This window comes from Lygodium microphyllum, chromosome 6, assembly GCF_053477565.2.
Source record: "Lygodium microphyllum isolate KBCC chromosome 6, Lygodium_microphyllum_v1.1.10, whole genome shotgun sequence".
In the NCBI taxonomy this organism is placed as follows: Eukaryota; Viridiplantae; Streptophyta; class Polypodiopsida; order Schizaeales; family Lygodiaceae; genus Lygodium; species Lygodium microphyllum.
The window spans coordinates 90,602,718-90,746,896 of record NC_141140.1 but is presented as its reverse complement, the minus strand read 5'-3'; the positions used below and the strand labels follow the sequence as shown (position 1 = coordinate 90,746,896).

Sequence of the window (144,179 nt, the reverse complement as noted above, 5' to 3'; positions counted from 1 at the left end):
TTGAAAGTCCAAATGGCATAACTAGGAAGTGGTAGAGACCTCTTTCTGTCCTAAAAGCTGTCTTGTACTCATCCCCTGCTTTCATCCTGATTTGGTGATACCTTGACCTTAAGTCAATCTTAGTGAAAACTCTTGCATACTTGAGTTCATCTAACAAATCATCAATGCAGGGGATTGGGTACCTATTCTTTATGGTGCTCTTATTTAAGTCTCTATAGTCAATACACATCCTAAATGACCCATCTTTCTTCTTGACAAGTAGTACAAGAGAAGCAAAAGGTGATTGACTAGGCTGAATAGACCCTATTTCTAGCAAGTCTTTAACCTGTTTCTCTACTTTTTCTCTCTCATACTTGGATAACTTGTAAGGAGATTTGTTGATGGGTTTAGTGTTAGGCATTAAATCAATAGGATGATCCTTTTTGCTGAAGGGGCAATGATGTAGGTGGTTGGAATATGTCCTTAAACTCTTCCAAAAGTTTACATAGATAGTACCCCAACTTCAGCTAAAAGGTTTAGATCAAAACAAAAAATATATTTATTCAGCTTTGGTGAATCAAAAATGCCTTCCACATACATGGAAAGGTTTAAGAACTGGCTGGAATACTCCCTCACGGTAGAATCCCTTTGCCTAAGATCATACCATTTCCTTTCAAGCCTTTCCTTCTCCATCGGTGACATGAACACTTGAGTCATGGCTGATTTGAAGTCCTCCCAAGACTGAAAATTCTCCCCAATATTGGTCATGTATCTCCACCACATATGCACATACCCCTCTAGGTGTAGGGCTGCATAACAAATCTTTGCTTGATCATTGCGTGGGTAGAGAGTGAAATACATTTCCAATTCACTGATCCATTCCTCAAGTTTGATCGGTGAAGGATTATCTCCCTTGAAATTGGATATGTTGATCTTGTCCTTGTATTCCTTGTCATAATGATAATGCTTGTATTCCTTATCATAATGATAATGCTACCCATTATGATTGGTATATCCAAAAGACTACTCCCTATTAAAATGATCACTCATTGCTCGCTATCCATGATTAGGAGTAAATGAATGATGTCCATTTCAATTATTTCCAAAATATTGATGACCAAACAATGAGTTCCCATGTGATTGTTGGTTATGAGTGGATATCCCATGTGGCAACCTATCATCATGATCTATAGCATGTTGGAAACTATCTCCATTCCTTGCTTTATCATGTGCACACTGCAATTAATCATCTCTTACATTATAAACTTGAGTATGTTGAGAACCGAACTCTTTATAGAAGGGATGACATCCATGTACAAACTCATTTTTGTCATCATGCAGGGAATAATGTTGCTATCCCTTATCTCTTGAAGAATTAGTGAAGTTTGGCCTATTTCTATTCCAAGAGTTGGTATGAGGTTGAGATGTTTCATTTACCTTAGAAAGTCCTCTATGTTCAAAAGTGGATGGTATATGCTAGCGGGCTGTTGTGAACCTCACATTCCCCCCCATGAGTAATAGGCACATCTTCAGCATGGGACAGTGGATTGCTTTGCAATTTGTTACCCAAGTTGCTAAATATTGTAACCAACTGTTGAAATTTGGCATCCAACCTATGGTTTTGCTGCTCCATATGTGTAATCATCTTGCCAAAATTTTCATCCATTGAATGGGTAAGTTGGATTAGACCTTCATTCATATTACCAACTTGCTTTGATAGCTGCTGAAAATCATTGGAGTCATGAGAAACATTTACTTCATTTCTAATATCATTATCATGAGGAAACCTTGGCCATTGGATCTCTTCATTAGTTGTACTATTGCCCATAAATACTTGTACTTGATTTGTGGCCCCTATGGTAGGATTTGCTTTAGCATTATAATCTTCTAATCCCTCATTAATGTGCTCTAATACCTACTCCTTCTTATTCCTTGCCATCATGGAAAGTGTAGTAACTCAAGACTGCCTATCAAAGAATGGTCAATAACCAGAGCTACTATACTCCTCCAATCTAAGAACTTGATAGCTCCAAACAAATCTAATAACACTTAGATATACTTGATTTACTAAGATTACAATTTTGGAAGATGTATATGGTTGCTTCAGATCAAAATAGTGTACCCTGTCAGCCTGTCCAGGTGCTATCTACAATGACCACCTATCACTAAAATGACCAAAACTTTTGAACTGTAGGTCCAAATGTGGTGCTCTATAGCTAGGGTCGAAGCTAACTTCATCCTCTATGTATAGAGTATAAGAACCAAATTTTTAGAATAAAATATCACACTTTTGTAAACTGATTCTTTATGACTATCCAAGATGAGACAACAATCTGCAACCACTTGTAAACTCATTTTTTGGATCCTGTTTCAACCCATTTGGTCACTGATCATTAAGAATCCCCTATGTACACTAAAGTACAACCTGTAGGCTCTATCACCAACCTATGATCATCGTCAAAGTACCTGTAGACTTGTATATCTATTCAAAATTGTCAGCTACTGCCCTGTTTGGTACCAAAAGTCTTCAAGTCTTTATCCACTCTTTTCGAGCTCTTTCCCAAGAAGTCTTCTATGGTCCACCACCTGTGGTGAGGGATAAAATGTTAGGCATGCATCTAAATTGGCTCTAAAAATTCAGAAGGTGTGCAAAGTTCCTTCCGAGCCAGGTTGTGCACCCCTATGGAGTCAAAAATAGCAAGGGAGGGTCACCTCACTATCATTTTTCTATCTCGTCCAGCTTTGACCTTTTTCCTCGATTGGATTATACATAGCAGAATAAGTGTTCAAAAAATCAGAGCATGATATGCATGGCTGAATCAAAATTTTGATATTTCTATGATATGTAGGAATTGGAAGGTAAAATGTATGTAAATGAGGATGAGAAAGGTTTACCTATAGTAATCATGACTCACTAATTTACTATACTCACCTTTTACAAATTTCTTGGGTATTCTCAATAGATTGAATCAGCAAAAGACCCCAAAGTTAGTGGTTAAGTAATCCCTTAGTGAAATTGGAAGGAAATTGTATGGTTAATGCTATGGAGGACTGATCAATCAAACAATACAAAGAGTAATGATAACCTCAATTTCAACGGGCTGATTTCAATGGGCTAATTCTTCAATCAATTCATGCTTGGGATTCAAGATTCAATGCCTCAATACTTGAGTATTATGATTCATTCAATCAATGTTGAGATTGAAGCTCAATGCAAGAGTACTCTACTTAACCTCTCCTTCAGTAATAGGAAATGCAACAACAATTGAATGAGGAATTGGAGAGATTAAATAAGAGTAATAGAATGAGGAATTGGAGTGATAAAATCCTATAGATCTGCTCACGAAAAGCCTCACTATTGAGTGCTTTGCCTTCCTCAGGAAATTGATGGGCGTTGGATGAGATGACGTTTTTTCTCATCCTGTTGTATGTGTACATTTTACTTTCTTTTCTTTTTCTTTTTCACTCCTCACTGGGGAAAATTCACCTTTAAGTGGGAGGTTGTTCGGGGTAAATGCACCTCCGCTTAGCCGTCCGTGTATTACTATACTGACAGTACCAACCACATTGCACACTACAAAATCCAATATTAAAATTTGATAAACAAGTTTTAAAAAGAGCCTACCATATATGCACACACACATGCATGCATGCACACGTGCACACATGCACACGTGCACACACACACACATGCACTCAGAGTTAGAGAGAGAGGGGTTGGAGGGAGGTGATAGTTGCAATCTAGAGAAAGAATGAGGATTGATATAGCAAGAGAGAGAGAGAGAGAGAGAGAGAGAGAGAGAGAGAGAGAGATTGAACATGTATGTATGTATGTAAATATACATATAAATGTATATTATATATATTCACACATACATATAGATATAAATATGTATATATGTATGTGCCTATATGTATATACACATTTAAAAAAATCATGTATGTATGTGTGATAGTAGGGATTTTAACGTGATAGAAAAAATCCCAAGATGCCCATGCCCTAAATGAATATCCCACAAATCCAATACTTGAACCCTAAAGGATTCAAACTGGAAAAAAGTCTTCCACTAACCATACCCTTAAAGAGAGAGAGACAGAGAGAGAGAGAGAGAGAGAGAGAGAGAGGAAGAGAGAGACAAGCGGAGAGAGAGAGAGAGAGAGAGAATATAACTTTAATAGCATATTATTATTTTTGTATATGCATAACAAGGTGGATTTAATACTTGTGTCTCAAACACTACTAGCAACCTAGTAGCTCCTTGGCTTGAGCAATCAAAAAAATATGGTTTTTTGTGTGTGTGTGTTTTTTTACATTTGTGTCCATCATGTCACATTCTTCAAAATAATTGTTCTTCTCTCTCTCTCTCTCTCTCTCTCTCTCTCTCTCTCTCTCTCTCTCTCTCTCTCTCTCTCTCTCTCTCTCTCTCTCTCTCTCTCTCTCTCTCTCTCTCTCTCTCTCTCTCTCTCTCTCTCTCTCTCTCTCTCTCTCTCTCTCTCTCTCTCTCTCTCATAGTGCCCTTGAGTTTATATACAACTCCACATATCGCTAGAGCATGTTCATCAAAAAATATGGAAAGCTTGTTTGCTACACTTTCACTTTGCCTTTTTCATTAATAATGCTTGGATACATTCCATTCACTTATATACGCAAGCATTATCCTACACAAAACATCGAGACATAGCACTTGTTTGCATTAATTGGGTGCGTGAGGAAGATCCAAGTTGATTAGTCACACAAGAATTCAAGGGTTAACTTGTGAGAAAGATTTTAGAAATTATATTGATGTGTGCAATATGAGGAATAATGGATCAAATCCCTAATCGGATAGTATGCTCATGATTAGAGGCCACAACAATCAACTAGAGAGATACCTATGTTGTGTTTATGTGGCACCTTATGTTAGGACTCTTGCTTAGAGTTTGGTGTTGCCAACCAATTGCTCATAGACATAGTGTTGAGAAATAGACAAATGATGTATGCTACAGGATGAGGTGCTTTGTATCCCATAAGCATAGTGAGGAGAGTGGAACAAGCTAGAAAGCTATAAAGACATGTACTTGGTTCATTTTTCAATGCAATGCTATTGTCCTTTCAATCAAGTGTCAGTGTCATTGACCTTACACACAAGAATGTGTTTATGAGTTCAAGTCTCAATCTTGAAACCTAATTCACTTGTGTGACAGTTGATCTTGTCTATGTCTATGTTCTCATGAGTCTTGTCTTCATCTTCCATCCTCCATAGCTCCTGCCATGCTCTAGATCCATGTTTTCTCACATGGTATCAGAGCTCAGATAAGCATGGCACAACTCATACACTACCTTTCTAGTCTCTCTTCACCTTTGGTCACCTCTGTCCAGCTCATGACTCCATTTTCAACTTCATCTTCTTCGTGTCTGCCATAGCCTACAGGACCTACCTACCTTATGTTGGGGGTAAAGGCACCTTTGCCTAGTCGCCCGTGTATTACTACACTGATAGTCACCGCCACTGCACACTGTAGGTGGTGGGCACCCGTCACCATCACTTTATTCTTTATTATTTTAGTGACAATTTGAATAAAGGAAGGCCCGGTTACACATTGTGACTGTTGGAGTTCCCATTTCTAGTCTCTCCCTTTCTTGCTCTTGCTCTCCCGCCATAGCTCTCGAGTCCAACCTTCGATCCGTTGCTCCCTTTCAACTGGTATCAGAGATTTGCTTTCCGACTCTTGAGCTTGGTTCGTGGCATTCTTAGCATCCCATCGACTCCCTACTTGCATTGGGTCTCCTTCCCGGTAGCCATATCCGACTCCTTCGAGCTCCCGTCACTACCCGGTTTCCCGAGCACCTTCCCGGCATTGTTGGCACCTTCAAGGCATTACATCAGAGGTATTTGATCATTTTCTTTAGGGTTTACTTCAGTTCTCAGGTCTCACAGGCTGTAAACAAGATTGGGGCAGCCACCATTGAAGCTCCCTTGCTTCATATCTCACTTGCCTTTGAACAAGACTTGCTGGAGCTTGTTTGAGGCCTTCCTTGGCTTTAACTGGACCCCTCCGAAGCTTGGCCACCATTTTTTGCAGCCCCAGGACTAGTATTTATAGTTGACAGAATCACACAGTCCTCCCATATGTGTCTTCAGCATTGACAGTCACAACAACAGCTCTCCCCCTCCATTGGCACTTGGAAAGGCTCCATTTCGGGCATATGCTTTGATGCTTGGTTTTGATGGTTGATGTGTTGGCATAGCATTTGGACTAATTTAACATTGTTTTGGGATTGTCATAATAGTGCACAGGCAGTTTGCGATAGTGTTACACTGACATTTGATGCTATAGCTTGTTTGGCATTGTCATTTGATGCCCGGTTGGTCCCGTTTGATGCCCGGATGTTAGGGGAATGTATGCCTATTGTTTGGCAACCATTTGGAGCTGATTTTGGTATTGAAAATTCTCAATTTTGAACAGAAAATCACTACTGTACATAGTTGGGCTGAAGACATTTTACTCATGTATACTTATGCCTATGCTTTTCGGGCTATGTTTCGGACATATATGGTGATGTATTGACACTTGGGGCTCGGCATAGAGCTTGATTTTGATTTGGGATCATTGGTTGAGATTGAGCTTGCTTTGCAAAGCATTTGGATACTCCATCTTGGATGTACTTATGGCATGTATGTTGCTTATGTCTGATCGGTCTTGACATGCTTAGCCTATGCCATTACTACATGCTAGTTACATTGTTTGGAGCCTATTGCTACTAGAGCTCGGTCTTGGCTTGACCTTGGATTCTCAAGCTTACTTCAGCTATTTATTGGCTTGCTAGAGTTGTATCTTGGGATGTACTTGATGTCTTACATGCTTATGGATACTACATACGGATGCTCTACCGCCTACATGTTCGAGATGTACTATTGATGTATTGTCTTGGACTTATGTCATTGGCACTGTGTCTTGCCTTGGCTTGAGCTCTTGAGCTCGTACATACGGCTTTTGTGCCAGTGGGAGCATTCTTGAATGCTTATCAGACATTGAGCAGGTGGTACTTTTATGCATTGAGCCGTTACATGCTATTGAGCAGTTACAGACACTTGAGACTTTGGGACTTCTTACCTTTTGGGATGATACATCATATGTCTTGGTTCACTGTATGCTTATGAGTTAAGTCTCAGTTTTGGATCTGTATCTTTGTGAACTGACACCTACTTGTGTCAAGTTTTGGTAATGGCAGGAACACTTAGTCCCGTTGCCTGGGGGGGTGTGCCTACTCACTGGCAGATGTTTGTATGACATACTTGGGTGTTGGATTCATGCTTATCGATCGTCATATGCTTATGCTATGCCCGCATGATGCCGGCTTTGGTCTTAGCAGTATCTGATTGCCTTAGGATCCAATTTTGGCACTGTTAGCTCTCTTTCACTGAAATCTAAAATTTATTATAGCAAGCATATATGTATGAACTGACATGGATTTTTCATGCTGAAACACTCTGAAATGATGTACTTTCACTAGTACTTGGTGGGCAGCAGCTTTGGTTCCACTTTCTTTGCCATTTTTCCTCGATTTTGGTCATTTTTTTGTCATTTTCTACAGTAAACAACAAGCAGTTTTGAACTGTCTATAGTCTTCCAGCCTGCATTATGGTGAGTTCGTCCACTGATCATGCTATTTTCAACGTCACTAAGCTTGATGGTACGAATTACTCTTATTGGAAGAGCCAGATTTGGTAGATATTGGTGCAGAAATTGCAGATCAAACCTTTGGGGTTAAGCGGGTATCCGCCTGCAACTATGCCAAATGAGGAATGGCTTGAGCTTGATGAGTTATGCAAGTCCACTATTGTATTGTCTCTCACAGAACAGGCTCACTATAATGTCTTTGAGGAAGAACAGAGTGCATGGCAGTTGTGGAAAAAGATCAAAAATCTCTATGACAAGAAAAGTCCAACGAGTCAGATGTATTGGCTGAAGCAGCTTATGGATCTGCGCTTGAGGGAGAATGTGACTATGTCTGCTCACTTGAGCCAGTTCCATGCTATACTCAAGAACTTGACTTTGCAGGACATCACTTTTGCAGAGGATGTCACTCCTCTTTTCTTTCTTGGTACTCTTAATGAGTCATGGGATGTATTCCGCATTGCATTATGTGCCTCTACTGCTACCTTGAAATTATCTTATGTTGAGAGTGCTCTTCTGTAGGAAGAGGTTAACAATAAGAATTTGGATGCCTCTCGTGTGTCTCATGCTATGACAGTTAGAGGTAAGAATGATGGATATGGAAAGCATGGTAGTGGTAGTGGCCATGGACGGGATTCTCAGAAATCTCGGTCCAAGTCTCGTGGGAAGTCATGTAGCAAATCCCGCGACAGGAATGCAGATGTTACTTGTCACCATTGTGGGAAAAAGGGCCATATTAGGCCATAATGCCATAAATTGCACAATGAAAGGCGCAAAGATAAGGGGAAAGACAAAGTGCAGGATAAGTCTTCTGATCGCAGCATAGTACCTGCAAAGTCCAGTGTTAAAATTGAAGAGATCAATGTTATGCAGCCTGAGAATGTTGATGATGATGATTATATCCTAGCAGCTTCTTCTAGTGCTTCGCAGATGGCAGAGATACACTCTATGTATGCATAGTGTTGGCTCTTGGACTCAGGTGAGTCCTTTCATGTGACACCTTACCGAGAGTGGTTCATTCATACCATACTGTTTCGGGTTCTGTGCGCTTGGGTGATGACAACTCTCTTGATATTGTGGGCATTGGTGATGTTAGGCTGCAGTTTCCTTCTTGCAGCAGTTTTGTTATGCAGGATGTACATCATGTACCTGCTTTGACACGCAGTCTCATGTCAGCTGGATAGCTTGATGACGTAGGATATCATGTATGTTTTGGAGACTCTACATGGAAGATCACTCATGGCAGACTTATGATTGCGAGAGGTGCCAAGGCTGGCAGTCTCTATCCCTTGATTGTATCAGCTTCTTCCCTTGATCATGTTTTGTCTGTGGGTTCTATCCCACATGTATCTCTTTGGCATGCCCATTTGGGCCATATGTCATTGAAGGGAATGAAAATGCTTTCTGGTTTGCAGTACTTACCGCCCCTTGATTATGCATGTTTTGATTCATGTGAGCATTGTCTTTATGGCAGGCAGACTAGGTCTACGCATAAGAAGTCTGGTAGGCCACGCATGAGTGAGCCCTTGGCATTGGTACATTCGGATGTCTGTGGGCCCATGCCTTGTCAGTCTATGGGTGGTGCAAAGTATTTTGTTACATTCATAGATGATTTTTCACCAAAAGTTTGGGCTTATCCCATTAAGTTGAAATTCAATGTCTTGCATGTGTTTCAGAGATGGCTTGCATTGGTTGAGAACCAGTCTGGGTATAGGCTAAAATGCCTAAGGATAGATAATGGGGGTGAGTATGTCTCACGTGCTTTTGAGAAGTTATGTGATGAGAGGGGTATTAAGCATCAGTTGACCCGCCCCCTACACCTCCCCCAGAATGGTTTGGCTGAGCGGATGAATAGAACCATCCAGGAGTGTGTACGCAGTATGCTTAGCCATGCAGGCCTACCACAAAGCTTTTGGGCTGAGGCATTTAGTACAGCTATGCATGTCATAAATAGATCACCCTCTAGTGGTTTGGATTTCCAGGTTGCAGAGGAGATATGGACTGGAAAACCTCCCTCTTATGCGCATCTCCGTGTCTTTGGATGTGAGGCATTTTGCCATGTGCCCAGGGACAAGAGAGGTAAGCTGGATCCCAAGAGTGTCAAATGCATTTTCCTTGGTTATGGGGATGCAGGCAAGATGGGTTATCATCTCTGGGATCCACAAGCGTGAAAAGTCATCCGCAGTCATGATGTAGTCTTCCATGAAGACAAAATGCATAGGCAGTCTGAGAGAATTGTTGAGATCCGCAGGGTCATATTTTAGGAGGAGCCGAGAGCTCCCGCACAGCCAGTTGGACAACCTACAGCTGCAGCAGATGCTCATGGTCAGGGTGTTGGACAAGCAATTGGGCAGGCAGCAGAGCCTGCTGTGAGACGGTCTACTAGAGACAGACGTCCACCTGATAGATTTCAACCCTCAATGCATTATGTCTTGGTTACAGATGCAGGAGAGCCTTTCACCTATGATGAGGCTATGCGCAGGGGTGACAGTCACTCCTGGGAGAGGGCTATGCAGTCTGAGATAGATTCCCTGCATAAGAATGACCGTTTCCTTGCCTATGGGCAAGAAGGCTTTGCCATGAAAGTGGGTGTACAAGCTAAAAAGTACCCCTGGACACCCCAAGCCGGCATACAAGGCTAGATTGGTAGCAAAGGGTTTTAAGCAGGAGCATGATGTGGACTTTGATGTGGTCTTTTCTCCTGTGGTTAAGATGACCACCCTGCGCTTGGTCTTGGCTTTGGTTGCTCAACTTGATTTGGATTTATACCAGATGGATTTCAAGACGGCTTTCTTACATGGGGACTTGCATGATGAGATTTATATGGAGTAGCCTAAGGGCTTTGCAGAACCTGGCAGGCAGCACCTAGTGTGCAAATTGAAGAAAAGTCTTTATGGCTTGAAACAAGCACCTAGGGAGAGGTATCATAAGTTTGATGCCTTTATGCAGTCATAGGGCTATAGTCAGTGGAGTGCCATGGATCCGTGTCTTTACACGAAGAAAGCCCGTGATGGTTCTTTATTGGTTTTGGTACTCTATGTGGATGATATGCTGATAGTAGCAGGGAAAGCTCATGATGAGCTAGATACTCTTAAGGCTCAGCTCAAGAAGAGCTTTGAGATGAAAGATCTGGGACAGGCCGCTCACATACTTGGTATGCGCATTAGACGCGACCAGCATCAGGGACTCCTCTACTTGTCACAGAGGGAGTACATTCATAAAGTCCTTGAGCACTTCCGCATGCAAGACGTAAAGCCTATTGGTTGTCCATTGCCTTCTTATGTGAAGGTATCATAGGCTGATTGTCTACAGATAGATGAGCAAAGGGCCGAGATGGCCAAGATCTCCTATGCATCCGCAATGGGCAGTCTTATGTATGCCATGATAGCCACTCGTCCAGATATTGCCTTTGCAGTTGGTGTTGTGGCACGCTATATGGCTACACTTGGCAAGAAGCATTGGGATGCCATGAAGGGTATCATGAGGTACTTGAAGGGCACTACAGATATGTGCATATGCTATGGCAGCCAGGATACAGGAGGACATGCAGATAGTAGGAAGTCCACTTCCGACTATGTATTCACCTATGCTAGAGGTGTTGTTTCTTGGATGTCCAAGGTGCAGAAATGAACGGCCCTTTCTACTACAGAGGCCGAGTATGTTGCAACCACTGAGGCTTGCAAGGAGGCCATTTGGTTGGGTCATTTAGTTACTGACCTTGGTATTGATGATATCCCTACACTACATTCGGATTCTATGAGTGCTATTCAGTTAGCCAAGAATCCGGTCTTCCATGCAAAGATGAAACACATTGAGGTGAGGTATCACTTCATACGTGGGGTCGTTGAGGACAAGTCTGTTGATCTTGTCAAGATCTCGACTGACTAGAATCCTGCAGATCTGCTCACGAAAAGCCTCTCTACAGAGCGCTTTGCCTTCCTCAGGAGGTTGATGGGCATGGGATGAGATTACATCTTTCCTCATCCTATTGTACATGTGTACATGTTGTATTGTCTTTTTCCTTTTTCTTTTCACTCCTCACTGGGACAGATTCGCCTTTAAGTGGGAGGTTGTTGGGGGTAAAGGCGCCTCTGCCTAGCCGCCCATATATTACTACACTAACAGTCACCGCCGCTGCACACTGCAGGTGGAAGGCGCCCATCACCGTTACTTTATTCCTTTTTATTTTAGTGACAGTTTGAATAAAGGAAGGCCTGATCACACATTGTGACTATTGGAGTTCCCATTTCTAGTCTCTCCCTTTCTTGCTCTTGCTCTCCCGCCATAGCTCTCGAGTCCAACATTCTATCCGTCACTCCCTCTCACCTTAGAGCTCCTTGACCTCTCCATACAAGGCATATCTCACTGATGTATCTTTAGGGGATTGTTCCTTGACTCAGGGTGCAGCATTATGTTACCTCACAGCATAACATTGGGCACTATTCACTCCAGCATTTCGAATTTTCCCCCTCGTTGCCCTGTTTTGATAGTCATCTGGTTGTACAACCGAGACGACCTGCACTCATCACGATCCGTCCCGCAAGCTTAGGGGTTTTAAAGCTTTCCATATGAGCCTCCTTCCCTCAAAATATCTCGAGAAATAATCGCCTCTAGGAGCTCCTACAAGCAAAAGTTCAGTTGCGTGTCTGCTAAACCCTAGTTCCAGCCATAGCCATTGACCTTCAAGGTTATAAAACCTTTCATTTTCTTACTCCTCTCAGTCCACTGAAGAATCTATCACTCTAGTCTTACTGAGCAGTTAGTTTCCAGCAAACCATCACACTAAATCAACAAGCAAGAAGAAGACCAAGCATCAACATCCGACATTGAGCTCCAAGATAGTATCTTTTTGATACTCATGCAGTGTCGTTAAACACTAATCATCTTGTGTCTCTTGACACGTTGAGGTACAACTCTTTTGCTGGCTAACTTGCTGCTAATAAAAAATGGCAGATCTCGAACAAATAGCCAAGTTCAACAATGAGGGCTTTCATGCTTGGAAGGAAAAGACCATGTACCACCTCATGAGAAAGGACCTTTGGGACCTCTTTGAAGATGATGAAGCTAATGCAGACGGCGAGAAAGAAGATTCTGAAAGTGGGATCCTTGCAGTAGCTCCACCAAGAACCAAGGAGTGGAAGAAGATGAACAACAAAGCACTAGGCATCATTGCCTGGGATCTATCTGATGATGCAATGCATCATATCTCTGACATCAGAGATGCAAAAAGGGCTTGGGAAGAGCTTAACAAAATCTTTGGAACTCAAGCAAAGAATTCAAAGGTAAAATTGCTCATGCAGTTTTATAAGTTGGATATAAAAGATAGTGCTTCCATGACCACACGCATTAATAAGTTCATTAATAAGTTCAAGAGTTTAAAAACCCAGCTTGCAACTCTTAAAAAGAATATTGATGAAGATGAAGCAATAGCTATACTACTTGCAAGTGTAAACAAGGATCCATATGAAAATCTTATGTCCACTTGGAGTAATGTTCCAAGCCTCACACTTAAAGATATTGAGCACACACTATTCGATGAAGAAGGCAAAGTAAAAAACAAGAATGCAAAAGACGATGTCTCATCATCTAGGGACAATCTTTTGTACACCAAAGGCGTTGCTGGACCTAAAGGAAGAGGTCAAGGATTCATCAACAACAACAACAAGGATCGGATTATATGTCACTATTGTGGTAAGACTAGCCATGTAGCCAGTGAATGTTTCCACAAGAAAAGAGCCTAACAAGTGCAAAGTGATCATCACCAGAACCAATTCATGGATGAAGAAGAAGATGCTTCCGCTACCATCAACAACTCTGATAGATCGTTTTGAAGAAATTTCATTGTATCTTTCATATGTTTTTCCCATAATGGATATTTCCTTTCCTTAGTGGATTTGACTTTGTAAAAACCCTACCAAAGATGTACAATTTCAAGCCTTAACTTGACTAGGCTGCCACAGAGCTAGTCTCCTGGTCCATCTTTGTATGTAGGGGGGGGGGGGCAAAAGCCAGCAAGGGTAGAGATTCATCATTTGAGGGGGGGTGTTGAGAAATAGACAAATGATGTATGCTGCAGGATGAGGTGCTTTGTATCCCATAAGCACAGTGAGGAGAGTGAAACAAGCTGGAAAGTTATAAAGACATGTACTTGGTTCATTTTTCAATGCAATGCTATTGTCCTTTCAATCAAGTGTCAGTGTCATTGTCCTTACACACAAGAATGTGTTTATGAGTTCAAGTCTCAATCTTGAAACCTAATTCACTTGTGTGACAGTTGGTCTTGTCTGTGTCTATGTACTCATGAGTCTTGTCTTCATCTTCCATCCTCCATAGCTCCTGCCACGCTCTAGATCCATGTTTTCTCACACATAGGGCCATGGAGGTTGGTTGTGTGAGGACTGACAGTGAGCTTAGAGTGTGTGAGGGTTGCTATCTAGCCCATTTTACACCTGATAGGTGGTGCATTTATCGGGTGTCTTTAGGATTTTGATAAGAGCCCAATAATTAGTTCTTGAGTGTATAACTCTTCGATTAGAAGCAAAGACTGAGCTATTAATGCAAGAACATGAGCACAGACTAGAGGTCTCTCAAATTCAATGAGAGAAATTTAAAGAATAGTTAAGAAAACACATAAAAATTTTCCACAAATACTCCTTAGATCATACTAGTCATGTATCCCTTAAATTTAGGGGGATTACAGCCTCTTGTAGTAAGAGTAGTCCCAACACACACAAAGGTGATAGTTTATTACCCTTAACACCTATAGCTGGGCAGTCTACTCCTATGAGGACTAGCCAAAGTGATGGATCAATCCCACCACCCACCACAGGTGCCATTAGCAGCACTCTAGTTGTCCTTTCTAAGTCTACTTCTATAACCATAGGGATGGCATAACCACCCTTAATACCCACTCAAGTGATTTTAGCTAGCATGGTGACTTTGCTGGCTTTAGGGTACCCACTTCCTATCTTTAATAGAAGTCCAAACAAAGATGAAAAACTACATATCAAAAACTCCAAAACATATGTTTAATTATCATGTCAATGATGAAGCACATCATTTGATATTCTTCACCATGACTTTGAATGGAAATGCAGCCTAGTGGCACTATTGACTTCTGGCAAATTCGATTGCCACTATGCAAGTATTCTACATTACATTTCATAGCAAGTTCTCCTCTAAAAAGAGGAGCCAATATTGGATGCATGTCCTAAATGATACTTGGCGAGAATTCAATGAGAGTGTAAAATTGTATGCTCAAAAGTTACGCAAAGTTTTCATTTTTTGGGCAATAGTATCCAATTACCTTATGCCATTCACTTGCAGTTCTTCTTGAGAGGGTTGGATTTTACAATCCAATTACACTTGAGAAATATGTCACTAAATGGTTTAGGTACAACTATAGTAGTAGTAGAAGGGGTCGAGTCAAGAATTCAAACTACCTATGTAGCAAGAGGGTAAGCGCTCTTGGTCATTGGGTTGGTGTTGAATGTGGTGCTAATGGGTTACAATTCATTACTTGCATTACCCAATAATGTAGTGGTGCAAAATCAAGGAGCCCTAAATCAAGGGTTTCTCAAATTACCTACTCCTGTAGTGCCAAACGTCACCCAATCGAGGCCTACAACATCTATGAGCAGTGGATAGGTCCGTGTCGTAAACCAAGGGTCCATACACGTAGCATCCCCTTTGCAAATTAAAAAAACTAGTGCAAGGGTGGCTCTTTAGGCCTTTGGATATGAATCCTGTGCATATAATATTGTAGAGGAAGTCCAAGGATATGATGAAGCTTTACAAAAATATGATCACGGAACAATACCGATAGATCATTGTGGATGTTAATTTCTTGAAGCACCAGCAAAACTTGATGGGCACTAGGAAGCTTAATGATATGGGTTCATCAAAGTTTTGATGCAAGTGGTGTGGTGGCCAGCATCTCCCAAGGAACTGTCCTCGTTTGAAGTGCAACATATGTGGAAAGTTAGGTCATATGGTCAATTCTTGTTGGGGTAGAATCAATTCTCTCTAGTAAGGTAGTTAGCTACTTGGTCCTATAAATCATCATGCAAATAATGTGAATACTCAAGGGGAGGCCCCTAAGCAGATCTTGCAAAGGAGAAAAACCACCCTAGAGAAAATGCTGAGTGGGTTTAGCTTAGTTCAAACACTTCAAAATTAATCAGGATGTAGCTTCTAACAATGTTAAAGTGCTTACTAGAGGTCAAAAAATGAAGGAGGATCGAAAGGATAGCCCTAATATAAGCAAAGCTAATTCTCAGCTTAGTTTTTTTGACAAGAAGGTCAAGGATTCTATATCCAAGTATCCTCTTAAACATGAGGGAATTTTAGAGGAGCCTATAGTTAGAAGTAAATGCAAAGTGAGAGAGAAGGAGGTTGTTAAGGCCATTAGTAAGCCAAAAGAGAAAATGTTGTGGAAAGATAAGAAAGGAGTAGAAAACTTCCGGGAGTTTGATTTAGCTAATGCTTTATGTGAAGTAAAATTGGATGTGAACTTGTTACAACTAATCCACTTGTCACCAAATGTTTTCAAACTAAATTTAGGGAAATACTATGAATGGTTTATGTTATAGAGTGTATGGGTGTCAATTGAGTGGGTAGTGAATGGTGGAGGTATGTGGAAAAACATTTCCCTAGGGTACAACCTTACATGGATAGCATTTTGATAGAAAGTGTAGTAGTATACCTAGGCTCTTCCATGAGCATTATGAGTATGGAGTTATTGGAGAGGTTAGTTCTGCCCATCCAAAAGAATGTCACCACTATCCTAAAAATGGTTTATGATAGTTTGAGACAACCAGAAGGAATGGTGTCTCAAGTGCATGTAACCATAGTGCATATTGAGTGTTTTCTTTACTTTTGTGTTATTTGATTCACTAGGAGACCAAGTTACCAGCTATTGCTTGGACGGCCTTAAATCTTGCATTCAGATTATTTGGTGGATACCCCAAGTGTGGTCGACTAATTTTTTGGTGTGGATTGAAAAGAATGAGCCTAGATGCCTACACTAAGTGCCCATTGAATGAGAGTGCATTATCTCCCACTATAGAATGGAAGGCCCTTGAGGGAACCTCCACCATTGGAACCTTGAGCTCTAATGATTCTGATTAGGGTTCCACCTCAGAAGAAGCATACCAAGTATGCTTCAATGAGTGGATTGGAGCGAAAGATCGGATTCATGACACTGATGTGATAGAGTTGGATCTCGAGACTAATTATTCCTACCAATCAAGCTCAACACCATAGTATCAGATGATGAGTGTATGTGCTATGTGGCACTCTTACAGGAGTTTAGAGACATACTTGCATGGAGCTATGATGACGTAAAGGGGATTCCTCCTATTTTTTCCATGCATATGGTCCCACTAAAACACCACAACAAGTCTATGAGGTAGAAGGTTAGACACATGCCTTTTGAGTTAAGAGAGCCTCTTTTTGAGGAATTGATGTGTTTGAGGAAGCCAAGTCATCTTTCCTCTTGAACACACTGAATGGTACTCATCGGTTGTGATGATAAGGAAGAAAATAATAATCAAATCTTTTTATGCATAGATTTTAAGAAGCTAAGCAAGCATACAACAAAGGACTATTATCCTATGCCCTGTATCAATCACATTTTAAATCAATTGGCTAGGTGAAAGATATATTCCATGGATTATTTTGTGAGTTACAACTAGATGCCCATACCTGCGGAGGTTACATTGAAAATGACATTCATTAGTCATTGTTACCTTTGCATACCATGTCATGGCTTTTGGTTTATGTAATGCTTTAGGATCATCGCAATGATGGCTAAGACATTTGTGTTGATATCTTTCTTGAAGAGCTTCAAGTTTTTATAAACAATTTGGGGGCTGCCATGATCCATTATAGATAGCTCATTATTCTTTGGAATTGCTTTGAGCATTATGCATTAAATCCTCAAATGTGTGTTTTAAGGGTGCCCTATGATTTATTATTGGGTCATGTTGTGAGCATGATTGATATTGCCACTGATCCACCCACTAGCCCTCATGAGGGGTTCATAGCTTTATTTCATCAGTGGACTATTCTCATTAGTTCATTAACGCATTGGCTGAGCACTCATTGCCTCTAATAAATCTCTTATCACACAACCATGTTTTTGAATAGATGGAACCATGTAAAATGGCAATTGAGGATGTTAAGATGGAATTATCCAAAGTGCTAGTGTTAAAATATCTTAAGAGGGGTGAGGTTTTATATATCTTAACAACTACAGCAATATATAGCATTAATTGTGATGAGGCCTAAAGATGCTCGAAATCTAGCCCCCCCAATACATCTACATCAACCATATCATATATTAATGTATTCTTATTATGTCTTATCAATGGTTGTATTCATAAAGAAAGCCATAACTTTGAAGGCCCTAAAGAAATAGTGGTAAAGGGCAATGTAAACAAAAAAAAATACATGTTAGTTTAATAAATTGTCATACGAAAGGGTGCATGTGGGGGATGATTGGATGTGTTTCTTTCCATACACACCCCTTCTCTCTCTCGCAGGCAGACCGGAATGATTCGTGTATTAAAAAAGAAGTCTCTTTTCTCTCTCTGTGTGTGGCTTGTGTGGTTTGCTTAATTCAATATGGAGAGCATTGAGGATGGAGAGGAAGAGGCTTTCGATTCAGATTTTTGGTTGCTTTCTACTCAATTCCATGAGCGGGAGATTATTCTCAACATAGATTTTGTTCTGATTCTGTTCCTGGGAGTATGGTTTTCTTGGGTCTCCATTTTTGGTGCACTGGCCGGGAACTCAGACGCTCATGGTGAAGAAGTTTATCAAACTAATGGTGGCAGGGTACTATTTGATTTTTCAAGAAGCAGATATCATGGCCTTTCATCAGCACAGGCATTGTCGACTTCCTGTTGCACTCTCCCTCATGGCATCTTTGATCGTCATCGTTTCATCATCAAGCGTAGTAAGCTTTTGATTAAGGCAAAAAAGAGAAAAAACGAAGATCTGGCCAGCATCACTTATCATGATCCCATGCAAGGTTCTACTAGTCTCAAGAATAGACATGGGGCGGTTCTTCCTTAAAGTAGAAGGCGATATGTACCACAGACATGGAGGACAAACGTAGCAGGCCTATATTATCGTCTTGCAGCAACGCCATTCTATTAGGGCAGACGTCGAATCATCAAGCCTAACTCAATCCTAATAGGCTGTTGATTATGATAGATCAAATTTCCCTCTTTAATTAGATTATTCCACAATCTGGTTGATTATTTTTAGTAATCCTTCCTCAAATATTCAATCAAGTGTGCCTATTGAAGAAAGCATTTATATGTGGATCATTCTCAGTACACTATTTCTTGAAGCATCCTCAAGGGCATGAAGAAGATGGTGGTCCTCTAAGATTTTGAAGTGCACAAGCTCATGGCGGAGCAAGGGATGGCATCCTTGGTGTGGTGGTCCCTAAGTGGTCTCCTACGACTCGGCTCGTCATCGACGCTAAAGACATGTTCAATGGTTTTGTAGTTCTTCTTCTTTGTGCTTGCCGAGGACGGCTTCACAATTGTGTCCGGGGAGAATGATGAGGCCTAAAGATGCTCGAAATCTGGCCCCCCCAATACATCTACATCAACCATATCATATATTAATGTATTCTTATTATGTCTTATCAATGGTTGTATTCATAAAGAAAGCCATAACTTTGAAGGCCCTAAAGAAATAGTGGTAAAGGGCAATGTAAACAAAAAAAAAATACATGTTAGTTTAATAAATTGTCATATGAAAGGGTGCATGTGGGGGATGATTGGGTGTGTTTCTTTCCATACACACCCCTTCTCTCTCTCGCAGGCAGACCGGAATGATTCGTGTATTAAAAAAGAAGTCTCTTTTCTCTCTCTGTGTGTGGCTTGTGTGGTTTTCTTAATTCAATATGGAGAGCATTGAGGATGGAGAGGAAGAGGCTTTCGATTCAGATTTTTGGTTGCTTTCTACTCAATTCCATGAGCGGGAGATTATTCTCAACATAGATTTTGTTCTGATTCTGTTCCTGGGAGTATGGTTTTCTTGGGTCTCCAAATTGTTACCTATACTGTATTTGGAAGGCACAACTTTGTCATCCAATCACTTTTACAAGCTAGAAGTTAGGTGTTTTAGAGGTTCGTTATAGCTATTTAGAGAAGGTCTTTTTGGCTGTAATATTTGCAACCAAGAAGTTTAGACATTATATTGTTTATGAGAAGATGATATTTTTCACCAACGCTGAGGGGTTACACTTATTGTTGAACAGGCTTCAACCACCCAATCACCTAGCCAAGTGGTTGATCTCTTTGCAAGAGTTTGACTATGAGATTCAAAGCAAGCCACCAAAATTGCAAGGAATTGTCAAATGCTTAGTAGATTTTGGTGAGCCTAAGGAAGAATGGGTTGATATCAGTGATTGTGAGGACTATGCAAGATTGATGTAGCCTCAATCCCATTCTGCTATATGTCTATTATGCATTACCTATCTGTCTTGTATAGAAAGGGCATGGATGAGGTTTATTGCCATTGTATGGTGCTTGCTAAGGTGCCATTCATTTTAGAGGAATGCCACAAGGAGACCACAAGTCACCATGTGGGGGTCATTTGGCCAGACGCCTTACTGCTCAAAAGGCCTACTAGATATTGCTGGTCGACAATTTTCTAGGATGATTTTGACTATGCCCGTGACTATGTAAAGTGTTGTGATATTTGTCAGAGGCATGACTCTAGGAAAAATCGTAAGAGGCTACTTAATCCCATTTTAGTGACTTTTCCCTTTGAAAAGTGGGGCATTGATTTTGTTGGACTTGTGTATTCTTCATCTACAATGTGAAAGCACTATATCATTGTGGTGACTGACTTTTTTATGAAATGGTCTAAAGCTCATGCTACGATGAATGATAATGCCATAGAAATGACTAGTTTCATCCTTGAATAGCTTGTTTGCCATTTTGGTCCACCCAAAGAACTTGTATCTGACTATGGGACACATTTCTTAAATAAGGTTATAGAAGCTCTAAAAAGTAAGCACAATAAAACCACACCCTATAACCTCCAAGCAAATGGGTAAGTCGAGAGCACAAATAAGCAACTTGTGGGGATATTATCTAAGACTATATCAAAAGGTAAGTGTGATTGGGATAAGAAACTTTATGTGGCTATGTGGGCTTACAACATGACATTCAAAAGATTGATAGGTCACATCCCATTCAAGTTAGTATATGAGAAAGAGTGTGTCTTACCATTGGAGATTGAGTTACTTATCATGAGATTCACTTTAAATCATTCTATAGGTGAGGTAAAAACATTGCAAGAGTGGTTCAATTCTTTAGCACATCTTGATGAAATCAAATTGCAAACCTCGTTGCATCAAGAGGTAGAAAAGAAGTGGATGAAAGCACTATATGATTTGTGTACCAAGAAATATAAATTTGGTAAGGGCCAATTGATCTTGTACTATGATTCATGTTGTGATGTATTCCTAGGAAAGTTAGAACCCAAGTGGGAGGGTCCTTATAAAATTATTCGTATAGGAAAAAATAGCTCTACACCCCTTTTAGCAGATTTGCAAGGGGCCAAGTCTGAATAAAGGGAACTTTAATCATTTCAAGCCCTATTGTGTGTAGGGGTTGACATAAGACTTGGTGCCTTTGCAAGTCTTTTAGGATCTAGCTTAAACTTATAGAGTGTGCCAACGCTATTGGGTAGAAAAAGTCATTCCTTACCTTGAGCATCTATACTTAGAGTAATGTTACCACCAAGGCAGAGTAATTTGATGGAGTAAGGATTGTCACATTATCGAGTGGCTAGATAGATGGATCTTTCACATGGGACATCAAGATTTATTGCCACCACTATCATAGTATTGTTTCTAGTGTTTCTTAAATGTGGTCCTAAAAGTCTTCTAGAATTACATGTTGCTATAGGACTCCTTTGTAGATTGCTTACTAATATGTCATACTTTGGCCACCATTGATGGTTAGTGTGGGTAATGAGTTAGGTAGAAATTGATCAACTTTTCATCCTTTCATGGGCACATCGAATCATTCAAAATCACACTCATTAGGGGAAATATATACTAAAAAAATGCTATTTAGCTTTAGATTTAATCCATTTTTAATCAAGAGGGATTTGAGGTAGACCAATGGAGAGGGATGGTGAGTACTTCTTATCCAAAAAATTTTAAAGAGAGGATTGGTTTTCTAAGATGAAGTGGTTTTAAGTCGGACCCCTTTTCTCAAGATCAAATCGTGGGCTACCATGTGTAAAGGTGAGAAGAGGGAATTTCAAATTTTGAAATCAAAAACTGATTTTTAATGGGATAAAGCCGTTGTACATTATTCAGCACATCTTTTGGCATATTTTTTTAGGCCTCTTAGAGCATGCCACATGGCACGAGGTCCCCCAAGCTTTTTCTTTTTCTAATTTAAAAAGTTACTTTTGCAACTATCACACTTAGAACTGGAACCCATGACCTACAAATTGGGGCCACAAGCCTCTACCACTAGCCTATGCACCAATCATATGATAGAATCTCTCTCTCTCTCTCTCTCTCTCTCTCTCTCTCTCTCTCTCTCTCTCTCTCTCTCTCTCTCTCTCTTCTTTTGTGTATTTTATTGAGAAAGTGCACAAATGTGTATAAAACTAAAACCACTTAGCATGACAAGGAAAATCACTATTGCCATCATGATTGGTTTCAAACGCATTGGTTTAATTGTTTAGTTAGATTAACTATCTTCATAACACATGAGGTGACCCTTGCTATTTATGCAAGGGGTTTGCAATAACTTGATGCATCTAGAGTGTAGGGCCTAAACAACCCATCCCTTAGTCTAGGTTTTGTGCTTTAAGAGAGATTATGTGGAGATCAAGGGTTTAACTCAGCATTATTAGGCTAATATTATTGCTTTCTAAATATATTTCATTACGCCAAGAGGGCCAATTTCCTTCCCCTAGTGCAGGTGCTTTTAAGTTGTGGGACATTGTTGGTTTTGTAGATTAGTCTAGTTGTGCAGCCTAGGATAGCATTTTGTATGGTGACATGGACTCTTCTTCTTTACCAAGTGTCTTTATTATCACCTTTGTTTCTGCTTTATGCTTTGAGAGGAAGGGGTAGGGATCACTTGTGTATCATCTTCTATGGATTTGAGGCCAATGCTGGGCTTGGGATTGAGTGGCCTTGCTGAATGGAATGCCTTGATTGCTAGTTTCTTGCTAGAAGGTGCTCCTAAGATGAACTTGCGTACCATCCTTGTCAGTTTGATGGTCAATAGGTGTCCGGCTTTCTTTTGTAAGGTAGCTCACCTAGTTAAGAGGGTTTAATTTGATTGCATATCATGATAAAGTCCCCTAGTGTGTAAGGGGTTGGGTTTTGAGTACAACATGTGGGTAGAAAAGTTGATGCAAGTCCCATAATAAAGAAGGCAAAAGAAAAAAAATTGTGCTAGAAAACACTTGTCGCCTTGCGAGGTTCTAGTAGATTCTTGGTTTGAGTCAAATGCCTTGTCCTCCTTGGGATGAGACCTAGTGGTGGGATTAAAAAAAGGATAAAAATATAATCATGCATCTGGGTTTCACATTGTGAGGTTCTGATAGATTCTTGGGTTCGAGTCAGGATGATGCCTTGATCTCCTTGGGGCACTATAGTCAAAGAAATTACCAATGGGCCATCTCCACTAAGAAAATGGACACAAAAATAGAAAAGAAAAGAAAAAGCATCCACGATGTTGGACCAAAAACAAATTTCTCAAGGGATAATGGGCTTAGCATTTATTTTCTTTATCATTAGTGTGTCCTAAGTGATAGAGCATCAGTCTAGACCTCTTATTAGTGCTGCTTATGAGCCTCATATGAGGGTGGGTTGTTCCCTAGGTAGTTATCCGGCTAGACTAGGATGGCATTTGGGTCACCTTGGGAGTGTTTAATAGTAAGGATCATTATTGAGTTTCATTCCCTTAGGGGATCCCCATTTCTTGGTCCTAGTCTTGGCCATTGGAATGAATGGTCTATTGGGCTAAATGTTTGATCTTTTTAGTTGTCTCTTTTCTTGTCCAGTATGCTTTCACATTTTATGTTCTATTGGTAGGTTTGGTTCATGGATTCAAAAGAGTGGGTTGCCTTATATCCTATGGTTGCAAATGAGAGATGGATTTTAAGGCACACTTTACAAGATTCTAAAGCATTTTTTGCAAATCTATAAGATATTTTCCATGGAAATTGAAGATTTCAAGCTTTAAAGTGGCAATTTTTGTGCAAAGCATTTGAGGCATATGATGCAAGCAATTTTGAAGCTAGAGATAAAGCGGGGTGCAAAATTAAGTTTACAAACAAGGAAAAAGTGTACACTCTTCATTTAGACATTAATTCCATGTGTTTGAGGTGGAATTTCATGTCAAAAAATCTTAAGTTATAGAGAAACATGGAGTGGGCAGCCAAGGAGCCAAAAAAGGCCACAAAATCAAGTTGGCATGCCCAATTTGAAGCGACACTTGGATAGGCTTCAAATGGGTATAATTTTTAAATGTACCTAGTCGTTTTGAAGAGAGGGAGGAATAGAAAAAAGGTACACATAAGAGAAAAACGAAATTATGCCGCTTGATTTTTTGTACGCGAATCTTCATTTGGCACTTTTGATCATACATTTGGAGCCTACTTGTTGAGCTCTACATGATGATACTAGTCTCGTGGTGCGATGAATCGAAGAAATAAGAATGTTAGTTTTTCAATCTTTCTCTCTCCTCCCTTCCTACACACATAAAGCATGTTTATATGAGAGAAGAGGGATGAGAGTGAGGGAGGCAGAGGTGAGAGTGGTATGAAAAATTATGTTTGTGGTATGTTGTTGGAGTCCATGTAAGATTTTCCAAGCATGTTGGAAACTTTCGATAGCATCAATGGCCATGGATTCCACAATGCGCCTTATACGTATTACAATGCATAATCAGTCTAAGCATACATGCTCTAATTTTTATAGTAAAGGAATTTCAATTTAAAAACTATTTTAGTGTTGGATTTAAAAAATCTTGAACTTAATTTTTAGCACTTCATTTTTTTGTTTGGTACCTTTTTAATCTATTATAAATTAAATGTCTAGAAATTAAGAAAAAAATAGCAAAAATAGTAGAAAATTACCAATAACTAGTCGTATGCTAAGAATGATCTAAGAAACCAAAAAATACAAAAACATCACACATTCATTCTCAAAATATGAAAGAACAAGAATTTTTTATGTCCAAATATGACAGTTTGATAACATGGGGTTGGCCCCAATATATTACATTGTGTTCTGTGTATAAAATGGTTAAAATCTTGATAAATGTTCCCAAAATGGATCAAATTATAATGCATATCATATATAGGTCGATATTGTGTTATTTTTTTACTCAAGGGTAGTATGACTTGGGATACTTATTAGTTCCCTTGAGTTTGTATAGCAACATCGCATATCATTAGAGCATGTTCATGGAAAAACATGAAAAGATTGTTTGCTGCACTTTCACTTTGTCTTCTTCATTAATAATGCTTAGGCACCTTCCATTCACTTATGCATGCAAGCATTATCCTACAAATATTGATGCATAGCACTTGTTTTACATTGATTGAGTGTGTGAGAAAGATCCAAGCTGATTAATCACGAGGTTTCAAGGTTTAAGTGGTGAGAAATAGTTGAGAAGGTGGATCAATTTGTGCAAAAGATAAGGATCGTCATGTCAAATCCATAGTATGCTCATGATTAGAGGCCATGAAAATTAGTTGGGGAGGTGCTTGTGTTATGTTTATGCGGTGTGCTAGACATCTTATGTTGGGCACACTCCTGCTTGGAGTTTGGGATAGGCAATTAATGGTTTTGACTACAACGCAACATGTTGATGTTTAGAGAGAGTTCTTCTGGCTATAACCAATAGCTCATGGCTACAATTCTATGGGGGTTAGTTGTGTGAGGTTCGATAATGAGCTTTGAGTGTGTGTGTGTGTGTGTGTGTGTGTGTGTGTGTGTGTGTGTGTGTGTGTGTGTGTGTGTGTGTGTGTGTGTGTGTGTGTGTGTGTGTGTGTGTGTGTGTGTGTGTGTGTGTGTGTGTGTGTGTGTGTGTGTGTGTGTGTGTGTGTGTGTGTGTGTGTGTGTGTGTGTGTGTGTGTGTGTGTGTGTGTGTGTGTGTGTGTGTGTGTGTGTGTGTGTGTGTGTGTGTGTGTGTGTGTGTGTGTGTGTCACTATCGAGCCCATTTTAGGTCCGAACATACTGCTAAAAAATTTATGAGACAATCTCAATATCATTAAGAAACCTTGAATCTTCAAAGAATTATTTTTGAAGAGAGAAACTATCATGATGGTTATGAATGATACAACACCAAATATTTTAGCACTACTAAAAATTCTAAGGATACATCGAAGGAACTTTTATGCAACTGGAGACAGATTGAAGAGAGTTGCATTTGCCACCGCATTTGCGTAAATGACAACCATACATGCATGATGCAATCAGCAAGAAATTAATGGTGTCTTTTTGGATAAAATTTACCCATGTCTCCCTAATAAAAAGAACATGTGTCAAAAGTGTACCAAGATAAAATATTTTTCAATACACCATGTGCATCTTCTTGAGTAACCCAAGTTAGTGTTATTTATAGCATAAGGTTTTTTATTGGCTTTTCAACGCTATGGTTTGCTTGTAGCCAATTTCTTATATCCATTCAAAACTAGAAAAATGGTGAGTTATAATGGAATTTACCAATATGGTAGCATGTGGGTGGCTACCAAATATGATAGCATACTATAGTCATCTATGTGGTAGCATTCATGGAACTCCCAATATAGTTGTCACCAATATTATTGCTACCATATAGCTTGGATACTAGTAGCTTAGCTTTTACCAACTTGAATGTTACTACCATGTTAATTGCCAGCTTACTTACTACTAGCTTGGATCATACTAGCTTAGTTTCTACCTCGGGGAAGTTACTATATGTATATCCTCTACATCACATGTGTTCAAGGCCTATTTATAAATATCCTTATCTATGAATTTTTTCTCAATAAAACATAACCCTTGTCTATTCAATCTGTAAATAACCCCTTTATTTTACACCCTTCTATATGTAAAAAATATATAAAAATGGTATTTTAAAAATACATTATTTTGAACCCACGTGATGCACACATATATTCATGGAGTAACTTACCCGAGGTTTCTACCAACTTGGATGATACCACCATGATAAATACCAAGTTGATATCTACTAGCTTGATAGTTATGTGCTTCATAGCTAAGATTTTGATAGATTTCTATGGGTGCCATTATGCTACCATACGGGGTACTTAACACCTTGGGAGAGTCACTCATAAATATGTAAATATATCACGTGGATTCAAAAGAAGGGTTTTTCTAAATATGTCATTCGCACATTTTAACACATAGAAGGGTACTGTATAAAGGGGTTATTCACAGATGGAATAGAAAAGGGGTGTGTATTATTTAGGAAAAATTCACGAATAAGGGATTTTTTTATTGGAACACACATGATATAAGAGGTTTACATGTAGTGAAGGGTAACATGATGCTACCATACGTTTGGTAGCTAGGAGCTTGACAAATACCTATGGATGCCATTAGGCTACCATATAGGTAGGTGACACTATACTAGAATATGGCTTGGTAGCTAATAACTTGAAAGATCCATGTGGGAACCAATATGCTATCATATTGGTTAGGTAACAATATTCTACCATACAAGTTGGTAGCTAGCATCTTAAAATATGCCTCTGGGTGCCAACATCCTATCATACTAGTAGGTAGCAATATTCTACCATACAGCTTGGTAGCTACCATGTTAGTAGATACTTGCAAATACCAATATGTTATCATATTGGGAACCCTAGGTGCCAATATGCTACCATACAAATTGATGACTAGCAGCTTCATAGATGCCTAAGAATACCACCTAGATAGCTTTGAGTATGCTACCATAGGGATGGCACCCAAGCTACTAAGTATTTATAGGATTTTGTACATGTACACTTTGGTATGCTACCATACCTATGTGGAAGTATATTTCTGGGCTACCTATGTAGAAGTGTAGCAAAAGCTATCAAATTGGAAACATACTCAAAGGTAGTTCTATGATAGCATACAAGCACTACCTACATGGTAGTGATAGGTACTTGTGTGGTAACTTCCAATTTGATACTTACCTATATGGCTCTAAAGTGGTGGTAACTAATTTTTAGGTTATCTTCCATCTTCATCATCAAGCATTATTGTACTTGATTAATAAGTTGCATCTCACAAGGAGATTGGTTAGAGTGGATGTTGTTGCTATAAGGATTTGATTACAATGTGATACATACCCTAGGAAGAGAGCATGTTATAAAATTTATTCAAGTAGGATAGAGAGTGATGAGACTAATGGGGGGTACCTAATTTCCAAATGCAAAGTTGTCTGAAATGCAAGTTATGGATCCAGATTCTTATAAAGTGATGAGCCTAATGCAAGGGCACCTAATCATTACTAGATGCAAAGTTGTTTGAAGTGCAAGTTATGGATGTAGATTCCTATTATGATCAAGATTTACATTTTTTTGCTAGAGTGAGTCATACCCAAACATTTGTCTACAAATCAAAGAACAAAATTTTCCTAAAAGCAGATCCTATCAAGTCATCTAAAATATTTTGTATAAAAAGACAGTTGATAACATCTTACGAATATGTGTTTCTAAACATGAATAGGAAAGAATACTTCACGAGGCACATGAAAGATTATTTGAAATCCACTTTTATAGGAGAAATTATAGGCAAGAAGATCTTGGAGGTTTGGTTATGGTGACCAAGTGTCTTGAAAGATGCTCATCAATGTGACAAGGAATGCATGGAATGCTTGAAGGAGGGTCAACCTCTAGATAGAGATAGGATGCATAGAATTCTTAAAGGAGGATTAGCCTCTAAATCGAAATAGGATACATGATCATGCAATTTTTCCACTTGAGACAAATCAAAAATGGGGTATTGACTTTGTGGGACCACTTAAACCAACTTTTCAAAATATAGACAATAAGTATATTTTTTTGTGCATTGACTATTGCACAAAATGGTTTAAAGCTTAAGTAATACATGATAATACTATAGGCAAAGTAGCTAAATTTATGTATCTCCACATTATGACCAAGTTTGACCATCCCACTTAGCTTGTCAATGGAGAGGGAAAAACATTTCTTGAATAAGGTTATTTATGTATCCCCACATCATGACCAAGTTTGGCCATCCCACTAAGCCTGTTAATGGATAGGAAAAAGCATTGCTTGAATAAGGTTATTGATGAACTGACATCTAAATGTATGATTTTGCATAAAAAGTCTACCCCATGTCATCCATGATCAATCATTAGGCAATAGCCTCCAACAAAACCTTGCTCAAGATATTGAAGGAGATTGTTGAGGAGATAGGAAGCCAAATTTTGCATTATGGTCATTCAAGACAACTTATAAGATAACTACAATTTTGACACCTTTCAAATTAGTATATGGACTTGAGGTAGTTGTGATTATCAAATTTGTTGTCCCTAGTCTCAAAATTGCAATGGATTAAACAAAACTTTGAAAAATTATTTCTCAGCATGGTCAAACCAATCTTCCCCTACTCGTGCTATGCCCAAAGGTTCTACAATATACCCAATACGTAGAATCTTCTTAAATTCCTTGCGTACTCCTGGAGATAATTTGATCAACTGTAAGAGGTTTACATCTGGTTTGACTTCGCAAAGAGAACTTGCTAAATCAAAGTCATGATAGGTAGCCAAAGCTCTCTTTTCTCGCCAAACCATCCTCTCTTTTGGTCTTTGGACCGGTTTTGGTGCTTCTTTCTTAGCTCTTGCCTTCTTTCTTGGCACTTCCTCATCCTTCTTAGGATCGAATTTCTTGTCAACGGGCCTTAGAGGTCCACCTTCCATGCCAAGATTCTAGACTTGCGTCCCCTTATCCCCTTGCTTAGGATTTCCCTCAACCGGTTTTTCCTTATCTTTGTCAACCTCTTTAGTCTTTTGGTCTCTTGTCATGGCTCTTAGTTTAGAGGTTTCAGCATCATTGACTCGTACAACCTCAATAAGGCTGACTCCATTGCCTTGTGGCAACTCTTCTATAGTGGTATTTCCCCTTTGCAATATTTGTCTTGGTACATCATTTTGCTGCAGGTTATTTCCTTGCGTTCTATGATTAATGGGACCTGGCTGTTTACTCCCTTGTTGGAGGGAACTAATCTTACTCCAATAGGTAGCAGCTAAGTGGCCCGACTTGCCACAAATATCACATTTAACATTTGGACAGTTTCTAGGGAAATGTTGTCCACCAAACCACTTACAACTAAATCTTGAGGGTCCACCCTCTTCAGGGCGTCGACTCCCTATCAGATTCTACTACTTCTTCAAGAAATTGACGTCAACAGCTATTTGCCGACATTGTTCAGAAATCATGTCAGTGTAGTGCTTCATCATATCCTTAACTTTGCCAAGGACATTAGATGCACTCGACTCATAGCCTCGATCGTCTACCCATCATTCCATTGGCCTAACAATTTGATTGGGCATTGGTTGTTGACCCACAGGAATGACATTAGGGTTCGAAACTTGACCTCCAACATTTGGTGGAGCCAATTGACTTGGCATAGGCATAGTCACACTAGGAGGAGCTGGCAGCAAAGGTACATTTTGAACCATGCTTCCTCTCCCATTAGGGTTAGTCATAGGCATCCCTTGACTTCCATTCGTCAATGGTAGATTGCCTCCAGGTACTAAACCCGCATTAACATTCATTCAAGAGTAGGCAATTTGTAATCGCGCTTCTACTCCCTCTGCCCGTGTAATAGCGGTGTCTATATCAGCCAAAGTCACACTACTCAATTGCACCTGAATATTGAAATCCAATCCATGCAAGAAGTATTGCAATTGGGCAGCCGACGGAATAGGAATGTAAGTTTGTAACTTACGAAACACTTCCTTAAGCTTCTTGGCATAGGCTTTCACATTCTCATGGGGGTCTTGGCGTGTTACATTCAAGACACGCAACCAATATTGGCCACCTCTTTCAGGGGCATATTCTCCTCGAAAAGCTGCATAAAATTGATCAATTGTGGTTATGGTTCCAGACTCTATGCTGTGATACCATACCACAACCCTTCCTTTTAACGTCATATTAAAGAACATCATGAGATGTCCCTCATCTTGGACGAGATAATTGAACATTAATCTTTGGAATTCACAAATGTGAAATTCCGCATCCTCTTCAGCTAACCCATTAAAAATGGGCAAGGGAACTCCTAAAGCTGGCAAATCCGGTGTCTCTGCAGGAATTACAATGGGTTGTGCCATGGCGACAATCGGATTAGCAATGGGAGTTTGAACTGACGGAATCACACCCCCACTTGAAGTGGGTAGACTTGGTGGAAGAGAGGAAGAACTTGCACTTCCTCCTGCACCTAACGGACTATGTGGAGCAATTGGGTTACTAAGACCACTGCCTCTTATGCGTATCGGGCTACTCCTTTGAGGAGAATAATGACTTACGATCTCTAACCGCCGTCTAGCCCTCTCAGCACGTTCTGCTTTTTGTATTTCGGCTTGACGGTCCTTGTCAGAGGACATAAACCAACTTTCTTTTGGTCCCTAGAAACCCTAGATTTGAGAACCACCACTTATAGGCAGCTCCCGGCAGACGCACCACTGATGGGACCTGAAATGGGCTGGCACTGGCTATGGCACTAGCCGGACCTCATGCTCATGACACACAAACACCCTCACGGCCTCACGGACCAGGAGCGTCAATCTAATACTAAAGGACAAACTGCCCTAAAGCTTAATTCATGCATTTATAGTTTATAGTCCAACGTTTCCCTTAAGCTCCTCAGAGGGAGAACCCATACACATTGGCAATGCCACGATCACACACATGGAGGCAATCTCTCGGTAGAAACACCGCCGCCCCACTGCAACTCTCCTACATCGCAGGGATTAGCCCCTTGGTGCGCTGCTCAATATATAACACAAAAGAATACAAACTCCTCTCTTTTATATTTCTCGTATTTCTAGGAGATATACTATGTGTCCTCACTTAACAGTCCCTTAGGAAACCGACCCTCTGTCCTATGGCAAGGGGTAACCTCACACTCTCAATCGTGGGTCAGATTCCTAAGAAAACAATTGCTATGCACTCCAAGAGATTTTCCTTTGATACTATGAACCCTGCGTAGTGCATAATGGGAATGGTTTAGTGCACAAACAAAAGAAAATCAGCATTGTGCATCGTGCGAAACCAATCTTTTCATTATTTCAATGCTAATGTTTATGTATTGAAACGAGGAGAGACACCGAGCCTTAGGATCATGCTGCCTTCCCCTTTAATTTAAAACCACATCCTACAGGCATGATGCAACACATAAATCAAATTTAAGATTGTAATTTGATGCTCAACCTCCCCTCTCACCCTACCGTCTAATGTTTTGCATTCGTTGATAGGTGAAAGAGTCATTTTCTGTGTATCTCTTTATAAAGAAAGCGATAAACACGCACGAAACATAGAAACGAGGGTAAACCGAGGCCAACCTCATGCTCTACCTTCATTATACATTGCACAAACACACATGTAATTTTTTAGAATTTTCCTTTTATTGTTTCCTAATTTTCTCCCATTTAAAACCCATTTTTCACCATTTTTGGTATTTTTCCTCTATTTTCTTCAATAAAAAATGACTAAAAATTAAGATTGATTGTGGGATGTGGCCTTTAGGTTCCTTGATAGCAAAATTTTAGGGTTTTATTGATGTTATATCTCATATTTCTCATTCATTTTGCAAAAAATCCCATCTTACCCCTTAAACGCGTGTTTTACGGGTTTTATGACATTAATTCCAGCCATATCACTTATGATTTTCTGATTTTTAGAGCATAAACTGATAAAGCTCGTAGTAAACAACAACATAATGCATGTTCAGCCCATGGGAACAATATTTCATCAACCAAATAGCATAAAAACTCATTTTTTCTTCATAAAAATTGAATTACTGCTTAGGCTTTGTGTCTCGGGATCTCGGTTTTGGTGTGGGACTGCGGATCAGCCCACATTCAATGTCCAGCATCTTTAAAATCAACAATCTTCATGTCTTCATTGATCCGGAAGCAGTCCGGTCCCAACCGGACAAGCTTTCCTTCACCATTCTTCATTTTCCTCTTACACACAAGAACAGCCCCTTAGGGGAGAGAGAGGGAGGAGAGAGAAAGACTAGAATCAGAATTCTCCATCCAGGCCACCATTGGATGAGTGAAGGGCGGCGATATGCTCAACCCACAGAGGGGAATCAAGGGCCAATGCTTGCTCCATGGGTTGTATGTAACCCCCATGCCTCATCACCAAGAAGATGGGCGGCAAAATCGGCGCCTTCCTGCCACGCTCCCTCCATCTTTCTCTCTCCACGTTTTTGCATGCCACATTTCATGTGGCATAAGTTGTCCAATGCCCAAAGGTCACAACCCATTTGGCCAAAAATAAGTCCACCTTTTCAAATCTTGCCCTTCTTGTGGCCATTTTCCCGTCCAGGCTCCGATTTGAGTGCTATAAATTTTTGGGCATCTGGCTTGACATCTCGCATCGGCTGGCAACTCCTGACAACCTGCACGGTAGTCTGAAAATTTATCAAAAATCAACAAGTGTCGCTCGGGAGCCTCCCCCCTGCATAAATGACAAGGGGTGTCCGGTGAACATGTCATTGAACAATCCTATGCATCCATGAAAGAATAGAAAGATGATCAATCGCTACCTGACTCATCACTCATACTAACCATCAGCAGCCATAACAAGACATGTAGTCCTGGGCTAATAAGATTGGACCATTCTAATAATCCCTCATGACCACAGTTGAGAAATACATTCTTAACAAAGGCATAATTTTCCAAGGAATCAAAAAGCAGTTCCATTGACGAGGAACCACCTGATAAGTCACTATCTCAAAAATCTAAAGTATATCCAAGGCTACACGATGATACATTTGCAAAAAAAAGATCCCTCACACTATAAGTCCCATTCAATTGGTTGATCAATAGTAGTTGCGAGTCGCCTTTCACCAATAAACGGTAGATACCACCATGTCGGAGCCCCATGATTAAGGCTTTGTATTCTTCCATTTTATTACTAAAAGCAGTATCTAAATAGACTCTCATTTTTATAGTGACTCTATGTCGTGGGTCTTTAATAACCATATCGATACTTGCATGCTTACCAGGCCCTCGTAAAGCTCCATTAAAATACAAATTATAGGCCCATTCTTCATTGATAGGCCATGCCATATCAATCAGCCTACTCGTACTTATGGTAGTCAAAGTGGATTCGAGAGAGAGGATGTATGACAAGTACAAACCCTCCTTCCTCATTAAACTCAATAAGGACACTAATAAGAACCCTATGGCAATGGTGGCAATAGACCTTAATATCCCACGTGAAAGATCTGTCTTGCCACTCAATAATATAATAACCCTTACTCCACCAAATCACACAACCTTGGTAGTAATGTTGCTCTAAATACGGATGTTCAAGAAAAGAAATGATTATGCCCATCCAATTGCCTTGGCACCTACTATAAGTTTAAGCTAGATCTTGAAAAACCTGCAAAGATACCAAGTCCAACATCAGCCCCTACACATAATAGGGCTTCAACTTATTAAAGATTACTTTAGTTTTAAACTCTACCCCTTGCAAATATGCTAAAAGGGTTATAGATCCATTCTTTCCTATATGGACAATCTTATAAGAGCCATCCCATTTGGGTTCTAATTTGCTAGGAAATAACTCATGATGTACATCATACTATAGGACCACCAACTGACCCTTTACAAATTTATATATTTTAGTAAAATGGTTATGAAGGGCTTTCATCCTCTTCTTCCCTACCTCTTGATATAACAAAGTCTGCAATCAGATCTCATCAAGATGTGCTAGGGAGATCAACCTTTCTTGCAATGCTCCCTTTTCACGCAAAGAATGGTTCAACTCAAACCTCATAGTGGGTAACTCAATTTCTAATGGCAAGACATACTTTTCAATAATTTACCAACTTAAATTGGGGTGTAGCCTACTGTTCTCTTGAACGTAGTTGTAAGCCCAGACATCCATGTGAAGTTTCTTGTCCCAAGCGTGCTTACCCTTAGATATAGTTTTGGTTGAAATCCCTATAAGTTGCTTGTAACTCACTATTGGTGAATTTGAAAATTTTCCACAAGTTTAGGATGTATGGTCAAAACTTTCTATTTGCTATAACTCTCACACCATTGCTCCAACTGTATTGTTAGATAGCTCAATAGATTCCATTTTTCATAAGGTTTTCAATTATGTGTCACATGATAGCTTTGGGAACTTAAATATGTCTTTTTAGAGTCCCAATATTCTAAATAATGAAGAATGGGACTTGAAATATTTCCAAATTGACTAAAATTGTATTTTGTTGATACTCTCTGCTTATCCATTCGCTTGGAGATTATATGGGGTGATTTTATTATGTTTAATTTTCAAAGCTTCACTCAAGGCTTCTATGACTTTATTCAAAAAGTGTGTTCCATGGTCGAACACTAGTTCTTTAGGTGGACTGAAATAACAGACTATTTGTTCCATAATAAAACCAACTATTTTCTTGGCATTGTCCATCATTGTAGCTTGAGCTTTAGACCGGTTTGTAAAGTAGTCCATTTCCACAATGTATAACGCTTCGACATAGCAGATGAAGGATGCATAAGTCCAACAAAATTGATACCTCACTTCTCGAAAGGCAAAGTAACAATAATAGGATTAAGTGGTCGCTTACTATTTTCCCTAGCATTGTGTCTCTAACAAATATCACAAAGCATAACATATGCAAAAGTATCTTGGAAAACTATCGGCCACCAATAGCTAAGCACATAAAGCTTTCTAGGTGATGAGCCATCCAGCAAAATGGCTTCCACATGCTGAATCATGACATTCCTCTAGAATAAACGATACCTCATCAAGCACTACACAACGACAATAAATGTCATCCACACCATTTTAATATAAGATACTTGCTATTATTGAAAAGTGAATTGATTTTTCTTCCTATTCTCAAATTTAGAAAGAGTTTCTGATGGGTTACATATTGATAGATAATGTGTCATAGATGCATACCATGACGGAATAGAGGCTACATCAATTTTGCATAAATCCTTGCAATCACTAATATGAGCCCACTTTTCATTAGGCTCACCAAAATCTACCAAACACTTTGCAATACGGTGTAACTTTGATGGCTTGCTCCTAATCTCATTGTGAAACTCTTGCAAGAAGATCAACCACTTGGCTAGGTGATCAAGGGATTGAAGCTTGTTCATCAATCACAATCCCTCTACCTTGGTGAAGAACACCACCTTCTAATAAAGAATATAATGTCTAAACTTATTGGTGGCAAACACCATAGCCAAGTAAACCTTCTCCAAATAGATGTAACGAAGCTCTAAAATTTTCAACTTCTAGCTTGTGAATGCAACAGGATGATAAAGCTATGCCTCCCAAATTTGGGATATGCAACAACTAGTACTACGCCTTGTTGCAATCGTAAATATATAGAAAATATCACCTCTTTTTAGAGCTTTTAAAATCGACGCTTTAGATAATTCGATTTTAACATCTTCAAACCACTTTGCATACTTCTATCCATTCAAAAATATGGCTCTGAGATAAAAGATTCATCAAGGATAATGAACTTTCAACCAATGCATTAATGAATCAATGATACTACCCCATTGATCAAAAAAATTTGTGAAATTCCTTAGGATAAGTGGGTAGGCTTAGGGCCACAATAACAAGCACCTTTTCAGGGTCAGTGGCAATACCAGCTGCACTCACAACATGACCCAATAGCAAACCATAATGCACCTCGAATACATACTTTCGAGGATTCAACACTATGCAATACTCATGACATTGCTCAAACCATGCACGTAGAACAATCAATTATCTATGATGGGTCATGGTAGCTACCCCTAAATCATCTATGGAAACCTTTTGCTCTTCAAGGCATATATCAACAAATGTCTTGTTAGTCGAAAGACACCCAAGAGCATTACATAGGCCAAAAGCCATCACATGGTATGCAAAAGTACCAAAAATTATAATGAATGTCATCTTCAACTTATCCTCTTTAGCTATGGCCATTTGATTATAGCCCGTGAAACAGTCCATGAAAGAGTATACCTCTCACCCTACAAACTGATCTAAAATCTGATCAATAAAGAGTAGACGATAATAGTCATTCACCGTCTACTTGTTTAATTCCTTAAAATCGACACACATGTGGATTTAATTTTTTTTCTTTCTTTCTTTTTACTAGTGGTTAGCACCATACTATATGTTCAAATAGAAAGATCAGACCAATGTTCCTTAAATACATCAATTCCTCAAAAAGAGGCTCTCTCAACTCAAAAGGCATATATCTAACCTTCTGTCTCACTGGCTTACTACCTTTGTTCAATGGGATTGTATACATGGCAATTGTAGGGGAAATCCCTTTCAGTTCATCATAATTCCATGCAAATATATCCTTGAACTCCTATAGGGGTGCCACATAATTTGCACACTCAACATCAGCAGACAATATAGTGCCGACTTTAATGGGGCAGGGATCATTGGGAGTTCCAAGATCTAGCTCCATCACATCAGCATTACAAATCCTACTATTTGCCTTTATTGGCTCATTTAAACATACTTGGTAAACCTCCTCAATTAGTAGAACTCTCTTCAGAATCACTTGAACTTGAGATTCCAACAATTGAGGTTCCCTCAAGTGCCTTCCATTCTGTAGTGGGAGGTAATGCCCTTTCATTCAATGGGCATTCATGATATGCATCCATAATTATTCTCTTTAACCCACATCTAAAAATCAATCGACTAGCTGGGATATCTACCAAAAAATCAGAATGTAATATCCATGGACATCCAAGCAACTGATAGCTTAGCTCCCCACCAGTAAATCAAATAACATGGAAGTCAAGGATGCACTTAATATTAGCGCCCATTACATGTACTTATGCTACCATTCCTTTTTGTTGCCTTAGGCTATCATTAACCGTTTTTAAAACTGTCATGGCATCCTTTTGGATTGGTAGACCCAACCTCTCCAATAAATCCATACTCAGAATGTTTAGGATGAGTTGGGATCCACAGCTACATTTTCTATCAAGATTCCGTCGACATATGCTTGCACCCTAGAGCAATGCTTCTCTACATGATCCCACCATTCACTTAGATTTCCTTGAACTCCTTAGGAACGTTCCATGATAATTGGATTAGCTATAGCCAATTCACATCTGGTTTGACTTCACATAGCATATTTGCCAGGTCAAACTCATGGAAGTTTGCCACTACTCTCTTCTCTTTCCACACCAGTCACTCTTTGACTTTTTTGATAACAGTACCCTCCTTTTTTTTTTAATTAATGTTTTCTTTTAACCACAAACTCCTTTAAAACACCATCATTTTTAAGAGGACCTGCCTGGGCATCCAACACCTTCTTATCATCCCTACTAGGTTTACGGTTGACTTTGCTTGTACTAGGGTCATGTTTTTTAGCATCTTTCAATTTTTGACCCCTAATTACTATTAGGAGATAAACTCTCACTGATTGGCAAAGTTTCAGCCAACAAACTTACCTCATTGGGCATTCCCTCAAGTGTGGCTTTACCCCTTTGTAAAATTTTCTTGGGGCCCTCCCCCTTAGCATTCTCATTATTCACACAATGGTTCACAAGCCCAGGTTGGTAACTACCTTGCTGAAGAGAACTAATCCTGCTTCAATAAGTAGTGGCTATGTTACCATATTTTCCACATATATCGCATTTGACATTAGGACAATTACAAGGGAAATGCTACCCACCACACCACTTACAACTGAATTGTGATAGGCCCACATCATCAAACTTTCTAGTACCCATCAGATTTTACTGATGCTTTAAAAAATTAACATCTATGGTGATCCGATAGTATTGCTCAATGATGATTCATCATATCTTTTACTTCCTCTATAATGTTTAATGTAAAGGACTCATAACTAGTGGCTTCAAGAGCTACCCTCTCATGAGGTTGCACCAACTTGTAAAGGGGTTGCTACTTGTATTGATCCTTGGTTTATGAAAGGAGCACTTTGGCTAGCTATCGGCTTAACGATAGTTAGAGGACCTGGCAACAAAGGCACATTCTGCATCATGCTTCCTCTACCATTCGGATTCATCATAGGGGTACTGGCAGCACCTTGATCTCCACTAACTAATCCCAAATTATTTTCAAGACTAAGGCTCGAATTTAGATTTTCCCTCAATGTGCAGCATACTTGTTTGTAAGTGGGTCTCTACTTTCTCTGCTTGGGTTATAGTAGTATCTATATTCACTAGAGGCACACTACTCAATTGCACTTGGATATTGAATTCCAATCCATGCAAGAAACATTGCAGTTTGATAGTAGGTGAGATAGGAATAGAGGCTTACAATTTGCGAAAGACCTCTTTTATCTTCTTGGCATATGCTCAAGCATTTTCATAGGGCTCTTGACATGTCACATTTGAAATATGTAGTCAATACCGACCACCTCTCCCTCATAGGAAAATTCCCTTTGAAAGGTTACAAAGAATGAGTTGATTGTGGTTATGGTATCGGCTTTTAAGCCGTGATACCACATTGCAACCCTCTCTTTTAGGTTCATGTTAAAGGACATTATTAGATGTCACTTGTTCTGAATTCAGCAATTAAACATGAGTTTCTGAAACTCATTGATGTGAAGCTCCACATCTTCCTCTGCTAACCCATTAAAGGTAGGTAAAGGGAAACCTAAAGCTAGAAAATTTGGCGTTCATGCAGTAATTGAATGGGTTGGGCCATAACAACAACCGGATTTACTTTTGGAGTTTGTAACAATGTGACTGCAACCCCACTTTAAGTGGGTTGATTTACTAGGGGAAGGGGAGCACTAGAGCTTCCTCCTCCTCCTAGTGCCACTAAGACCTCTCCCTCATAGGGGTATCAGATTGCTACATTGAGGGGAATACCTCCTACGGATTTTAGCCCACTGTCTAGTCCTTTCAGCTCTTTCCTGTTTTTGGAACTCGACTTGATAGTGTTTATCGAGAAAAAAATGGATATGTCTCAATGCTCTTTGGTATAAACCAATTGACTAGTTCTTTCCCTAATTAACAAAGATTTAGGAACTACCACTTATTAGTGGCTCCCAGCAAACACACCACCTGTCAAGACCAAAAATGGGCTTGATACTAGCTCTAGGGCTCTAGTCGAGCCTCCTATACTCACCCAAACAACCCCACAGCCTCGGGACTAGGAGCATATAGACACCATCCAACTGATTTATTGAAAGAACGTGTTTATAGATACAATCTCTAGATTGTAGTCCAACATGATATCTTTTCTGAATCCAAGTAGATGGAGTACTCAAACATATCGATGGCTAGCACCTCATAACACAAACAAAGAGAGCACACCCAACTTATCGGTGTGGCCCCACTACAACTCTCCTACACCCCAGAGATTAGCCAGGATGCGTTGTCTCAACATATAACACATACACACAAAGTCCACTCTTCACAATATTCATTCCAAGAGATCGTATAATCCTCACCAAATCAGTCCCCAAGGAAATGATTATACTGAAACCTATAGCATAGGGAGTCTCACACTCATCGTGGATCAATAGTTTGAAATCAAGTGCTATGCATCCGGAGATAGTTCTCTTTATCATGTCAATACAATGCAATTCAAAGTGGATGACTTTGAGTGCACAAACATTTTACTTAAATGAAATCAACATTTTGAATGTGCTCAATCATTCTTTCCATGATTTCTCTTCACTAACGACTTGTTGCGATGATAAGGTAGTGCCAGACTACCTCGTCATTGTACCTCTTAATATTTAAAATAAGATCAAAACTTATATGCAAATTATAGTTTAAAAATCAACTTTTGAACCACATTTAGCACATAAAACCCGCTCTCTCCCTACCATTTAGAGTTTTGGTTGCAATGGGTAGGTTAAGAGGTGTTTCCATGTATGTTTCTACATAAGAAAAGTAATAAACACATAGTAAAACATATAAAAAGGAGTAAACCAAGGAAATCCTTATGCTTTACCTTTTTTATACTTGCAAAAATATATCCCTAATTTTTCACACACAAAAACTATTTTTCCTCTATTTTCTTTGTTGCAAAAGCACATTTTTTTGTCATTTTTTCTTATTTTCTTTATGTAAATGCTTTATTTTATTTTATTTTTAGATTCAAAAAATTAATTCACATTTTGATTCATCTTCACATTTAATTTCATCCCATATGAACATGATTTGATCACTCAAAACCAAGAAAACCATCATTTTTCCTCTTAAAATACACACAGATACACATTCTACATTTTATGGTTCACAACCCTCAAAAACATCACAACCAAGCTTCAAAAAAAAATTCATCACATATAAACGAGATTTGCACCATAAAATGTCAAAAAGAATCCAAATTTCTATTTTAAAAAAGGCTTGCTGCCATTTTTTTGTGTTTCGAGTTTCAAGAATTGATTTTATAGATAGCAATCGAACCAGTCATTAGTCTTCAAACTATGCTGGTCATCACTGCTCAGCCTGGACATGCTCCCACATCGACTCAGTTCAAGTGGACAATTGATCTCCATCCCGATTTTCTCACAAGGATTCCCACATGAGCTGCCCATTGGAGAAGAGAGAAGGAGCAAAGCGAAAGATTGATTTTGTATCTCTCTGATCAAGCCACCAAACATAGAGGCTAGATTGGCAATTGGAGGTGAAAATTTTGAGGAAGAGGCCAATGAGATTGACTTATATGAGTATTTGTTGGCTCTCTAGCACCCCCCCTCCATTTTTCATGGCACCATGTAGGACGTCAACATCTTTTTTTTTTCCCCAAGCGCCCCCCCCCCCCCCCCCCCCCCTTGTCATGAGAAATTTTCTTTTCGAGGGGGAGGAGGCAAGGAGAAGGGGGCTTGGGCTCCCAAGAGTCACACCCCCTCCCCTTTTAAGCCTCTTCACATTGCATTTTTGACCATCTACGCTTAACCTTTGGCAACTCCAGTTTTTTGCATCCGAATTGTGATCCGGATATTTCTACCTAACCATCTCTCCCATTGCCTGGAACTTGTTCCACTTCATTCCACCACCTAGAAAAATTACTAAAATTTTGAGATTGCTGAGAAGTTCGTCTTCAAAAACACTTATAAATCCTGCCTTCCATGGCCGCTTAAAATTGTCAGATCCACATCCATTGTTTCCAAAGCGAGCTTTACTTTTCACATGTTAAGAATGGTGCATACAAGCGTTAAGCAAATTTTACATAGAATCGCTCTTTGATCCCATGGGGAGAGCAGATATAATTCAGTATTGGGGGTCATCTTATTGGATAGCTTTGCATCCAAAAAGCTTTATGTGCCACCTATTATTGATGGCTGATGATTTTCCATGATACTTTTGCATATGTTAAGCGTTGTGATATCTCTTAGAGACATGATGCTAGGAAATATTGTAAGAGGCCACTAAACCCCACTCCAGTGACCTTGCCCTTTGAGAAGTGGGATATTGAATTTGTTGGACTTATGTATCTTTTGTCTCTACACGAAAGCATTATATCATTGTGACAACAAACTATTTTACAAAGTGGTCTAAAGCCCATGCTACAATGAAGGATAATGCCAAGGAGATGGCCATATTCATTTTGAAGCAAATTGTTTGCCATTTTGGTCCACATAAAGAGCTTGTGTTTGACCATGGGACACATCTTTTAAGTAAAGTGATTGAGGCTTTGATAGAAGATCTAAAGATTAAACATTATAAGACCATGCCTTGCAACCCCCAAGAAAATGGACAAGTAGAGAGTACCAATAAGCAACTTGTGAGGATTTTATCCAAGATTGTATCGAAAGGAAAGCATGATTAGGATAAAAAGTTACATGTGGTTGTTTGAGCTTATAATATGACATTTAAAAGGGCTACATGCCAAACCCCTTTCAAATTAGTATATGGGAAAAAGTGTGTTTAACCTTCAGAGAGATTGACGTGCCTATAGTAATGTTCACTCTAAACTATTCTTTGGGTAAAAAGGAAGCATTGCAAGAAAGGTTCACTTTCCTTGCACATCTTAATCAAATTAGATTACAAGCCTTGTTACATCATCAGGGAGTATGGAAAAATCCAATGAAAGTGCTTCATGACCTTCTGCTACTATGAAGTATAAATTTTCCAAGGGTCAATTGGTCTTATATTATGAAACCCATTATAAGCTATTCCTAAGCAAGTTAGAACCCAAGTGGGATGGCCCTTATAAGATTGTTTGTATAGGAAAGAATGGCTCTATAGCCCTTTTAGCATATTTACAAGGGGTAGAGTTCAAAACTAAACTAAACTTCAATAAATTGAAGCCCTATTATGTGTAGGGGCTGACCTCTCGGACTTGGTGCCTTTGCATGTCCTTTAGGATTCAGCTTAAACTTGTAGAGGATACCAAGACCATTGGATGGGAAAAGTCATTCCTTATCTTGAGCATCCATATTTACAGCAGCATTACCACCAAGGCAAAGTGATTTGGTGGAGTAAGGGTTATCACATTACTCAATGGCAAGACGAATCTTTCATGTGGAACATTCGAGTCTATTGCTATCATTGTCATTAGGTTCTTTTTAGCATCCCCATTGAGTTTAGTGAGGAAGAAGGGATTGTATCTGTCTTACACCCTCTCTCTACGTTAGACTTTGACTACCATAAGTACAAGTAGATTGATCGTTATGGCAAGTTATATCAATCAAGCTTTGGTTTATATATTATATTTTGATGGAGCTTCTCGAGGACCTGCTAAGCATGTGAGTGTAGGGGTTGTCATAAAAGTGTGGTTTTGAAAATGGGAGCATATTTAGTCATCGCTTTTACCAATAACATGGAAGAATCCAAGGCTTTGCTTATGGGGATAAATCTTGCCAGACGTGGTGGTATTCATTGGTTATTAGTGACCAACCAATTGAATGGGACCTATAGTGTGAGGGATCCCATTCTAAGATATACCATCATGCATCCTTGGACATCCTTCAGATCTTTGAGGTAGTGACTTACCATAGTTGGTTTTCCATTTGTGGAATCTCTTTGTAGACTCCCTAGCTAATTATGCCTTTGCTAATATTTCTTTTAACTGTGGTCCTGAGGGGATTTTATAATTGTCTACTGATATCATCGCGTAGCTATTATAGGGACTACTTTGTTGATATGTCATGTTTTGGCCCTCGATAGATAGTACGGGTTATAAGACAATTAGTGTTTGACCATCTTCCTACTCTTTCATGGTTGCATAAGATTGTTCAATGGCATATTCATCAAACTCCCCTTGCTATTTATGTAGGGGGGTTTAGCTAACAATTTGATGCATTTAGTATAGGTCTTGAGCGGCCCATCCCATTGGTCTAGTTTTGTGCTTTAGTAGGGTTTATGTGGAGACCAAGGGTTTGCTTTTAGTAGTAGGTTGCTAGATGGTGTGCTTTATGGTTATATTTTGTTAGGCCAAGAAGGCCAATTTCTTTGGATATAATGCTCCATTAGGCCATGAGGGCCACTTCTTTGCTGCAATGAAATGATTTATCTTGTTAGGCTAAGAGGGCTATGTGTCTAATTGGCACGGGTGCATTTAATGGTTATTTGTTTTAGTGTTGCACTAGACAAGTTTGAAGAAGCGCCTGGAGGGAGCCAAATGCTACGTGGATGCTTCTTGTGGCCAATCTAGGTGATGTATTTCCTTTCCAAGTTCCTTCTCTTTAAGTAAAATATGTCAATGTACTTGGGGGATGGTTTTTCTCTATTGGGGAATGGCAGTCAAGGCATAAAGTGCCAAGATTAGGTTAGGTATCTCTGGGGAGGTTTTAGCAGTTGTCCACTTACTGTGAAGACATTATCAAGCATGCAACAATTTGTCTTAGCAGTAGCCCTGGTGATCATGTCCTACTAGCCTGCCAAGAAGTTGGTTCTATTGTTAGTTGTGAGTCAGTAAGGGAAGCCTGTCAAATAAAAGAAGAAAATAATAAATATGTATGAAATACCTACAATATGGAGATACGTAAAAAGAGATTCTAATCCCTGAAATAAGAAAATAAAGAGAACTAACAAAATCAAAAAAGCATATATTCATCGCCTTGTGAAGGCCTGTTAGGTTCTTGGGAATGTCAACAAACCTAGGGCCGATGCTTTGCCCTTCTTAGGAATAACCTCTAGCAAAAAGAAAATAAGGATGATTGGAGTGAAAATAAAAGTGACTGGAAAAAAAGAATTTAGTGTCGCCTTGTGAGAGCTTGGTAGTTTCTTGGGTACCAATACTGGACTTGAGGTCAATGCCATATTCTCCTTGGGTCACAATATATGCTCAGCTCCCTCATTTTTGCACATCCAAGTAGTAAGTACTGAAGAATTAAAAATGTGGAAATATAAAAAGTATATGAATTCAAGTGAACTAGACTATAGGAGTTCCTGGTCAAATTATCCTAGTTAGGTAGATAGTTCTTTTAGATGCGAGTCTATGTTGGACCATTTGGTAACTAGCTCTTGATCTCTTTCTCAAATTTTGCTTAGCCTATCTCTCATGAAATTCATGCCTTTATTTTGTTAAGGAATAGGGTGAGCGCTGTGTTTTGTGTTATATTGTATATTTTATTTGAGGTAGCTTGATGCTCTCTATATTTTCTTTATGTGTAGATCCGTTTGTGGGTTCAAGGGACTAAAAAGTCACCCTATCCCATAATCGCCAATGAGATATGTATATAGGTCCCAAAATTGAAGCCGAAAATAGAGCATTTGCAAGTAAAATGAAGAGGCGTCGCAATTTTCTAAGCGAAAGTAGGCAGCTCGAAATGTGTGCAAAGTGTCCATTTGTCAATCGGAGTTTGTTAACTCTCCATTTAAAGAGATACAACTTGATCATTAGTATGACTGGGCACAAGAAATGAAGTATTTGCAGTAAAAAGCAAGAGACACTGGAGTTAAAAAAAAAAAAAAAAAGAGAGAGAGAGAGAAAGAAAGAAAGGAAGGAAGGAAGGAAGGAAGGAAGAGAGAGAGAGAGAGAGAGAGAGAGAGAGAGAGAATGAATGAAAGAAAGAGAGAGAGAGAGAAAGAAAGAGAGAATGAATGAAAACACTACCAAAATCACAACACCATGGAGCCAAATTTCAAAACAACTAGTCACCTCCAATTTTAGCCAACCAACGATGCGAATACAAAAGGGCTGAACTAGTTATTTTACTCATTAAGCTTAAGAAGTTAAACAACTCAAAATCTCACAATTAGGGGAAGGGGGGCACATTTTTTAGCGCATCCCCTCATTTCTCCAAAAAATAGTATTTTGACACCAATAGAGATGCAAGGAGTAGCCTTGGCCATGGAATACTGAATTTTTTTGCTCCAAATCACCACAAAAATCGTGCAAAAATTATGCATTCTATTGAAAGTTCAGTTCTTTGTCTTTCTCTCTCACCATAATTGTTGTTCATGTGGGATGAGAGGATAAGGGGGAATAGGTGCTAGATTGTGGCAAAATGCAAGAAATGGAGCAAGGGAGTGCAAACATAGTTGGTAGCGGCTGTGTGGAGTATTAGTGAGTGGCCTACATGCATTCAAAATCATGAAAAATTGAGTGATTTTATTGCATTAAGTCTTGGTTTTAAAGGAAATTCTATTCTATTATTGTTTTCGTCATGAAATTGAGATGTATATGGGTTGAAATTTGACATGAAAGTTATATGTGTTGTGTTTAAGGGCTACAAACCCGAAATTTCAAAATTTGTGGCTATCATAATGTTGAAATTAATTATGTCAATACACGTAAAATAAGTAAAATTGAGAAATATCAAAATAATTGATAAAAACGATGAAAAGTAATATTGTATATGGATAAAATAGTGTATGTTGGTTACCAAGATTGATCTTTGCTACTATGTGATCAAAAGATGCAAAATAATAAGTATTCATAAGTAAAAAAATTAAGACAAAAAAGAGAAAATGGAAAAAAATTTAAAATATTTTTAATTTAAAAAATAGAGATGAGCTATGGGACATGAGGTTTAGCCTTAGTCTACACCCATTTGCATGTTAAACTACCCGTTTATAGGGTGTTTCTATGAATAAACGATACATAGTATTAAAAATACTGCACATAATGAATAATGTCAAACAATGACTCAAATGCCAAGTTTTTACATTTTAAAAATTAATGATTGTGCATTGAAGTGTAGCATTTAGGTTTCATTGAATATCTAAAGGAGCAAAAGCACGAAATACCTAGGTTTCGTCTTCTCAATGCTGCACTATGTTAAGGAACAACATGAAAAAAAAAAATTCACACAACACATGGCTGGTTGTTATTTAAAAATTATTTGAGTATGCTAGGACATTCCACACTACATGTGCATCAAACATGATATCAATAATAAACTCCTGGATGCATAGCGCATGTCTTTCGAAGTACTAACCTACGATTGAGCAATAGAGGTTTCCCTTGTTGTAGGGTAGATCGGTTATTTGAAAAATAGTTGTGTGAGGAAATAAATAAATTGAGATGAAGTAGTCAACTATTTTGCAATCCGATTTTCTTTTGGATATACCGACAAGTAAGCTGTCTCTTTATCCCATAGACCTCAAGAAGTCGCTGAACTCATTAGAGATATACTCTCTCCCTCAATCTAACCTCGAGCACTTTACTTTCAAGCATGTTTCTATTTCGATAGCAGCCTTGAAAGTTTTGAAGTGCTCAAACACATCACCCTTTTGCTTCATAAAATACCATTTTTGTAATCTGGTTTTCTTTTGGGTACACCTACAAGTAAATTGTATATTTATCCCAGAGACCTCAAGAAGTCATTGAACTCATTAGAGAGATACTATCTCCTCTCCATCTAACCTCAAGCACTTCACTTTCAAGAATTTTTCTATTTCAATAGCAACTTTGAAAGTTTTGAAGTGCTCAAACATATCATCCTTTATACCCATAACTTTCTTGAACAATCATCAATGGACATGATAAAATATTTGTTGCCACCAAGAGATATGTTTTATATACGCCCTCAAACATCTATATGTACAATAGCAAGTATATTCTTGATCACATCTCTATCATGTGAAAAGGATTGTCTTGTCTACTTACCAAATTGACATACTTCCAACACTTTATGAAATTCTGCAACTCTCAAGGCAAAAAAACATGTAACCAACCCTTTGGATTGCATTAATTTTAGCCTTTGTATATTTTCATATTAAATATATTCTTTCCATATTTCAATTTCTACAACCACTCATTTGCCTTTTAGCATACATAGCAACATTCATAACAAGAATTCTAGCAACCTACAGTAAGCATGTTGTCAACTCTACTTTCTTTTGCGACCAACCTATACTTATCATTAAAATCTTCCACAAAACTGTCTTTTGCATTAAATCAATCTTTTTGTTTGACCAGTATGCAAAAACAATGAAACTTTTCCAATGTGTAAAATTGGGTTGCACTAGTCATTACCTAGTCATCCACATGTAACCTACATTTTGTAAATTTTGCATCTCTCTAAACCATCCAGCATAGCTAGTCATATAATTAGGTGCACCTGAATCAAAATACAATACATCATCATGTGTCCCCTTTCCTGTAACAACAATCATCATATACTACATAATAAACAGACTAATTTTTATATTCATTCTGTCATGAAGATGATATATAGTTTTCTTGCTACAATTTACCATAGCAGATATTATCCTTCTTGGAATAACATTGGGCTCCAATATGACCTATTTTGCCACAATAATGGCAAACAATACCAAAATTGCTAGAATCTCTATTCTCCCATCCATCTCTTTCTCTAGAGCTCCCCTACGTCTAAAGTTCTCACGTGACCTCCTAAAACTTGCATTTTACCAAATTGCTAATTTAACCTATTTTGATAGTTATCAACAGCATGTCTCATACCATGGTCTCTTGAAGAAGATTTGCCACATCCCCTTACTAAACTTGAGTAAAATGCTTGGACTTATTCACCACATATTTCATATGATTCACCATGCATGTTGATCTCTTCAATGATCATGTGAGAGACCAACTCATCAAAATCTGAAAATGGCTTCCCTACATACACAAAGGTAACAAACGATTTTTAAGCTTTTCCATTATTAAGGCCATCGAAAGTAGATGAAATTAAATCATCATCATCAAGCATTATATCAACAAATGTTAAGGTAGCTGCAATGCGTCTCACTTTCAAAACATACTCATTTATAAACATCTTTCCTTTTAATATTCAATTCTTACTTGAGTTGAAACTTCTATACCTTTGTATTTACTAAAACAATGTTCTTGAAAATTTTCCAAGCTAAATGTGAAGTTTCACATTTTTTATGTCCCAATCTAGTATTATCAATGACTACAAATAGCCAATACATCACCTTTTTATCTTTTGCATTCTATTCTTTCCGCGTCTTTAATTTTTCTACAATTCGCAAGATTACTTTGCCCTAGTTCTTTTTCTTCACCTGAAACAAACTCGTAAATGCCTTTTTCAATAAGAAAGTTTGTCACATGAAACTTCCATGTTGAATAATTATTCTTGTCCAGTTTCTCAATGATAGGGTTTCCATTATTCTCTATCATTATCACAAAATCGATACAAAATAGCAAGTCTTTTACACATAGCAACACACCAAGTAGCCATTTTCATTGACTACTTAATAGTACATGTAATCTGCAAAATCTTTGCAGATAAACTTGATGTTTTCCCCTGACAGTCCTCAAAATTTATAGAATCAAAATCTATCATATGTATCTCCACGTTCAATTGATACAACCGAAATTGCAATATACCCTGAAACTATTGTCCCCAACCTTGTATGTTTGAAATGAGACTAAAAACGGCCTCAAATAGCCAAAAAAGAAACAGAAGAAGCCCTGTAGGGCTTATTTGTAGAATATATTGTGCTCTGCTTATACACCAAATCTCACAGCAATTTGAGATTTTTGCTCTACCCTATTCTCAATGCCTCCACATGCACTATCCAAGAGACAGAGTGAAAGAATGGGAGACCTTCTTACCCATTCCTTACTTGCTCGAATCCCTGCTTCTTATCCTTTACTTCATCCTTCAAATCCAGTCTTTGTCAGTGGCGCCACTCTGATAACATATCAAGAATAGCGTCGTGGGAAGGCTTGCTTGAGCTATTGCACCAACACACCACGCACACAAGAGGAAGCTTTCTCAAAAACACAAGAAGTTAGATGGAGACCAAAAAGTTTTCTTGTTGGTTTCTTCTTCTTTCACACAAAACAGAGTATATATAAAGTAAAGATAAGGTACAACATAAAGAAAAGTGGGCTACTAAGTCAAGCAGTGCATAATTGACTATAATAATCGAGTGTTGAGCTTACCATCTCATCATCCTTGAACCATACTATTGTTGCTAGTGAAACTATCATGATAACAAGGATACACTAACACTTGTTGTCTGTGAAGGTACACCTTAGTACAAGTAGCAATGTTACACTAGTATTTGTAAGTTATGGTTGGATGTGCACAGCCAGGGTTGGTCTCCATTGTGCAACCATCATGGGTGCACTAGTGCTTTTCATCCATTGGGCAAGTTGTGGATAGAAGATACACCAATGCTTGGCACGTTTGGTACAAAGTGTGGCCAATGCTTTGCACTTTTCATGTAGGAGGTGTACCAATGCTTAGTGCTTTTAATACAAGTCATGTACATTATGGCCTCCATTATGCATATTGTGGCAAGAGGTGTACTAACACTTGGCACTTTTAGGTAATTTTTCATCAAGTTGAGGATAAAATTGCTAGCTTCTAGAAGCAAAAAATTGTTGTTTTCCTTGGCTATTATCTCTAGGTTGACAAAGAGAAAATCTTTGCTATTGCATTTGGTGGGATTCATTTGCTTGCTCATTGATAGGTCAGAGTTGCTCCTAGAGGGTTATTTTGAGTTTTTTTCTTATGCAATGAAAGATATCCATTCCTTGCCATGGGCAAGAGGAGGTGCACCAACACTTGGCATTCCAAGGCCATGGACAGAGGAGCAAGTGCACTAATACTTAGCACTACAAATTGGTGGGTATCTATATATCCATGATAATCTTTCGCATATATGGCATATATAGCAAGTCTATGGCCATCTATTGCATCCATTGTGTAGAGACGTATATAACAATCTTTTGGCCTACAAGTTGTGCTAGCAAGGTACGAGGAAAAGGGTGCACCAATGCACCCCATAGAATAGTAGGTGATATTTTGTTTTGGGATGGAGGAGTTGTGTTGTCATGAGAGCTTATTGGACAAGTGCATTGGTGCTCTCAATTTTGAGACAGCAATAGCAAAGGAAACACCCACAATCTTTGACTATTGGTGCAAAATTGGATGCACATATAAGCAATCTTTGACCACATATGGCATCTCCTCAAAATGGAGTGCAATGTTGCATCCCCAAGTGGACACCATACCATTAGCAAAGGGTAGTATGGTGTGAATGCAATCCACCATTCATTTTTTCCATATCCAATTTGCTACAAAGCCATGGCATCAACTATACCAAGCTACTTGCATGGTTATCATATCCAATAATTAGTGATTGGTACATGCCCATGGAAGGAAGGTGTGTGAGATACATCGTGTGATTTAAAATTTGAAGTGCTTTATTTTTCTAGATGCTTATTTGGTATGCAAGGTCTCAATTAGAAAGCAAGTAGATTGTCTTGATGGTTTTGCAACAAGTTCAACACACTCAAGTAGAGCTAGCAAGGAAACCATTGGGAGATTTACTTGATACAATCGATATTATGAAAGGTGGTGATGTGTTATCTACATGCCAAATTTCGAAAGTCTCCAAATATCCACCCATCCCCTTGTGCCACATGTTCTCATATCCAAGCATGTGGTTTAAGAAACGATGTCATTGCACTAGAGAAAGAGACTTACTATCCTAAAAAGTATAATTTTATTGTGTTCATCGTTTCTCCAATTGATGAGCAAATACCAATGACAAATGGAATTCATGCTAGGTGGGATACCATTGTAGAATTGATAACAAGTTTGAGCTTGAGTTGAGAGGGAAAAAAATATTTCCTCTCTTTCAAACAAGGTGTTTTATGCTTGGAGGAACCATCATACAATGGCTTAGATGATGCTTATATCGAATAAGTTTTGGGATGTGAAGTCAAGATATCTAAGGGTTGCAAGCTTAACCATTAATCCCACCAAGCGTAGTGAGGTGGCATTACTTGCTAGCCTTTTAAACATGAACAAGTTTTGAATGCTTTACATTATTTAAAGATTATGTCACCGTCATATGTACTCTAATCTTTCCATCTTAAAGCCTAAACAAGCATGTTGTAAAGACACATTGGCAATGATCTCAATATTTATGACTATGACATAAATGTATACTTGCAAGAGTAACCATCACAAGTTGCTATGAGCTTGGAGGCAAAGCACATGCTTGAATCAAAAAGCTGTCAAGCTGTCAAGCTGTCATCATGGTGTCCTATGGCAAGGGATAACTTGGTGCAATTTAGTTTATTAACTATTGAAAGCTGGCATCTGTCATACCTTGTTGATCTACCTTCTTCCTTGTTCTGATTTCTTTCTATACTTGTTGACTTGACTCCTTCGTTTTGATTTTCTTTGGTATTTCTTGTACTTCGATTGTTATTCTTCAACTTTATCTTCAATCTTCTTATTGATTGTAGCCACATTTACTGCAAACTTTCCCTTTAATTCCATCAAGCATATAAGCACTTTGGCAAACACGTGAAACTCTCAAAACCACATCCTTTGCTTCTAAGTTGTAGACTTATTGATAAAAATATTCATTCCATAGACTCTGATGTTAATTTGGCTTGGGTGGTGATACCCAGACCATTGAGAAAGTCCTTGTATACATCTTGCTATTAGACAAGAGCTAAGGTTAAATCCTCATCCCCAAGTGCTATCATTGTAGTTCGAAGTGAAGGCTTTTGACATTGGAATTCTTCAGTAGAAGACCACCTAAACATTTTCTCTTTTCCTTTTCAGGTTCATCATGTCACAATGTCAACGGACAAATTCGGTTTTGATATACACAATGTAGATAGTGGGACTAAGTGCATTTTTAGTAATAAAAATGTATGTTTATGTAGCCACCTGCTAAACCGAAAGGTTTTGTGTGCAGGTAACAAGCTGATGTAGCCGTAACGCTCATTTCATCTTCTGAACCTTTGAATTACAAAGAAAGCACTAGACTTCATGCTCCTAATTAGTCAACAAAAAGGGTAGATGAATGAGAGATCTGGACCACCAACTATCTTTACACTTGTAGCACCACACCAGGTCCTGTGAATAAATGATTGTGTGGATTTGTGAACTATTTGCTTATTGAAAACGATGTGTGTGGCTAGCCCAAGGAGTTTCAAACCTAATGCATGTTACCATATACACCACCTCAAACCTGATTAAGAAAACACCCTGGTACCAACATAAGTGAAAGTCCAGGGCAATGTAACATCATAATCCAACTGTATCCAGTAGTGCAAAAATGATACCACATATATCACATTGGCCAGGGACAGCTCGGTTTTGCCTACTCCAAGTGCAAAATGAAAATCCCCCTTACACATAGGTGGAAATAATGAACCTTGGGGACCTTGACACATGCCTTGGCGATCTTTTAGAAGGCTTTTTGTGGTTATCCCAATCATAACTAGCAAAAGAGAGATGGTGTTGGTGGTTCCAACTATCTGAGTAAAGTTGAATTGGCTTTCTGAGCATGCAGAAAAACAATGTGGATTTCTGACGCTGGTGAAACCCAAATGGAAGCAGTAATGAATGAAACTTTCTGCAAGACTCTATATATAAAGGCAGTGAGCCAGTCAACATCGCTGCAATAAACTCGTGTACTCACCATCACATTTCAAATAACATTCACCACCATATTGGTCAGATACACCCCTTCAGGGTATGCAGGGTCAATGGTGTGATCCGGTGCTGCCCCAGTATGCCTCAGCTGTGTTATATTCTTCTTTGCTGCAGAAGCTGATGCCTACACACAGGACATTTTTAAGTTCAGCCTTATATCCAAACATTACACAAATAACTTCAGTACTGAATAAATATGGATAGGCTTTGCAGGAACCAAATGCTGATCTACTGCAAACAACCAGGCTTCTTAGTTCACCTGGCACCAGCAGTATATACAGCAATGCTAACAGTGAGCAATGCCAATGGAGAAGCTATAACAACCAGACAAGGTATGAAGCATGCATGTGAAATAACACGAGGTAATCATATGTTGCTGTTGTACCTTACATGAAGTGAGTGTTGTGTACCTGAAGAACATCCAAAAAGGAGCCACTTTGTGTCATTGCACCTGAGCAAGAGCATGTCATGAACAAGCCTCCTGGTTTGACACATTGCATGGCCAAACTATTCAAATTCCTGTACATTCCAGCTGCCCGCTGTAAGGCCTGCAATAGCATTATTATATTCAGAATGTACATGTTCAAATTTCTCTTGAAATAAGGCATGTTGTTAAGCTTTATATGATTAAAATTCTACCTGTTGATTAACTGCACACATTTTCTGCTGAACTAAACACAAATGTCAACTTAGTTCATTTGGGTGCATGGAATCGAGCACGTTAGTGTCACATACAACATAGCATGCTTAAAAATAAGTGTTGCTGGTCTCAGTGAGAGAATAATACAAGTAAATTTAAAGCACAAACTCTCCCGCCCTATAATACAAGTATCAAGGAACAATTACAGCCATAGACATAGGAAAGAGTTCCACACTAGTTGAGCCATAGACATGCTTGGGATGAATCAAAGAAGATAGTTGAAGCACGCTTTAAAAATTCAGAAATCAATCTCAAAATTCTCTAATTTCTCAAAATGAATGAGCGGGACTCAATAATGGACAATGTCTACCTGCAAGAATCTTCCAAGTCTTACTCTTCAAGGAGTTACTAGCTCTCTTTTGAAGAGGACAAAGAGATCAAATAAGGTTTAAAGTTTTCCTCAATTCCAAGAGAAAAAACTTTCTGCACCAGAAATACATCTAGCTTCAAAATGCAGTCACTGTGGGCCGAAAGGGAATACTCTCGCCAAATATAGATACAAAGGCAAACAAAAGTCAGAATACCAGTCATGTGGAAGAACTGGTCATTTAGATAGAAGACAAATGCTAGCACAAGAAGACCAATCAAATCCTTTCATGGAGAATGATGAAGATCTTCAGATTATGTATTATGTACCAGTGTTATGTCCATATCTTCTTGATGTTTATGTCCCTTGGGTTCTCATGTTGTAAATCACCTCTTGGCACCAATAATGTAGCCAATGCAGTATGTTTATGTCCCCATTTTATCCAATGTCCATTTCATAGTTGTCAAGTGTGAAAGGTACAATACCATATACAAGAGTAACAAACCAAAACCTCTATGACATGCCACATGTGCAGCATGTCCTGAAGTAGTACATCATACATCATACTAGAAGGAGAAGTGTAGGTCAATGAACAAAGAGGCCTAAGTTGAGCTATCACTCTTGTCGATATCATCAATGTCACTGCATTAGAGTACTCATAATGACAGCCCGCTAATGAATCCTTGGAGGTGGATGATGAGACACTCCGGCTCATCCTAATTGATTATATTACCATCATCGTCAAATGACTGGTCTCTAGGCAATATAGTATAACCACGAAGTACCAGATTGGAGCCACTCATAGTAACAGGGGATTGCCATTTTCTAGCTTCCCGTCCCAGTCCCATCAATGTCACGGAATTAGAGTACTCATAAAGAGAGCCCGACAATGAATCCTTGAAAGTGGATGATGAGACACTCCAGCTCATCCTAATTGATTATATTACCATCATCATCAAATGACTGATCTCTAGGCAATACAGTATAACCATGAAGTAGTAACAAGGGATCACCAGCTCGTAGTAACAGGGGATCACCATTTTCTAGTTTCCCCCCGTCCCAGTCCCATCCCGTCCCCATAACGTCCTAGTCCCCCACCCATGTTCGAGCCCCCACTCATGATAATAGGGGATAGCAATTCCTTCCCTCGTCCACATTCCCATTCCCATCCCCGTCCCCAAAACCCGTCCCATGTTAATATGGAGCTACTAGAGCTGTGTCTCACATCTAGCTGTATGCCACTCTTCATTGATGTCAATGAGCACCGAATGATCAAAACCATGTTGCCTACCTACTTGAATCCTTGCCCACGACCACACTAACTACGAGTGTTACGAATGTCAACTACCGCAAGCTCTCTATAGAGCTCCACAAAAATTCTCTTCATCATTGTCGGCCTCTTGATGAACACTACAAAGAGTGTCAATGGTCAACTTTAAGGTGTTGACATTCACCCACACATAAAGTTCAAAGATTTAGGATTAGCAAAGGGCAAGAGCCTTGGCGCATGCACATTGCAAACATGAAGCTAAAAACTTGAAGAGTGAGCATTAGTCTTGACCCTTAAATAGTTTATCTACTTGGGACTCCAATGAAGAGTGAGCATTAGTCTTGACCCTTAAATAGTTTATCTACTTGGGACTCCAATGAACTGCAAGGAAAGGATTGAAAAATATCAAAACACTCACAACAAAGTAACCCTAGCACTCATTACAACAAAATCACCATGGCAAACCTAACTCGAGGTTCATGGATTGCATACGTTTTAGTACACATTGAACATGATCCGCATCATGTGTGCGCTAGTGTGGTAATAAACTAGACACTCTTAACTCTTCTATGCTAAGTCATTTGCCAATAGGCACTCTGATTTCTCTCACATGTATCCGAAGAGCAATTTCGGTCTAGGACTCACGGCTATGAAATGCATAGACAATATTTCGCCACCAAAAGAGAGGCATCACAAGTGAATCCCTCCTCTAACAAGTGGGAGAAGTAAATGCCACATGCCCTCTCTAATTAGCATAGCACCAAGCTCCTCAAGCATACGTTGAGGTCACCTATCAGCACATCACATTGCATGTAAGCAAGCCGGTCAGATTGGAGCTCTCTATTATCTATAATGGCCAATGACTTGTGTGCCAAATGCACCAATGCTACAAAACCATGGATGGTCTTGCACATCCATCTCCATCTCCTCTCTACTATGTCATTGATTTCTACATTGCCCACAGATTCCGTGATGACTGTGCAAGCCCATACCTCCAAGAGTGCCTCTCTAAAGAAGTGGACAAAAAATCCTGTGGTAGACCCCTCACAATAGTTCATATGCAACACCTTATAAGAGGAAGCCATTGCAATGACAATGGCATGAGCCTTGTAAAACTCCTCATGTAGGCACAAGCATTCTCCATCTTGTGCTTGTCCCACTCATTTCAAGTGGACAAAGTATCTGGTAAAGGGCGGATGGCATCTCATATAGGTGATCCTCAAGGAGCCAGGTGCAGGCAAAGCAGGTCTGTGTGCAATCTGCATGCATTTAATGCAGCATTCCCGTCATTTTGACCCCTTTCACACCGTTTCTCAGCCTGTTTGCAGGAACATTTTTTGGGCAGACATTTGAACAGTTGGCTGGCTGTACACATGGCCAGCATCTGACATCAGCAGTCAGCCTGATTTTGGCAGGAGGTCATCATCTACAGCAGCAGGTTGACCATCCATCGCCATCATTGCCTGTACAGGCTGCCTCTATCTGCCCTCCAGCAGCTTATCATGCCATTACCTCCATCATAATGTCATTGCCTGCAGCTTCGAAGCTTCATCCTTCCTCTGTCTAGCACCTTCACTGACACACCTCCCCAAGCAAGTGGACTGTAAGCAGCCCTGTATCAGCTTCAGATCAGTGTGTTGATTCTCTCACATTCATCTTACCCCTCTCTTTCTCTTCTCTCCATGTTCCTATTCCTACTTCTGTTGCACATTCTCACATCGTATCATCACAAACAGAGAACTTGAGCTGAATCTAGATGAGACATCACTCCAAATGCTCCATTTTTCCTTCCATATGCTGTGTCATCCTACCAGCTGGGTGACCCTAAAATGCAGCCACTAGCACATCATCCACCTTTGATGTCCCACTTTTGGCCTCTTATAGTGCTATATTTAACTACTGTCATTTTTGGCAATTCTTGAATTTGATTTACATTTTCTCCCTCCTAGATGAGTGCAAACCCCTTAGCAATCTCCATTGAATGTAGTATGCTTGGCGCGCATTGTAGACCAGGAATGTAGGGATTTGAGTGCTAAGGTTGTGGGAGGAGCAAAGGGTGTTATTAATAGTGAGGATTGATATAGCCCTGGATGAGGAATGCAATTGATCTTGCTCTTAGATGGAATTTGAATAGGTGATTCATTGGGTCTTGTAGTTGTTAGTATGCTTGATCGGTGATCCTTTCTTAGTGTGTGTAACTTGAAGCGGTATGGAGGATGAATCGCAAGGTATGAAAGATTAAAGGCTTGTTGTAGAAGTACAGTGATGGCTCAGTTTTAATGAATTAAACTTATAGGCCTATGCATGCTCGTCCAATGTGTGTGAAAGCACCAAATTCCTTTTTTGTAATGTCCATCTAGTCTTTCATGACACAAAACACAGCCTTTTCCCTTGTTCTTTGCAGGTTTTATGAAGGACATTCAATGGGAGACGAATATGATTGGCGGAATCATGTGGACCATCAATAACATAGAAACCATGAGGACTGCCAAAGTGACGACCAAGATCGTGAAGACCAATGTCACAACAGCCGAGATCAAGAGGATCAACAGAGAGACTAAGATGATCATAAGGATAATGAGGCAGACGGACAAGATCACCATGTAGATGGTGGTACAGACCAGCCTCCTTCCCACCCAACCTCAGTCAATCAAACCGAGGCTTCTTGCCTTGTTGTTATGGCACCCTTTGTAGAGATACTTGTCTTATCTCATCTACTCAAGGAGAAATTGGATGGCACCAACTATGCCTTGTGGTTTTGCAAGGTGGAGTGCATCTTGGACACCTTCAACTTCCAGGATTTTGCTACCCAAACAATGCCCCACAAACAGCGGATGTCATACCTACTCATTTGCTGCCACAACTCCGTGATTGTGCATGTCAAGCATATCCATTCCACATCCAAAGCCTTGACCATATTATCCTCTCTTTATCAAGTTTGGATATTCACATATCAGATGACCCTCAAGATGAGACTGCAACAACTCTCTATTGCAAATTCCCCACCCAGGACCACATCAACAAGATGGAGATATGGGATGAGCTTTCATCATAGGGAAGAAGGTTTTTTCAAAAGATATGATTGTAACTCTTTTGTCACACTAGCATCCCCAAAGTATGATGTATTATACATCAGTCCCATATCATCACACAGGAGGAGCTTGTCCCCATGATTCTATAGCAAGATGCTTGACATAAGGAGGTAGGATCAAGTGGTCTAGGGACAGCCAGTCATGCTTTTGTGGCTAGCAAATCTTCAAGGAGTGGTCAAAAGCAAAAGGGAAAGAAACTAAACAAAGAGCAATCAGAGAAAGAGAAGGATGGAAAGTCCAAGAGTCATCCCACATGCCCTCACTATGGAAGACAACTCATCCGGAGTACCCTCATTATGTTGGAAGAAGAACCCTCACCTTTCACTGGGGGTGAAGGAAGGAGCGAAGGATGATAAGGCTACACCGACTACGCCATCAAAGGTAGTCTTTGTCCATCCTTACGAGGTTGAGGACACTGCTCTTGCTTCTTCATCGAAGAAGTCTTGCCTACTAGTGGAGCATTTAGTCCTATGACATACATGCACGATTGGATCTAGGATCTCCATGTCACCATAGGTGACAACTGATAAGTGTTTGTTCCACACGTGCACATCATTCCTTTACTCTCTAACAAACCAGTTTCTTGTTCCACGGTTCAAGTCCTTTATGCTCTCAACTTGAGCTTCAGTCTTCTTTCTTGACATGGCCTCACTCATGGCATCACTCAGCCAAGTATAATGACCCCCTCTCAATTGCCAAGGACCTAGTTGTCCATGTCAGAGAAATGGATGGACAAGACCAATCTGTCCTATCTAGTGACCACGTACGATGGCGTCCAATCCAAACTGTCCAACTGATTTAAAGTGCCTGTTTGTGACCATTTGGGGTTACTTTTGGGATAGTTGTAGGTGTTGTTTAGGCTTCCTCTCCCACAAAACACACGCACACACCCCCAATATATCATGCTCTCTCTCTAGAGCACTATGTATGCTGATGTAGAGCCTACATTACAGTTTGTAGCAAATACCCCACACTTTTCAAGGATAACTTTTCTTTTAAATCTATCATGGAGTCACCAGATTAGCACCAATTAGGCAAGTACTTGATCGAGATCTAGAGACTCTCTACATCACTATTACATAATGGCACAACATAAAGGGAGGCAAGCAATCATAGCTTACCAACTTCTTCTAGATAGTGACCACACACACAATACAAGGGGGGGGACAATCCAAAGAGCTCAGGAGATCAGAGCAACACGCTGACCACAGAGACCATGGTTCCAAACACAAAGGCTACACCAGAAAGAGATGAGGGAGGTTGGCCGCCACTACTGCTACCAATCCCATGTGGATGGAATTACTAGATCCATAGATTACCCCACTATCTCTCTAATATACTCACACTATCCTATATTGTATACCTTTGTCATTTCTCATGGCACTATATATCACCATCAAAGATCACATCTTACCATCACAGATGACATCTCAATATGTCACAAGTTTGCAAAATACAACAATACACTCAAACTCATAGATGGGAGTTGTGCTTGTGATATGGTTCATTGAATAAGATTGAAATATCTTGGGGGCAGCTACTTATCTGACCTTACAGGGCTATTAGTAGCACATTCAATAGGCAAGCGCCAATACTCAGCTAACTTAACTATGAAGTCATCCTTTCTAGTGATTTAGAACTCCTAAGGCTTTGTAAGAGTGCACAATGGAAGAAGGAACTCGAACACATAGGGAAGAAGAAAGCAGGCAGATGAAGGAAGAAAGAAATCTGCACTGACTGAAATAAATGCTGAATACAAACAGGACTAATCGGTCCCTGCACACAGCCCGAGGCATCAATGGAGGGCACCAGATCTGGCTGGAAATGATGATGGCAGCAGCAGCACCGGATATGGAGGAGTATGCCTGGAGTCGGAGGAGCAGCCTGCAAAAGAAGATCTGCCACAGCCAGCCTGCCTGCTATAAATAGCAGGAAATGGACAAAACTGGCAAACCTGTCCACATGGCAAATCTGGCCAACTGACTGCATTTAATGCAGTCTGACTGAAACTAATGCAGTCACAGGCTGCTGACGTGGCGGTAAATGGTGGGAAAAAAGGCTAGCCGTTAGAGAGGGTGACACAAACTGGGAAATGCAGAAAATGAACCAAAAATACACACTAAGAACTGCAAGGGCTCCCATGCCTCCGTCAGACTCCGACAGGAGCTCGCAACCAGGAGATCACATACTAACAACACTAAAAGTGACACCCTACTGCCCCCTAACAGGTGCCATCACTAAGGGGATCTCCCGCTGCCAAAAGCTTGGACTCTGGGTCCATGGGGCAAGAAATTATAGGTCAACACTCCGCCATAACAAACTCTGAAGGAAGCTCGAAGATGTACCTATGTTGGGAAATAAAAATGCCATGTGCCATCTGAAAGATTTCCAATCCAAGGAAAAAGTGGAGGATCCCAAGATCTATCATGTCGAACTCCTAGCCCAATATCTGTCAAGTACAATCAACCTCCTGTGTGTCGCTCCCTGTAATAATAAGGTCATCAACATACAACATGGCCAAGATGCAACTATCCTCTGTAACCTTGTAATAAAGGTTGGGGTCATGATCTGAGCGATAGAAGCCACTGTCCAAGAAAAAGTGTCAATCTGCTGATATCAAGCCCTAGAAGCTTGCTTCAAGCCATATAGGGCCTTCTGCAACCTGTAAACATGGTCCTCATTCCCCTGCACAAGAAAACTAGGAGGCTGAGAAACATAAATCTCATCCTCCAAGATGCCATTCAGAAAGGTGGACTTCATGTCCGTCTAACAAATGGGCCACTGGTGATGGGCGGCTAAAGCCAAGCTAGCTTGAATAGTGGACATCCGAGCTATCTATGTGAAAGTTTCAAAATAATCCAAACCTGCCCTCCAAGAAAATCCCTTGGCAACAAGCTGTGCCTTATAAGTTATGCTTGTCCAAGGTCCCATCTGCAAAATACTGGTCTTGAAGACCCACTTTACACCAATTACCTTTCGCTTCTTGGGACGAGAAACCAACTCCCACCTCTAATTCCGTTCGATAGAATCGAGCTCACCCTACATAGCATTGTGCCAAACATCCTATACAATAGCCTCATTAAGTATAGTAGGCTCATGGTCCTGAAGAATCTGAGACATAAGGGCATAGTTCACGCAAAGTGAACTATCCTGCCAAGCCTATAACCTAGCTAACCTGCGTGGACCAAGAGGCATCTCAAGAAACTAAGTAATCTTTGAATCTTGCGTGAGCCACCAACCAACAAGCCTCCAGGACCTGTAAAGCACCTGTCTATGGAAGGGACTCCCCCTCACTGAGGGAAGTTGGATCCTCCTCACCCAATGAAAAGACTCCCCCTCTAACAACTCCCCAAAGGAAACCTGAGGAGATGGGAAAGGGGTAGAAATACTCAGTAACAAAGTAGTAGACGAAGGGGCCGTCAAGAGTGGAAGGGAAGAAGGGGGAGGAGTCGTAGACAAAGAAGGGGAGGGGCTGATGGGTGTTTCTTTTTTTCCCCTTTTTTTTCGCGGGGGGCGGTTCAATTGAAGACGAAGAACTACTTGTAATAGAAGAACCATCAATTAGACCTTTGAAGGCCGTAGCATCATTGAAGATCACATCCCTACTCACCCCTCGATCTTTCAAGTCATTAAGTAATAGAGCCAATAGCCCTTCGTGGTCATACTGTAACCAACGAAGATAAGCTCCTTCGACTTGGAATCAAGATTGCTTCATCTTTTCTTCTTGTCCACATGGACATATGCCTTGCATCCAAAAATGCAAAAGTAGGAAACTAAAGGCCTTTTCCCAAAGAACGCTTGGTAGGGAGCCATATCCTACAATGCTCAAGTAGATGGCTTGTTGCAGATATGGACTGTAGTAGCCACTACCTCACCCCATAAGGAATGGGAAAGATCCTTGAACTCAAGCCATCTCCAGCATGGTCTGATTAGTACACTCCACCACACCATTTTCATATGATATGTTCACATGGGAATATTCCACTTGAATATCCTAATCCTTGCAAAACTCAGAAAATAGGTTAGAACAAAACTTGCCACCATGATCAGCTCAAATATCACAAACTTTGAAGGAGGTTTGCTTCTCTGCAAACACCTTCCACTCATAGAAGTGGGAGTACGCCTCGCTCTTGTACTCCAAGAAATAGGGCCACACATGCAGTAAAAGCCTTCATGGAGCTAAATTCACTAGTCCCCACCTCTCTGAGAAGCTCATCATACTCTGAGACAAGCAGTGAAAGCTCCACCCAAAGAAGCGTATCTCGAGTCCTCCAAGTCAAAAGGTTGGTGTAGAAGACATCACACTTAGGAGATGGTAACTGAGTCAGTAGAATCATGGCCATATCCTCTGAAGATATCATCCTCTCGAGGGACGCAAGCTTGTCCCACATATCCTCAAGTTTGTTGATGTGATCCTTCATAGAAAAGAGTCAACACCGAGGATTCGAAGCTTCTTCTCCAAGGAGATCCTATGGACAAACATCTTCTGATGGTAAAGAAATGCAAGCTTCTTCCACACCTCCACTGCAATCTTCAATCTGACAGAATCTTGTAAACTCATAAAGAGAAAGGATCGGGGGCTCGAGAGTTGAGCCGATCCCAAAGGGCTGCACAATCCATCAATGATACATGTGCAAGGTCTTCCACGACTGGGGAGCAGGGAAAGAAAAACTCCCAAAGGTAGAAGGTGTCAAGAATGCATTCCACCTTACATGACCATAGAGAATAGTTGGAACCATCCAACTTGTCTTCTTTGGGCAAAGAAGGAAGTATGGGCACCTGTACAGCGGGTGTGATGTAAGGCATCTTCAAGCCGATAGACCAAGCCTTATGGGAAACATGAAGGGAGGAAAGAGGAGAGGGGTGCTCCAAACAAGGGACTCTGACCTCCAATAATCTTACCACCTCTCAGAGGAATGATGAGAGATCTCATCCTCCAAGTCAGTAAAGCCGAAAAACTGATGTTGAGACATCTTCTAAAACTGCAAACACCCAGAAAAGTTGCATTTGGCAAAGAGTAGTACCAAGATAGGAGGAAATCAGCTACAATCGAGATGTAGATGTGCCACCAACACACTAGATGTTGTCGCCTATTGAAGAAGACAGTAGAATGTAGAAGCAAATCTATGTTTTCAGCCAAAAAGCTAACAACTGGAGGAGAAAACCTATTGCCTACAATCAGATGACTATTGCCTAGGTTGGAAAGCAGTCGTTTGCGATAGAAAACTCTCACCTGGTATGCACAACCTGTCGCTAATAGTTGGGGAAGGTGCCGGAGAAGCAAACGCAAGGATAGCAACCTGCGTTTTGAGGGCTGGGTGGTCTCCTTGTCGAATAGACTATACTGTGTCCGCTCTCACGCAATGATACCATGTGAGAGTGTGCAATGGAAGAAGGAACTCGAACAAAAAGGGAAGAAGACAATAGGAAAATAAAAGAAGAAAGAAATCTGCATTGACTGAAATAAATGCTAAATAGTAAATACAAACAGAAGGACCGATCAGTCCCTGAACGCAAGCCGAGGCGTCAATGGGGGCACCAAATCTGGCTGGAAATGATGACGGCAGCAGCAGCATCAAAGACAGAGGAGTGTGCCCAATTTTGAGGAGCAGCCTGCAAAAGAAGATGATCTACCCAAGCGTGCCTGCCTGCTAGAAATGGACCAAACTGGCCGCCCTATCCACATGGCAAAACTGGGCGAGTGACTGAATTTAATGCAATCCAACTGCATTTAATGCAGTAGCAGGTTGCTGACATGTCAGTAAATGGCACGAAAAATGCCAGCTGTCAAACAAGGTGGCACAAGCTGGGAAATGCAGAAAATGAACCAGAGATACACACTAAGTTGTGTAATTCAAATTATTAAAACAAGTATTATTGCTAAATGTGTTTTTTGCCATAGCAATAAAGTGATAAGAATTAGGTGATGGCTAAGTGGATGGCAAAACATAAGAAGATGGTTGGCTAGATCCTACAAGCGGGGTCATGCCCCCGCCCGCTTGTTCGTTGTGCCCCGGCCCGCCCCGTCTCGTCGCTTCGTCGTGCCCCGCCGGTATAGCGCCTTCGCCAGCCACTCCCTCCCTCGCCATCAACAGCCACCAGCGCCCATCCTTCTCGCCTTCGCCAGGGCCCTTCGCCAGTTCCCTGCGCGCCGCTTGCGTCCGCCCTGCCCCCCCCCTGCGCCCGCCCTGCCCCCTCCGCCTGCGCCTACTTGCTCCCCCCCCTCCTCCCAATCCCCAGCCCACCGCGTGCTATCTTGCCGGGAGGCTTGGCCCGCTATCAAGATGCAACACCACCGCCATCGAAAACGGAAACCCCCCCCCCCCCCCCTTTCACCATCGACACCCCCCCTTCCCCCTCCAGTTGCTCCCTCCCCCTGCAGCAACTCCCCATCCAATAGCATAGCAGCACGATAGGTAGGTTCTCCCAGAAGGGATGCACAATGGAAACCTATGGTCAGACGCCACCGCACTCACCGAGTACCCCCTAGTCAAACACCTTGCGCGTAGTCCTCTCTGAGGAGGGCGATGTCTCACTTCCTCTGGTCACGTGTGAGCGGACTACGCGGCCTCCGACTTCCAGTGAGAGAGGAGACTAAGTTGTTAGACTCAGAGTACGCAGACGACACATGCCTCTACATAGAGGACGATGAGGTGATGCTGAAGAGAATGAGGTTGGCTCTTGATGTGTTTTGCATTGCGAAAGTCGGTTGGTTTCCTCACAGACCCGGACTCCAGCACGGAGTGGGACGTCCACTTGGGATTTAGATGGGTGAGCACAAGGCAGACCGTCCGACACCTAGGGTTCCAGGTGGGACTTGACATCACTCATGCCCAGCAGTTTCTTCCTGTCCTAGATTCTATTCGGAGGAAACTGACCTACTGGAGCACGGTTCACCTCTCACTAGCCGGTCGAGCCCTAGTGATTAACCAGGTCCTCTTAGCGATGGCCTAGTACATCACCTCGTGTCAGTGCTTCTCCTCATCGTACGTAGGGCAGCTTCGCTACCTAGTGAGGAATTTCCTTTGGTCTGGGTCTGATGGCTCTAGGGACTCCAGGGCCAAGGTGGCGTGGGCGACCATCATACAACATCGATCAGAGAGAGGGCTTGGGATCATAGACCCAGAATATCAGAGTATGGCCCTCTTGGGCAAGCTAGTTGTCCGCGGTCTCACACCAGGCGAGCAGACCTGGAAGGTCTTACTGCAGGAGGGCCTTCAGGACTGTAAACCGAGGCTTGGCGGTGAGTGGAGGCTGTCCCTGAGATGGATCTTCACTTCAGCCTAGATCACCCCCCCTAGATCACCTTTCTTGTGGAGCCTACTCCGCATGTGACAGGGCCTCCGTAAGGCCCTAATCCAGAGCCCCCCAAATTGCCAGGAGGAAATAGACCGTCAATCGGTGATCTGGAACCTCCAGGTCAAAGATAGGGAAGGGGCACAGATAGGTGAGCGCCCCCACATCCAGTGGGCTGGGTGGGAGGCCGGAGGCCGGCCCAGCTCGTTCCATCAGGACATGGTGGGAGGTGTACAGGATGGCGGACAAGGAGGTGCTGCAACGAGTATCAAGGTGCACGAGAGGAGTGGAGTTGAGGAGAAGAGAGATAGACGCAGCAATACCTCCGAAGTGGCTTGCTCCCCCAATACGAGAGCCGGTAGAGGCCGGGGAGGTATGGGCAGCTAGGTTCTCTCCAGCAGGCATCCCTCTTCAGGTGGCAGGTAGAGTGGGTGGCGCCCCCCAAGGGACCTTTGCCGTTCAGGAGGGGGGATGTCTGGCCCTTGACATAGGGCAACAAGATGAGGGGATTGCCACCCTTTCATGGAGGAGGATTCGGGTGGTGGGTCTTCAGAGGAAGACTTGGCGACTGGACCCCTATGCTTTTTGGAAGGAGCTCAAGAAGTAGCGCATTTGGATCTGGGAGGGTAGACCACTTGATGAGCTGAAGTGGGATCCAGGAGTGTGGCTATGGCCAGCCTCTGCGGTTGCCAAAAAGCCACCTAGGTTCCTAGAGTATACTGCCAGGATTAGCAAACATGTACTGATCCAGGAGGATATAGACTGGGTGCCATGACGCAGCAGGCACTGGGCGGAGCACAGCATCACGGAACCCTTCCGACGGACCTTCTAGCGCCGCCTATGGGATAGCTGGAGGCCGAGGAGGGTGTCGTATTTTTTATGGCTGGTGGCACATGGAGGCTTGGCGGTGGAAAGCTGGCTTGCCTAGATGCAAAAGGAGGGAGGTTGTAAGTGCTGCACACAGCAGCCTCTGGAAACCCCAAAGCACTGCCTTTGGTCTTGTGAGGAGGCGCAGCTCATGTAGAGAGGAGCATGCCGTATCCTTTGACGTATAGCGCCCGGCCTTGGGTGTATTTCATGGGGAGCTTTCTGTTAGCAGGCAGTCAGCCAGGGCCATCACCTTTTGTATGAGGCCGAGATGCAGGACACGATATTCATAATCGAGGCAGGGTCATGCGCAGTGATCGGTCTGGAGGCTTTACCCATCCGCCAGGTACTGGAGCCCACAGCAGACCGCTCGGAGATATGGGAGATCATAGGGAGTCTTACTGGATGGCATATTTGAAAGACGCGATGCCAAGTGGCTTTCGGCGGAGAGAGACTTTCAGCACTTGCGACCTTAGTAGAGCTATGGACCTCCATCATCCATTCCCTCCGCGGCCGATGGGATCAGGTGCAAGGCGAGTCCAGAGCTCGTCAGGAGCTCCGTGGTCACTTCATGCGTACCTGGGGCGGCCAAGGCCTGTTCTTTGTGATGCAGGTAGGCAGTCCCATTTGGCGATATACCCCCCCTCCCCATGGCTTCTTGCCCCCATCTCCCCTAGACAGCCTTGAGAGGCTTGTATACATGATGTACTAGTGACTCTGCTTCAGCCCCAGCTAGTCTGTTGAGCAGGAGCACTCTGTTGTAATCAGCTTTTTTGAATAATATAATCAGCCACATTTTACTTGCAAAAAAAAAGAGATCCTACAAGCAGCCTTGAGGTGCTCACCATGAAACCCCAATGTGGAGTGATTAGGAAAGAATGAATTTGTGAACAGAACAGCAAAAGATGAAACAAATAAACAGATGGGTGGGAATTGAGCATGAGAAAGTGATGCATCAAAAGCAAAATCATTAGAATAAGCATTGTCATTGAGGAGTATTAACTCTCCTTCTACCTTTGAAACCACCATTTCTCATATTCACGAACCACTAAGGGTTTTGGTCTCTAGAGTAACTTATACCTATAGCCAGTACGTCTGTTGGAGTAACAAAAGAGGGACTAGCAAAATGTTAACCTAACATACCCTAAAAGAGCATATACATTGGATAGCGCATTGTAATTTATACCCATGTTAGTGTGTTCTCTTTCAGTTGGGGGTCCCACATTCTAAACGATGCTTAGCTATGACTCTTGTGTGTCCTCCAAGTTGTGGATCATGTCATTGAGATGTGTGCCCAAGGTAACGAAGGAGTACTATGAGATGGAATTCGAGTCACAGGATTGCTAGGGCCTTCTTCTTCTTGTTATGGCTCCAACAAAGCTTCATCTTAGGACTTCTATGTATTCATCACAGATAATGGCATATGATAGTAGCAATGCTATCTGATGCGTTCATGCATTTCAAACATCTTATTGCAAAGCTTGAAGCTGAAACTGACTTAAAAGTGCAAACACTTCGCACAGATAGAGGGGGGGAGTACATGTCTCGTGCTTTTGAGACATATTTGCTTGATCATCGCATTACGCATCAAGCCACTGTTAGAATGACTCCTCAGCAAAATGATGTTGCTGAAAGGAAGAATCCAACTCTTCTTGAGATGACTCGTTGTATGCTAAAAAGCAAGGGGCTACCTCATAAATTTTGGCTAGAAGACCTTCAGTGTGCAAATCATGTGTTGAATCGTGCACCCAGTAAGGCACTGAAGACAATCACACCATTCAAAGCTTGGCATGGCAAGAAACCCAAAGTAGACTACTTTCAGGTGTTTGGTTGCATAGCCTATGTACATGTTCCAAAAGAGCTTCGTGGGAAGCTTGATGACAAGGCTATAAAATGCATATTTATTGGCTACGGTTCGGAGAGCAAGGGCTATCACTTGTATGATCCACGCACGAAGAAAGTCTTTGTCAGTAGGGATGTCCTATTTGCTGAAAATGCCGCATTTTCACATGATCAGTTTCAAATGCCAACCACCCATGACATTGGTGATGTCTTTGAGGGGCTTTTGCCACTTACTTTGGAGTCTGTGCCTGTTGTAAATGGCAGGACAAACTTAATACAGCAAGTTGTTGCTGCACCATATGCTCCCGAACACCAGGGTATTGATGATGGTTTGCCACATGCAGTGGAAGAAGCCGTACTGCATGAAAGGGCTGCTGTAAATGCAGCCAAAACAATCCCAAGATGGCTGTTATAGACTCTCGAGGAGAGTAAAATGGATGCTCCTATACCTCAACGCACTAGAAGGGCTGCCAGAAATACAGCAAATGATGCAAGGGGGGCACATTTGATTGATTTTACAGAAGTAGATGATTGTGATGAGCATGTGTTTATGAGCTCACTATTGGATGATGATGAGCCTACTTCCTTGGATGAAGCTCAGCAAGATGTACATTGGATGCAAGCCATGCAAGATGAGTTAGACTCTATTGCCACTAACTCTACATGGAATCTTGTGGATTTACCACCTGGCAAGAAGGCCATTGGCACAAAATGGGTTTTCAAACTCAAATGCAAGGCTAATGGTACAATTGACAGGTACAAAGCACGGTTGGTAGCAAAAGGCTATGCACAGAAGAAGGGCATAGATTATGAAGAAACTTTTGCTCCTACATCCCGTATGACTACGGTGAGATGTGTGATTGCTATGGCTGCAAATTATAGCTGGAAAGTACATCAGTTGGACATTAAGACAGCATTCTTGAATAGGGATTTGCATGAGGATGTTTATGTGTCACAACCTCCAAGGTTTGTGGTGAAAGGGAAAGAGCACATGGTATGCAAGCTACATAAAGCTCTTTATGGTCTCAAATAGGCTCCTCGTGCATGGTACTCCAAAATGGATGCTTATTTGGCTAGCAAAGGGTTTAAAAATAGTCCAACTGCTCTCACTCTAGACATTAAGAATAGGGGGGGGGGGGGGGACTTGCTAATTATCATTCTTTATGTAGATGACATGCTGCTCACTGGACCTACAGAAGAAAAAATTGCAAATTTTAAGGCTGAATTAAAACATGCATTTGCTATGTTAAATATGGGTTGCCTACACTATTATTTGGGGATTCAATTCACCCAAAATCAGCATGGTATCATCATGTCACAGTCACAATATGTGGATAAGTTGTTATATAGGTTTAGTATGCAAGATTGCAAACCTATGTGCACTCCTATGGAGCCAGGGGGGAGGGAAAGGGGGGGGGAACTTGCTAATTATCATTCTTTATGTAGATGACATGCTGCTCACTGGACCTACAGAAGAAAAAATTGCAAATTTTAAGGCTGAATTAAAACATGCATTTGCTATGTCAAATATGGGTTGCCCACACTATCATTTGGGGATTCAATTCACCCAAAATCAGCATGGTATCATCATGTCACAGTCACAATATGTGGATAAGTTGTTATATAGGTTTAGTATGCAAGATTGCAAACCTATGTGCACTCCTATGGAGCCAGAGGGGGGGGGGAAGGGGGGGGGAACTTGCTAATTATCATTCTTTATGTAGATGACATGCTGCTCACTGGACCTACAGAAGAAAAAATTGCAAATTTTAAGGCTGAATTAAAACATGCATTTGCTATGTCAAATATGGGTTGCCTACACTATCATTTGGGGATTCAATTCACCCAAAATCAGCATGGTATCATCATGTCACAGTCACAATATGTGGATAAGTTGTTATATAGGTTTAGTATGCAAGATTGCAAACCTATGTGCACTCCTATGGAGCCAAGCTTAAAGTTGTCTATGCATGATGGTGAAGAGATGTCCGATGTTGCAATTTACAACCAGGTTGTTGGCTGTCTTATTTATCTTTGCAACACATGCCCTGACATTCAATATGCAGTATCTCAGGTGAGCAGGTATATGCATAGCCCACGGACCATACATTGGCAAGCTATTAAGCGAATCTTCAGATATTTGCAAGGTACTCAATCACATGTATTATTTCCTAGGGGAAAGACTTGCACTTACAGGCTTACAATGATTCAGATTGGGTTGGTGATGCAAACACAAGGCAGTCTACTAGTGGACATTGTTTCTTTCTAGGCCGTTCATGCATTTCATGGCTAAGCAAGAAACAGCCTACAGTGGCTACCTCGTCTTGTGAAGCTGAGTATAGGGCAGCCTTCACAGCAACAGTGGAATGTGTATGGTTGCGCAGATTGTTGGCTGATCTACATTTACCATTGGAGAGTCCTATACCCATTCTTTCTCATAGTCACAGTGCTATTGCAGTAGCACGAAATCCTGTGTTTCATACTCGCACGGCATACATAGAGGCGCACTACCATTATGTCAGAGAGAGATGCTATGCAGGAGAGATCAGCTTGATGTATGTATCCACACAGAAAAATGTTGCAGATATTTTCACCAAGGCACTACCACGCAAAAAGTTTAAGACTTTTCGAAAGTTCTTAAACTTATTACCCTTTGGTGATTGATCATCCTTGTACTTCATCACATTGGCACTACAGGGGGGTGTTGGAATTTGCCGATTCTATGGGCAGCGCCCAATGTAATTTGTGTGGTCTGGACACTTATTAAAGTGTCAATGTAAGGTGTGTACACCTAGTGTCTTAGAAACTTAAAGTAGTGACACTAGGCTCTAGAGTAAAATAAACCTAACTCTAGTTAGTTGATGGAAGGCCAGGTAGGTCAACCCTTGACCTAAACATAAGTTGTACTTTCACTCTATCTTTCATTCTAGCAAGTACACTCTTCTCTTTTTGCTTCAGCTCACTCTTGCTGTCATTGTCTCTTCTCTCTCTCTCCATAGCTAGCTACCATTGTCCAACATTAGCCCATCCACCATGTATACCAAGAGTAATCATCAATAAATGTAACAAAGTACTGATAACCTCCAAGTGCATGTGTCCTCATGGAACCACAAACATCAAAGTGAATAAGCTGCATTTTTCAGACAGCATGCACTGCACCATCCTTTTTGAAGGCAAACCTATGCATCTTGCCCAAAATACATCCCTCACATGCATGGGGAGGTGGAGTCTCCACTCGAGGCAATGCATCTACCATATGACACCTCTAAAGGGTCATCAAACTCCCAAAGCTCATGTGTCCATAACGGGCATGCCATAGCTCCGCATTTTGCATAGCGGGTGAAAGAATAGTGCTAAAGCATCATGAGACTATCTGTCATATGTATCCAACAAAAATAGACCCTTATGCAAGGTGCTGGACAGCCTAAGTGCATAATCCATCTTTCCATCTCTAACAATGCATTTGTCATCTTCAAAGATGACTTGAAAGCCATGCTTATTAAAAGCAAAGATAGACAACAAGTTCTTTGTAATGCCAGGTACAAACAAGACATCTAGAAGCATGAAATCACAATCATCTTTAGTAGTAATAGTGACTGTCCCAATGCCACATACATCATAACTGTTGCTATTCGCACATGTAACACACTTCCCAGCAGGGGCTAAATGCAAAGAGATAAACAAACACTTCCTAAAAGTGATGTGCTTTGACGCCCCACTATCAAAATACCATGTTTGCTGTGTTTCAGCAGTATGAAATGTTGAATCAGCCATTGAAGAATCATGACTGCATGTGAGAAATGCATAGTCCTCCTCTACAAAGTTGGCTGAAGTATCATCATCAGTAGATTTGCTGGCTGATGTTTCTTGGACAGCCAAACTGGAGTTCTTTTTCTTCTCTTTAGCCAATCTCTTCATGCATTCATCAATATAGTGACCGGGCTTCTTGCAATAATGGCATTTCCCTTTCTTTTTAGTCTTTTGTGTGTCTTGGACAACCTTATTTGATGGCTGTCCAGCACCATCCTTTTGCTGATTTTTAACATTTTGCTTGACTTTTCCTTTGCCTTTGAACTTGGAAAGCATAGCTACATACTTAAACGCAATGCCACATTCTTTCAATTCTGTTCCTCTTGCAACAAGAGGCCTTCCAACTCCACAAATGTAAGGGGCTGCTGCCTTCCCCTATGACTCTGCAAGAGAGTTCAATGTGATGTTTACCAATTCAGCATCCTGAATGACCTCATCAACATTGAGTAGCTGCTCACGCAAATCCCGTATGTGAGTAAGCTGCTCTATCATGCTATCACCTTCATCCATGGTCACATTGACCAACTCTCTGCGGAGATAGGATATCCTGGTCTCATTGCGTGCTGCAAACATATGCTCAAGTACATCCCATGCTGATTTTGAGGTCTTACAAGACCGAATGTGCGGAATAATTACCCTTTTCACTGACAAGCTAATCAAAGAAAGTGAATGTGCACCTTTTGAGTCCCATTTCCTCTGATCCTCGGTAGGAGGGAGAGGAGGGGCAGCAATAGTAGTAGTACCAATACCACCACCACCACCACCAGCAACCTGTCCTCGAGCGTTACGCTGAGGTGTCTAAGGTGCAAGACCTCCTGGTCGCTGCAAATCACCTGTAACATAGTCCCACAAGTCCTTCACCACAAGAAGGTTACGGACCATAAAACTCCACAGTGGGTAGTTTGAGCCATCAATTTTGTCCTCCTGAGTAAGGACACCAAGGATGTTGCTCTGATTATTATTCCCCTGACGTGCCATGCTATCAATGATAGACAAAAATCTGCAGCCAAATACTTCAATGCTGAAAGTATAGAGTATACACCTTAGTGCCAAAATTCCCCACGAGATTAAGAAACAAGTATCAAACTGTCACTCAAATGCCAAAGTGTGCACAATGCCACCCAAATCAGCACTCAGCCTTACAGCACTATACTGTTGTACTACACCTACCTCAAAATGTGTGTCCACAAAAGTACAAAATATAGCAACTTAATATTGTTTCTTACCAAAATTTACTGAATTTCTCCAAAATTCTCTGCCCAATCTGACTATAACAGCAATTAAATGTTGTTGTACTACTTGTTGCTTGCCTTGGAGTGCGTGTCGGGCAAAAGCCCTGTAACGTGTCCACCGGTTATCTTCAGGACACATCTTAGCAATCCATCGGAAAAGATGTCTAGAAAGCTTCGCCCGGCACTCCCATGGAATGTTACGGGGTTTGCGATCTAGGACTTTCCGTGTCTGCCACGTAGCAGAAGTATTCCGGCCGTTCCCACTTAGGACCGACCTGAATTAGGGTTTTCCCTATTGGTCATTTCCTAACGGCAACTAGCGTCGAACCCAAGCGAACTACTTTACGTAGAAACGCCAGGTCCGAAGAGGATTCACGCTGCACTTGGTTCAAGGAGAATGGGAAACGAGAGGGATGCGAAGCTCAACCTCTCTGCCATAAGGCATAGTCCCATTCCGTTTCCCTAAAACAGCATAAATCGAGATCATCTGTATCTTAGACTCTAGGTCAACACTCTTGCTGTTCGTATTCTCTGAACGATCTTCTGGTTGTTCCTTCAGCTCAAATGCTTCTGGTATGGACATTCTATAAGGTCTCTTTGCAATTGGCGCAGCTCCTAGTACTAGCTTAATCTCATGATCCACTTCTCTTTGAGGCGGGAGTTCTGTCAACTCTTCAAGAAATACATCCGCATATTCCTTTAGCCATGAAGGTCTTTCACTAGACTCCTGCTTCTAATCTAACGTGTTGAGCTTAATCAAGTAAACAGGTAGTCCTTTTTTGACTCCCTTTATAATCCGAGATGCTTTGGCCAATTGAATTTTGGGCACTCTAGCCTCACCTTGAGTTGTGACTAAGTCCCCTTTAGAGTTATGAAAGGAAATTTGGCCCTTCCCACAATGAATGTGGGCGTCATTAGCTTAAGCCAATCCATTCCGAGTAGACACTCATGGACACCTAAATTCATGACTCTGAATTTGACCGAAGTCGTCTTTCCTCCCAGAAAGAATTCCACCTTAGCAATTTGCCTAGTACAAGTAACCTCATGACCATTTGCCAATTCCACAAGCAAGATAGGTGCTTCTACTATGGCTATTCCTAATCTTTTTGCACAAACTCGTAAGATAAAGGAATGTGTACTGTCACAATCAATCAAGGTTTTAAAACCTTTACCTTGGTAGTCCAACGGTGTCTGAATCACCGAGAACTGGCCATTCGGCCCTTTCTTATGAAGAGCGACATGGACTGTCGCCCTTTCAAACTCTGTTTCCATGGTTGGATCTTCTTCTTCTTCGCATATTTGCCTATTGGCAATGCAAGCGGTTCTTCCTCTGCCTCGGGTAGCGGCTCCCTGACCACGGCCCGTTCCTTGGAAAGATGCTTGGCGATGTCCTCCTCTAAGCTTGGGACATTGCCTCTTGAAATAACCGGGCTCGTTGCAGTGGAAACAACGGAGGTTTCACCCATTGCTTTGAGTAGGAACAAAGTTGTTGACATTGTTAGTTCTTGATTTCTTTCTTTGTCCCTGATTCTGACCTTGAACTCTCTTCATTTGAGGCCTGAATACTCCTCTGTTCGGGTCATTATAAGACCAAGTTTTGTTACCTCTTGGTCTAGACTGCACCTCTTGAATTATAGGGACAGCTCGAATGAGTGCATCCTGAAGATCTGATGGGCGCATCGATTCGAGACGCGTATTCACTGGTGGGTTTAAACCAGCACAAAATTTTGACACCTGCTGTGTCATGTCCATCTGTGGCGCATACTTTAGAAGTGAGACGAATTTAGAGTAGTATCCGTCAAGAGTAAGCCCCAGCTGTTTTAGCTCGTAGAACTCATTCATTTTCTGCGTGCGATATGCAGGTGGTAAGTATCTTCCCTGCACGGCTTTCTTCAACTTCTCCCAAGTAACGGATCCTTCCGCGATCCCGTGATCCCTGCACCATTGCTTCCACCAAAGCTTGGCTTCGCCGGTGAGCTTCAGCTTGGCGAGCATAGCCTGATTGGCGGGTGCAGTACCGGCTACTTCGAAGTAATCCTCCATGGATTCAATCCAAATTTCAGCATCTGCTTGGACGGACCTGCCTCTCCCGTCAAATTCGGGCGGCTTAATCTGCTTGAGAAGAAACTTCTTCTCCTCGATTACAGCAATACTTGATGTAGGAGGCGAATTGGGATTCTGTACCTGGGGTTGTGCCTGGATAAAGATTTCTTAATGTTATTACTCGTTAAATGCTGTGATTTATATTTCGTTTCCATTTCAGCTATCAAGACCAAGTAATCTAACCACTTAACTTCTTATCAATTCTCATGCACAACAGACATTTGATTAAAAAAAGTCTTATTGTATTTATATGGGCATAGCCCTTTTCGAAATACAACATTTCTTGCGATGATAAGCCGACTGTTTACATTTAGTTTGGGGAGAATAATGTTGTATTATATTTATCTACAGGAACTTGATAATAGTATGGTTTCGGGTCATGGATCTTCAGGAATCGGTAAGTCATTGGAAGTTCAGGGTATCCTTTCCTTTGAAACCCATTCTTCTCATGGCGCCCCAACACTTTAATCCTGTTGGCAAGGATTACACGGGTTACTTCCTCATATACATATGAGTTCAGCTCAACCCTCCGACCTCGAATATGTAAAGTTGAATTTACGTGAGCCTTCACAAAAATGAACAGCTTCACGACTTTCAGGTCTTCGAACCACTTGATCCTCTTTAGGTTGGTTTGTAGGTATGCAAACCGGTGGGCAGCTATATAGTAGATTCCTGAGGTACCCGTCCATCTTCGTTCCATATACAAAGGCGATGGATTATAGATACGTTCTAGGATGTTCATCATCTCAACCCTTTGTCGATAATCAGGGGAATGCATCGCAGTCATAAACATGACGCGAAACACTAAGAACCTATTCCATGCTTCATAATTCTACAAGACAGCATTGAAAGTAAGGAGATGTTTAGACAGCTACATTTGCTTTACTTTATCTTATTAAGATTTCATAAAAACAAATCCTTCGTTGGTTTGCTCTGATATCAACTGTAACATGTCCACTAGTTATCTTCAGGACACGTCTTAGTAGTCCATCGGAAAGGATGTCTAGAAAGCTTCGCCCGGCACTCCCATGGAATGTTACGGGGTTTGCGATCTAGGACTTTCCGCATCTGCCACGTAGCGGAAGTATTCCGGCCGTTCCCACTTAGGACCCGACCTGAATTAGGGTTTTTCCTATTGGTCATTTCCTAACGGCAACTAGCCTCGAACCCAAGCGAACTACTTTACGCAGAAACGCCAGATCCGAAGCCGATTCACGCTGCACTTGGTTCAAGGAGAATGGGAAACGAGAGGGATGCGAAGCTCAATCTCTCTGCCATAAGGCATAGTCCCATTCCGTTCCCCTAAAACAGCGTAAATCGGAATCATCTGTATCTTAGACTCTAGGTCAATGCTCTTGCTATTCGTATTCTCTGAACGATCTTCTGGCTGTCCATCATGATTGAGAAAAGTTCCCAGCCAACCGGGACCACCCATCCGTAGGACGGACCTATGGCCACATCCACCGCACTTACCTCGGGTTGTTTTAGTTATTTAATTACCTAACACATTTAGTTGGACATGTATCAATCAGCTTCCTTAATTAACCCATTAGACACTGGTTCTTTTACGTAATAATAGCACTTGACATAGAAAAACAATGTCAACCAAGTTCGTTTTCAATAGGTTATTATATTTATCTTTGAAATACATAAAGTCTAGCCCGTAGGCTTATCCACAATCCACCCAAAGGCTATCCAACAATCCACAGGGATTACTAATCCAAGTTTCCGCCCGTAGACTAGTATGCGGGCCTCGAGATCCAATCCCGAGTCACGTTAGCCTCTTGTGCAGGGCCTGGAAGGTGAGGGATTTACGGCCAGAGCCCCCCCTGGCACCCAAGCGTCCTCCTGCTCCAAGTAGCGCTCAACGGAGAGACCTCTCGCGGCGGTTTCGGTCCACCTTCCCGGCGCGGTTAACAACCCCCTTGGTTAGGGTCAGGCAGGCAGTCGAGGGTAACTAAAGCTGCCTCTCCCTTCAGGCCTTCAACCTGAAGCATTAGATATCCATTTATCCTTTAATTCTTTGATTAAACAAAGCAAAACAGTGCTCTTAAATCTGTAACAAGCACAATCATTTCATTTGGTCGTTATTGTTGGCCAACTGCTAAGGAGTGAATCCTTCTTTCCGAATGCATGCAGCACTCAATCCGGGAACTTCCGACTTGGAAAGATCCCATATATCTTGGGTTAGGGCCGTATCCTATTAACCTGACTTGGTCAATACCTTAGGTTCATATGTTATTCCAATTTATTGGTTGGTCTCTTGCTTTCTAGCAATTATCTTTACCCAAGGAGAATATTATATTAGGACGATTATTCATCCTCTTGCAAAATAACTTGCGTAAGAATCTGCCAACCTCATTCCGAGGAATTTGGCCATTACCTTGTGATCAATTCACAAGATTCGTGCGACTCTACTACTTGTTGCACAAGTGTTGCATCAAGCTCTGGGACTATTTTCCCTTCGAATGGAGTCACGAAACAATCTGTTCATGACTACATTAGGCTGACATTGTCGATCCTAGGGTTCCAAGTTCCATCTTTTTTTAGCGAGAGATTCCTAGGGAAAAACCCTAGATCACTTCTCAAGTATGTACCGTTGTCCCTACATTCTGTGAATGTGGGTAAGTATTTAGGGTATAGAAGTTTCAGTTTTAGCAATACGTGCGACTAGGTCACGTATTAAATCCTAGTTAGTTCTTTGGAATTGAATTAACTCTTCCTAAACGAGTACTCCGCGGGTTTAGGTGTTTAGGTTTATGCCAATTTAACCTATCTATTTTTGAAGATAATTACGCTATCATTTCCATAACCACATGGTTTATTGTCTACGCATAAGTTGATTTTCAAATCCTAATCTTTTCGGTTTAAGATCAAGCATAAGTTAGGTTATAGCCTAATTCCAATTAATCATTCTATAACTTGCGAATAAGATTCATGCTAAAACATGCAGCCTTTTTCTAATAAATATGCAGTTGAAAAACGATATTTATACCAATTTACTGGAGTTATGCAACTTAAGAATTCATTTCATGCCTTGTAATTTCCTGTGGATTATTAGCACTTTCCATAATGACTCATTGTGAAAAAGATATGTCCTAATAATGCCATATGCAATATATACTTCCATGCCTAAACGGAGTGCACTATCTTAATTCCGTTTTGTAAATATGGACATTAATCTAAGTTCAATTCATTGAAATGCACAAAAGCTACTCGCTAGAAATGCATATTAATTTTCTACTCACTTTATTTTGTTCGTTTTATTAAAAATACTAATGACCGAACTTGTCCGTCGTAAGCTAATTCTTTTAAATTAACCAAAGTATTTAAGACGGAAAATGCATCCTATCTCCAAAAATCATCCACGCACGTAAAATTATAACAACGTAAAATAAAAACTAGGAAGGAAAACCTGGACTTGGGGTGAGATATCCACGTGGATGCTAGGAGACGATTCTCCTGCGGTTGCGCCTTGGGCTTTCTTAGGAGCCATTGCGAATTCAGCCTTTTCGCCTTCGGCGCAGAGTTATGATCTTGTCCGTCTCCTTCGTACGCGAACACCCTTAGTGACTTTGCTTTAGAAGGCCTTAAAACCGGTTAGGAGAGGAAAAGTCCACAAGAAGGCTTTAAGGACTTGTGGGAAACCTTACGGGAAGCGATTTAGGTGGAATTCATGCGAAATTGGGTGGAAGAATCCCGAGGAGGAGGGAAAAACAAAGGGTATGAAAGGGGCACTCGAAGGGCTTTGGATTCCCGGGGCAGGGAGGTGTTTTAGTAAGCCCACATTACCAGGGCTAGGAGGCTTTTCTTGAATCCTGAGGGGGGAGGGAATTACCAACCCTCGTAGCTAAGGTTTCCAAAAGAACCTCGGAAAGGGGAAAAATGGGTGCAGAAGACCCTGAAGAGTGGATTTTTGTATGGGGGACAAAGGGTATAAAGGGGCTTTAAGAAAGACTTTTTGTATGGGGGAAAAAAAAAGGCTTAAGGGCCACATGAAGGCCCTTCAAGGGGAAAATTTGGGGGGGAAAGGGGGCTTATAGGGCCCCCCCTTAGAAGCTTCTAGAGCTTCTAAATAAGCACGTGGGGTTGACTATGAGCTGGTGGCGGCGACAGACGGCAGTTTGGGGTTCACAGCAGCGCCTCCCCTTCTTCTCCACGGCTGCGACCCCGTCCTCAAACTGGCAAATGATTGGTGGCAGGGCGGCGTCTTCAATCTCTCCCTCCCTCACGATTTGCACACAGAGTCTTACTCTCTCCCTCTATGCAGTTCGACGGCCTCCCCTTTATGCTCTCACGGCAACGCCTCAGCCATCCCCTCTCAGCCTGCACACCTTCAATTTATATAGGTGAGGGGAGGGGGATCCTCCCTCCCCTGCATGGCATCACGCATGCCCTCTTCCCCCCTGCAAGCTCCATCGAGGAGCTTGATCACACCTTCTATTCCCTTCCCCCTCCAGCACGACAGTCGGCTAGGGGGATAAGGGGAATAATAATAAAATTTATCATTTATCCAATTCAATTATCCTTTATAGAGGCGGTTCACACGTGCTTGTGGAAGTTCGGAATGTTACAAGCCCCATATTTCTTTTTAAATTTTCAGCGAAATTGAAGAAATTCGTATCTTAAGGTTGGAATTTCTGTAGAAATATCGCCTCGGGATGCGTGTCAGCAGTGAATAGCAGCTGAAATTTGCTCATGATGCGTGCCGAATCTAAAAAACTGAAAAGCCCCAAATTTACTTCAACCAATGTGGAAGAAATTGCGCAATGTCTATGACTTTGGTAACAATTTGCGCAAAGGGCCCCCAATTGGGCAAAAGCCACAAATTTTTGGTGGGAATGTCCAATAAATTGAGAAATTTCTTCGAATTGGTTGTCAATTCAAACTCCAGGAGCAAAAATTGGCAAAAGCCCCAAATTTTGCAAGCTATTAACACAAATTTGCGGATTGAACAACCAACAAACACTGCTCATTGGATCCGTAGGTCGACCAGAAATACCAAAAAGCCAAATAGAATTGTTCGTGGCGCAAATTATGTTGTTGATTATGTCATGTTGACAAATTGTGGTGAACCGTCATGCTTCAAGGAAGCAATGAGTAGAGAGGACACCAAGAAATGCCATGAAGCTATGCTATCAGAGATGGAATCTCTAAAGAAGAATGGTACTTGAGATTTGGTATACTTGCCAAAAGGGCAAAAAGTCCACCATGCAAATGGGTTTACGAGATGAAAGCAACTTTCTGTTCCTCACCAAAGTACAAAGCACAACTTGTTGCAAAGAGGTAAAAGCAGGAACATGGGATTGATTTTGACGAGATCTTTCTCCTGCAATCAAGATGGCTACTTTGCGAACCATATTGGAGGTGGTTGCATATGAGGATAGTAAACTCATACAGATGGATGTAATGACTACTTTTTTACATGGTGATCTGCATGAGGACATATATGCAACAGCGAGAAGGTTTGTGGCCAAGGGGCAGGAAAAGATGATATGTAAACTCAATAAAACTTGTATGGGCTAAAATAGGCACCATGTGAATGGTATCATAAGTTTGATACATTCGTGTAATCTCAAGGATACTTTGGGCACATTGAAGCAGAACCTACAAAGCACTTTTGACATGAACTTGGTGAGACAAATCACATTCTTGGCATGCATATACTCAGGGACAGATCAAAAGGTCTTATTTATCTGTCGCAACAGGAATATGCATCCAAGATTTTGCAATGTTTCAATATGGAGAGGGGAAAAGCAATTGGTGTACCATTGCCTCCGTATGTGAAACTCAGTGCAGAGGACAACCCTACATCTAATGATGAAAAGGCTGAATGGCCAAGATTTCGTATGCTTCAACTGTAGTAGCTTGATGTATGCTATGGTTGCCACACATCTTGACATAGCATTTGCAGCGGTGAAAGTGGTTAGCAGGTACATGGCACATCCTGGTAGAAAGCATTGGGAAGCAGTGAAAGGTATCATGAGATATCTCAAGGGCACAAAGGATTTGTGCATTTGCTTTGAAAAGCAGAAGGCACCTATCGTTGGCTTTACGGATGCAGATAATGCCAATCATACAAGGCATCCAAGAAAAAGATCTATTGCTGTTTTGTGGACTTTCGCAAGGCCTTTGACACAGTGCCACGTGCTAGACTCATGAGAAGAATGCAAAACATTGATGTGCTTGTAGAGATATAGTGGAGTATCTATGCCTTGTATGAGACAGTGATGGGCAGAGTACGAACACCTGAGGGCATTTCAGATACAGTCAATAGCACCATTGGGGTGAAACAAGGCTGTCCACTTTCACCGATACTATTTGGGCTGTATATAGATGAAATTTCAGAATATGTGGATAGGACTGGTGGGGCCGGAGCCAACCTAGCTAGAGTGTTGATACCATTACTGCTTTATGCCGATGATATTGTACTTATATCTAACTCACCTGAGGGACTAAATAGACACTTGGATGCATTATCAGCTTTTTGCAAAGATAGAGATCTTAAGGTGAACCTTGGGAAAACTAAAGTTATGGTATTTAACACTTCAACTGCTTGGGTGAGAAGGGCTAAGCACCAGTTTACTTTTGATGGAGAGCCAGTGGAGATGGTTAGGCAGTATGTCTACTTGGGGGTCACATTGAAGGGACCACAGTTCTCTTGGAGAGAGACATCAGAGGCTCGTTTGGCAAAGCATATGCAGTCTTAGGTGCATTGGAGAGGCAATGTGCTCACATACAATTTCATGAGCCGTGCACCAAACTATGGCTTTTTGACACCCTGGTTACACCCACACTCCTATATGGGGCAGCTATTTGGGGTCCGAGTCTCTTTCACACGAGGAGACAGCCTTTGGGAGACCAGGATGGACCAGAGAAGGAATACTATGACAGATGGGAGCATACGGAAAGACCAATGGTCATGATGATCTCACGTATGATACAAACGAAGAGCTCGACCCCACATGAGATTATCAGAGCTGAGTTGGGAGCATCACCCATGGTGGCTAAGGCCTTGGTCCAGGCAGTGACTTTCATACATAGACTATGGGAGCTCCCCCAAGATAGATACCCACGGCTAGCCCTGGCCTCTTTTAGACAACTAGCAGCAGTCGGTGACAGACACTGTTGGTATGCTCAGATGAGTACATGGATGAGTCTACATGGGCTGTAGATTGACAGACTACCTCCCTTTGACTATAGCCTGGATTGCCCTACACTTGACCTAAGCCGATCAAAGCTAAACCATGTGACCAAAGCAAACATACTGAAGTTAGATACGGAGAAGACCTGGATCCGACCCCCCTCCCCCCATGGCACGAGGATGGCACACTACCAAACCCACTTCCTTCAGGTATCTGAGTATGGTTTCATCACCTGACCCAATTACATGGACACACAGCTGCCTCATGGACTATGCACAGTTATTGGTCAAATCCACACCTCATCCCACCACATGAGGATTGAGACAGGCAGATGGGAGGGTATACAGACAGAAAAACGCATATGCCCACTATGCGACAAAGAGCCAGAGACAGAGGAACACTACATCTGCCGATGCACTGTATATTATGACATACGAGGTAGATACCACTGTCTATTTCGAGAGGGTTTTGGACCCCTGAGACAGATCATGCAGTTTGAGGATCAGAGATGCTTGGGATTCTTCCTCTTGGAGCTCCAGAGGCGCAGAGCAACAATTCTACGGAATAGAAGGCCTCCACAGCTCAACTCACATAGACAAAGAGCAGTCACTGACTTTTTCACTGCTATGGCAGATACCACTACTACTACCACACAACCTGCCGGAGTACATCATCATTGGACCTCATCTTCTATAGGTGTCCCTTTGGATAGAGCAGTGGCACTTAGCCGGTCTAGGCGCCCACGTCCACCCGATCGAAGGCCTAGGCATCCACACCACAGACAAATTAAAGCCATCATTGAGCGCCACAAGAGACAGATGCCGAGACGCCTCAGCCATGCAGAGATACACCTCCTTAGAGAACAGACATATCATTGATGGAGAGTTTTCCTTTCTCTACTCTCACTTTCAGATCACTGACATGTTTCCCTTTTATAGGACACTATTTCATTTTTTTCAGTCTTATAGGCATGTTTTTCATCTTTTTCTCCTTCCAGATGAGAAACACACCATCATTATATGTATTGTTTTGGTCTCATAGGCCACATTGGCCTTTTAGAGACGTTAATATACTCTCTCTCTCTCTCTCTCTCTCTCTCTCTCTCTCTCTCTCAACCATTACCATTGCTTACCATCACATCTCCATTGTGCATCCAACACATCACAGCACTTTGCTGGTTTTTACTCATTGACCTAATTATCTTATTGCTATTTTTCTTGCTTATTTATAGGCAGCCTATCCCGATCATTCTTCACTTGTCATTTCAGGTGGAGAGAGAGAGAGATTGGCTCGCGGCGATGCATTTGACAACCTGTGTACACATCTTCCTTCTTCATTTCGGCATTCATCTACTTTAGATTTTTGTATTCTGCTATGCCTCTTCTCTCTTCCCTTTCTCTCATGTTCAGTTTTTTCCAATCCAGTCAAATGCTCCGCATTCGCTACACTCTGACATGGTATCAACGCAATGTAGAAGGATTGATTGATTGTGGGCAAACCTAAAGAGGAGATTTCAACACAACAAAAGGTGGGGAAGGAGCAACATTGAAGGGTTGAGGCAAACTAGTGCAACACAGGTAAGAAGCGAAGTTCCTATTTTTTCAAGTTTTTTTGTTGTTCATGAAGGAGAAAAGGCTGCATTTTCAGCCTTTTTGGAGCAAATCTTGAATTTTCATCCCCTTCGGCAATTGAAACAGGTTCGGGTCAAGTGGAGGAAGCCTTAGCACTATTTGTGGAGTCAAAGGGGGATGCCCTTGTTTTTGTGCAAGTCATTTAGGTAACAATGTCTTCCCAAATCGATGTGGAGTTTAGGCTATTATAGACCATGTGGCCCCCATGTTACCGGCTCTTCCTTCAAATCTGAAGCTTGATGGGGAGAATTACCGCATTTGGCAAGTAATGATGCTTGCCATCCTAGAGTCCTATGGCTTGATGGAGCTCATAACGGAGGCTATAGACCATCCTACAGCTTATGATGCCTCCAAGCTTTCTACTATTGGGAAAGATAAGTTGGTCAAGGTACAGGCACATTGCGATAAATTGAATGCACACATCCGCTCTTTCCTATCTCTCTCTTGCACTCTAGCCATTATAGCTCATATCGAGCATCTAATAGTTGCTCAAGAGATATGGCTGGAATTAAACCAACTGTACAATCAAATGACCGTGATAAAGAAGGTATCTCTAGGGATACAAATGCCGACATTAAGCCCGTCCAAGTCCAATTCCATATGGGAGCATGTCAATAAGCTTCAACAATTGTAGATGCAAGTCTAGAACGTAGGGAATATGATTACCTCACAGGACATGGTGATAACTCTTCTTTCATAGTTACCACCCCAATTTAGTGCATTCTATTCCACCTTGATTGCTTCAAGGCAGACATATACCCTTAAGTGGGAGAAGTTGGTCCCAATGGTCATGGACTAGGAGAACCAACTCAAAGGTCAAAACGCTCCCAAGTTAGAGGCATTGACAAGATAGTCTTCCCAACAAAAGGGAAACAACAACAACAACAACAACAACAAGCACAAGAAAACCAAGCAAGATAAAGCCAAGGAGTCTACTTGTCACATCAGTTGCAAGACACTTCATTGAAAGAGCTCCTTCATCGGCCATCTTCCTCCATTTGGAGGTGATTGAGGATGCTCCTCCAATGGCCTCTGATGCAGCAATGTTGACCTCCCAACCTCGTGAGTGGATTGTGGATAGTGGCACTTCCCACCACATGACTCCTCCTTCAAATGGCATTGCTCGTATATGTCCGATGCATGGGCAACTTCTCATAGGCGATGGCTCTTCTGTTCCTATCAAAGGCAAAGGTGATATGGAACTAATTCCAAACGACAACAAGGTGGTGCCCACACATGAAAAGTTCTCTATATGCTAGGTTCGGGATATCACCTTCTTTCAATGAGCAAGATTTGTGCTCTTGATCTTATGGTCAAGTTTGATAAGGACTCTTTCCGAGTCCTTTACGGAGTTCTCAACAAGTTCTTTATGTAGGTCATGAGGAGAATGGAATATACAAAATGCAAACTTCATCAACCTTTACTTCTCTTCTTCTCTCTTCACAGACTCAGACCAAGCTCTGACATGCTAAGTTAAGTCACCTCAACTACAAATACTTTTAGAAGGCCGCTCATGGTCAGCTTGTGCATAGATTGCCAGATGGGATGAGCCACCCATCATGTGTGTCTTCCATTCATAGCGAGCAACATAGAGATGCTACTCCCAACAAGGCTTTGTGTCAAGCTACAATACCCTTGGAGCTTGTTTCAATGGGCTTATATGGACTGAGAAGGATGGACTCCCTTAACAAGAGTTTATGTTTTATGCTAATTGTTGATGATTTTAGCAGGATGACTTGGGTGTATTTCTTGGAGCTGAAGTCTAAAGTATTCTCACACTTTGAGGATTGGTTGATCTTTGAGAAGAACAGGTCTAGCAAAAAACTCAAGACCCAGTGTTCTGACAAAGAAGGGGAGTTTGTCTCCAATGAGCTAGCCAAGTTTTGTGCAAATCGTGGCATCCACCAAGAGTTTGCTAACATGAACACACCTCAGGAGAATGGCATATTGGAGTGGAAGAATCCCAGTGTGATCAAAAATGGCGCAGACTATGATGGAGCATCAACAAACACCTCAGTGTTTATGGGCCAAAGTAGGAGGCCACTGTTGTCCACATCCTTAATTGATCCCCTACATCAGCCATGGTTCATATGACACCTGAATCGTGAAAGTGCTAATGACTACTCAATGGCACTATTCAACTACCAATGTCACTAGTGTGCTGGTGACTACTACAGAGTGACATGGACAAGTTGCTGATGAAGCACCTGCAGCAAACATAGCAGTAGACAATGTCTAGATAGGTCATCGTGCAGCTAGGTGATGGCTGGCTGCACAAAGGGGATGTACACTGCAGTAGATGTGGCACTAGTCGATGGAGTGTCAATATCAACAAAAAAAGGAATGGCCAAATAGCTAGGACGCCTCTCTATTTATAGATGTGGACCCAACAGAAGTTTTGGAGTTTGCTTATGGGCCACCAAAACTTTATAAATTGAGTTTTGGCCCTTGGGGCTCTTTGAAATGAGCTAATGAAGCGAGCTAGATTGTGGATAGTATAGTCCCATAGCCTCAAACCTGACTAATGGATCCATAAATAGCTGCATGAGACCAACTTCCAATCATGTTGCATGGTTATTGCGACCACATTGACTAAAAAGACCTAATTTGTGGAACTATCTCCAAAATTCAAATGGATAAGCCAAATCAAGTGTTGTGTGACATAGAGCATATCTAGTTGTGCCTAACACACTCTTAAAAGCAAACACACGTAGATGTTCTTATCACATCAATACCAAGTACTTTAGCTTCCCTGAATGTTTTCAATCAAATTTTGCTTGAGAAAACTCTTCACAAGCTCCACCTCTTGCACATTATTATCCCCAATAATCAAATAATCCATATGTAAGATAATCACAAGAATTCCCCTATTATTTGATGTCTTTAGAGTGAATGATATGTACTTCCAATATGGAAACAATAGAGATAATTTTTGTACTACCTTGTCATGCTATACTCTCAATGCTTGTTTCAACTTGCACAAAGGTTTCTTATAGCCTATACTAATAATCAAGGTGAACCATGCTCTCATAACCATGTGGCTACTCCATCTACACTTCTTGCAACTCACCATGCAAGAATTCACTCTTTACATCCATTTGATGCAAGATTCAGCCTTTTGCTGTAAGCACTACAATGATAGCTTTGGCAGTTGCCATGTTTTCCACTGGAGCAAATGTCTCCTTGACGTAATCAATCCCATAAGTTTGTGCATAATCTTTGGCAAGCGGTCTTACTTTGTACCTACTCATACTTCCATCTACACTTCGTAAAATTACTTGCAACCTGTAGATTTATCTCTCTCAAACGGTGACACCAAATCCTAAGTCTGATCTACATGGTATCTTATTCTTGTTGACTTGTACACTTGCAGAGCACTTTGTGATCCCTTTACATTAACCCTTATTTTCTTTTCACCATGTGTACAAACAACTAGAATATCGAGCTCCTTATCCATACTTTGATCTAAGCCATTTGACTTACCATCTATATATATGAGCCTCACCCAAAAAGCAAGAGGCATTCTTCCTATCACATTGAGTGGATCCAAGGACCACCTTGACTAATCATGAACATACTTGGCCCATCTCGCTACATTAGCCATAACTTTCAACCTTAGGGTCTGATTGGATTGTGCTATCTAAACCAAAACATAGACAAATATACCAAGTACTTCTACAAGCAATAAGACTCTAGACGTGGGGCCCACAGCTAGTTCCAAGAATTGTCAACTCATCATCTCGAGTAGATCAGGGATCACCTCCACTAGAACTACTCTTGCTCACGAAAAGAAAGATTGTTTGATCTACAAAGCTAACTGTAGCAGAGATAGACAAAGATAGCAAGATCTTCAATCTGGAGGGTCATCACCAAATATGAGCCTATTGTGAAGACTTGCTAACAAAAAAGGGTTACAAAAGGATAGAGGCCACTAAAGGACTCACTGCTCTTGAAACTAGAGTTTCTTTCTTTCCTCTTTGCAAGCTCTTTAAATCTTCCATGGAGTATTTACTTCTCTCCCATGGCTTCTCTTTCCCTGAAGACCACTTGATCTTGGTCCCTTGCCTTATTTGGTGCCCATAACATAAAATTTTGGAGAGCAAAAGAAAGCATGATTAGTAGCTCCTATTCTGCATTGATTTTTGCACGCTTGAGAAATTTTTTGACATCCTTTGGACTCTTGGACTGAAGTTTAACTAGAGCAAGGGATTTTGACCAATATTGAGCCATTCCTTCATCATTGTGAGCTTCCATAACCCTAGCTATGGTGAAGCAGCCAATGGTGCAATTTTGGCATTCAATAATGCCATTCTGTTGAGGTGTATGAGGCATCATCGATTGACGCTTAATCCCTTTGCTCTTGCAACACTCTTCAAACTCCTTTCGGTTGAACTTACCACCACCATCTGTTCTAAACTTCTTCAAACTTTGCCATGTTTCATTCTCAATAAGTTTTAGCCATTCTTTAAACTTACCAAAAGCTTGAGTCTTATCACGAAGAAAGTACATCCACATCTTCCTACTATAATGAAACAGAGCCGATTATGCCTGCCACTACCTCAAGTTGTGAAACAACAAAGAGGTGATCCATAGCTTGTGCTAACCTCTAGGAGTCCTCAACCAATCATCTCGACTGTGTCAAGAATCAACTAAACCAAAACTACCCATGCTCACAAAAACGGCCATAACTCTCAACTCAAAGGTTCAATTCACGAGCTGTCTAATTTGAAGCAAGACCAACTATGCCTAGCATAATTTGGCAAACAAACTATTAGAGTTTGCAAGACAGCAACATAAAGCAAAGATACAACAAGATAAGGAAAATGATGAAACTCTCAGGAGTTCCACACTTCTAGAAGAAAGCCTACCTAATATATTGTCTCAAAGGGTTTTGAACTCCACAGCTACCCAAACGAGAATAGCCATAGGAAATGCACTACTAAATGGACTAGGACTAACACCAATCTCACCAAGGAACAATCTAAGATTTTACTAAATGCTAAGCCATTTGATAAGCACCGGGCTAGGGATGATCCTTATAGCTTTGTCAAACAATTAAAGTAAATTTCCATTTACTGAAGGACCTTACAATGAAACGATTCTCGGAAGCTAGCAATGCAAACACAGTGATAATCAAGCTTATGAATGTTAGCCAAAGGGAAAACAAGGCTATAAGTAATTTTGTGACAAGCATCTGAAGTCTCTATAAGAGAATCCCCTTCACCAAAAGATCAAGCCCCAAGGCCATAGCAACAATCTTCATCAATGGGATCAAGGATGAAGAGCTCTATAGGGCTCTAGCCAAGAACTCCATTCTAGACATATATGATTTGCATGAAGTATTCAAAGAAGCAATCAAGGTAGATGACTTGCTAAAAGAAAGAAATTAGGAAACAACGCAAACAACATGGACCATCTCGTTGAGAGAAACAACACTAAGAGAAACAATGAGAGAAGAGAAGGGAAAAGAATTGGAGTCAAGCTATCAAGAGAGATGGTAGACCTAAGACAAGAGCTCATGACAAGGTTGTCTCCATTCATAGTACGAACTGATCCATACGGTACGATCCATACGGCACGGTACGGTACGTATCTGTACAATTTTATACGAAAAAATAAGCACTTTTTGGCCACTCTCCTTCAAGCCTACAACTTTCCTTCTTTCTTTTTCCTTTATTTTTTTTCCTTCTTTATTTCTTATTTCTCTCTCCCCCAAGCCTCTCTCTCTCTCTCTCTCTCTCTCTCTCTCTCTCTCTCTCTCTCTCTCTCTCAACCTTCTCTCTCTCTCTCTCTCTCTAGCCTCTCCCTCTCTCTCAAGTTTCATAGTTGCACTAGTACCACATAAGAAAGGTTTCATACCATACCATACTTTAGGTATTGTACCTTACGTATTAGTACCATAAGGTACCAACTTAATGGATACATCTTTTCCTGATCGAACTACACTTTGGGATGAGCTAAATGCTCCTTATACTAATATGTTTCTCCCATGAGATTAGGCTATTTGAGATTCAAAAAATTTCTCTCAACCTTCTCTCTCTCAAGCCACACTTTTCTTATTTGTATGATCATTCATGTATGATGTATCCACTCCCATCTATGTAGTTGTAAGTTGTAGGTAGCAGTAGCGCATGTCGCGCATGCAGCATTAGATTTTGGCATGTTACCCTCAAGTATTCATCTTATATACTCTAATAGCATTGCTATTTAGACTTGAAACAACTATTCTATTATCTTTGGTCCAAGATAAGCAAGTTAAATTTTCTTTCGTACTAATATCACACCGTACCTTATAAAATCTTAAGGTACCATTTAGTACCGTATTTTATCATACCATACCGTATTGTACCTTTCATACCTGACAACTATGGCTCACAAAAATAATGGAAAGGCTCAAAGCAAGGCCTAGTAGATGCAATATCTATTGCATCCACAGTGGTGAAGGTCACTTGCCATCAAAATGCACCGAGCCACGAAGTAGGGTCTACTCTAATTGTAGGGGTATGGCCACAATACAACTGTGTATCAAGCTCCTAGAAAGCTCCCATATTCCAACTCTTAATGAAATCATCCTTATCGAGCCATTAGAGAGCCACCTTATGCCAAGGGAGCAATATTAGCTCTACTTGCTCCTAATGAGCAAAGACTTGTGCTGACAAGGCAAGATACCAATCCAACAAGGATTCCCAGAACACCACGCCGAGTCATAACACACCCATCTAACAATATTCCCATCCATTTTGTGGAGAAATCACTCGAAGAATAGTTTTATATGAGCCCCTATGTCTCTTATGACTTGTACTAGATAGCCCCCTTCAATAGTTAGCCAAAGGACGTATTGATGCATATTCTCCTTAATTTTGTACCATGTGTATCTTTTGGTGATAATTTTTATTCGGGTGTTTCTAATAGAATCATAGGTACTAGAAACTCCTCTTTTTGAGGAGGGACTCTGCATATTTTGTGAGACACTAACACTACCAACTCACCACAACCCCAAAATCTCTAGCGCTTCCTATGATTGTAACACCCCACAGACCTTGTGACACACATCGCATTGTTCTGTGTGGTTTTCCATTTCCATTTCATTTCTTCTCATCCCTTTAGCTATTGGAAAATGCCATAGGGTTCAAGACGTTTCCAAAAGAGCCCTGAAAATGCTATTTCATGGCACATCAAACTCTATGCTTGTGACATGGGATTGCTTGGTTCACATGACTATAACATGGGATGGATTTTGGGACACATGAAAACGGGATAGGAACAAGAATTGTCATCCCCTCTCACCATAAGAGGGGACTCTAACACGGAAAGGGACTAGGATAGTATAGGGATGGGATGGAACTGGGACAAAAAGCTAGAAAATAGATGTCCCATGTTAGTATGGAACATGGACAAAGGCCTAGCCTGTGGAATTGAGGATATACATAGGAGAGATTGCCATTTCATCTCTAGTCAACTCTTGAGAAGGATTGCCATACAATATTTTTGACAGTCAAATGCACCTGGGGGCACTGTCACAAATACAAGCTGACAGCTAGCATCATTGCTTGTATTTTGGATCATTGGTGTTATCCCCTATAGAGAATCTCACCAACATTTGGACAGAGATTGTCTATACTCTTTGTAGGAGGTATGAGAGGCTACAACACAACTCAAGGACTATGAGTAGGAGAGTTGCTTTTCTCAGGATTTGGGATTCAGCAATTTCTTTCACTATCAGCAACACATGGTCTGGCACTATAGACCTCCTGATTGGCTATTCATTCAGGCCTTGTGATAGACTTCCCTTTGTTGTATATTGCTTCTTTTGGAAGTCTCTTACAAGGCTATTTTTGTACTTTGCCTGGGGATATTTTGCCCCAATGGGGATAATTACTAGAATCATTCTTTGTCTAGTAGAAAAAATTCCCCAAATCTGCAACTTTTGCCCATTTTCACTTCTGTTTCACCTTCCATTTCCCCATTGTCCCATAAGTACGAATCAAATTGTATTTTCTTTGGAAAAACAAATTGCAATAACTTTTTTTAACATTGTTACAGTCTCATTAAGCAGCTGAATTTCAAAACAACCTATGTTACATAGCCATTTGGGTCTATTTTAGACCTTGCTTGTTATCACAAGAAACTCTTAGTGCCTTTGTGGCCAAAATGGCCTCCTTATAGCCATTTTTGAGGTGATTCAAGCTTAATGATGAAATTAAACACTGATAATGGATCCTGTTGGCATTATTGTCAAAATCTCTGCATACAGCTCACTCTTGAAAATATTCAGATCTTAAAATGTGCCTGCCTTGAGATATTATGAACAGATCTACCTATAGGTCTCCACAATCAAAAGCTGTTTCTATATATTTGGAAATTTGAAGAGTTACAACTTTGTAACAAAAGACAAAGCGCACTTTTCGGTTCGGGGCCAATTTGGGTGGATCAAGAATTACAATATCCCATGACCTTCCTTTGGAGATGGCCTGCCTCATGAACTCACTGACATCAGCCTTCACAAAGTAAACAAGGTTCGCATCAAGTTTGTTCAGCTCCCTGTTTGCATTGGCAAGTTCTAGGGCTGGTGAAGAAGAATCCACCCCTGCCAACAAAGTAGTTGTCATATGGCAATCACATTTTCTGTTTAGCACTTTGCAATGCACAGTAGAAATAGACCAGCCACTTAAAGAGGATTACAGGGCAGCAAACATTAGTAACTAGTTGCCAACCATGAGTATAGAAAAGATTACCATGCTCAAAACATATAAATAAAACACAACCTGCCAGACCCATAAACAAGCAAAAGATTTTCACCCCAACTTCCTGTCTGTCTGTCGTATAAACGATATGCTTGACTCTCGATCGTTCTGCAGTGCCCCTGTGCAGCTGGCTGTCAAGTGTCTATGTATTTATGGACAGCCAATCTCAGGCATTACAAGAAGAAACTGTACTGTTGAAGATACTTAGTCCTTACAGTCATGATCATCTACAGCTTGTCACTTACAACCCCAGCCTAACATTTTACTTTTCATCACTTTCACCTAAGTATGTTCAGTTAGCCCTAAGAACACATTCTGCAATTGTACTGCACATAGTATTTTCTGTACATTTCCATACGATGGAAGCAGGATTGGAGCATGACTCAGCCCCTGGGGGTGGCCCTAATTTTATCGTTAAAAAATGAACGAAGAAATATACATTGTCCAGTGAGTTATAGGATCTTAAACTTCACATTTTAAATTTCAAACTTCATTATCCTTGCATGAGAGAGGGTTTTGCGAAAGCGCCAGGCTTTTAATGTATGTGTATCGGATGATTTCACTTTCCATGCGTGTACCAAGTGATTGATGCTGCATGCTTCCAGCAGCTAACGTGTTGTAATAGAAGTGCTCAATGTTAACTATCATGAATAGTTCTTACAGTGTGATAATCACTACTGCATTGGCATCCATATTGCAATTTTGGATAGGCTGCTGTATAGAACTGTGCAAGCAAAACACAGCTTCACAGTAGACATCATTGCATTGTATTGCAGGTTTCTCACATCTAGCATTTTGTGTTTGCAAAGGGACCCATGTCAATGAGTGGGTGACATTGGCAAAAGTCATACAACCTTATGCCGAATAGGTATTTGTGGATGCCTGGCATCAGTTTGGGTCTAGGCCATTAATCGGGGCATTAAATGTCAAATGGTGACATTGGGACTAGACATTAATTATGAAATTAATGCTACTCTTAGGCCAATGAATGCATGGGACAATTAAATGCTTAGTGGAGTTAGCACGACTAATGTTAATAGGCACTACCCAGTTCTTGATTAAGGTCAAATGGTATCATCCGAATTGCCATTAGAGCAATCAATCAAAAGATACTCCTTTCAGCTGATTTTCTCTCATCTACCAATCATCCCTCAAAAGTTTTTTGCCAATTCCAGTTTGGGGTGAAGACCAATTGCAAAAACTACTGCCGAAACCCTAATTTAAGGTAGAAATTAGGGTTTCCACAGCCACGTCGGGATCCTGCTTAATTATTGAAGACCCAAACTTTGGAGAAGCAGCTCAAGGCAAGATATTTGCAGCTAAACCAAGGTGTAGCCCATTCTCAAATTATTGTGGCCCACATGCCCAATTTGTACCCAGATTGTTGTACTATCAAGGGGCAAATTATGCCTAAGTAGTACTAATCATTTATGACAACCCACTGTATTGAATTTGAAGAGGGATCAGCTTAAATCTCTTTAAACTTCAAATTAAAGTGATATAGTTAAAGAAATACCGCAATAGGTGCCACTCATTGGGCCCAATCCAACATTGGTTGTCCAAGATTAAGTGAAAAAAAGTGTATACATCCAAATTTTTATAATAAACCTTTTGTATATTAATTGTTACCAAGATATATTGGCTCAATGATTCCAAATTAATTTGATACTCATGTATTTTGAAAGGCGATTTATATTATTTAAGTGTTTCAAAATATTTTAAATGTTCATCTTTCTATCTAAGAGTAGTCAATGGTCAAAACGCACTATAATTATACTTAGGTCATTATTAACAAGATACCCAAGAGAAATTAAAAGTTTAGTCGTAATCAGAAAGCTCAGACGACTAAGACTTTTACACTCGAATAGTCACATTGACTAGAAGCTCATATAATGAGTGGTTTTAGAAAGTGAAATCAAATGCTCATGATCGAAGAAACAAACCATGAACTAGTCAATCTATATAATGAAGCTCTCCAGAAGCTAAATTTGGCGACTCTTAAAATTTAAGAGGTTACTATTTTTGGAAGTTGCTTAAATATAAAATCCCTTCGTCTCAAAGGCTTCGAAAATTCGCAAAAGGAAAAATTTTGTCTTCAGCAAAGCTATCTCAAATTCTTAACCATCTGAGAGATTTTTAGAGTAGAAGGTTTGGAAGCTTCTTTCTCTAAAAAAGTCACATGTGGCATCTAAAATAGGACCTGTCATTTTGAAGAGACAAGTGTCCCTACAGTTGTCATCTATAGACTCTACTTTTCACTTTTGAGCACCCAAGCCCACACTTATGTATTGGATATCTCTCTCTTCATTTGGAATAAGCTCACATGCTGAAATTTCAGCCACATGCTTTGTATTCTTCTATCTATCTCTCATCCAAAAAGCACTTTTTACTTAGTTTGATCTAATCCAAGCACTAAAGAACAAAATCAACTTGCTACTGGACTTTGCAGAAATCAGGGTTTCAAAACCCTAATTTTCAGAATTGTAGCAAACCAGACTTTTATATATGATTCACGCACTTCGTGCTAGTGGTTTTGTTTCAATAAATTTCTTTAAAGGGGGAGGGGCTAATTCCCCTCTCAACGTGGTGTTCTCTCTCTCTCTCTCTCTCTAATTTTCATGGTCATAGTGATCAAGTTGGTTAAGTTCAAAGTATTGTCATTCTCACGTTCTTCCCTGCACTTACAATTTTTGTATTTTAATGCTAGCTGTAATTCGAGTTAAAGCAGGTTTACACTACTCTTGCCAAGAAGAAAGGCTGGTCTCACTCCTCCATATCTCTTCAGCCTTGGGACAATCCCATAGGCAGCATATCTATGTCTCTATTGGCTCTCCACATCTCACGTATGCCACTAGGTCCCTGCCATATCCAAGCCAAATGCTGATTGCTAAGCTCTTGTGAGCTAATAACCATAGGAAGAGGAATCTTCCTAGGTCTAAAGTTGTCATCCAGCCTCCCCCAAAAATCTGATAAGAAATGGTTTGAGATGCCTAGACTCTACCAATGGAAGGTGACTACTAGCCGAGCTCTAATCCTGCTCATCTCAATCCTCCTCCCAAGCCTCGTACTGTAGCCAAAGAAGGACACATCGCTTGGCCTATCAATGAATGGGATCCCTCCACGCCCACTCTCCTACATTCCGCTATAGTCTCGAGAGACTTCCTGGACCAATATACTACTTCCTCTCACAATCTGCTACTACTCTTATCTTCTACCTGGAGCATCCTGTTTGTCTACAAGTCCTCTGTCTAAGAGTGTAGCCTGACTCAAATCTCAAATAGTGATTGAAGAGAAGAGGTTCCCTCCTCTTCTCTTTGGCTATAGTTGAGGATAGCTAAAATCTAAAATGATCACAAGTCCTGTTTCAAGGAAATATGGCCTAGGCATTTTACATTTCTATCCAAAGTATTCAGAACTCAATGCCTTAAGGGCATTTGCCCAGTTTGGCATTCCATAGACAATTAAGTTGCATGTAGCATATACTGGCTTTGCATGATCTAAAACTTTACAAGCCTCCCATGGCTGACAACAATGCCTAACCTTTATCAAAATATACTCCCTCCTTCCTCATCCATGCACCGTCCCCACTTTTCAGAAAACCACTTGCTTACCAGAGGGGATGGGCCCCACATCCCCAAAAAATTACAGTGCCATGACACTGGCCTGCTTACCCTAGTAATCTTGGGCCTTGACTTCTGATAAGATTGAGCTATGTTATACATGTCCGCACGAGCTCCTTTAACAAGCAAACAAACTATAAGATTGCTAGCCTGACCTCCTGAAGACTTCGCTTGCCTGCAACCGTGAGTTTTAAGAGGAACAGAATGTCCTGTGCTGCTTTTCATGTGCAGTACAAGGAGCTTTTGTTTTTGGAACACGTTCAAAGTGCTGCCAGCAACATGTGAGCTTTCACCCTCAAAAAACCTGCCACCTTGTCTCTAGTAACATGCGAGGCTTTCACCATCAAAACACCTCACCGTCTCCTGCATTGATAGTCCAGGACATCTGAAACTCCCAACTGTCATCTAAGGTCCTCCAATTTCCCACACCTGAGACAGTAGCCATCAAAACACCCCCTGGTAGCAATGAAGCCACACCATTCCCAACCACCCTCAATCACTTGGGTCAGCCCTCAAAAAGACACACACAATAAAGGAGGAACATCTGAGCAAAATAAGGTAGCTATTCCTTCTCCATTTGGGGACAGATAAGACGAAGCACAATCTCTATATCATCAGCATAAACATTTTTATGCCAGACTTAGGACTCTGTCGATAAGAAACACTGTTACCCACAAAATGCCATTCAACATGAAGAATGTTTAAGCAGACCTAGGACTCAACTTTTAGACCATTTTCTTGGAAATAGAACCTCAAATAGGATTTTTACCTGTCACCTGCATAGCTCCTCCAATAGCTGTGTTCAATGCAAACCCACCAGTATAACAACACAAGTCTAAAACGGTCCTATCCTTCACCACTGACCGTAACCAAAATCTGTTCTCTCTTTGATCAGCATAGAAACCGGTTTTTTGTCCTTCCAAAGAAACCCTGTAAAGTATACCATTTTCCACAACCTGAAGTCACAGATGTTATCAAGTCAGTATAAGCTAAAAGAACTTGCACTTCCAAGTACATCAAAATACATGGTGATAATCAGGACTCAATTCATTGTTTCTTAAGTAGTCTTACTTAATGCTAATTAAAGTATATACCTGTACTATATCACCATTATCAGAACTAGCTGATAATACAGGTGGCATAACCAAGTTTTTTACATCCATTCCTTCTTCCCTTAGCATTTCAGTGGACTGTCTCCAAAAGACTCGTTTACATCCAGCTATTTGCAGTACCAATGCCTCTATAGTTGACCTGAACTTTTCCACCCAGGCAGCAGAAGATGCAATAACAGCATTTCCCCCGAAGATGTCCACTATAAGTCCAGATAATCTGCATTTATGTTCAGATTTGAAGAGAGTAAATTTCCACTTATAACACAAGATAGTAAGGATCCTAACACTGCAATCAAATGCAGACAACGTATTCAATTAAAAGTCAACCAATCTATCTTAAGTGTTTTAAACAAATCCTCTTCGAGTCCCACTACTCACCCTTTCATCAATCGACTACAAGGCACTAGCAAAAATGATCAACTGAGCAAACTCAACCCCCTTCTCCTAGACATCATTCATCCTATGCAAACACATTTCATAGATCAATACTTCCTGAAGGAGACCATGACTTGTCCCGATTTCATGCTGTAAAGGATCTCTGATTCCAAGCAAGCTTCTAAAAAGTAGATTGGACTTTCTAAAGAGGATCCTAGCTCATCAGCTTTTCATAGCAGTGGATCACTAGGCTACCAACCTTGTTTTTGGTCAGCTCGCAATAGAGTGCTCATTGTTTCATAGATTGAAAGTGGAGGAATACCCCCTCAAGAGTTCAATCAGCAAGAGAACCGCTTCCTTTGTACCTCTTCCTTTTTTTTAAGAACGTAATGCCATACTTCCTCTACTCTTGTTCCACAATGTTACTTGGCGAGAGACACCCAATGCATAGTGAGACTAAGCTGCTAAATTCACAGGCAATCTGGGCAATCTCTGCTAAACTTGCCTTTTAGAGGTAGTGACTATTGCTTACCATGATGAGGCATTATCAGACATCCTTTCAGTCGCACTTTTGGAAGTGTCTCTAGAATAATTGGTCCTCAAAGCAAGTGCCTTACTTCTTTGATTGATTGCACACCTCTAGCTTGGCTAATGGGAACTTGGCTTGCACATGTACAGCAAGATGGGATTCAAAGACGCTCAGGGCTCAAAACACAGTCTTTGACCATATGAAAGGCACATTATAGTGAGATCAGAGGCATCTCAAAGCATTGTCTGATGCTGTAAAGAGCAGCTAAGCACATCATAAATACAGTTGTTGAGGGAACAACAAAATCTGGTGGGCTAAAATGCCAAACTATATGGAGTGGTAAATATAAGCATTCATGTGCAAAAAGAACTCTACAACCAGCTTCAAGCTTGCCTACAGATATGGATATTCAAATAACAAGTATTCGCATACTCAGCATGGATTTTTCCATGTGATCATCTGCTATGAAGGCCTCTCAGCTTCTACAAAAAAGCCCCTTAAAAATGTCCGGCAGTGATTTTTCCAAGGCTCCAAAAACAGTATCTTGCCCATCTTGCTCAGAATTGTCCGGGCTTTGGTGAGTGACAAGAGTCCAACCTTGCTAATATAGCATTGGCTAGGGCAGCTCATATCTCAAAGCTGTGGTCTTCTCCAAATCGACAGTCTAGATTGGGGAGAAGGATACAACTGAGCACAATCAAAGTAGTGCCAGCAGCATTGGACTACACAAGGAATATCACAGCCTTTCCTAGCTAACTTCTAGAGGAGATCGAAGGACAGTTTTAGACCAAGAAAGATCTCACTCTTTGTTTGGTTACTAGCTCAGAGATGTTTCACAGTTGTTACACACAACTTAGCTTTGGTAGAGACCTTGTCCCTTATGTTGCATGCAGGGAACCCAAGGAGACACAGACACTGCATTTGGGAGCCGCAAGACTCCAGAGGTTTGGACAAGAGCCCTTAGGATGTTGTTGCATGGTACTGCAGAGACTATAATTGTTACATGGGGGACAGTTGCTTGGGTCACAGATCTCTAGAGGCCCAACTTGCAAATATGAGAATGTATAGGAGTGTCATGCTTACCTTGTGTCCGAACAGCTTGTGAGCAAGATCATCATTTTAGATTTCTTGCAGACAGCGTGGACCCAAGGGCATTGTCAAATATGGGAGCTCATAGCTAGCATTACTGCTTGGTACATATGGACCACAGATGCATCCATCACATAGATTTATTGGAAATAACTACTGCAAAGACTCTCTCTAGGATTCAGAAACAGATTGTCCACACTCTCCATGGGAGATGGGAGAGGATACAGGGCAGTTCGAAGACTATGAGGAGGAGAGATGCTTGTCACAAGACCTGGGATTCTGGCAGTTTCTTCCATTGTCAGTACCAAACAGTCTGGTACTATAGACCTCCCAATTAGTTATTCATTCAGCCTTGTAATAGACTTCCTTGTCGTATATATTTTTTGGTATGGAAGTTTCTTACATGGCTGCTTTGTGCTCTGTATTTGCCTTGGGATACTTTCAGAGATGATTTATTAGTAGGTCTTTCCTTTCTCTGAAAAAAAAAGGGAGACAAAGCACACCCAAGCAGTAAAGGTGATATTGTGAGACAAGCGCTTATTAGCACAGCGAAGCTTAGCTTTTGATTTCCTTTTGAAGATTTTTGACATGAGATGATGGTTTCTTTTATACCACGCATTCCCAGCTATTTAAGTCTTCTGAGCTTCTACACATGATGTACAAACTCAAACTCACGGGTCAATGGTACAGAATTGCAAGCTGCCCCTCAAACCATGGACTGCTTGGCAATCTGCTCATCCCCATCCACTTCCATGAGGATCATCTGATGTAATGTTCAGGACTATTCTGAGCCTAAATACAACCACTCTGATTAGCTTCTCATCAACCTCCACAAGAACCATCAAGCTTCTCGGACTGCAAATGGAGAACAAATGTCTAGTTAAATGTACGGTTCCTTGGGAATTCCCAATGTGGAGGTTGACTGCACAAATCATGATGAGCTTTGGAGTACCAACATGTCAACCCAATGGTTAACATGTCCCCCTTCCCTCTTATCAATCGGTCACTGAAGATCAAAAGGAGTAAGGACCCCTATATTTATGCCACCAACAAAAGCACATATACACCCACTTCAGAAAAAGTGATCCTGAGGAAGCTCTAAACTTTTATAAGCGAAGCACACAAAAAAAAAAAAAATGGATTGTAGATTATCATCTAGCCAGAAAGAAATCAGTGCAGTAATTTATAGAAACACCGGTGTATGGCAATCTGTGCGGCATGATTGCCATCAATCATATATTCCAGACATCCTGAAATAACATGTTACAAATAATATCTTCCAGAGATCCATACATTCATGGAGAAATGGTATCTAAGAAATTTCAACTTCCTGCTCTTTTGAATTCTATGAAAAATAGGTTAAATAGGCAGGCCCATAGCAGTTCGCCTTCATGCTAGAGCACCTTGGACATGCAGAAGCCGTCATCTTTTCTTAAAGAATGTCTTGGGCTCCAACTAGGCATCCCCCAATGAACACATTCTATCCATAAGGCAGCTTACTTCTTGGAAATTCCTGAAGACCCTCTACTCACCATGTTGGTTTGCATGATCCAAAATCCATCCTCAGTCAATTAATTCTGCAGGAAAAGAATGTGGACTTTACAATATCAAATGCTAAGCTTGTACAAAAGAAACCAAGAGGAGCTACATAAGCAATATTCATCCTTGAAAGTTCATGTAATTAACAGGCCGCATCCAAACAGAGAGAAGCTACATGAACAATCTTCATAAAACATGCCTATCTCCTTCACTGTTCACAAGCCGGTAAACATCAGTATTGTTAGCAGGCAGCCCCAAGCGGGTGCGCAAGTTCACTGCAGTAGTAATTCTTGATTCCAAAAGCTTCTCAACATTAAGCAGACATGAAGGATCCCTGAGAAAAGTGGCAAAAAGAGAGAACGTCAGTTTTCTTTCTTGGAACATTTAGAACCTCAAGCAACAAAATAGTTTCATACAAGACCAGCAATGTCAACATACAGTACACATTATCTAGACCTGCCTTGCTACCTCATCCTCCATTTGCATGATTCTGACACAAAACATGGAAACAGAATTGTACATTCCCCATGCTATAGGGTGCAATGCTCCATTTGTCACCAGAACAGCATCGCCAGATTGAGGAGCAGGCCTTCCAATAATACAATCAACTGCCCCATTGTATACCATGGGATTGCCAGTTTTGAATAACTGCACCTTTCCTTTCTTAAGAACTACCTTAGGTACTTCTGCAGACAAAAACAAAGTTGAAATTTAATTTATCTATCTTTTTTTTGCTAATTCTGCAAACAAGTAACAGCAAACCCACTGAGTGATGAGTGCAATCCAATTTGTAAGATTGAAGAATGTGCTGATCATATTGGCAAATCCCCAAATTAAAGGCTCAAAAATTGTGCACGTACCTCATGAATCAAGCTCAAGATCAAACTTGTAAGCCAAGTCAAAATAAAGCAAGAGAGTCAGTTTCATGTTTTTAGACAACCAATTCACCTACTTGCACTAGAGTCATCCCGGCAGCTTGCAGCATTAGGTAATCCTAAGTGCTGGTATGCCCTGATTAGCAAATGGTTACAACTGCATGGCCTGCAGATGGACCAACTCCCACCCCTACAGTACAACTTGGACTCCCCTTTGCTAGAGTTGAGCCAAAGTGAGCTCAAACAAGATCATCCAGATGAACATACTTCAGCTACACATGTGACACAGTTCGTCACCAACCAAGAATGGAGTTTTACCAAGAGCATACTCTCCAGCTATCGTCCACTCAAGGTACCTGTCCCATGGAGTCAAATGTGCTATTGTCCAAATCTGCACATCCTTACACCAGATGAGAATCAAGACTGGTTGATGCGGGGTTTCCCCGCTTGCTCTCAAGGATCTGTTTTGCCAGCTATGCCACTGACGCTAGAGACTGATCAGCACTAAACATGCTGCTGCTCAGTATCTATGAGATCTGAGGACGATTCTTTGCCTCTTTCAGGATGGTTTTGGCGCCCTAACCAGAATGATAGGCTTCCAAAACCAGTACTGTCTTGAGCTCTTCCTCAAAGCTGCACCTAAATCAAGACCACAGTCTACATGCTACAATCAAGACAGGGGGCCAACAGGCGAATACAGTCTCGCTGACTTCTTTGGAGCAACAACTCCAGACACAAATGATCAGCATGTACCTGGACCCATTCGGCCACCCCAGGGGTTCACCATAGATAGAGCAAGAGAGCTATGCAGAGCACAGCACCCATAAAAGAGACCTAGATTGAGATACCACCAGAGGATTCAAGCAATCTCAGCACAATACAATGCACCACCACCCCGACAAGTCAATTTTTCTATGCTGGATGGTCCCAGGCAAAACATCATGGGATAAGGCCAAACGCCCCTCACTGCAATTTTTACCAGTTTCACACATACAACAGATTTATTTTCTCTAATAATTGTATTTGGCCATTATCACATTTTTACCACAAGTTCTATTTTTCCGATTTTCCTTTTTAGCTTATGCTTTTATTTTATATCCCAAACACTTAGTTTTCCCTTAGTTATTTGCATGTATCAGTACTTTTGTCTCAATAGGACATTTTGGCTTCTACTAGACATTAATACATCTCTCTCTCTCTCTCTCTCTCTCTCTCTCTCTCTCTCTCTCTCTCTCATCAATGCTAAGGTTCAATTTCTTGCAGTTTATCACTCATGCTGGGACTTGGAGTTGAAGAAGCCTTCGAAGACACAATTTGCAGCCATGTGGCTTTTCCTCGGGCATCTCTATGATGTTCACAACAAGCTCCAAAAGATGGATGTGAGGGGCATTGTCATTGCCGTCACTTCTATATACAAGCTGCTTCACATGACCAACATGGAGGGGTCTACTATTGGCCTCCTCTATCATCTTATGGTGGAGGCAATAGTGAGGACTTGAGATACAAGCATCAACCATCTTGGATGGAGAGGCTTTTTCTAAGTGGTAATCTTTTTCTTTCTTTTTCATCTGTTGGGTATCTCACACGCCTTACTTACGCCTACGCTCATATGGGAGTGTGCGGGTGATCACTAGGACACTGGGGCACTTTTTACTCTCGGTAGGAGAGGTTTTTTCCCCCAGATTATGTGTACTATTTTGTATGTGCTTGTGGTGCACACTTACGGGCACTTACTGTGTTCGGGTGTGAACAGCCCCTTATAACCCTAAGGTATAAGGGTTATCATTTGTACTTTCACCTATACTCTATTCAGTACTATTGCATTGGGTATCGTGCTCAACTCTGTCTCTCACTCTCACACTGTCTACTGCACTTCAGCTGCACCTCGATCCTCTCCCATCTGACATTTGGTATCAGAGCTGGTCAGCAGCTCTGTTCGGTTCCCGAGGACTTGCGTCAGCACTGACAGCTCGTCAGTACCTGTCTGGTACAGCACGTGCAGCCTGTACCTTCGTCAGCAGCCACGTCACTTGCAGCTCAGTCCTGCCCGTCATCAGGTCATCAGTCACTCAGCGCCACGTCACTGCTAAAGGCCACCCGCCACCTGTCTATCAGAGCTCCCGCCTCTGCCGCCTGTGCCCGTCACATCCTGTGACCCCGTCACCTCCTGTGTGTCGCCTGCAGCCCCGCCAACTCCGCCAGCTGCGCGCCACCTACAGAGGTCGCTGCCACCTGTGCGCAGCTCCGTCTGAGCGCCCGCCACCTGCTCAGCCTGACGCCGCCTCTGTCCCCTGCTGCGCCCCTGGACCTGCACGCCTGTACCTACACGCCACCTGTGCAGGGCCGTCGCCTCTGCACTCTGCTTCCGGCAGGCGCCAGCTCAGCCAGCGCCACCTCCCGTGGAGTCCGCCATTTGTGCAGTACCCTAAGGCGCCGCCGCCTCTGACGCGCCACCTCGAGATTCGTGCTAGTCTCGGGATCCATGCCCGTCTTCGACCTGCAAAGGTAACATTTCTGCATTTTTTATTTCCACACAGGGATTCGTGCAGCAACAGCAGGTTCAGTTTTCAGCATTGGGAAACGTGCTGTGTCTGTCTGTGACACATTGAATGCACATTCTGGGGCTTTTGTAACAGACATTTGTGACAGAAATTTTGGGCAGAAAATTTTGGGGCTTTTGATGTTTTAGTGCTGCTGAGCACTAATTGCACCTTGGGAAGCGTGCATCAGTGACAGTTTTTTTTTGACAGAGTACCCTTTGCACATTAATTGCAGACTTGTGTTTGCTGCAATTTCTGGAAATTTGCAGATTTCCAGCCCGTACTGCATTGACATTGCTCTATTGCCTTTTGGGAAATAATGGCAAATCAGGGAGGAGATGTATTCACCTATGTGTCCAAGGAAGACCGATTGGATGGGAACAATTATTCCCTTTGGTCTTTCATGATGAAGAATGTATTAGTGGCCAAAAATTTGTGGGATTATGTCAGTGGAGAGGAAGCACGACCGGGAGTTGTGGCTCCCGCTACTCCTCCTCCAGGAGGACGTGCAAGAGGGCAACCTCAGCCCCCTCCACCTCAGCCCGCTCAGCCACTTCCCCCAAGAACTGCAGCTCAGAAAGCTTGGGATACACGGGATGCACAGGCTATGTCGCTGATTGCATTGGCAGTTCAGCGTTCTATCATTCCTCATATTCGTTCAGCAGCTTCTTCACAAGAAGCTTGGTTGACATTGGAGCAGATGTTTGCAGGAAAGAATGAGACTCGCATCTCTTTCTTGAAGAAAGAGCTAGAGACTCTAAAGATGAATGAGGGTGATTCTATGCAGGATCATCTCAACAAAATTCAGGACTTGCGGGAGCAACTCATGAATGTGGATGAGTACTACTCAGATGCGCAGCTGATTTCTACGACATTGAATTCACTGCCTCCCTCTTACTTGGCTTTTCATACTGCCTTGAACCTCACTATGAGGATTTCGAAAGAGCCCATCACTTTCATTCAGCTTGTCAGTTTGCTTCTAGAGGAGGAGCAAACTAGACGGAACAGTGGTGTGGATGGTATAGCCTCTGAGCAGGCTTTTATGTCAAGGCAGAAGGGTAAAAACAGCCAAGGGAAAAATGCTTCGCAGAGTTCTGGTAGTAGTAGCACTTCACAGACAAGTCAGAAACAGGGGGGCACGCAAGCCAAGAAAGGAAAATGCCATTACTGCAAGAAGCCTGGCCACTATATCACTGAGTGCAGGAAGCGCATCGCCAAAGAGAAGAAGAAGGAGTCAGGGATGTCTGTTTCTGCAGCTCCTTCCACTGCTAGCGAGTCCGCGTCCTTTGTTGCAGCCAGGGACTATTGTTTTTACACTTGCAGTTATGATGTCTCTTGGGCTGATAGAGCATTTAGCTCTACAGACGATGCTGACACTTGGTTCTTTGACAGTGGTGCTTCACGGCATATCACATCTCGTAGAGATTTGTTTGCTTCTCTTGGTGCACCTCCCGTTGGGAAGTCTGTTCAGTGTGCTAATAATGCATCATACCCTGTTCGTGGTATTGGGGAGATTCAGCTTACAGCCATTGATGGCTCTATTCTCCGCCTACAGGATGCTTTGTATGTGCCTGGCATTAAGAAGAATCTGCTTTCCATTTCTTCTATGGCACGTTGTGGTTTGCAGGTCACCTTTGATGATGACCGTTGCATGGTCCGTGACAAGGAACACATGACATTGGTCTTGACAGGTTCTCTGTGCCATGGGTTATATGAGTTGGATGCTCTTTCGGTAGATCAGTCTGCATATTTGACATCCACTCTTACTCCTGCTATGTTAGAGGCAGAGTTATGGCATGCTCGTTTGGGGCATGTAAACTATGGCAGCTTGATGCTATTACAGCGTACTCAGATGTTGGATGGATTACCTCTCTTGGAGAGACCTCCTGAGCATTTATGCGAGGGTTGCATTTTGGGGAAAATGCATCGTTTCTCTTTTCCCCGTGATGTTGCTTTTAGAGCAACAGCCAGATTGCAGCTTGTGCATTCGGATGTTTGTGGGCCCATGCAGACACAGTCATTGGGTGGTTGTTACTATTTTGTAACATTTATTGATGACTTTACACGTTTTTGCTGGGTCTACTGCTTGAAAAAGAAGTCAGAAGTGTATGATGCATTTTTGGGTTTCAGTGCACTTGTGGAAACTCAGTCTGGTTGCAAGATTAAGACTCTCCGTTCGGACCGAGGGGGGGAATACATGTCCTCTATGCTGAATTCTTATTTGCAGCAGAAGGGCATTATCCATCAGTACACTACTGCATATACTCCACAGCAGAATGGGGTAGCAGAGAGGAAAAATCGGTCACTCATGGAGATGGCCAGATGTATGCTGAAGGCAAAGAGTTTGCCTCATAGTTTTTGGATGGAAGCCGTCATGTGCGCTTGCCACATTTTGAACAGATGCCCTACCAAGGCCTTGAAAACCGTCACACCTTTTGAGGCTTGGCACAGCCGCAAACCTTCTGTTGGCCACTTCCGTAATTTTGGGTGTCTTGCATATGCCCATATTCCACAGGTACTTCGAAAGAAGTTGGACAACAAGGCTGTAAAATGCATCTTTATGGGATATAGCAGCGAAAGCAAAGGCTACAGACTCTATGATCCCGTGACCAAGAAGGTTTTTGTCAGCAGGGATGTTGTATTTGATGAAAAATCAGAATTATCCTTGGCTGGTTTTGATACATATCAGGCTGCCCGTGATGTCTTTGAAGGGCTGCTGCCCATCACATTTGGTGATTCAGCTGGTACTTCAGCAAATGAACCTAATGTTCAGCCAGCTGCTCCTATGGAACATGCAGTAAATCAGCACATTGCTGAAACTGAAATTCAGCAGGAACTTGTACACAGTCAGGAAGCAAGACAGGTGCCTAGATGGTACACGCAGACTATGAGAGATAGTCATTTGGAAACACCCTTGGCTGGTCGTACTCGAAGGCAAACTCGACTGCATGATTCAGCACATTCCATGGAGTTTGTTATGGCAGCATGTACTCATGATAATGAGGAGCCTGAATGTTTTGAGGATGCACGACATAGTGTGCATTGGATGGCAGCCATGCAAGCTGAATTGGATTCTATTCATAAGAATCATACTTGGGATTTGGTGTCTTTGCCAGTTGGCAAGCGTGCCATTGGTACGAAATGGGTCTACAAATTGAAAAGGAATGCAGATGGATCCATAGATAAGTACAAGGCACGGCTGGTAGCTAAAGGCTACGCACAGAAAAAGGGCATTGACTATGAGGAGACCTTTGCTCCTACCTCCCGTATGACGACCATTCGGTCTATGATTGCCTTGGCTGCACATTTTGGTTGGAAAGTGCATCAGCTGGATATAAAGACTGCATTCTTACATGGGGAACTTCAGGAAGAAGTGTATGTACAGCAGCCCATTGGTTTTGCAGTTGAAGGCTCAGAAAATTTAGTATGCAAGCTGAAAAAAGCTCTATATGGTTTGAAACAAGCTCCACGAGCTTGGTACGCAAAGATAGATGCTTTCTTGCTTAGTCAGGGGTTTGTAAACAGCCCATCTGAGTCTACCCTTTATGTACATAAAGAGGGGGGATCCATGCTGATTTTGTGTCTATATGTAGATGACCTTTTGCTCACTGGAACACATGCTGATCAGATTTCAGCATTCAAAAATAATTTACAGCAAACTTTTGACATGTCTGACTTGGGTATTTTGCACTATTACTTGGGCATCCAGTTTGTACATGATGCTAGAGGCATTGGATTATGTCAGTCAAGGTACATTGGGCAACTTCTTGAGAAGTTTGGCTTACAGGATTGCAAGCCAGTTTGTACACCCATGGAACCTGGGCTCAAACTGTCATTACATGATGACAGTGATTTGTTTGATATCCATACTTATGCTCCAGCAGTGGGATGTCTCATCTATCTATGCCACACTCGGCCAGACATACAGTTTGCCGTTTCAGTTTTGAGCAGGTATATGCATCAGCCTCGTATGTCGCATTGGCAAGCTGTGAAGCGTGTGTTTCGTTACTTGCAGGGTACTAGAGCTCTTGGATTGCTTTATGCCAAGGGGGGACCACTGCAGTTACATGCTTACAGTGACTCTGATTGGGCTGGTGATTTTGATACTCGTCACTCCACTAGTGGCAATTGTTTCTTTCTTGGCTCATCATGCATTTCTTGGCTTAGCAAGAAACAATCCACTGTTGCCACGTCGTCATGTGAAGCTGAGTACAAAGCAGCCTTCACTACTGCAGTTGAGTGCGTATGGCTTAGACGCTTACTTGCTGATTTGGATGTATCTATTATGGAGCCTACTCCTTTATATACTGACAGTCAGAGTGCCATTGCAGTGGCACGGAACCCTGTGTTTCATGCTCGCACGAAACACATAGAGATTCACTACCACTTTGTCAGAGAGAGGCTACATGCAGGTGATATCAGCCTTGTCTACTGTCCTACCACCAGCAATGTGGCAAACATCTTCACCAAAGCTCTTCCCCGAGACAAATTTGAAGCATTTCGCGATGCTTTGAATTTGACGCCCTTTGGTGGCGGATGATCCTTGTACACTTGATCACTCTTCACTCCAGGGGGGTTTGTTGGGTATCTCACACGCCTTACTTACGCCTACGCTCATATGGGAGTGTGCGGGTGATCACTAGGACACGGGCACTTTTTACTCTCGGTAGGAGAGGTTTTTTCCCCCAGATTATGTGTACTATTTTGTATGTGCTTGTGGTGCACACTTACGGGCACTTACTGTGTTTGGGTGTGAACAGCCCCTTATAACCCTAAGGTATAAGGGTTATCATTTGTACTTTCACCTATACTCTATTCAGTACTATTGCATTGGGTATCGTGCTCAACTCTGTCTCTCACTCTCACACTGTCTACTGCACTTCAGCTGCACCTCGATCCTCTCCCATCTGACATCATCATGATGCATGCTTCTTTTAATTTTTAAAATTTAGAGGCTTTACCAATGAATCCCTCTTTCAACAAATTGTGGAAGCAAAAGGGGTGTCCCTTTGATCACTATAATTTATAAGCTCTACAAGGAATGCACCATGGTACTCTTCCGTCGAAGCCTTTGGAAGAAAGGCATCACAATTAGTGAGGACATTAGCATCCATAAAAAGAGAGGGTTTTTTCCATCTCTTTTTTGTCAAAAAGAGAATATCATCTCTCTTTGGCATGGTATCCAAGATGTCACTAGAAAGGATATAAGAGAGACATTTAGAGGGAGAGAGAGAGAGAGAAGAATATAGATGGATGGTGGAAAGAGAATTTGTGAGAGTTGTTTGGCTACCAATTGCCCCACCTTCAAAAAGTGGCTTTAAGCATTCTTGTGCAATTTGGAACAAAATCTCAAATCTCTAAAAATATTTAAACTGATTTTCGTTGCAAGTTTGATTCTTAAAGTTAAAATTTATTTTCTTTTCCAACATGCTTTAGGATTGCTCATTGGGTGCATGTGAGAGGAATTGGTCCACCTATTCCCTCATGCACATCAAAATTCGCAACAAATTTAGCACACAACAATTGGAGCGACTAATTTATAATCGCTCAAATTTATGCATGCTACATGGCCTACATGAGATGTCGATGGCAAAACAAGTATACCATATTTATATACTATTTAGTTCATTCATGAATCATGTAACATGTTTAGGGATGTTTTATTTATTTGGTCTAAGTTATTTATCATCTAAATGTATAGATTAATGTAAATAAACTCACACTCTCCGCTAGCACACTTAAAAAGTGACTTATGAGAGAGACTTGGAGAATGAGTCAATTTTTTGGATATTTATTTGGAGCTTGAGGAGATAGGCTGGTAGGTCTCTCGCACTCATATACACCTGTGTGTCATTGTTCACCCTCATGCCACTAGTTGTGGAGATTCTACTTCGACATTGACACCAGTTACCTGTGGTGATCGTGGGGCCTTTAGGTGCTACACGAGGTATAGGAGTGACTCGAGATGCACTCCTAGTGTAGCACATGAGGATATACCTATCACTACATCCCATATAGAGCTTAAAGAGATCGAGTATAAAGAAAAGGGCAATGTACTTAGTGAGAGTGATTTTGTTGAGGAGGGTGATGACTCCTCAAGTGGCTGCAAAGATACTTCTAGCTCCAATGCCAAGAGTGTTGTGAGTACTTAGATAATAGAGCTTGTGAGATTGATCATATATGTCACATGATCCATTTTTGTATACCTTGGTCCTTTTTGTATAAGATTGCTAACTTGGCTCATGAGTCGTAATAAAGTTGTTGGATTTATACTGTACTCTTATTTCAAATGTCTTTTGCACTTAATTTTGAGTAAAGTCTCTAAAGCTATGTTTTAAATCCAAACATTAAGTATAGACTTTAAATTATATGTTTAAAATTTTTTCTCCAAACATAGCATTGGACGTGGACCCAAGATTTATTAGTCTGACCATACTAGTATCGGACGATATTAATTGGACACCATCCAACATGACAACCCTATTCATAAGAAAGATCTAGGAGACCCCATCCTAGTCTCAGCATAGGACCATCAAGAAGACCCCAACACTCTTGTTGCCTATATCCACACGAGGGACACTGCTTGATCACGACATCCAACTTGGCCTATCCCGCCACCCCAAACCGCAACATAGACGCCAGTACCACATGCATGTGTGGTTACAAGAGATCATTGCTCAAGCTAGAGTGAGGTTGCATGCACCTCCATGCTATCCTTTCGCATGTACCTCCATGATATTCCCTATCAGTGGCTTTACACCTCATAGAGTGTAGTAGATTTTGTACACTAGGATTCTACCACCGTAGATTGTATCAACTAGGATTTATCACTTTAGTGTGGCTTATATTAATATTCTCCTACACTTACTATTCTTCCAGAAATGGTTGTAACTCATGGTCTTATAAGTCATTTCCGCCTTTTGCAAACATAAATATTTCATTTCATCTATGTGTGTGTGTGTGTGTGTGGACCATGTCACCACACCCATACCCATCACTAGGGAGGGTAAAGGCCATGGGAGATGAATCTATCGTTGCTTCGTGGACTTCTACAAAGCTTTTGATATAGTCCCAAGGGCCAAACTGATGCAAAGGTAAAATTGCATGAGAATATCCAAAGAGCTCACCTAAGGATTTTAACATTGTATGATTAAGTAATTGGCAAAGTACGGACACTTTAGGGTCTTTCAGCTCTTGTTTGATCCACCATTGTGGTGAAACAAGAATATCCTCTCTTTCTTTTTTCAAAGAAGAGAAAATTCTACTAATAACACTTCAAAAAAAAAAACTAAAGGTACTCTCGTCATTGTACCTACAAACGTGCTCACTCTCTGCTCTTCTCTCTCTCACTCTCTCTGTCTCTCCGCGACTAAGGAACACCTACTATCTTGATTTCGTGCCTCCCGGTCACTACAAACTAGTATCAGAGCGGACAAGAGACAACTCAGGTGTTACAAGAGTCCCAGGTGGACTCGACGAGCATCAATAGGCAATCAGGTACGAGCGGCAATTGCTGGCAGGCAACAGTCGACAGGCAATGAAAACAATCGACAGCTGCAAATATCGTGGGTAGTCACAGGCAGTGAGGACAATCAACAGCTGCAGGCATCATGAGCAAGCGCAGGTAGTGAGGACAGTCGACAACCGCCATGCGAGACTCTAGCGAGAAGACAGGATAAGCGAGGCATAGGTTGCGTAACGTGACGGGCAGCAGGGTTGACGGGCAACCAGCAGGCGGTTGTTTGGCACATGCGACAGGTCATGGACCTGAACGGCTATTGACCCGTAATTCTTATTTTTTCTTTTTCAAAAATTTTGAGCTTGCTTTTGCCTCCTCTCCTCCGGATGTTCACACGTGCAAGCACAGTGTGCAAATCTGTGCAAATTCAAGCCCAGAAATTTGGGGCTTTTCCCAAATTTGGGGATCTTAACACAGAACTAGACAATCTGACTCAGAAACTTGCAAAGTCGGTGCACATTTGCTCAAGAATTTTGGGGTTTTTCACATTTTGGGAATCCCTAAGATCCAAGATTTCCACTGGAAAGGGAACCTACAATAAAGAACAGTAGACAGAGTGAACTAGAGAACCCAAAACTCAACCTTGGGAGAGAAGCCACTAGCTCCGTGCATCCATGCTGGAAGGAATACGAAGGCCTCGTCACCAAGTCGTGGCTAAACCTCCGAGGTCCCGATCTAGGTGGTACCTGAAGATCCTAGATATCAATAGAAGGGATGACTAGTCGAAGACAGCCACCCTAAGAAAGTAGAGGATGGGTGAAAAACTTCATGTGGAGTAGGTTCCCCCTCTAAGGTGGGAGGTGGAGGGGCCCCCGCTGAAGTCGAAGAAGAAATAGATGCCCCCTTTGAGGACAAAGAAATAGCATCCCTCTCTGAAGTAGATAGAGAATCCAAAAACTCATGGATCACGGACTCCGAAATGTCTGATGATGAAGGAAGTGCCGCCGGTCGTGCCGAAGAAGATATCTGGGGTGCCGAAGAGCTCTCAGAAGTGGCCTCTCGAACCTGAGTAGTCGAGGGTGGGGAAGGGTGGGGCTCAGAATGAGCAAGAGGTGGGCAACAGCCGCTGTCCCTCAATGGAGCAGACTGGGTAGCCGAAGAAGAGGAAAGAGTCGAGCAGCCACTCTCTCTCGAAGGAGCAAACTGACGAGGAGACGGTATCAAACAATCACTGTCTCTTAATGGAGCGCCCTGCAGATCCGTAGGTCGTGGAAGCCACTGTACCTAAAAATAAGTGGGAGCAGACGGCCGCTCGCATTGCGACGATCTCCAGGAGCTCGTAGCACTAATCGATCCTCCATGTACTCGAAAGGACTTAGTGCGCATTGGATGCGTCTTATTGCCTTGAGCATAGTACTCTGATAGCCGATGTAGAACGATCTCTGTGGCCCAGAAAGGAGAGGTGGCACAAAGAGTGCCAAGTGGAAGATGCATATACTCCGGGGGGTGGGGAGCAAAGGTCCAAGTCGGCAAGCATCGGTGGCGTGTCCGGTGATGCTACAATAGGAGCACCCAGTAGTTTGGTCATCTATTGGTAAAGAAGCCATGGATACTAGTGTGTCTGCTGAAGAAGGAAAAGGTCAGCCACCATGAACCACGAACCGCAATGTCCGCCTCAAGGGGTGTGAGGGCAGTGCGAAGCACGAACCGCAATGTTCGCCTCAAGGGGTGGGAGGATAGTGGAAGGGCTGGAAGTGAGCTGCCAGTGGTGGGAGGAGGATGCAACTAGCAGTAAGAGGTTGCAACCAGTAGAAAAACGCAGGTGAGAAGAGAGAAATACTAAAAACGCAGGTAGGACAGCCTGCAAGAAAGAGAAAGACTAAAAACGTAGGCAGCAAGTGAGAGAGAGACTAAAAACGCAAGAAAAAACAGCAACAACAGTCAATATACTGAAATCAACTCCGAACAGTGTGTGATAGGCTAGAAACAGGCCCTAGACTATTATAGACAGCAATGGCCAGCTTGAACCGCGATGTCCTCTGCGTCCAGGGTGTGGACAGCAAGCTGAAATACCTGAAATCTGCAAAAACGAGATTGTTTTCTGAATGGAGAGTGATCAGCAATAGTCGCTCTGCTGTAAACAGCTGCAAATTGCAGGTGGAAGGCTGGAAACAGGCACCAGACTATAGATAACAGCAAGGGACAGCTGAGACTACGATGTCCTCCGCGAAAGGGGTGTGGGCAGCAAGCTGAAAACACCTGAAACCTGCAAAAACGAGATTTTAATACAGTCAAAAAAGAAGAGAAGTGGACGCCGAACCCGCCACCGGCCTTTACCTTCACTAGAGTGGAGGATCTTTACTATTGTTTGAGCAGATCCAGCTCTGATACCATGTCAAAAGATGACGTACCAGCGACACAGTAGGGTTTACGAGGAGGAACACGGAGTAAACTCGGCAAACATGAAGAAGAGAAGAGAAAAGAGAAGAAACTCTGATGAATGGAATGATGAAGTTCCGAATCATGGAGTGAATGTGATACAAGGGAACAAGGGTGCCATAGCACAAGGAAGATGATGAAGACAGCCACGAACCACGAACCGCAATGTCCTCATGAAGGGGTGTGAGGGTAGTGGAGAGACTGGAGAGACTGGAGAGTAGAGGTGATGGACTGAATGAATCAGCCGTAAAGAATGAATGAGAAAATGGCCTATAAATAGGTACGGTCAGTCTAGGATGGCGCTCCTTTTTAGGACTGTAAACCCTAAACATAAAATGCAGAAACGCAAAAAACGCAAACTGCGGGTGAAGGGTGAAGGGTTTCTCAACACCCTCATCGTGAGTGGTTCTCTGACTATACAAGGGGTCGACATGGTGTTGTCCATTTTAGGGACAACTATGCATGTAACATTGCAGGTATTGGCAGTGTGCAGTTGCAGTCTTCACACTTCAGCATGTACGGCATGTACCTCAGCTCAAGAAGAGCTTGATTAGCACAAGGCAGCTAGATGACGATGGTTTTCATACCACCTTTGGTGATGGAAAATGAAAGATCTGTAAGGGATCTAGGGTTATTGCTAGAGGTTGCAATAGTAATACTTTGTATCCACTTCATGTATCTAGTGTGCATGACCATGTTGTTGTCGTGACCGAGCAGCCAAGTATTTCTTTGTGGCATGGCCGGTTCGGACACATGAGTCAAACACGAATGAAAGTGCTTTCTCGTTTGGATTACTTGCCTTGTCTTCGTTATGCTGATTTTGAGCATTGTGATCATTTATGGTAAACATGCACAGACGTCTCACAAAAAGTCTCTTTCTTTGAAATCTTCTCCTCTAGAATTAGTACATTGAGATGTATGTCAAATGCCAGGATTATCTTTAGGGGAAAAGAAATATTTTGTCACCTTTGTCGATGATGCTACACGGAAGGTATGGGTTTACCCTATTCATAGCAAGGATGAAGTGCTTGACAAGTTTAAAAAATTCTTGGCATTGGCTGAAAATCAGACGGATAAGACACTTTAAGTATATTCACTCTGATAATGGTGGGGAATATGTGTTCAAGGCCTTTCAGGCATTTTGTGACAGCAAAGGGATAAAGAGGGAGCTCACTACCCCTCATAATCCGCTCCAAAATGGAGTTGCAGAGCGTATGAATCAGACCATACAGGATAAGGTCCATACGATGTTGTCTCATGCTGCATTACCCCATGGCTTTTGGGCAGAGACTGTTATGACAGCCGTTCACTTAATTAATCGGTCACCAAACAAGTCTTTTTTTTTGGAGGGGGGGGGGGGGGGGGGGGGGGGGGAAGTTCCCCAAGAAGCATGGTCGGGCAAGCCACCTTCATATGCTCACCTGAAAGTGTTTGGCTGCGAGGCTTTTGTACACATTCGTAAAGAAAAACACAGCAAACTGGAGCCAAAGTCCTGTAAATGCATTTTCCTAGGATATGGTGACGAGGGTGAAATGGGATATAAATTGTAGGATCCCAAGAAAAGGAAAGTAGTACACAGCAATGACATTATCTTCCGAGAAGATCACATGTACAAACAACCTAAAAAGACTGAGGAGGTCCGTAGGATTGTATTCCGAGAAGAAATACCTTTTGGACAACAAAATGTGCCCGTTGTACAACAGCAAATACCTGTTGTAAATGAACCTGTAAATGCAGGAAATGATGCTGAAAATGATCAGCCAGCTATTTCCCATGATAATGAGCCACTACATGTGCAGGAATAGCTAGGACAGCAAGCTGTTAATGCTGATTTGCAGGCTGAAATGCTAGAACAGCATGCTGAAAATGGAAATTTGCAAGGACAGCCAGCAAACAATGACCATTGGGTTAGGAGATCATCTAGGGCTACTAGACAACCTGAGAAATTTGTTCCCGGTGCAAACAATGTGGCAAGAGATGGTATAAAGCCATGTTTTCAGAGATGGAATCTCTTGAGGAAAATGGCACTTGGGACTTGGTGCAATTGCCTAAGGGGCAGAAAACACTTCCATACAAATGGGTTTACAAGATGAAGGTCACTTCTGGTTCCTCACCAAAGTACAAAGCAAGATTGGTTGCAAAGGGGTACAAGCAAGAGCATGGAATTGAGTTTGATGAGATTTTCTCTCCTGTAGTCAAGATGACTACATTGAGGACCATTTTGGGCTTGGTTGCAGTTGAAGATATGGAACTCATACAAATGGATGTAAAGACTACATTTTTACATGGTGATCTGCATGAAGACATATATATGTAGCAACCTGAAGGGTTTGTTGAAAAAGGGAAAGAAAAGATGGTACGTAAACTCAAAAGAAGTTTGTATGGGCTGAAACAAGCACCGAGAGAATGGTATCATAAGTTTGATACATTTATGCAATCTCAAGGTTTCCATAGAAGCCAAGTGGATTACTGCTTGTACACTAAGAAGGCAGTAGATGGCAGCCGAATTATCTTGGTTCTGTATGTTGATGACATGCTGATTGCTGGCAGGGATACTCATGCTTTGAACTCACTGAAGCAAAGTCTTCATGGCAGCTTTGACATGAAGGATCTTGGTGATGCAAATCACATTCTTGGCATGTGAATACTCAGAGATAGATCAAAAGGCCTACTCTATCTATCTCAACAGGAGTATATCTCCAAGGTTTTGCAGCGTTTCAATATGGAGGGGGGGAAAACAATTGGGTTCCATTGCCTCCATATGTGAAACTCGGTGTAGAGGACAGTCCTACATCTGATGATGAGAAGGCTGAAATGGCCAAGATACCATATGCTTCAGCTGTTGGCAGTTTGATATATGCTATGGTTGCTATATGTCCTAACATTGCCTTTGCAGTGGGAGTGGTTAGCAGATACATGGAAACCCCTAACAAGAAGCATTGGGATGCAGTGAAATGTATTATGCGATACCTCAAAAGCACAAAGGAGTTGTGCATCTGCTTTGGCAAGCAGAAGGCATCTGTGTTGGCTTTACGGATGCAGACTATGCTGGTCATGCGGATTGCAAGAAGTCCACTTCTGGATATGTATTTACTTTCATAGGAGGAGCAGTCTCTTGGATCTCGAGGCTACAAAAGTGTGTTGTATTGTCTACTACAGAGGCAGAGTATGTGGCTGCTACTGAGGCATGCAAGGAGGCTTTATGGCTTTCACGTCTGGTGGGAGAGCTTGGCATCACAGAGTTACCTATTCTCCATTGTGATAGTCAAAGTTCTATTATGCTAGCACGGAATCCTGTCTTTCATGCAAAGACAAAGCACATACAAGTGAAGTATCACTTCATTAGAGATGTACTTGACAGCAAGGGCATTGAGCTTGTCAAAGTACATACAGATGATAATCCTGCAGATCTTCTCATGAAGGGTCTTTCAGCAGAGCGGTTTGCTCATTGCCGACAGATGATGCGAGTTGGATAGATATATATATATTTCAGCTTTGTACATGCCTAGACTTAGCTGATTCTTTTTTCCTCTTAAGGCACATTGCCTTTAGATGGGAGGTTGTTGGAAATAAAGGCCCTTGTGCCTTTAAATGTGCTCAAGTGTGAACACACCCTTAGCACTTGTACTTACACATATATATATCTATCTAAAAACCTAAAGGTACTCTCGTCATTGTACCTACAAACGTACTCACTCTCTGCTCTTCTCTCTCTCACTCTCTCTGTCTCTTCGCAACTAAGGAACACCTATTGTCTCGATCTTCGTGCCTCCCGGTCACTACACAACAAGGGGTGGAGTATATAGACTCTTATCCAAATTTGGGTGCCTAATTTACAAGGTCCACCTTCTCTATGAGAGAGCCAATAGAGACTAGACCGACGCAAGGGTATACAACATTGAAAGGCTTAGAGAGGATATGCTCACACATATAGTTCCAAGAGCCCCACACTAATCTATGGCTATATGGCACTTTGGTTACATTCACACTACTATATAAGGTATATATGGGAACCTAGCCTTGATCACCACAATAGATTAGACCAACAAAAGGAGCAATATAGACAATATTAGACACACACAAAATTGGATTGTACGGTAGGGCCATTGGGCTTGACTGTGAAGAATTTGAACTTTCGGTTCTATCCTGAGTGTCTAGTCTTTTCTCAACTCAAAGTGATCAGTCTCATCAACAAAGTGCTCCAATTGAGATGCACCTTGTGAAGGAGTATGAGACGACGAAGGAGAGTTGAGCCTCGTGAGTGATCCCTACAAGAAAGATTAGTAGAAGAAGCATTGTCCAAATCAAGACCATAATGCCACCTTAGGGCCTCTATTGAAGGAGTAATTGAATAAACCATCAAAGAATCTGAAAATGGAGTCGCTTAAGCCATTGTGAATCAAATACATGTCGTTCATGCATCTCATACGAAACCAAGCTCTCCACAATAGCCATAGTTTAAAAGAGCACTAGCTCTGATTCCATGTGAAGATATGCTAGGGTTTGCACAGAGAAAACACAAAATGTACAAACACGATGTCATGTGTTTTCGCAAAAACTGAAAACCCCTAGTAATGCATCTCATAGGTAGGAATTTTTTGTTTGATTGTTTGCATGACTGTTTGTTTTTTTGTGCTTTAATTTAATTTTATATGGTTGCTTAAACTAGGATTATTTTTTATGTTGTTTTGGATTTCTTGTGTTTGAAACTTGAAAGTCTTGATCGAGATTGGTGTTTTTTTAAACCAATTGGAGCTAGATTTTAATTGTAAATGTTAGACACCCTAAATCAAGTATACCTTCTTGTCGATATCTTTGCATATCATAAGGACACGAGGGTTGTCTCTTGATCTTTACAATTGCTTCTATACCATGGGTTAGATATATGTACTTGTTGCACCATCGTTCAGCATTAGCATGGCATGATGCCCGTTGCAGCTATATGCAGTAAATCTTAGATACATGTGCACTTGAGAGAGCACATTTTATTATGCACACATTGTTCTTGCACGCACGAGAGTTGGGATATTCATCACCAAATTAGGAACCTCAGGTTGAGAGGAAAAGGTGGTTGGGTGAGTTTGAGGGTCGTGTAGAACTCCTTCAACTATGAGATGAATTGTCTACTTGGTCAACATCATGAGGACCATTATTTATTTGAGAAATTGTGAGATTTGGGTAGGTGGAGAGGAGAACAATTATTTTTTCTTCAATGAGTAACGAGGGGTGAGACTAAGGATCTTAACTTAATTAAGAAACTATGTTTACATATTGCATGACACATGGATACTTCTAGTCAAGCTAGGCACAAATATTTTCACTGCAACCATCCTTTTGTATTTTATATCATTTATGTAGTTGCATGGCATAGATTCCGGCTTTACACTTCTTCAAAAATCATGTGTGACTGAGCATTGAGTACATCTTCAAAGCATGTTTTGGTTAGAACACATTGCACTAAACCAAAAGCAAGTATATCTCAAAAAACGACACTCTTTGAAGACTCAAGGCAGGCTTGAAAACTACTTTTTTGTTGAGCCACATACATTTGGTTATTATTTTGTAGAAAATCATGTTCTATTACCACTTGTTTTTTGAAGCTACAAGAGACGTTGTTATTTTATGATTGGTTTGCTAATGTTTTTGTTCAAGTTTCTTGTTGAATTAAATTATCAGACAAAGTCACACATCCCTATCGACACTCCTTGTCATCCCGTCCTTGGGTTGTAAAGTGTGTTTACATACTTCATCACTTGTGTGACATCTTTTTTGGTATCCCCCGCTGAGGAGTGCCAATTTGACTTTGTTTTTTTACTCGTTGATTGGTTGATTGTGATCGTTTTTAATGGCTAGTTCTTTTCCTGAATCCATGGCACAAAAGAAGAGGATCCTCAGTGATTCCTCAAAACTCCAACTTGGATGCATTATCCAACATATCACTGACCCTACATTGAAACTTCAAATCCTAAGATTTCAATTGTTGGATGAAGGTAGAAATTGTTATGAGGATTATGAAAAAAGCTTGCGACAAAGAAATCCCCCTATTCCATTAGAGTATGAAGTAAATAAGCAAGCATTTCTAGACTGATTGAGAGAGAGGGAGAGAGAGAGAGAGAGAGACTTCCCAAGATCTTCGGCGAAAGATAGAAATTTGCCACAAAAAAAGAAGACCAAACCATAGAATTGTTTCTCTTAGAATTCACCCAACTTTGGTATCATTGGAACACATCTCTTGGCACTAGAGAGAGAGCACCAGAAATGTAAAAGTAGAAAACTTCGTAGAAACATTTCAAAGTGAGGTGAGAACTAAACTAGAAATTAAGGAACCTAACACTTTTGAAGAAGCAGTGATTATTGCAATTGAAAAGGAAAGAAAATTTGAGAAGTTGAAAAAGAGGAAGCCCTTTGAAAGACCAAACATTGAGAGTAGAGACCAAGCTTTGCAAGGGAATGGACAAAATTATCAGCTACTAGCAAGACAGAGTGCTCAACTAGCTCTTGAGGTTGAGGAACAACCATCTGGATAACTACAAAACATAAAATCGGGAGCTTTAAGAGGACAGCCTTGAGTAGAGGTAATGGAGAACCAATAGGATAAACCAATCAAGAAAATCCAAGAGAAAATGAGGAAGAAATGGAAGAGGTTATTTCAGGAGATAGTTGACATCTTACTCTTGTGGAGAGATAGGCCACATAACCCCAGACTATCCTTATCCACCTAGAGCAAGAGGGGATATGTATCCTTTGCCCCAAAATCTTCCAAATAGACAGAATGACTATGGTATTGAAATACGAGACCATTTCATATCCTAAGCACCAAGACTAATAGAAACAGAGAAGGAAAAGACTGTCCTAAATTGTATCTTTGTTAAAAATAAAGGTAGAGAAAACAAAACAGTTGATGTGATGCCTGCAACAAAGAGGAGAGATGTGAAGAGAGAGAAACCCGAAACTAGTAAGGCTGACGAGGAAAGAGGAAGAAAGGCAAAGAAAGGAGAGAAGAAAGAGGAGGGAGAAAAAGCAAGAGCACCTAGGAAACATTATCATGCTTCTAATATTCCTTTGGAGAAAGGGAAAAGTGACTACGATTTGAGAAGATGTATGATAGGTAGGAAAGCAAACATATCATTCACATAATTAATGGAGTTGTACCGTAGGATAAGAGGACAATGGAAAAAGTTAGTAAATCCCAAGGCAAAAGAAAGAAAGAGAGGAACATTAAGTATTTTGAGTATAGAGGAATTACTAGATATATGCCCTGTTGTAAATGCATGGTACAAAAACCAAACTATAGGGGAGGCATATATCGATGGAGGAGCTCAAGTCACTGTGATTACTCAAGCTTGTGTAGAGCAATTTGGTCTTCAAATAATTGTGGAATCAAGGTTTCGGATCAACACACAATACTTTCACTGCATCCATCCTTTTATGTGTTACATCGTTTATGTAGTTGCATGGCATAGATTCCAACTTTGCACTTCTTTAAACATCGTGTGTGACTGAGCATCGAGTATATCTTCAAAGCATGTTTTGGTTAGGGCACATTGCAGTAAACCAAAGTATGTACATCTGAAAAAATAACACTTTTTGAAGACTCAAGCAGGCTTGAAAACTTTCTTTTTGTTGGTCAACTACATACATTCAATTATTATTTTGTAGAAAAACATGCTCTATTACCACTTGTTTTTTTGAAGCTACAAGAAGTTTTGTTATTTTATGATTGGTTTGTTGGTGTTTTTATTCAAGTTTCTTGTTGAATTAAATTATTAGATAAAATCGCACATCCCTACCGGCACTCTTTGTCGTCCTGTTCTTGGGTTGTGAAGTGTATTTACATACTTCATCACTCATGTGACAACAGCTGAAACACAATAAATAGTTCCAAGAGCCCCACACTAAGCTATGGCTATATGCGACTTTGGTTACATTCACACTACTATATGAAGTACATATGGGAACCTAGCCTTGATTACCACAATAGATCAGACCAACAAAAGGAGCAATATAGACAATATCAAACTCGCACAAAAATGGATTGTACAACCCTACAATTGGACTCGATTGTAAAGAGTTTAAATTTTCGGCTATGTCCTGAGTGGATAGTCATTCCTTAACTCAAAGTTATTAGTCTCATCAACAAAGTGCTCCAACCGAGATGCACCATGTAAAGGAGTATGAGACAAAGGAGAATTGGGCCTCATGAGTGATCCCTACAAGAAAGGTTAGTAGGAGCGTTGTCCTACAAATCAAGACCATAATGCCTCCTTGGGGCCTCCCTTGGAGGAGTAGTTGGATAATGCATCAAAGGATCCAAAGATGGAGTCGTTCGAGCCATTGTGAATCAAATACGTGTTGTTTATGTATCTCACACAAAACTAAGCTCTCCACAATAGCCAGAGGATACTCTTTAAAAGAGCATCAACTGTAATACCCATGTGAAGATATACTAGGGTTTGCACAGAGAAAACATAGAATGTATGAACACAACTAAAACACAATAGCTTTGATAGTAACACAAAAAATGCAAATCACAAAACGCAAAACATAAAAACACAAACATAAATAGAGGACGAAGAGAACTCTGAAGTGAATGAATCAATGTTGTAAATGAATGAGAGAATGTATTTAGAATGCTCAAGGGCAAAGCTGTCCAACACCGGTGGCTCTCATGAGAGCAGCCTAAGGGAGGTGTCGATGTGTGTCGTCCACCTCAAATAGATCCCGAGTGCAGTAACAACCAATCGGAGCAAAGGCTAATGAAGGAAAGTGCTGAAAACATAGAAAGGACCTGTTGTAGATGCAAACCCAAATCAAGCCGATGCTGGAAATGGAAGGGCACCAAGTTGGAAACCAGAACGCAGCAGTCTTTGGACACAAAAACTCTCTAAGACCACACATCATTTAATGAAACTTTTGGTAATTTACATATTGTGGGGCACTTTTTAAAAGGCTAATCAGTTTGTAATGCATTTTTAGCTCAAGAGGGTGGAGCTATGTCCGTTGGAGCCTCCCTCTAGGAACTAGTGGAAAAATAAGTTGGAAAAATAGGTTAAAAACAAAAAATTAGTAAATTCCAAATTCAAGCACGATGAAGCATCTACACCAATTATGACATGAGTTAGTATTCCTTCATATCCACGAGATGGAGGAGCCTTCTTCAGCTATCTTATCATCAAAGAGGTCTTGACTCATTGGCAACAATGCTTTGAGTCATATGACTCCTAAGAAAAATTGCATCTAGGATCTCCGTTCATTAGAGGGTATAGTCATTGTTGGTGGCATTTCTTTGGTGCCTATTTATGGTGTTCGTAGCTTACCTCTATTACCTGACCATCCATCGAGCTCCATTTCAAAAGTCTTACATGTTTCGGACTTGGGCTTCATATCCTCTCAGTTCATGACCTTACTAGACTCGATACACGCATTGTCTTCATGAAGCACGTTGTCTTTGTTAAGGACTCTTCCTTAAGAGCCATTCTTGCATCGAGATGGCAAGAGGGAAGCTATACATGCTCCATTCTATCCCATCCCCCACCATCTCATCTAGTGGTTCCCTTGTAACCCCGATCCCTTTTAGAAGGGAATAACATCGCTAATGCACCTGTGGATTCCCTAGCCCTTGGTGTTTCAAAGGGGGATTCCAAGGAACTTGAGGAGCAGCTTCAAGATTGCAATCATCTTTGGGCCTTTCTTTCATATGGCAACCTCTTTTCTTTGTCATCGAACCACCATCCTCTACTGCATGACGCTTAGTCCCTATTGTTCTTGTTTGGCAAGTTACGATGCCTTCGATAGCTACTCACTATCATCTCTTAGTTGGGTCAACGGCTTGTCTCACCCATCCTCGACTAGGGTTTTCAAGAGTGATCTGTTCAAGACTTCTCCGTTTCCATTGGCCTATGGTGGCCTCCCATTGGATCACTTTTTCATCTAGAGAGGAGGTCTTGCTCCTTGGCTGGCATTCTTAATCGACAAACTTCATCAATAATAGCACTCTTCCTATCACCCTTGAATCTGCCTCTCTTTTGGCCTTTTGTCACATCCAAGATCTAAGAGGGAGTCTTAGCTAATGTATATCTTGTACAATCATCTCCTACCTATGAGCCTCAATCTAAGTCCAAACTCCAAACAAGGATATTAGGAGCTTTGACATTGTCTATGTCTAGCATGTTATGTCCTTTAGGCACTTCAGATGGAGGGCATATCAATGTGTTTCTTTTTGGGCACTCTAGGCTATCCTAGGCACCCGGATTTTGAGTGTGGCCACTTGATTAATTGTAACACTAGTTTGCCTATTTATGAACAACTTGGCCCCTTGTTCATTCATCACATCGATTGTGATCATTCAAATACCCCTCATTCTCTATAATCCCCGTGTGATTGTCTTGTGCCCACACTAACACTCAGTGATACATGTTGGGCCTGATTGTTGCAGCCTTGCATCTTTCAGCCATTGCAGTCAGCTTGTTCCTTCTCTCTTGTGTTGATTCGATCTCCTTCTCTCCATGTTTGCTTTCCTTTCTGTTGCACATTGTGATATATATACCATTGTTCAGCTTACTATGAGATTTGCGGGCGCTTCCATTGTGTATTCAGAAATGGGTTTGAGCCACTATCAAGAGTCATACACTACACAAATCAAAGACACCTTTGTATTTTTCTCCTTGAGATACAAGAATTGGGAGAGCCCATCCTCAAAGGTAGAGCACCAGTCAATCAAGGGCCCATCCAGAGCAGCCACAAATTTCCCAAACCAATCTTAGTCTACATCCAAGAGTAATACCGAGGACTTCCTGAGGGACAATGAGATTGAGGCTATATGCCAATGATCGATGAGAGATTTCTTGAGAAGGCAGATATGCTCATAGCCTTCCCACGTCCACTTCATGTATATTTTGATCTTGATCTAGTATCTTGATAGATGTGTTGCTAGACATGTGTATCATGTACAATCATCTCCTACCTGTGAGCCGAGATGAGGACATTAGGAGCTCTGGCATTGTGATTGTTTCTCATTTTGTTTCTAGCACTATCACTTTTTTCATAAGTTAGACGGGCTGACTTGGGGGGCCACAATTTGGGCCTCGCCAGTTGTATACTAGTTGTGGCCTCAATTTGCCTATTTAGAGGCAGCAAGTCCCCCCTCACTCCATTCACTCACTAAGTCTTCATTCAGCCAGCCAGCCAGCCCCTCATTCTTCTCTCATCCCCTTGCTTCCGTTTGGCACCCAACATTGACGCTCAATGCTATGTGTTCGGGCTACCAATTGCAGCCTTGAATCTTTCAGCCATCAGCCAATTTGTTCCTTCTTTCTGCTACGTTTCATTTAGTCTCCTTCTATATTTGCTCCATGTTCACTTTCCTTTCTGTTGCACACTCTCACATAGTATCATTCACCTTGATGGGAGTTGAAGACGATGAAGAGGAGCAGCTGTCCAAGATTCCTACCAGCTGGCATCATCCACATGTGCAGCAATCCTGCATTTTTGGCTCATGTGAGCAGGGAGACCTGTTTTCTACCTTCTTCCAGCTGCATTCAGTGCAGGGACAGCCTCTATCAACCTGTGTTTTGTGCAGGCTACTCTTCTTCTTGCTGTGTTTATTAGAAAAGTTGGATGGGATAAACTACCCTCTATGAAGTCGAGTGCATCCTCCACACCTTTGACCTTTCGGATTTAATGACAGTCCCCATTCCCTAACCTACCATTGATCCCCGTGTTGGAGTGACCTTGGACTACCCCACTTTGTGGGATCAGATACCAACGCCCGCTCTAATCTTTTCTTGAGCTATGTAGAATTTGTGCTCGTGCATGTAAGACGCGTCCAAACCACTGCAAAGGTTTGGAAGAGATTGGCATCTCTTTACCAAGTCCAAACATTTGAGCATTGTATATCCCTTGAGTTGAGGCTTCAACAACTATGTGTTGCAAATTCCCCTACAATGATCACATCAATAAGATGGAAGAGATGCTTACATCACTCGGTAACATAGTTGCCAAGGGTTTCTAAAATGGGAGGTATGAAATGGGTTTCATAGGTTTCATATGAGTTTCGTAAATTGTTAAAAATGGGTTTTATTCGAGATATAAAAAAGTATAAAATTTTTATATACATACACTATATGACTCATGTGACATAGAAAGCACATATTGACATTATTCATTATTCTATACAATGCAAATGAACATTCAACATGGCATCAATATTTGCATGCATCATGATCCACTATCCATGCCTAACATCAACTTTAGCTTTAAAAGGAGCCATCAATATATGCAATCATCATGGACAACAACTCCAAACAAAACTCCAACAATCAATGCCAATATCCATGCCAACGAGGTAAGTAAATCCATGATAAATGATGATTACAAAAGTCCCAAGACATTTAGGGTATGGAATTTACGAAAGTTTAAAATAGGTGTATCATATGTTTATAAAACGCCTAGGTATGAAACGAGTTTCCTAACCTTATGAAATGGATTTCTTGGCAACTATGCTTGGTAAAATTGTGCCTTCAAAGGAGCCACCCCTAACGGTGCTTGAGTAGGATCTACATCACAATGCATAAAGCCGTGCATTTCCAGCATCATCTTCAAGTAAAAAACAAGCCAAGCAAACGAAAGGGAAGAAGAAGAAGTCCAAGAAATCAAAGTCATCTTTAGACACTAATACAGATTCTAAGGGGAAGCACAAAGGATATCCCAAGTGTCCTCACTGTGGAAAGACCTCACACCCCCAAGAGAAGTGCTAGAAGAAATATCCTCACCTTCATCCAAGAGCAAAGGAAGGAGATACATCGGAGCCTCCCTCTAGTTCTCAATCTACGCCTCATCCATGAGATGCAAGAGCCTTCTATGGTTGTCTAATCTTCTGAGAGGCCTTAGCTCAACAACAACAGTGCATATAGTCATACAACTCCTCGAGGGAATTGGCTCTAGGATCTCCATTCATCAAATCGCACAATCACTATTGGTGACATTTGATCAGTGCCTATTTGTGGTGTTGGCACCTTGTCTTTGGTGCCTGGCCACATCCATCTTCAAGCCCCGTCTCAAAGTCCTACATGCTCCAGACTTGGGTGCCCATCTCCTCTCAATTTATGGCCTTATGAGAATCAGTACCTAGGTTGTCCTCACTGAGCATGCAGTTTTTGTTGAGGATTCATCGACAAGAGCCATTCTTGCAACACATTGGCATTTGCCACACCTATTCCCGATTGTGTACCACCCATCTTACACCATCTCCTTTGACGGGTCCTTCGTACCCCCCCACCCCAAATTCCTTTCAAAGGGGGGTGATACAAGAGATGCATTGTCGATTCCCTAATCCTTAGTGTGTCGTAGAGGAATTTCCTTCAGCTTGAGAAGCTTCTTAAAGGATTGCACTCATCTTTAAGCCTTTCTTTCATGCAACAGCCTCTTTCCTTCACCATCGAAACACCATCTCCTACCACTTGCATACCCTTTTCAAGGCCCTTGGTTGCCATTGTTTTCTTTTGGCAAGTTATGGTGCTTTGGATAGCTCCTTGCTATCATCTCTCTTAATCGGGTCAAAAGGCCTAGCTCACCCATTCCAACTGGAGTTTTCTAGAGTGATATGTTTGAAGCCTCTCCATATTCATGGTGGCCTCTCAGTGGATCGAACTTTCATCTAGAGAGGAGGTCTTTGCTCCTTGGCTAGCATACTTTATCAACAAACTTCATCGGCAATGAAAATCTTCCTACCACCCTTCGATCTGTTCCATCTCCTTTGGCCTTCCACCACATCCAAGATCTAAGAGAGGGTATTAGCATATGTGTGTCACATACAGTCATCTCCTTACCTATAAGCCTTAGTTTGAGTCAAATGAGTTAGGAGCTCTGACATTGTGTCCTACCACCCTTCGATCTATTCCATCTCCTTTGGCCTTCTACCACATCCAAGATCTAAGAGAGGGTATTAGCATATGTGTGTCACGTACAGTCATCTCCTTACCTATAAGCCTTAGTTTGAGTCAAATGAGTTAGGAGCTCTGACATTGTGATTGTCTATCCTTTTATGTATTTTAGACACTTTAGTTGGAGGGCAAATCAATGCATTTTGTTTATGGCACTGTGACCATTCTGATTAGTTAGGTGAGCTGACTTGGATGCCAACATTTTGTGCCTCGCCAATTATATATTAGTTGTGGCCTCAATTTGCCTATATTAAACCAACTTTCCCCTCTCACTCCATTCACTCCTTGAGTCTTCAATGAGCTGCAACCTTGTATCTTTCAACCATCAGTCAATTTGTTCCTTCTTTATCTTGCATTTCGCTCAGTTTCCTTCTTCTCTATTCTCTCATGTTCGCTTTCCTTTCCACTATGCACTATCACAAGATGGACACCTCATCATTTATGATAGTACCATTTAGGTCTTCTACTATCAGCATTTAAATTTCTTTTTACATATTGTTTATTTCCGAGACAATTGTACATATAGTTGTAACTTATGTTCTCACACGTCATTTTAGCCTTAAGCAAACATTAATATATCATTTCATTTTGTCAAAAGTGGATGCAGCAATGGAAACATAGAAGAATGCTGAAATAAACTATTGAACACAAGACAAAAGAAAGAGAAAACAGAAACACAGCAACACTGCAAAGAAGAACTCAGAGATATGCTCAGAAAATGAAATCCATATACCAAACACGAGACAATCGTATACAACAATGAGTCACTCATTGCGTAGGCATTGGCAACGGCTCCCTCTCTCCTACAGGACCCTACACTAGAATCTACAAGTGGTAAATGACAAACTATGGAAGAGGGATCCTGAATATAAAGGCCAAAAATATTCCAATAATATGATCATGTCGGCCAGCAATAAATGCCCATGTTATCACCATAATGACAAATAAAAAATACCTAAAATACTTAGTAATGTCTGTCCCACTAAAACACATCCCAAACTCACTCATGGGCTCACTATACTGCTAGTACCCTCTCTCAAATCATGGGTAATCTGACACGATACAATGATACAATGATAATGACACATCATAGTCCAAACAACAAAGACCACTAAAATAGGACCATGGATAACCAAACAAGAGGTAATCAAGCCATCATTAAGGTGCCTCGAAGAGAACCTGAGTGTCGATATCGATCATACTGACGTGTTGGATGTGCAATAGAGATGCAATGGTTAGCAATGGCAATGGCAAAAAGAGAAAAATGTGAGCAGTAGTAGAGTGTAGAGAGTGTGATGCACAATATGTGGGTACAAAATGAGTTATACCTCTTTATGGTTTTTGTGATAGTTATATGTAAAGTACAAGTGTTAAGGATGCATTCACACTCGAGCACCTATAAGAGACACGGTGGCTCTTTATTCCCAACAACCTCCCACCTAAAGACAACATGCCTTAAGGTTGAAAAAAAGAACCAGCTAAGTCTGAGTATATACAAAGTTAAAATACATATAGTATCCAACTTCCATCATCTGTTGGCAATGAGCAAACCGCTTTGCTGAAAGACCCTTCATAAGAAGATCTACAGGATTATCATCTGTATGTACCCTGACAAGCTCAATGCTTTTGCTGTCAAGTGCATCCTTGATAAAGTGATACTTCACCTGTATATGCTTTGTCTTTGCATAAAAGACGGGGTTCCGTACTAGCATGATAGCACTCTGACTATCACAATGGAGTACATGGATCTCAGTAATGCCAAGCTCTCCCACCAGATGTGAAAGCCATAAGGTCTCCTTGCGTGCCTCAATAGCAACCACATACTTTGCCTCTATAGTAAACAATGCAACACACTTCTATAACCTGAAAATCCAGAAAACTACTCCTCCTGTGAAGGTGAATACATACCTTGACGTAGACTTCTTGCAATCAGCATGACCGGCATAGTCTGCATCCATAAAGCCAACGATCTTCTACTTTCCAAAGCAAATGTACAAATCCTTTGTGCCCTTAATATATCTCATGATACCTTTCACTGCTTCACAATGCTTTCTACCAAGATGTGATATATACTTACTAACCACTCCCACCGCAAATGCTATGTCAAGATATGTAGCAACCATAGCATACATCAAGCTACCTACAACTAAAGCATACGAAATTTTAGCCATTTCAACCTTTTCATCATCAGATGTAGAGCTCTCCTCCACATTGAGTTTCATATATGGAGGCAAAGCTACACCAATTGCTCCCCCTCCCCCCTCCATATTGAAATGCTGCAAAATCCCAGATACATACTCCTGTTGTGACAAATAAAAAAGACCTCTTGATCTATCCATGAGTATACGCATGCCAAGAATGTGATTTGCCTCACCAAGTTCCTTCATGTCAAAACTGTTGCGTAGGTTCTGCTTCAATGTGTACAAAGTATGAACATCCCTACCACCAATCACCACGTCATCCACGTACAAAATCAACATAATAAGGTTGTCATCTGCTACATTATTGATATATAAGTAGTGATCCACTTGACTCCTTTTGAATCCTTGAGATTGCATGAATGTATCAAACTTATGATACCATTCACGCGGTGTTGTCGTATTGGGGGTCAAAGGTCTACCACCGGGGTTTAGAGCAAAAAAGGAGTGAGAGATTCAAAGGGGAGAGAGGAAAAAGATTAGGGTTTGATGGATTCTCGGGTTATGGAGAGAGTAGATGAGATAGAAAGTAACCAATATCTTACATAGCCGTGTCATACAAGTTTACCATAATAAACTTGGATCCGATTACATCAATAACCATGAGGTTTATGCATAGATCTATATCAAATTTTGTTCCATTTCCTACAATAAATTCAAGCTCTAATGCCCTCCATTTCATGAAGATACATGTATTGAGACTTTAAGATACAAGGTATAGAGAGATAGAACTCATTACAACTGACATAGAGTCCAAAGGATGATAAAAATGCATCAATAGAACCACAAATGTACTTCAGCCCTGCATTAAAACAGTAATTTCCAGCCCTCAAACTTGACTCAAAAATGTATACAAACTCATGGGAAAGTCTCTCATTACAATCTCAACCAATGCCCTACTGTTTCGGGAGCATTGTCTACACAAGGAAGCGATTAGATTTTAAGAAACCCCTTCAAATGAATGAGTTTTAATGGCTGCCCTGTTTATGACAGTTTTGGGAGAGCCTATTCAGCCCATACATTGGCAAAAATTACCTCTTGACTTGCCCCAAAGTCACTCAAGTACTTGGGCACAAGAAGGGCTTCAATGGTACACGAATATGATAAGAGAATGGAAGAAGAAGCTCATAAGAGCAGGCTGAAAATTAAAACCCTGTTTTCCCCTGTTTGGAACAGCCACTTGTGGCTTGATTCATAGCCAATGCATGAAAAGAGAGAGCCCTTACTTGACAAGTGTTGGAGCATGATCACTGTCCAGCCTTTGCACTTGAGTTGCATGTTGATCTTTACCTTTGTGTGCTTGGAAATGCTTCAGCCATTGCAGCCACGAACAGGCCCTTCAAGTGCGCCGAAAATTGCGGGACAGCTCCTCTTTTGCTTCATACACTTCAAGTAAAACATATAGACTATAGACAAGTCTCTTAAGTCATCTACAAAGTCCTATATCATGTCTCATGTAAACCAAGGATACTTTGGGCCTTCCACTTGACTTTGAAGTAAATGAACCTCATAAACCAATGTAACATAACCTGTAAACTGTCAAAGAACACCTGTAGTCCAAGCTGAAGGGCCTCATAGACTTTATTTTTATCAATTTGCATGATACAAACTAAAAATTACATGCCAATTTACAAAGGAACTTATGAACTTAAATGACATCTAAGACTAATGTAGGGGTATAATAACTGAATGATGTATGAAAGTGTCTCATGTGTGTCCTAATGAAGTTCATCTGCAATCATAAGAACTCCATGTTTTATACCATGAACTGCAAACCCTTTGACAGCGGTGCCTATTTCAGCCCATACAAGCTTTTGTTGAGTTTATATATCATCTTTTGTTGCCCTTTGACCACAAACCCTTTTGGTTGTTGCATATATATGTCCTCGTGCAGATCACCATGTAAGAAAGCAGTTTTTATATCCATCTATATGAGTTTCATATCCTCACATGCAACCAAGCCCAATATGGTTCGCAAAGTAGTCATCTTGACTACAAGAGAAAAGATCTCATCATTGTAGTCAAGATCTCGTCAAAGTCAATCCCATGTTCCTACTTGTATCCTTTTGCAACAAGTCGTGCTTTGCACTTTGGCGAGGAACCAGAAGTGACCATCTTGTAAACCCATTTGCATAGTAGGACTTTCTACCCCTTGGGCAAATGCACCAAATCCCAAGTACCATTCTTTAGAGATTCCATCTTTGACAGCATAGTTTTGTCCCATTTCTTGATATCCTCTCTATCCATTGCTTCCTTGAAGCATGACAGTTCACCACAACTTGTCAACATGATATAATCAACAACATTATTTGCACCAGGAACAAACCTATCTAGCTACTTGGTATTTCTAGTCAACCTATGGACCCAATGATCAGTGTTTACTGGCTGTTCAGCCTGCAAATTTGCACTAACAGCTTGCTGTTCAAATGGTTCAGCATGCTGTCCTACGTGTTTCGACTGTTCTAATGGCACATTTTCTTACTGAAACTATGGTATATCCTTGGCAAATTCTTGTTGATCAATTTCAGCATCATTCCCTGCATTCATAGGGTCATTTACAGCAAGTATTTGCTGTTGTATCTTCCCGAAAGATAACGTCATTGCTGCGTACGATTTTCCTTTTCTTCGGATCCCATAATCTATACTCCATTTCACCCTTGTCACCATATCCTAGGAAAATGCATTTACAAGACTTTGGCTTCAATTTACTCCATTGTTCCTTGCATATATACACCCTCGCAGCCAAACACTTCCAAGTGTACATACAAAGGTGGCTTGCCCAACCATACTTCTTAAGGGACTCTCCCTCCCCAAAGACTTGTTCGGCGACCGATTTATCGAGTGCACTGCTATCATTACAACCTCTGCCCAAAATCCATGAGGTAATGCAACATCAGATAGCATGGTACCGACCTTCTCCTAAATAGTCCTATTCATACGCTCTGCAATACCATTTTGGGGCAGATTACAAAGGGCAGTGAGCTCCCTCTTTATCCCTTTGTTGCCACAAAAGGCCTAAAAAGCTTTTGACACATATTCCCCACCATTGTTAGAGCAAAGACACTTTAATGTCTTGTTGGTCATATTTTCAGCAAGTGCTAGGAATTTTTTAAACTTATCTAATGCCTCGTCTTTACGACAAATCGGATAAGCCCATACTTTGCGTGTGGCATTGTCAGCAAATGTGATAAAATATTTATTTCCCCCTAGAGACAACCTTGGTATCTTACATACATCTAAATGTACCAACTCTAAGGGTGAAAACTTCAACAAAATAGATTGTTTATGTGATGATCACAATTATCAAAATAATCAAATCAAAGCAAATAACCCAAACCAAAAAGCACTTTCATTCCAATTTGACTCATGTGCCCATAGTTTTTACATACAACAATCATACGTCATACACAGACGGGTATGAAAGTATAGATGTCCAATTTATTAAAGATTTAGTCATCTCCTTGACGGGCACAGGCAGAGTACAGTCACTCTTAGACAAATTTGCACATTTCTAGATCAGGTCGAATAGATTCATGCTGTTGCCAACTGTTCATTGCACTTTTTGGGCAGCCCGAGCAGTTGGAGATATGCCATGTGGCATGCAAGCAACAGTCGCAGTTTTTTATCTTTTTTCTTTTTCTTTTCTTTTTTGTAGGCGGACTGTTCAACTGCAATCCGCCAGTTAAAAAATGGACTAATTTTTACTAGCTGACCTGCATTGTTTTATTGTTTTTCTTTCACTTGTTTATAGCCTGCCTGCCCAAGGTCACATATCAATTCATACTTGGTTAGTGCAACTGAGAGAGCTCCAACCGATACATTCAATAGCCCGTTGTACAAACTTGGTCCCTTTATTCAACATTCATTGATTGCAGATTTCTACATTCTACTCTCTTTCTCTCTCCCACTTCTCTCTATGTTCATCTTCTTTCAGTCCAATCATTCGCTTGCGCATTCACTGCACTTTAACACGGTATCAAAGTAGCATAGAAGGGCTAATTGATCGTGGGCAAACCTAAAGAGGAGATTCAACACGACAAAAGGCTGCATTTTCAACATTCGAGGGCAAGCAAGAGGGTTGCACATCGACACAAGGCTGAGACGAGCGGAGAACGGGAAAGGAGCAAAATAACTAATTTTTTGCATGTTTTTACTCGTGAAGAAGAAAAGGCTGTGTTTTCAGCCTTTTGCTGCAAATTTTGAGTTTTCATCGCCTCTAGAGGTTGAAACGTGCAAATCATGGCAATCACCAAGAGTTTGCCAACACGAACACACCTCAAGTGAATGGCATATTGGAGCAAAGGAATCACAATGTGATCAAGATGGCGCAAACTATGATGGAGCATTAGCAAACAGTATAGTCTCTATGGGCTAAAGCAGTGAACCACTGCTGTCCACATCCTTAATCGATCGCCAAAATCAGCCATGGTTGATATGACACTGTTTGAGGCTTACTTTGGTCTCAAACCACAAGTGTCTTATTTCAGGGTGTTCGAGTGTGATGCCTATGTTCACATCCCAAAGAAGTAGAGAGAAAGTTTGAGCCAACTTCTAAAAGATAGGCATGCACAAGTTATAGCTCACAGTCATTGAGGTATACACAAGTCAAGATGTTCAATTCGTAGAGTTTCTAGCTATAGAGGGGGTGCTGGGCATCCCATAGTTGGAGATCCGGGTGATAGTTGGGCACCTAAGCAAGTGCCTTTAGAGCCTATGCCTCTTGACGCTCCACCATTAGTGGAGGAGGAGATTGCTCCATCAAATTCACCCATTGAGCCAACACCAGTGGATGTTCCACGGACGTCATCAAAGGCAAAGCAACAAGGGAAGTACCGGTCTCGTCGTTGGGCATGCGATACACTCCATGATGCATGGATTATGGGAGTTCCTAAGGAGTGGCAGCCACCGTAGGATGGCCCATGCTAATCTAGGAGGAACCAAGCACATTCCACCAAGCTTGTTTGTACTAACTATTGTTTGATGACTCAAGCCATATAACTTATACGCATAGAAACAGGGAACGACCGTCCCAGCTTGTAGGAAAGGCCTAACGCGTTCCGGACCCTCGGAGCAGGTGAAACGGCCAGGAAACGTTCCCTGCCATTCCCAAGGCCGTTCCTTGCCCCCCTGCAGTTCTCTATTTGGAACGGCCGTTTCGGGCCTGTTGACTAAAAATTTACGTTTTTTCTAGTTTTTTCTTTTTGCTTGTATCACACTCCTACTACATGTTCACCCATCTCCATCGCCTAATGTGCACACACTAATCTCTCTCTCTCTCTCTCTCTCTCTCTCTCTCTCATTGAAGATTCAAAGTGTCAAGACAACCCACAAGCCAATCAAGAGTCCATGCAAAGTTCAAATTTGATGCATTATGAACTCTTGCAAATCACAATCAAATTTCAACCTATTTTCAATTCCAAGGTAGTCATCCATTTATATTGTCTAATTTCAAGGGAAACTGGGATAATTGGGGCAATTCATAGCAATTTGGAGCTATGGGGGTAATCGAGTTAATTTTGGGACATTTGGGTCAATTTGGAGCATTGAGGGGTATTGGGGCAATTAGAGGGACATTCTTTGGGGTAACTTGGGTCATGCAGGGCATATTTGGGGCACTTAAGACATGTGTTGTTCCCCCCGTTCCCGTTCCCCCACCTTGGACGTTCCCTCGTTCCAAGGGGTCCCATTCTCCGTTCCAAGTAACTATGCTTATAAGATAGAAAAGCCCACCTCCATGAAGGAGACTTTGCAGTCACAGCATTGAAAGAAGGCTATGGAGCAACAATTGAAGGCTGTTGAGCAAAATGGCACTTGGGATCTCTTGTGGTGCAGTCAATTCATAGAAAGGTAATTGAAGTCAAGTGGGTCTTTAAAACCAAATACCACAATGATGGCACTCAAGATAAGCACAAGGCACAACTAGTTGGTAAAGGGTTCGGGCAGTGGCTTGAAGTTTATTTCCATGATATCTTTGTAGCTACATCTTAAATGGCTATCATTAGGGTCATTCTTGGCTTGGCCAACCATAGGAGATAGCTGATTTATCAACTGGATGTAAAGTCTGCCTTCCTTAATGGTGATTTGAAGGTGGAGATCTATGTTGAGTAACCTCTTGGCTTTTCGTCATCAAATGGCAAAGTTTACAAGTTGAAGAAGGCCCTTTAAGGTCCAAACAGACTCCCCTGTGCTTCGAACGAGAAGATAGACTCGTTCCTCCAAGGGAAGTTAGCGTATCAACATTCCACTGTTGATCCCTACTTATATGTCTGTACATCAGCTGGAATACACATGTTGTTCGCACTTTATGTGGACAATCTAATTCTAACAGGTGACCATGCCCAAAAGGTCAAGCATACAAAGAAAGCACTATATGACATGTTCGAGATGATGGATATGGGACTTTCCCACTCCTTTCTAGGTCATGAGATTTGGCAAACTCCGAGGGGGATTTTCATCTTCTAGCAACGGTATGTGCAAGAGCTTTTCACCACCTTTGAGATGGAGGGCTATCGGTCTATTTCTACTCCCATGGATCCAAATTGAAAGGCTATGGCCCATGCAGATTTCCCAACAGATCAAATGCTACCCGCTACAAGCAATTAATTAGGTCATTGATATGGCTCCTAAATACTCGGATTGATTCATACTTAGCTGTAGGTTTGCTTCTATGGTTCATGAGTGAATCCAAGCTCATTCATTGGCAAGCTGTTATGCGGATTTAGCAATACCTGAGGAGGACCCCCAACCTTGGTATTTATTATCCAGCAGATACAAGAGATTCGACTTTTGTTCTATAGGTCTAGACGGCAAACTCAAACTAGGCTAGAGACATTGACCACAAGATGTCAACAACTAGATATTGCTTTACTTTGGGTATAGATGCTATCTCTTGAAATAGTAAGAAGCAACCCACATCTACCCTATCATCTACAGAGATGGAGTATAGAACAGCGTCTTCTACCACTTGAGACAGTGTGGCTTCGGAGATTGTTAGGAGAGCTTGGTTGTCCTCAAACAGGTTCATTGTGATAACAAGAGTTGCATTGCCTTGGCATGAAATCCCATATTCCATGCTATTTCATTCAAGACGGGGATGAGACTATTGATGTGGTGTATTGCAAGACCAAGGATAACTTGGTAGACTTGTTTGTGAAGGCTTTTCCTTAAGTTGTTCTTCAATAGCACTCTAGATCCCTAAGCCTTATGCCACGTCCACGATTTGAGAGGGAGTGCTAGAGATTTAGTCATCCCCTTCATAGGCACAAGCAAAGTACAGTCACTGTCAGGCAGATTAACGCATTTCTAGAGTAGGTTGAACAAACTCATGCAATCGCCAGCTGTTCGCAGCAGTTCTAGGGCAGTCAGAGCAGTCGGGCAGGTGCCACATGGCATGTGGGTAGCAGTCACAGTTTTTTAATCATTATTTTATTATTTATTTTTTTGCAAGTGTACTGTTTTGGCTGCAATCGGCTAGTTTTTACTGGCTGACCTGCATTATTTTATTGTTTTTGTTTGGCTATTTATAGGCTGGCTGCCTGGGGTCACACGTCAGTTCATACTTGGTGTTTGCAAGTGAGAGAGCTCTAGCAGATACATTCAACAGCCCATTGTACAAATCTGCTCCCTTTATTCAGCATTCATTCACTGGTGTTCATTTTCTTTCAATCCGGTCATACACTTCTGCATTCACTGCACTCTGACACAATTCTTTATGGACATTATCCCAATCAGCTTTCAAAATCATGAGTATCACCAGCCAACACTTGGCCAACAAACTGCTGATTCAAAGACCCAAGCCCACCAACTTCCCATTAGCAGCCAAACACAATAGCATCATCAGAACAGGGTGTATAGCAAGAGCAAAACATAGAGGACTCAGAGGCAGCCCTATTTGACTGATCAGATGAGAACCAATGGTTCAGTAACACCACCATTCAGCATGACTCTGGAGGATGCATCCATGCTAGCTTTTTAGGGACAGCAGATTTCTTGCTTTTTTGGTGGACAGCAGGCTGTTGGCAACATCAAGCTGCCTTGTGAGATGGACACGTTGACCTTCAGTGCTGTAGCATCTGTCATGTTACTTTATTGGTGTGCGCATACACAAGGTGCTCTACTGACTGTGTGCTGCCACTTGGACGGTAAAGATCATCTCATGCATTCTGTCAACTTTGTTTCTTGCATCACTGTCCCCCTGTTGTCCATGACTTTATTGATGTTGCTGTTGCAGTTGGCTGGTAAATGATTGACTGGGTTCAAGGCTATGTTCCCTTTAGCAACTAAACTAGAATTGTACATCCAACTATGGCTACATTACTGAACTACCTGAGACCTTTGTGTCCACGACAGTCTTGTACACAACACATATAGGATATCATGTAGGTAGCCCAATATCTATGGCTTATTAAGCACAAGGTATAAACTCTAACTTATCTGTATTCAAAAGTGTATGTCATTTTTTCTACAAGGTCAGGTGCAACTATTGCACCTGACTTGATTTAGCTCACACGGAACCTCAAATTTAGGCTCTGGTATAGGCTATCCAAGGGATTGATGACACATTCTGATCAGATATTGTTTACTTTCAAACGGAAAGGCACATCAAGCATATGCGCGTGAGCATTTAAACTCACCTGCCCCACTAGTGCAACTTCCAAAGATAACTTCTCCATATCACCCTATCACCCGTTGTTTACATTACTTTTTTCAACAAGTTACTTTGCTGTCCCTGTTAATGGGAGCTTTATTTCTGAGTGTGCATATTGATATTCCCAAAAAACCTGACAAGTGGATGTTTGAAAGCTGAGATTTGAATGGTTATCTTGTTGAATGCCCACATAACAATCAAATATTAACAAGTTACAAAGAATAACAAATGTAATACTTGTATGGATTGCAGCATAATCTCCTAAAGCACTCATCCGTGTATGGCGAGCTGTGGCTCTCTTCTTGCTTAGGCAAAAATTCTGAAGTCTTAGCATGATGGGAAACTCTTGATACACTCCTGCAGAAAAGCGTAGCATTTTGATCGTACTCAACCAAAGCAATTCCTGCTCTGAACTTATGTTTCTGCATATCCTGCAATACATAAAACAGTAGGTGTTTGACGAAAATTATTCCTGCCTATTTTAACAATAACATATCCAGAAGCCCATCAATCATTGATACTAACAGCTCACAATCATTGACTCACTAATATTTGCCCATACATACGACACTAGGAAGTTTAAAGAAGCTCTGAATCCAAAAAGAGTAACTTCAAATGAAAAATAGTAGCAATAAACACGTGTAAATACTGGAAATAGAATAAATTATGAAACCTTATAGCAAAAAACCAACCAAAAAAGAAGTGAACTTCCACATGGCCCACTGGGCTGCTCATAAAGTAGAATGTCTAAAACAAGGGCTTGGTAAATAACTAATCAGGTACATATAGTGCCGACCTCTAGGTCTAATCTTTAATTACATCCAGATCATAGGAGTACATAGCCTACAGCATTGTGTGTATGGGCATATGGGGGAGGTCAAGCCTAGCGGCCAAGTAGGATTGGAGTTCCGCATATAGGTGAGTGCCCGCAGTGAAGATGACTAATGGGGGCACTTACTTATAAAAGGAGGCCCAAGCCTCAAGATTGGGGATGACCCCCACAAGCATGAGAGCTCACAGGCAGCCCGTGGGGTTAGTGTAGCACAAGGTCACCCTGAAGTGTGAGGCCCAATGGCATTGGATGCCATGGCCTTATTCATGCACAAACTAGTCTTGAGGTGTTATACTCCTCCCATGGAGGAGCCATTGATGATGACTACAAACAGGTCAATTGTTTAACTCAGTTATCTAGGTTGTCATATACCTGATGGGTGTTGGCACTCTGTTTCATGATATCAGAGTCCAAAACAGGACTTCCATGCATGCAGAAAGGATTGGAGAATTCCGATCAAGCATTTACAAAGTCGATGCATATTGAATTTTCATGAGAATCCCAGATCTAGAAAATCTATTTCCGGAAAAAAATTATGTTGCAACTTGATGGATCTCTTTCTGCTGTCAGAACACTCACACATAGGAATCTCCCTCTTTTCTGTAGTCACTCTGTTTGTGGATTTGCTTCCAATTCGTCCTGCATTAAGACAAGTGCAGCTGAAAACATAAGAATTGTCTAATACATTCAAGACCGCAGAGATTGGTTAAAGGGAATCTCTAAAGCTTTGATACAGTTAGATATGACCTGCCTGCCTGGATCAGCTCCTCGGCCTGGTCTGCTCCCATGCCACCACTCAAACTGCCCTCACATAGGGCCACCTAGGCTTCTTCAAGAACCACCCTCCCTGCCACACTTCTCCTACATGCCCACCCATGACTGAACTGAAGATCTTCCGCCCTACCCCACCACCCTTATCCTATTCTATTCTTATAAACATGCATCTATGCATATTTATCCCTTCTTAGTCAAAGAGCGGTGGACTCTAGATCCACCATATTCCCGACTCACATGGCAATCTCCGAGGGCAGTCTCTACAGCAACATCCCACACATACCCTCCATACCATCCTCTTCACTGACATCCACGGGTGGATAGGATTCCTTTCAATTTTGTGATGTGTTGGATCTAACCATCCCTTTTATTTCCCTTGGGACACAAATAATTGATAGGATCGAAACAAACAAAAAACAATTAATAATAATAAGTTCAACGAGGTTCCATCACCTTTGTAGGTCCTAGTGGGTACTAGGTAGCTGATGAGCACCCTTTGTCCAATGCCTTGACCTCTTTGGGGTGACCCTTTGGGATCCCAAGGTAAGATAACCATCACCTCTCTAGTGTCGGTAGGCCACTAGGCAGCCGACGTGCACCTTTGTCCGATGCGATGGCTACTTTGGGGTGGGATGACTTGGGGTGATTCTGGGCTGAGCTATGCTTGCAATCTCTTCCTAGTTCCATTTTTGGGCTTGAGAGGGGATGCTGAGCTAAAAAAATGCATTATATACTAATTAGCCCTTCATTACAGCCCCAATACTTAATTATTACCAAACTTTCCTAGAGGGTGTTTGTAAGCCAAACCTTGATTTGGGAGGATCCGCTCATCTATAAATAGGAGGCTGCCTGTCCACTCAGTCTCATCTTGTTTTCACATCTTCCTCCTAATGGAGACTACTTCTCCACTACTATCTACACCCCTCCTTGGCACATACCTCAATTCGAGGTGGTGACCAGCCCTTCTTCACCACTTGGCAATCAGTCCACAGCCATCATGGCCTTGCATTTGTAGCTGGCAGCAATTTCCAGCATTTCGTGATTGGCTCATCTTTGAGGAGAATCATTCACAACAGAAGCTCCACACAATGAGATCCAACAAAGGTGGAGAGTTTATCTCCAATGAGTTGGATCTTTTGTATGAGGAGCGAAGGATTCATCAAGAGTTTGCCAACACCAACACCCCTCAAGAGAATGGAATCTTGGAGTGGAAGAACACGAGTATACTTGATATGGCATGGCCTATAATGAAGCATCAATGGACACATCAGTGTCTATAGGCCAAAGCAATGGCCACCGCCATTCATATCCTCAACTAGTCATCCATCTTAGCCGTTACTAGTATAACTCCATTTGAGACTTATTTTGGACTAAAGCCAAATGTTTCTTATTTTAGGGTGCTCAGATGAGATGTATATGTTCACATTCCAAAAAAGACATGTGACAAGTTTGAGCCCATAGCCAACCAGAGAGGGAGTGTGAGAAGGTGGGGTAGGTAAGCCTCATCTATGCATGTATATAGGTGCACAGGTTCTAGAGAGGGACTTCCCTGACACATCAATTGAAGTCTCACGAGTTTTGCAATCCTAGAGCTAGTATTGACTTCCAAGTTCATGATGGGCTGTTACTTGACAAAAAGCGGAATTAGCTCCTAGTTCAAGCTCACATGAGGGACACTTTCGCAATCTTGGACAAAGACACGGAATCCATGTTCACGTATGCTCAAAGGCATGTTTGACAAGATGATCATGTATATTACTACAAGGCATTGATGATAGACACAGAGAGATGCTATGATTCTTCTCTATTTTCAAGTTCTAGTACGATCAACATCAACACTCAAGTTCTCTCCGAGGCACCTTGGTGGTGGCTTGATCACCCACTACTTGGGTATCCATGGTCCTATTCTGGTGGTCTTTGTTATATGGACTATGATGAGTCATTATCATTGTATCATTATATTGTATCAAATCACCCATGATCTGAGAGAGGGTGTTAGCAGTATAGTCAGCTCATGAGTAAGTCTAGCATGTATCCTAGTGGACTAGCCATTTTAGTATACTTTAGGTATTTTTTATGTGTCATGATTATGGTGTTTATAGCATTTTATGCTTATCAACCAACATTAAATGCTGGCCGACCTAATCACTTTCTTGGCATTATTTTTTCTATTTATTCGGGCTCCTCCTCCACATTCAATCATTCAATATTTGCAAATCCAATGCATGCCCTGTTGGAGAGAGAGAGCCGGTGCCAATATCTACACAGAGAGTGACTTACTGTTGTATACGATGATCTCATGTTTAGTATATGGATTCCATTTCCCGAGCACATCTCTAAGTTCTCATTTTCAGTGTTCTTGTGTTTTCTCCTTCCTCTTTCTTCTATATTGTATTCAACGGTTTATTTCAGCATTCTTTTATTCTTCCATTGTTGCATCCACTTCTAATAGAAACAGGTGTTTATTGATTACAACTCCCAATCACAAGGGTATAAATTTTATGATCCAATC

General features: G+C 41.4%; 1 protein-coding gene across 3 annotated transcripts; it reads right to left on the bottom strand.

Moving 5' to 3' along the window:
• Window positions 1-52,150: 52,150 nt before the first annotated feature.
• On the bottom strand, window positions 52,151-141,747 carry LOC148034795 (S-adenosyl-L-methionine-dependent methyltransferases superfamily protein). Of its 3 annotated transcripts, none has more exons than XM_087679766.1 (10): window positions 141,641-141,729; window positions 141,473-141,532; window positions 140,299-140,492; window positions 102,424-102,649; window positions 102,163-102,297; window positions 98,414-98,648; window positions 98,089-98,275; window positions 93,397-93,542; window positions 54,071-54,208; window positions 52,151-53,784 (listed from the first exon to the last, which is right to left on the bottom strand). In XM_087679766.1, the coding sequence occupies exons 1-10, from the start codon at window positions 141,679-141,681 to the stop codon at window positions 53,656-53,658; spliced, it is 1,491 nt and encodes a 496-aa protein (XP_087535892.1). In that variant the 5' UTR covers window positions 141,682-141,729; the 3' UTR covers window positions 52,151-53,655. The 3 variants fall into 3 exon arrangements, with proteins under 3 accessions (XP_087535892.1, XP_087535891.1, XP_087535893.1); XM_087679765.1 differs by having other exon boundaries at window positions 52,155-53,784; window positions 93,358-93,542; window positions 141,641-141,726; XM_087679767.1 differs by lacking the exon at window positions 52,151-53,784 and having other exon boundaries at window positions 93,274-93,542; window positions 141,641-141,747.
• Between the last annotated feature and the right edge of the window lie 2,432 nt (window positions 141,748-144,179).

Coding starts and splice junctions, on each gene's coding strand:
- LOC148034795 (XM_087679765.1), bottom strand. CDS start 141,681: ATGGGAGCAGACCAGGCCGAGGAGCTGATCCAGGCAGGCAG. Junction 141,533..141,640: donor GAGCTGATCCAGGCAGGCAG/GTCATATCTAAC, acceptor GTCTTAATGCAG/GACGAATTGGAAGCAAATCC. Junction 98,276..98,413: donor ATAATGGTGATATAGTACAG/GTATATACTTTA, acceptor CTGTGACTTCAG/GTTGTGGAAAATGGTATACT.